This window comes from Apodemus sylvaticus, chromosome 9 (genome assembly GCF_947179515.1).
Source record: "Apodemus sylvaticus chromosome 9, mApoSyl1.1, whole genome shotgun sequence".
In the NCBI taxonomy this organism is placed as follows: domain Eukaryota; kingdom Metazoa; phylum Chordata; class Mammalia; order Rodentia; family Muridae; genus Apodemus; species Apodemus sylvaticus.
In genome coordinates this window covers 67591270-67735448 of record NC_067480.1, presented here as the reverse complement: position 1 = coordinate 67735448, position 144179 = coordinate 67591270, and positions in this window count along the sequence as shown.

The following is a 144179-nucleotide window of genomic DNA, read 5'->3' as shown; positions in this document are numbered from 1 at the left end:
TAACCCCTAAAGAAATAAAATCATTCATTGAACGTCTCCCAACCAAAAACAGTCTAGGACCAGATGTGTTTATTGCAGAATTCTACCAGAATTTCAAAGAAGACCTAATACCAATACTCTTGAAATTATTCCACAAAATAGAAATAGAAGAAACACTACTCAATATGTTCTATGAAGCCACAGTTATGCCTTATCAAAATCACACAAAAACCCAACAAAGACCAATTTCCCTTAAAAAATAGATGCAAAAATATTCAACAAAATTCTTGCAAAATGGATCCAAGAAAGCATCAAAATGATCTTTCACCATGATAAAGAAGGCTTCATCCCAGTGATGCATGGATGGTTCATTATACTGAAATCCATCAATGTAATCCATAACATAAAAAAAATTCAAAGAAAAAAAACCACATGACCATTTCATTAGATGCTGAAAATGCGTTTGACAGAATTCAACATCAGTTCCTGTTCAAAGTATTGGAAAGATCAGGAATTCAAGGCCCACACCTAAACATAGTAAAAGCAGTATACAGCAAACCAGTGACCAACATCAAACCAAATAGAGAGCAACTTGAAACAATCCTACTAAAATCAGGTACTACACAAGGCTGCCCACTCTCTCCCTATCTGTTCAACATAGTGCTTAAATTCCTATCTAGAGCAATTAGACAACAAAAGGAGGTCAATGGGAACAAATTGGGAAGGAAGAATTCAAAAATATCATTATTTGCAGATGACATGATAGTATAATTAAGTGACCCCAACAATTCTATCAGAGAACTCCTAAACCTCATAAACACTTCGGCAAAGTGGCTGGATATAAAATTAACTCCAACAAAAAGTAGCTTTCTTATACTCAAAAGATAAACAGGCTGCAAAAGAAATTAAGGAAACAAGCCTCTTCACAGTAGTCACAAACAATATAAAATATCTTGGTGTGACTCTAAGAAAACAAGTGAAATATCTGTACAACACTAACTTCATGTCTCTGAAGAAAGAAATCAATGAAGACCTCAGAAGATGGAAAGGTCTCCATGCTCATTGATGGTAGGATTAGTATAGTCAAAGTGGACATGCTGCCGAAAGCAACCTATAGATTAAATGTAATCCCTATCAAAATTTCAACTCAATTCTTCATAGTGTTAGAAAGAGCAATTCTCAAATTCATTTGGAATAACAACAACAACAACAACAAAAAAAAAAAAAAACAAAAAAAACCCCAAAGATATCAAAAACTATTCTCAACAATAACAGAACTGGGAGAATCACATTCCACATCCCCTGCCCCCAAGCTGTATTATAGAACAATAGCCATTAAAACTACATGATATAGGTACAGTGCCATGCAGGTAGATCAGTGGAATAGAATTGAAGACCCAGAAATGAACCCACACACCATGGTCACTTGATCTTTGACAAAGGAGCTAAAACCATCCAGTGGAAAGAAGTCAGTATTTTCAACAAATGGTACTGTGTTCAAACATGATGGTCAACATGTAGAAGAATACAAATTAATCCATTCTTGTCTCCCTGTACAAAGCTTAAGTCCATATGGATCAAGGACCTCCACATAAAACCAGATACACTTAAAGTAATAGAAAAAGCCTCAAACACATGGGCACAGGGAAATTTTCCTGAACAGAACACCAATGACTTACGCTCTAAGATCAAGAATTGACAAATGGGACCTCATAAAGTTGCAAAGTTTATGTAAAGCAAAGGACACTGTCAATAGGACAAAATGGCAGCCAACAGATTGGGAAAAGATCTTTACCAATCCTTTATCTGTTGGAAGGCTAATATCCAATATATTCAAAGAATGCAAGAAGTTAGACTCCAGAAATTAAAATAACGCTATTAAAAACGGGGGTTCAGAACTAAACAAACAACTCTCAACTAAGGAATATCACATGGCCAAAAAGCATGTAAAGAGATGTTCAACATACTTTGTCATCAGAGAAATGTAAATCAAAACAACACTGAGATCCCACCTTACACCAGTCAGAATGACTAAGATCAAAATCCAAGTTGACAACAGATGATGATGAGGTTGGGGAGAAAGAGACATACTCCTACATTGCTAGTGAGATTGCTTGCTGGTACAACTTGTCTGGAAATCAGTCTGGCTGTTCTTCAGAAAATTGGAGATAGTACTATTTGATTATCTAGCTATACAACTCTTGGGGCTATAACAAGAAGATGCTCAAACATGTAATAAGGACACTTGCTCCACTATCTTCACTGCAGCCTTATTTATAATATCCAGAAGTTGTAAAGAATCCAGATGTCCCTCAACAGAAGACTGGATACAGAAAATATGGTACATTTTCATAATGGAATACTACTCAGCTATTAAAATGACTTTATGAAATTTGCAGGCAAGTAGATGGAATTTGAGAATATCATCAGTTTCTCCAGGTTTCTAACTATCATTAGTTTTTTTTTTCATTAATCCACATTTCAAACACTTTTGTCTATGATAAATGCACTGTAGATTCATTGGTCTGCTTCCCACTCATATGTTCTATTCTATTGACAATGCAGGTTTTTAAAAATACTTAATGCCATGATATTAAAATATTTAAAGAGAAAACATATATTAATAATGAGTTTTAAGAAAAATTTATGACTTTTTACACATATCTTTTGTCAAAGTGGTTCCCAAACAGAAACTAATAGCATAGTAATATAACCACTACATTAGACTGTAGCTTTAACACACAACTACATTGAACAACTAGAATTGTTCCAAGATTCTAGGTATTACAATTTAATAAGGGATATAGTAAGAAATATTGAACAAGCAGTGACAGCTTAATCTAAACACCAGTAATCATGGATTTAAAAATCCATGAATTCAAATAAAAATATTAACTCACCTATAAGAATAATGGCTACATTTAAGATACTTAAACACAAGCTAGAAAGTACAACATAATTGACAGTTAACATTTACACCAAAGATTTCTGGATTCAGAAAACTTTAAACCCAATGTTAGTAACCTTTAATTTGTATACAGTAAACTAAATGACCATAAAATCATACAAAATGTATAACAAAAGCAAACTTGCTATTTAAAGTGGCTGCTGTATTATTATTTTTAACACCATCATTATTATATTTATATTTTGAGTAGCTCAACACTATTTTAAAGAAATGGGAAAATAGAATGAAGAAATTTAATTTCAAGGATTTGACATTTCATTATTTGTTCTATTGATTTTCCTGAAAATATAAGGCTGATATCTACTAACAAAGAAAGTTAGAAAAAAAAACAGCATTAAGAAAAAACTCTAGTTACTTTTAAAATAAATAACACCATTTCACCATCAAATAAATAAAAGAAGAAATCACAAAGACTGCTATAAACCACTTCAAATTTAGTAATTAGGGAAAAACCAAATAATCATGTTCATACAATATAGTTGATTCTAACATTATAGTTGAGTTGCTAACCAAAAGTTTTTATACTCAGTGCCACATCTATATAATTTTCTCATGGTTCTCTGGTTCTATCTAGTGAATCTCACTAGTGAATAATCTCTCTAGTGAATAACTGAGCCCAGTGTTTTCTTTGACAATATGAAAGAGAATATGGACAATTATTGGATGATATTTGTAAATGGATGGTAGAAGTATCTTATGGTAGTTGTGTAAGACCAAGAGAAGTTTTCCCATGAACAGCAATTTATATGCCAAGAAGTAAAATCAGTTAGATGTGTGGTCTTCTAGGGGTGGTGAATATAGCAGGATGCAGAGGGGGATTGTAGTATCAATGAGACTATGCATTCCCCAATTCTGAACATGCATTTATGGCTTGGGATTTATAATGTAATTCTTCCTAGCTATGTGAATTCTATTCTTATATGGATAAAATATTACTCCAGTTTATTTAAAAGTCATTTGCTTATTGTCTAGAGACCAAGTGTGATCATCTCATCCTGAGTGTTTTGTACTTAAAAACAATGTTGTGCTTTCCTACTAGATTCCTGGACACAGCTTTGTTCTTTGACCCATAAGATGCATCTCTTCAGCCAGAGTCTAGCTTTTCCTTGTGTGAACTTTCTAAATCACCCATTATGAGTGCTGTTACATTGTTGTAGCTCTGAACAGTACAGTTGATTAATCTCAATGTTTGTCAGACTTCTCTGAATGCAACTTATGATAAAAGCTAATGTGTTTTGTTTTTTGTTTTTTTATAATATTTTTATTTTCTATATTCTTTGTTTACATTCCAAATGATTTCCCCTTTCCCGGATCGCCCCTCCCCATATGTCCCATAAACTTTCTTCTCTCTATCCATTCTCAGATCAGATCCCTCCTTTTTCTCTGTCCTTATATCCCCCACCAATGCTAGGTCAATCCTTTCCAGGATTAGGAGCCTCTCCATACTTCTTCATGGGAGTCATTTGTTATGCAATTTGTGCCTTGGGTATTCAGGGCTTCTGGGCTAATTAATATCCACTTATCAGAGATTGCATTCCATGTGTATTCTTTTGTGATTGGGTTACCTCACTTAGGATGATATTTTCCAGATCAAACCATTTGCCTATAAATTTTGTGAATTCATTGTTTCTAATTGCTTAGTAGTATTCCATTGTGTAAATATACCACATTTTCTGTATCCATTCCTCCTTTGAGGGACATCTGGGTTCTTTCCACCTTCGGGCTATTATAAATAAGGCTGCTATGAACAAAATGGAGCATGTGTCTTTATTGCATGCCAGGGAATCCTTTGGGTATATGCCCAGGAGTGTTACAGCAGGGTCCTCCGGAAGTGTCATGTCCAGTTTTCTGAGGAACCTCCAGACTGATTTCCAAAGTGGTTCTACCATCTTACAGCCCCACCAGCAGTGGAGGAGTGTTCTTCTTTCTCCACATCCTTGTCAACACTTGCTGTCTTCTGAGTTTTTGACCTTAGCCATTCTGACTGGAGTGAGGTGAAATCTCAGGGTTGTTTTGATTTGCATTTCCCTAATGACTAATGATGTTGAGCACTTCTTAAAGTGCCTCTCGGCCATCCGAATTTCTTCAGGTGAAAATTCTTTGTTTATATCTGTACCCCATTTTTTAATAGGGTTGTTTGGTTCCCTGGGGTCTACCTTCTTGAGTTCTTTGTATATATTGGATATTAGCCCTCTTTCAGATGTAGGGTTGGTGAATATCCTTTCCCAATTTGATGGTTGCTGTTTTGTCCTTTTAACAGTGTCCTTTGCTTTACAGAAACTTTGTAATTTTATGAGGTCCCATTTGTCAATTCTTGATCTTAAAGCATAAGCTATTGGTGATCTGTTCAGGGACTTTTCCCCTGTGCCCATGTCCTCAAGGGTCTTCCCCAGTTTCTTTTCTATTAGTTTCAGTGTGTCTGGTTTTACATGGAGGTCCTTGATCCACTTGGAGTGAAGTTTAGTACATGGAGATAAGAATGGATCAATTCGCATTCTTCTGCATGCTGACCTGCAATTGAACCAGCACCATCTGTTGAAAAGGCTATCTTTTCCACTGGATGTTTTCTGCTCCTTTGTCGAAGATCAAGTGACCATAGGTGTGTGGATTCATTCCCGGATCTTCAATTCTATTCCATTGGTCCACTTGTCTGTCACTGTGCCAATACCATGCACTTTTTAACACTATTGCTCTGTAGTATTGCTTGAAGTCAGGGATACTGATTCCCCCAGAATTTCTTTTGTTGTTGAGAATAGTTATAAATTAGGAAACTATGTCTGATTTTGAATCCTCAAGCAATTTTTTGTTAAACTCTATGCAAATATTTTCTCTTATCTATTAATTTTGGAATAAAGTCATTTCTCTACCAGAGGATTTTGTGAGAAGGAGTTAATAATCACTGAATAATACTAAATACTTTACAAACATTAAGTTGTTGACAGGACTTCTAGTTTCCAAACAGTGTGTTTTCTTCCAGATATCTTTCCCTTACTATACAAGATCTCTTCCTAGATACCGCTGCCACAGCCATTTTTCAGTTAAAGCACTTACATTCTTAGTTTCTGATAACTATTAATGAAATGACCACATAGATGGAAAAACAATATGTGAATATTCTTACTACATTTAGGTTCAAAATTATAGACCCTAGCATGGTGGTCCTCTGAGAGGCCCAACAATCGGCTGACTAAGACAGATGCAGATACGTACACCCAACCATTGGACTGAAGTTAGGGACCCCTGGGGTTGAATTATGGAAAGGCTGTAAGAAGTTTAGGAAGAAGGCAACTGCTAGTTGAGAGTCTCAGTTAATCTAAACCCCTGAGAACTCTCAGACATGGAGCCACCAACCAGGCAGCATACACGAGATAATCCAATGCCCCCAACATATGTACAGCAGAGGACTGGCTGGTCTGACCTCCATGGGAGGAGACACAACTAACCCTCAAGAAACTTGAGGTTCCAGAGAGTAGGGAGGTTTGGTGGTGAGGGGCATTCTCTTGGATTCAGGCAGAAGGAAGAACAGCATGAGAAACTGTGGGAGGGGGGACCAGGAGGCTGGCAACTGACAGACTATACAAAAAAGTAAAAGTAATTTAACAAAAGAAAAAATTATCTAGCTACCTGCAGGTTTACACAATTATGAATGGTAGTACAATTCAAGGTATAGTTTCCTACAAAGTTTTCAATTTACAGCCCTACCACTTTCAGGCAGAGTCAGACATATGTGCTCCCTCCCACACATTTTATTTAAATGACACATCTCTCCTTAGTTTTAATTATTCCTCATACACATGGGTATCAATATTTATCAATGGTAATAAAATACAACTAAACAGTGAGTCATGATGTAGCAGTTCCTTGGTTAGTTATTTTTTTCATCCATGTGTTTGCAATGTGCAGGGTCACGCCACTTGCAGGATGTTTGTATAATCACTAGGGAGTCCTGAACAATGGAACTGCTGGAACTATCTGGCTCAGTATTGTGGTATAGAAAATGAAAATCTCTAAGGGCAGCTGTGCAATCTAATCAGCATCTGGAGAGAGTTTTGTCTTAGAAATTTCTTAGAAAATTGGGCTTCTGCATTACTAAACTACAAGAATTAAAACAATGCTTTTCCATACTTGGATACTTAAAGTTTATCCTTATATAACCTAGAGCAATCTTCACAGTATCATAATACTAGGATAGTAATTTATCTAAGTGATATAGCCCCTAAACTATAGACATGTATATGTGCACATATAGACACATACTTGATATAAATCTTCTTCCTTGCATTTTTTACACATACTCTACTTAATGTGCATGTTGTACTCTTGTGAAAACTGTAAGAAACACTAAGTTCTAGATTGCTATCAGAATATCACTTTTCTACTGAAACAAGCCAGAGAGTTTTAGAGCAAGAACCACTAGAGATATGAAGAAAGGAATGTGGAAGCCCAGTCTGAAATTTTTACTGAACAAGAAGATTATAAAAACTCTTAAACTTATGTTGAAAACTTAAGGATAGATGAAGATAAAGTAGAGTGCTTACCTGACAATCATGGGCCCCTGTTTTAATCCTCAGGACAGCATAAAACTATCATTGTAATCCTAGCATTCAAAAGGTGGAGATAGAAGAACCAGAAAGTTTGAGTTCAAGCTGAGGACATGTGTCAACTAAGAGTTCTGTCTATGTAAGCATGAGGTTCTGAGTTCAAATTCTAAGTACCACATGAAAGCCAGGAATAAAAACAGGCATATTTTAGGAACTAACTGATTAAATGCACAATATAGCTGAAAAGTTGAGCTACAGGTTTAATGAAAAATTCCATCTCATACCTGATATCCTCTCTGACCTCCTCATGTGGCAATATGGGTGTGCATAATTGCACGTGTATACATGCACATAAACAAAACACACATTCACTTATGTGCAACATATACATAGGCATTCAAACAAAAATAAATTAACCTAAAAACCTAAAAAACCCTAAAAAATGCCATGCTTAATTATATAGTGAGTTTAAGGACATATTGTGCTACATGAAACTCTGTAAGAAAGAAAGAAAGTAAGTAAGTAAGAAAGAAACAAAGAAAATGTGAAAAGTGAAAAAGGATTTTAAATATTTTACCACAAAAAGTTATACAGTAAATGATATGGAAGATATGTCAATTAACTTAATTTGATTAATTTGTAATTTACTTCAATTTAATTGACATTGTTATTTTCACTTAATTACAATTTTTTTGGCCACTAAAATTATTGATAGACATTTATAGAATATATTGTGGTCTCAAAAACTAACTTTGAATAATAAAGGAAGGAATTATATTTTATCCTATTCTTTATGCATCACAAGCCAAGCAAAGAGTTAAATTTGGGAAAACCAAAACTTTCATTTAAATGAAGTAAAATTAATTATCATATTAAACTTTTTCTTTTAAAGTAATGCCTTAGTTAGGATTAGTGTTGCTATGATGAAGCACAAGCAAGTTGGAAAGGAAAGAGTTTATTTGGCTTACACATCCACGTTGTAGTCCATTACTGTAGAAAGCTTAGATAGGAGCTCAAATAGGGCAGGAACCTGGAGGTAGGAGCTGGTGCAAAGGTCATGGAGGGGTGCTGCTTATTGGCTTACTCTCCATGAAAAGCCTGCTTTATTATAAGAATCTAGGACCATAACCCCAGGGGTGGTACCACCTATAGCAAGTTGCCTGAGTCCTCTCCCACCAATCCTTAATTAAGAAATGCCCTACAGCAGGATCTTATGAAGGTATTTTTAAAATTGAGGTTCCCTCCTCTCATATAACTTTAGCTTATATTTGATGGACATAAGATTACTCGATAGGAATAACGAAGGGAATAATGAACTTATATAATTATAATCCACTGCTATTAAACAATTAAGAGGCAAAATGGAAATTATGCCAAGAATTAGGCTGTCTGTACTTGAATACTCTGTCATATTTTAGTATCACTTTTTAAGTGACTGTTCACATACTTAATAATTCACAACCTGAAGTAATTAAAAGTAAAGAACATTGCATGCGAATGAAGTATTCTTGCTAAAATAATCCACGTGGATATAACCAAGCCTTTGTCAATGCTTCCAGGAAATATAAGAGTGTCATGCTAAATGACTCTATGAAGATACAATTATCAAAATAAAAGTCTTAAGCACAACTGGAAACTAAGACTTGAAAAATGGCAAATGGATATTTATAAATTTGAAAAAAACTATATTAAAGGGAATATGTAGGCCTTTTGAATATGAAGAATTATTTAGATAATTTGATAAACTGTTGGTAATTTTGTTGCTATAACAGAATTGTGATAATATTTTGTAGACTTTCTTGTCTATTAAACTGCATACTTTTACTCAAACACATAGAATTCATATTCTGTCAGAGCTAGAATTTGCTTTTAAATATTCCCAAAATGTCTGAGGGATAGATGAAACAAGAAACATAGAATATTAATAATTACTGCACAGATTGGTTATGGGTATAATTATCTAATTCTCATGGTTATTTTTAACATTTGAAGGTCTTTCTGAAAGAAAGCAAAACAGTTGGATAAATAGCACATCACTGTCTCAGTATAAAGTACTCCAAAATTTAGTGATTTAGTATTTGTTACAAGATAAAAGTAAGAACTCTGGTGACTAAAAGACAATGTCCAAGCTATCATAGGAGAGGAAGTGTCTTGTCAATATACAGAACAACAACTTTAAAGGAATGCTTAAGAATGTTTGGAAGTGGTTCACTGATGAGCCCTGAAGCCTCATTCTCATTCCCTTCCAATCAACAGTGAATATTCACCATTTCCCCCAAAGACTCCAATTTGTGTGGTGAAAATGTTTGATATAAAAAAGAAAAAGTCTTGAAGGAAGCATGATATTTTTATGATGAAATAGCATTCTATGAAACTTCACATTAGGAGACTTTAGTTCAAAAGAGTGCCCTCCTTTGAATAAGCAGGGTATTGTGATAAGGGGTATCTTTAGAGAATTCCCCACTGAAGAGAACTGAATATTACCTCCAGCTTGCAGCCTGTAAAAGGTTGAATTATGCTCTCTGGCAACACTATATACTTGGAGATTTGTTCACAATCAAACCTTAAGTTGAGAAATCAGTTCTTCAATATATGAATCCTGCCATTTGACACATAAATGGAAGAGGCACAAATTGCATGCCTAGATTTCTGAACTACAGAATTCATGATTCTAATGCTTCCCCCTTCTCCTATGTATCTATGCTTATAATTTGTGATGACTTACACATAGAAATAGAACACAAAGTTTTCATATACTGCTCTTACTGGGATCTAGGAATCCTTGAAGACAATGCTGGTTGAGATCTGGGTCAGGAATTATACTAGAACAGGTAGTCTTTACAGCAGGAAGCAATGCTGCAAAGACCATACAAAATTTTATTAGAAAGCTACATAGGAGTAAAAGATAAGGCACAGCTCCTGATTAGGTATGACAGAGATTGCTATAAAGAAACTAATGCCACTAACCCAGTAACAAAAACCTGAAATGTTTTATTTTGAGACACCAGAATGGGGATTCTGTGGCCACACAGGGCAGAGCTTATACAAAAATCTACATGTCTTCTTGTCAATTTGTCTGTGAACTTCCAACTGCCATTTAAAGGTCTATAAAAATATCCCCCCATTTTTACCTGACTAATGATAGACAATTTGCTTCAGAGCTCCTAAAGTTTGAATTATCTGAAACTCATAAAATCTAGAACGTCTAACATAAAATCTAGTAAACGTCTAACATAAAATTTGCTGCAGGAGTGTCTTGGAAGTACAAAGAAAGATGAAATCAGTACAAAATGAGACAAAAATTGATTTCATTTAGACATCTTTGACTTTTAATTATCGGCCTTTGGATTGTTGTGCATAAAATAGGCCATAAATCCTTATACTGAATTTAAGAAAGGGCTTATGAAACTTCTTGGGCACAAGTGTACACTTCAGGAGACATTTTCCAGGTTTTTTTTTTAATACTATACAGCCTAACTCCTTGATGTTTTAAGAAACTCACTATCTGTGTCATGATCAAATCCAAATTTTAGTTGCCATCATAATACTCAAATAATCTACTTGATTTCCTAGACTTGCTTGAAGCTAAGAAGCAAACATCTAGAAATTCACCCATAGCAGACTCTGAGTACAAAATAAGATATTAGATTTAGGTATTAAAACTGGAAGATTCATATGCTTCTTCTACCCAGATACCATTCAGCAACAGGCATATAGCAGTGGTGGAGAGTGTAAACTGAAAGTCTCCTAACACATTCAGTGGGTTGACATTGGTGATCTCTGGTATATATCTGTGTTACCCAATGTCTTGACTGGTTGTTAGTAGCAGCTCATTCAAGCCACTAAGATAAGGATGTCACAATAGAGTGGACTGCTTTGTAGTCCACTCTAGTGCTCTCTGTATTTTCCTGGTTGGTGGTTTGCTTAGGAGGAATGTCTGTACTCGAGCTGCCTCTGAATCACTCTTAACTCCATTCTTGTTCCCTTACTTAAGTACAAGAACTCCTCTGAGGTGGTGACTCTATATTCTCATGTATCTACATAAGGGAAATCTGAAAATGAAACCAGTCTGTAAACTTATTTTCATTCTTCAATTTCACATCCTTATATTACACCATATATTACACGGCAAGATCTCAAAGATATTTAAATTTTTTTTATCCTTTCTGTTTTATCACAACTCTAATAATTTTAATAAATCATGTGCTATACAAAAAGTTTTAAATATCAGAAGTTGAATTTTTATTTAAGGATTATTTGAATTAGAACAATTCAAATATGATAAAAAATATGCCTTTGGTATCATTGTATTCATATGGGGATACAGTCAAACAGCTAACTAACAGTTACATTAAGTAATTGGGCTTAGAAACAAGGCTGTTAAATTAGAAGTGCAGAAAAAAAAGGAAATAATGGAACTTTGATTAGGAAAAAATGTTTACTACTGGGAACAAAATACTCTGAAATTACAAACAAAGGGTGCTGTGCTTAAGAGCATGTTCTACAATTGCAAAGGACCCAGTTATGATTCACAGCACCCACATATCCGATAATGACTAACAAGATACTACAACTCCAGTTCCAGGAGATCTGATCTCTCCAGCCTCCATGGGCACCTGATCTCACAGGAACTCTCTCACAAATAACAATACAAATAAAAATGAATGAATGAATGAACATATATGTTTAATTAAATTAAACAAAAATTCATTTAAGTTTTATTTTGTAAGTAAAATCAGCAATGTTACATTGAGCTTGACACATTTATTTTCCTATTTATTTATTTATTTATTTATTTATTTATTTATTTATTTACTTTATACTCTTATTGCTGCTCCCACTACTGATCCCCCTTCATACAATCCCTCCCTCTCATCTCCACTAAACGCTCCCCCTGGATATGCTCCCACCCTTCCACATCAAATCTCAACAAGGAGAGGTTATTCTTCACCACTGAGACCATATAAGGCAGCCCAGTTAGGGGAATGAGATCCAGAGAGGCAACAGCTTGAGGAACAGTTCCTGCTCCAGTTGTTGGGGAATGACATGAAGACCAACCTACACATCTGCTATATATGTGGGATAGGGGGACTAGGTCCAGCCATGTATGCTCTTTGATTGATGATTCAGTCTCTGCGATCCCCCAGGGATGCAGGTTATTTGACTCTGTTGGTCTTCCTGCGGGGTTCCTATAACTTCTAGAGTGTTCAATCTTTCCCCCAACTCTTCCGTAGTTGTTTCTGAGCTCCATCCAATGTTTGGCTTGAGGTTTGGAAACTTTACAGAGCCTGAATTTTTAAAGAATTGAAATTTTAACAACTGTGATACCTTTAAGTTATAATATCTATATTGTAATATTATTATGGAATGAGAAAAAGGGAAAGGTTATTGTTAACTAATATGAATTGTATTGGTGTATCAAATTGACAAGGAGTCAATTGTCCATCATTTATCCTACCTAGTTTTATGTCAGCTTGACACAAGTTAGAGTGACTTTGAAAGAGAAATACTTAACTAAGAAAATGAATGACTAATAAGAAAAAGATTCACATGTAGCAGGTCTGTACGGCTTATTTTTTGTTTTGTTTTGTTTTTGTTTTTTGTTTTTTTATTTGATATATTTTTATTTACATTTCAAATGGTTTCCCTTTTCTGGCTCCCCACTCCCCGAAAGTCCCATAAACTCTCTTCCCTCCCACTATTCCCCCATTCACCCCTTCCCACTTCCCTGTTCTGGCATTCCCCTATACTGCTACACTGAGTCTTTCCAGAACCAGGGACCACTCCTCCATTCCTCTTGGACATCAATTAATATGTGGATTATGTCTTGGGTAGTCCACATTTCTAGGCTGATATCCACTTATCAGTGAGTGCAGACCATGATTGATCTTTTGAGACTGGGTTACCTCACTTAGTATGATGCTCTCCAGATCCATCCATTTGTCTAAGAATTTCATGAATTCATTGTTTCTGATGGCTGAATAGTAGTCCATTGTGTAAATATATCACATTTTTGTATCCATTCCTCCATTGCGGGATACCTGGGTTCTTTCCAACTTCTGGCTATAACAAACAGGGCTGCTATGAACATAGTGGAGCATGTGTCTTTATTGCATGCCTGGGAATCCTCAGGGTATATGACCAGGAGTGGTATAGCAGGGTCCTCTGGAAGTGTCATGCCCAGATCAAAACAACCGTGAGATTTCACCTCACACCAGTCAGAATGGCTAAGGTTAAAAACTCAGGAGACAGCAGGTGTTGGTGAGGATGTGGAGAAAGAGGAACACTCCTCCACTGCTGGTGGGATTGCAAGATGGTACAACCACTTTGGAAATCAATCTGGAGGTTCCTCAGAAATCTGGGCATGACACGTCGGCTCTTTATTTTTAAACTGAAGATTGACGTATGGAGGAAAACCATTTTGAGTTGTGCCATACCGGCATGGTCCTGGGGTGCTAGAAGAAAGTACAATAAGGTAGAATGGGGGGCAGAGCTACTAAGGCACCCTCCTCCATGACTTCTGCTTTATTTCTGACTCCAGGTTCCTGTTTTGAGTTCTAGTCCTGACCACCTTCCTTGGTATGAAGGTTGTGAACTGAGAGTTGTAAGCTGAAATAAACCCTCTCCTCCTCATATTGAATAGTGTCATTGTCAATATTACAGCAATGCAAACCCTAAGACACTGAGTTAAATATCCTTACAGATGAATTTCTTTTATGATAAATGCCTGCAACCATATATGTAAAGAAGTGCAGCTGTTACTAGACAATTTAAAATCACATCAGTATGTCATAGGTCAGAAAACACTGATGACTAACTGTGGTCATCTTAACTAAGCAACTCTTACTTATTTTATGACTTGTTTCTTTAAAGTCATTAAATTTTCTTTGAGATCATTTAAGCCACAGCCAGTAAGTGACCACCATGTTTTTCTAAAATTGTGTTGAGTCATATTTTCTGTTGAGGTGTTTCTTAAATGTTACAATGTCTTTCCTGGATCCCAATGACTGAGTTCCAATTTGGCTTGAGTTTTCTTGTAAAGCTGTTAAAAATAACATATTTCACAGAGATATACTTCATATTTAACTATTGTTTTCTGCAAAAGCAGGTAACAACACATTTCAAAAATCTTAATTCTTTTTACATTTAGACCATGAACACGTATGTTTTTAATCTAGCTGAGAGAATACCTGCATTTTTCAGCAGTAAACTTTAAATTAATCCATCAACCCAACTTCTCTAGCATTTTAAAGTTCAGAAATAGGTCTAGGAGTGGTGAAATGAGGTTTAGTCCTGGCCAAAGTCTGGAAACACTCAATGCAATATTGAGTTTCTGGGGCTGGGTCCAGCATTGACTTAAACAGGAAATGTGTGCTCTGTGGCTTTTTGTCAGACCTACTTGGGCCTAAGTGTGCAGAAATCACAAAACCTTACTTGGAGCTTTATTGCTCCAACTGCTGAATTCCACACTAAGCCTCCTCTTCCTGCTTTCTGACCTAATGGGAATGCTCTCCTTCACTGTGTTTAAATACTACCTAGTGTATTTTGGCTTTAGCTAAGTAGAAAAGCAGAAGTGTGCAATATGTGCTGTGTCTCTGAATTTGAGACTGCTGTGACATCATAAATAAAAGGAACCCCATTAATCACATGGGGGCAGGCTAAAAAAATCAGGGAAATTTTTTTCATAATAAAATCCAGATCAGTTCTTTCTCCCTGTGTCCTCTCTACTTGATCCCTCCTGTTTCCATCCCACTCCCTCTCACACTCAGTTCCCTCCCTCCATCTACCCCTGATGTTTATCTTATTCCCTCTTCTCAGTGAAATTCAAGCATCATTACTTAGGTCCTCCTTGTTTCTTAGCTTTGTGTCTATAGATTGTAGCATGGTTATCCTGTACTTTATGACTAATATACATATATAAGTGGGTAGTTACTTTCTTGATCTTTCTGAATCTGGCTTACTTCACTCAGGATAATATTTTTTAGTTCCACCCATTTCCCTGAGAATTTCATGGTGTTCTTGTTTATCATGGTCATGTATTATTCCAGTGTGTAAATAAATGTACCATTTTCTTTATCCATCCTTCAGCTGAGGGACATCTAAGTTGTTTCCAGTTTTTGGCTATTATGAGTTAAACTGTTGTGAAAATAGTTAAGCAAGTTTCCTTGTGGTATGGTTGAATATCTTTTATTTATATACCCAGGAGTAGTATAGCTAGATTTTTGAGGTAGATCTATTCCCAAATTTCTGAGAAACCACCAAAATGTTTTCCAAAGCAGTTATTTAAGTATGTACTCCCACCAGCAGTGTAGGTCTGTTCTTCTTGCTCCACATCCTTGCCAGCATGTGCTGTTGCTTAAGGTTTTTTATCTTAGCCATTCTGACTAGTGTAAGATGGAATTTTAGAGTCATTTTGATTTGTATTTCCCTAATGACTACGGATATTAAATATTTGGGAGAATGAACTGGGAGGGGAGGCCATCTCTGGGAGAAACTAAAATTCTAGGAAAAGGGAAACTCCCAGGGACCTATGAGGAGGTTGATCCTACCTGAAACTTCTAGCAATATAGAATATAGAACCTAAAACAGCTACCTCCTGTAACCAGGCAACACTTCCAATGAAGGAATGAGGATACCACCCCACCCACAAAACCTTTGACTCACAATTTGTCCTGACAAGATGTGCAGGGGTAAAGATGGAGCAGAAATTGAAAAATGGCCAGTGATTGGCCCAACTTGAAAAGCATGCCTTGAGAGAGAGCTCCCCACCCCTAACACAATTAATGACAAACAGTCATAAAACTAGTGTCTAGTGTCTTAGTAGCTTTTACAGTTATGAACAGACACAATGACCAATGCAACTCTTATAAGGACAACATTTAATTGGGGCTGGCTTACAGGTTTACAGATTCAGTCCATTATCATTAAGGCAAGAACATGGAGGAATCTAGGCAGGCATGGTGCAGGAGGAGATGAAAGCTCTACATCTTAAGTGTTCACATAAACAAAAAAAGAGCATGAACAGGACAGAGCTATACCCTATACATACATTGCAGATGTGCAGCTTAGTCTTTATGTCAGATGCCTAACAGCTGGATCAGGGGCAGTATCTAACTCTAATGCATGTCTTTATTCCCATTCCCCTTAACTCAGCTGCCTTATGTAAGCTTAATAGAAAAAGATACATCTGGACATACTGCAACTTGATATGCCAAAGTGGGTGGGTTGGTATCTGTTGCACTGGTGCTAGCACCAGCGTGTTCTCCCGGAGCTACTCATTCCAGCTAGTCCCTGTTGCCCAGATCGCTGTGTTCCCTGCTCTCATTAACTTGTCCCTGGAGCCATTAGTTCTTCTTCAGCCATAAACCCATGTAGTAGTTAATCCCACATTCCAGTAATTAAATGGAACCGACAATGTCCGGTTGGATATAACAATGCCCAGTAACCCAGTAAAATCAAGACTCTTAAAGCTTGTAGTTAACCAATTAGATTTAAGTATATATTAAATTACAATTTACAACATGCCAATGCAATAGTTTCAGAGCAAATTGATAATAATAAATGATTTATCCCAATTATTCTAACCTTATGAAATCATCATGTCAGCCTCCATTTTCCTCTTGTCCTCTATCATTGAGATGTTCTGTCTCAGCAACTCTTACCTCTCCATCCTTTTTTCCTATATAATCACAGGCCTCCTCTGCACTTATGTAATTGGATAGAGAAAATCCTGTGACATATCACCCTTTCTGTTGAATTAAATTAAAAAAAAAAACCTTTCTCTCAAAATTTGAGCACAACTATTACCATTTTATAATTTATAAAATACAAGACAGAACTAACACCCAGTCCAACATTTTTGTCAATAAAATAAAACATTGTCCTCTATGCAAACTTAAAACACTATAATTCTGCACCTGACTTATGTCCTGGTTTTAGGAATTTATGTCCTTGAATGCCATCTACAAACTATCCTCTCAAATCTGTTCTCTCAAAATAAATACCCTGAGTTGGCTAGGGCACTATGTACTTTTTCAACCCCATCAGAAATCCAAGAACAACAGATATTAACTGAAAATATATAAGAAGCCTAACACAGCTTACAAAACTCAGCCAATTTGTAGAGACCACTGATTTCCTGGACAGTCCCTTACTTCAAAACTTTGGAACATCGGTCTTCAGCCTTCTGGCCAGGATCATCTGACAGACCTTAGAGGAACAGGATATTAGTGATTAGCCTATTCTGTCTCTGCAGAATCAAGCTGTCCTAACCTGTAATTGTGTCCTTTCTTTGGACAGTATTATGTCCTTTCATTTACAGTATATGTAATTCTTGTCTAGTGGCTGTCTCACCATAATAGAAGTAATTCATAGATGCTCAATTTCTTCTTTGAATCCAAGGGAAAGCTGTCACGAGCAGAGTATTTATTCAACAACAAGTGAATAAATAACATTAAATGTCACAATTTGTGGATTTCTGACATTTTTGAAAATCAACTATGTAAAGTAATCTGGACTGTTTTCTGTTAACTACTCTCAGCTCTTTCTAATTAAAAATCTAGAAAACACCCTAACAATAAACTCAGAGCCATGCATTTGCTATTTGGCCCTAAACTTACAGGCTTAAAATCTCAAATCAGATTAAAATAACCATTATAGAAGGGCTAGGTCTAATCCTTGCACTTACAGAAGTTTGTATCAATAGAAGAAATTTATACTAATGAAAGCCTTGGTTTTGCATCAAAATTAATTATGTACCACTTAAGAAATTATGACTTTAGCTTAGTAACAATTGAAGAGATTTCTACCAAATGAGAGTATGGCTATGTAATCAATTTTAGCTATTCTTTCCTGTTTCAACTGACCATTTTTATATTCCCTAGAAAGACAACATATTAATAACCATCTCCATCCCCAAAGTCCAAGGAACTTGATTGATGATTCTTCATAACTTCTTCGAGCTGAATATGGGCATTGAGATATTATGAGAGATGGGGAAAATAGGATCAATTAGCCTCTGATGTCTGTGTCTTGACTAGATCTAGCTAAGTCAGGAGTTCAAGCAGGTCAGTTCAGCATGTATGATGGGGAAATTCACTAAGGCTGTATATTTTGTTATATATAAATCTCAAAACAAAATTTTAGTTTCATCAAGACATATTTTTTGTTTAATTCTCTGGAAACTAGTCCTCTGGAGGTCTCCTTTTGTGATATCTGATCCATATAACTCATACACATGATATGTTTTCATCAAGATTAGCTCTGATTTTCTCCTCTCCTATTTGTCCCTTATGCCACGATCACCATAACCAGTGTGTTTTCTTTTTCTTTTATCTAAGCCCACAATGTTCAGTTAGTGTTGCCAGTGTGTGTGAGGCCATTTCCTGGATTATAGGCAGCCCTTCAGGTAACCACATCCCTGAAGAAACTGGCATTGCCTCTCCTGGGAGCCTTCAATTTCCAGTTCTCATCTGGAGAGGATTTTCCAAATACCTCCTCACTCCATTCTGGCATTTTGTTTGGCTTAAACTTGTGCAGGTCCTGTGCTTGTAGTCATAGAATTTGGCATTTCATGTGTCCAACTCTAATCTGATGACTTCTTCTGGCCTGCACACGCACTGTACAAATGTGATAACTACCCAACCATGCAGAAAAAAGACCCGTAGAAATAAAATAAAAAAATATAAGTTAAATGAATGAATACATCAAAGAGAAGGATATGTTTCAAATAGGTTCTGGGAATTTATAGTCAACAACATATATGTAATAGTCTTTTTTATTTTTTCTTGGCATTATATTTATTTACATTTCAAATGTTATTCCTCCTCTGTTTCCCCTCCATAAACCCCCATCTCAGCCCCATTCCCCCTGCTTCTATGCAGGTGATCACTTACCCAACTCATTCCTGCCTCACACCCTAGCATTCGGCTATACTGGGGCATCGAGCCTTCACAGAACCAAGGGCCTTCCTGCCCATTGATGCCAAATAAGGGAAACTTCTGCTACATATGAGGGCAGAGCCATGGCTGTCTCCATGTGTTTCTTTGGCTAGTGGTTTAGTCCCTGGGAGTTCTGGGGGTTCTGGGTGGTTGATTTTGTTCTTCCTATGAAGATGAAAACCCCTTAATCTCCTTCAGTACTTCCTCTAACTCCTCCATCAGTGTCCCAGTGCTCAGTCCAATTGTTGGCTGCAAGCATCAGCATCTGTATCAGTAAGGCTCTGACAAATCCTCTCAGGAGATAGCTATATCAGGCTTCTGTCACCAAGCACTTCTTGGGTTCAGGAATAGTGACAGGGTTTGATTGCTTGAGATAGATCCACAGGTGGGGCAATCTCTGGATGGCCTTTCCTTCAATTTCTGATCGTTATCTTTGTCCCTGTATTTCCATTATCAAGGAATAATTCATGGTCAAAATATTTGAGAAGGGTAGATGGCACCATCACTTAAGTGGAGGCAGCACTTAACCTTTGGATATGGTGTCTATAAGTTCTCTCTCCCCTTTGTAGGGCATTTCAGCTAATGTCATTCCTGTTGGGTCCTAGGAGCCTCTTGCTTTCCTGGAGTCTGGAATTTTCTCTTGGCTACCCACAGCTCCTCATCCCCCATTGTTAAACCTTTGTTCAATTTCCTGACCTTCTGTACATCTCCCCTGTATCTTTCCACACCTGGTCCTCCCCATTTATTTCCCTTCCTTCTCCTCTTTTTCTCCAAAGTTGCTTCCACACTTTACCTCACATAATAATTTTCTCCTGCCTTCAAAGTATGGCCACACTTTGGTCTTCATTCTTCTTGGGCTTCATATGGTATATGAATTTTATCTTGGGTATTCTGAACTTTGGGGCATCCATTTGCCTGTGAATTCCATGAATTGGTTGTTTTTAATAGCTGAGTAGTATTATATTCTGTAAATGTACCACATTGTCTGTATCCATTCCTCTGTTGAGGGGCATATGGATTGATTCTAGCTTTTGGCTATCATAAATAAGGCTGCTAAGAACAGAGTGGACCCTGTACTTTATGTGTGTTGAGGTATCTAGGGCTTGCTATGGTGGGAGAACTGGGGTCTGATAATGCCAAGTAGCCTTGTTTTCTGTTGCTTATGTTTCTGCATTTTCTTCTCACCATCTGGCTATCTCTGGTTTTAACTGGTCTCGCTATATCTGAATTGAGCTTCTCTTTCCTGTGAGCCTGTGAGACTCTGGTTTTAGGTGTGTTAGCACTCCAGGGAGACAAGCTTTCCCAGGGCAGAATTGGGATGTGGATAGCTGTGGCAGAGGCTCGGCTCCAGGGCATAGATGGAAACTAGAAGGATTCTGTTCCTGGCTGCTCTGAGTTTCCTGGATCCTGTGGGTTTCAGGCATATCTCAGTTGGGCACAATATTGATGCAATAGTGGCGGTCTCACCTGTGATCTTAGGTGTGTCAGCACACCTGGGAAAATAGCTCCCTCAGGTTGGGATAGCTGTGCACATAGTTGTGGCTGGGGTCATCTCTATTAATATTCTTGATAAAATGATTAAGTGGAATATTAAGAAAAAGATGATGTATTGACATTTTATACCAATATGTACAGGTTTATATTTCATTAGATTAACTTCTGATTTACTAAGTTTTTGTCTTACAAAGATTAGCATTCACTTTTAAGTTGGGCTGCATGAGAAATTTACATTTAAACACATGATAGCTAAACCTGCATACATGTGGGAAGCCATCCTGAGCTATTCAGATTTAATGGTTACTCACAGCCCTAAGGTGGTGGCTGCCGAGAAGGAAGAACAATTAACTAGAGCCTTCTCCTTGAGCTATCGGTATGAGAAGATTCCCAAGATTACCACAAAATGTTCCTGCCCTAACCACAGGATGTTCCTGCCAGCATTAACTCCGGGTGTCCCCACTTGGATGACTTCCTTGCTTCCTGCTTCCATTGCTAGGGGTGTCTCTGCCCTTCCCTCCTTTGCTCTTGTGTGAAGGTCAATTCCTTCTCTGTAAGCCTTAAAACCCATTCTCTCCCCAACATTAAATGAGGCCTTGACCCAACCCAGACTGACTCTGATTTTGTTAGCGTGCTTGGCCCCTTTCTCTCTTCCCCCCATTTTTGAACCTCAGGTAGTGCCTCTTCGAGACCCTGGAATAACTGGACTTGCTGGACAGGTCACATACAGAAGGTAAGATAATTCTTTCATGGAAACAATCACTTTCTCATATTCTCATAATTTCTCCTCTGTTTCAAATCATTATATTGCCACATAGCCATTTCATTAGATGCTGAAAAAGCACTTGACATCAGCATCCTTTCATGCTAAAAGTCTTGGAAAGAACAGGAATTCAAGGCTCATACCTAAATATAGTAAAAGAAATATACAGAAAACAAGTAGTCAACATCAAACTAAATGGAGAGAAACTTGAAGCAATCCCACAAAAATCAGGGACTAGACAAGGCTGCCCTCTTTCTCCAAATTTACTCAATATAGTACTTGAAGTTCTAGCTAGAGCAATTAGATGACATAAGGAGGTCAAAGGGATATAAATTGGAAAGGAAGTAATCAAAATATCACTATTTGCAGATGATATGATAGTATACTTAAGCAACCAAATAAACTCTACCAGAGAACTGCTACAGCTAATTAACAACTTCAGCAAAGTGGATAGATATAAAATTGACTCAAGCAAATCAGTAGCCTTCTTATACTCAAAGGATAAGCAGGCTGAAAAAGAAATTAGGGGAATGATATCCTTCAAAATAGCCACAAACAATATAAAGCATCTTGGTGTGACTTTAACCAAACATGTGAAAGATCTCTATGAGAAGAACTTCAGATAGAAATGCATTTAGAATATACAGAGGATCCAGCCCTACGGCCTCTGGCAGGAGCTTTCAGGCCTCCACTTCAGAATGGGGAGCAGCCTGGGCTATGAGCAGCCTGGGCCATTGCACACTGTCTCCAGGAAGTGCAAGAGGCCAGCTGTACACCAGGAGGCCAGCTGGGAGCAAGCAGCATGCTCCAGTGGTGAGTCAGGCCCTGCAGAGCAGAGGATCCAGCCCTGAGGCCTCTGGCTGGAGCCTTCAGGCCTCTGCTTAGAGATCAGGAGCAGCCTGGGCCAGGGCACCCTGTCTCCAGGAAGTGCAAGAGGCCAGCGGTATACCCAGAGGCCTGCTGAGAGCAAGCAGCATGCTCCAGTGAGTTAGGCCCTGCAGAGCAGGGGATGCAGCCCTGAGGCCTCTTGCAGGAGTCTTTAGGCCTCCACTTCAGGATCAGAAATAGCATGGGCCACTGCACCCAGTCTCCAGGCAGTGCAGGAGGTCAGCTGGGCACCCAGAGACCAGCTGCGAAGAGGAAGCTTGCACTGGTGAGTCCAGCATTGACAACAAGACCAACTAACACCAGTGGGAACTAGATGGCAAAAAGCAAAAGCAGGAACATTACTAACAGAAATCAAGGCAATATGGCAGCATCTGAACCCAATTCTCCATAAGCAACATGTCCTGGATACACCAAGACTCCAGAAAAACAAGATAAGGATTTAAAATCACTGGTCATGATGCAGTTACAGGATCACATGAAGGACATAATTAAATCTCGTAACGAAATTCAGGAGAAAATGGATCAAAAGTTAGAAGCCCTTACAAGGGAAACACAAAAATCATTGAAAGAAATTCAGGAGAATTCAGAAGCCAATAAGAAGGAAATGCAAAAATCACTTAAAGAAATACAGGAGAACTTTGGTCATGAAAGAGGAAACACAAAAATCTCTTAAAGAATTAATGGAAAACACAAACAAGCAAGTGAAGGAAGGAGCTAAGCAAAACCATCCAGGATCTAAAATCAGAAGTAGAAATAACAAAGAAATCTCGAAGGGAGACAACTTTGGAGATAGAAAACCTTGGGAAGAAATCAGGGGTCATAGATACAAATATCAACAACAGAATACAAGAGATAGAAGAAAGAATCTTAGATGCTGAAGATACCATAGAAACCATGGACTCAACAGTTAAAGAAAATGCAAAATGCAAAAAGCTTGTAACCCAAAACATCCAGGAAATCCAGGATGCAATGAGAAGAACAAACCTAAGGATTATAGGTATAGATGAGAGTGAAGATGTACAACTTAAAGGGCCAGCAAATATCTTCAACAAAATTATGGAAGAAAGCTTCCCTAACCTAAAGAGAGAGATGCCCATGAATAAACAAGAAGCCTACAGAAATCCAAACAGACTGGACCAGAACATAAATACCTCCCGTCACATCATAATCAAACCCCAAATATACTTAACAAAGAAAGAATACTAAAAGCAGTAAGAGAAAAAAGCCAAGTAACATATAAAGGAAGACCTATCAGAATCACACCAGACTTCTCACCAGAGACCATGAAAGCTAGAAGATCCTGGGCAGATCTCATGCAGACCCTAAGGGAACAGAAATGCCAGCCAAAACTATTATACCCAGCAAAACTCTCAATAACCAAGATATTCCATGACAAAACCAAGTTCACCCAATATCTTAACACAAACCGAGCCCTACAAAGGATAATAGGAGGAAAACACCAACACAAGGAAGGAAACTTCACCCTGGAAAATGCAAGATAGTAGCCTTCTTTCATCAATCCCAAAAGAAGATAACCAATCAAATATAAAAGATAACATCAAAAATGACAGGAAGTAATAATCACTATTCCTTAATATCTCTTAACATCCATGGACTCAATTCTCCAATAAAAAGACATAGACTAATAGACTGGATAAGGAAACAGGATCCTATATTTTGCTGCATACAGGAAACATACCTCAGTGTCAAAGACAAAAACTACCTTAGAGTAAAAGGCTAGAAGACAATTTTACAAGCCAATGGTCTCATGAAACAAGCCGGAGTAACCATTCTAATATCAGATAAAATTGACTTTCAACCTAAGATCATCAAAAGAGACACTGAGGGACACTTCTTGCTGGTCAAAGGAAAAACACATCAAGAAGAACTCTCAATCCTGAACATCTATGCTACAAATGCAAAGGCACCATCATTCATAAAAGAAACTTTACTAAAGCTCAAAGCACACAGTGCACCTAACACAATAATTGTGGGTGACTTCAACACTGCACTTTCCTCAACGGACCAATCAGGAAAACAGAAACCAAACAGGGACACAGTGAAACTAATTGAAGCTTTGGACCAATTAGATTTAATATATATATATATATATATATATATATATATATATATATATATATATATATATATGTTAAATATATATATATATATAACTATAAATATATATATAAATAGAAACTAAGAAATCATACAAACCATAAAAAGAGTCAACAAAACCAGGAACTGGTTCTTTGAGAAAATCAACAAGATACATAAACCCTTAGCCACACTAACCAAAGGGCACAAAGACAATATCCAGATTAACAAACTTAGAAATGAAAGGGACATATAACAACAGAAATTGACGAAATTCAAAAAATCATCAAGTCTTACTAACAAAGCCTATATTCAACACAACTGGAGAATCTGGAGGAAATGGACAATTTCCTAGACAGATACCACACACCAAAATTAAATCAGGATCAAATAGATCACCTAAAAAGGCCCATAACCCCTAAAGAAGTAAAAGGGGTCATAGAAAGTCTCCCAACCAAAAAAAGCATGGGACCAGATAGCTTCAGTGCATAATTCTATCAGACCTTCAAAGAAGATCTAACACCTAAACTCTTCAAACGGTTCCACAAAATAGAAAGAGAAGGAACACTACCCAACTCATTCTATAAAGCCACAATTACACTGATACCAAAACCACGCAAAGATCCAACAGAGAAAGAGAACTTCAGGCCAATTTCCCATATGAATATCAACGCAAAAATACTCAATAAAATTCTTGCCAACTGAATCCAAGAACATATCAAAACGATCATCCACCCCGATCAAGTGGGCTTCATCCCAGGGATGCAGGGATGGTTCAATATACGGAAATCCATCAATGCAATCCACTACATAAACAAACTCAAAGAAAAAACTGTATGTTCATTTCATTAGATGCTGAAAAAGCATTTGCCAAAATTCAGCATCCTTTCATGCTAAAAGTCTTGGAAAGAACAGGAATTCAAGGCCCATACCTAAACATAGTTAAACCAATATACAGCAAACCAGTAGCCAACATCAAACTAAATGTAGAGAAACTTGAAGCAATCCCAAGTCAGGGAGTAGAAAAGGCTGCCCTCTCTCTCCATATCTTTTCAATATAGTACTAGAAGTTCTAGCTAGAGCAATTAGACAACATAAGGAGGTCAAAGTGATACAAATTGGAAAGGAAGAAGTAAAATTATCACTATTTGCAAATGACTTGATAGTATTCTTAAGTGACCCAAAAAAACTTCACCAGAGAACTCCTACAGCTGATAAACAACTTCAGCAAAGTGGCAGGTTATAAAATCAACTCAAGCAAATCAGTGGCCTTCCTATACTCAAAGGATAAGCAGGCTGAGAAAGAAGTTAGGGAAATGACACCCTTCACAATAGCCACAAACAATATGAAGTATCTTTGTGTGACTCTAACCAAACAAGTGAAAGATCTATACGACAAGAACTTCAGGTCACTGAAGAAGGAAATTGAAGACCTCAGAAAATGGAAAAAATCTTTCATGCTCATGGATTGGCAAGATTAATAGAGTTAAAATGGCCATCTTGCCAAAAGCAATTTACAGATTCAATGCAATCCCAATCAAAATACCAACTCAGTTTTTCACAGAGTTAGAAAAAGCAATTTTCCAATTTATCTGGAATAAAAAAACCCCAGGATAGCTAGAACTATTCTCCACAATAAAAAAAACTTCTGGGGGAATTCGTATCCCAGACCTCAAGCAATACTACTGAGCAACAGTGTTAAAAACTGCATGGTATTGGCACAGTGACAGGCAAGTGGAAAAATGGAATAGAATTGAAGACTCAGAAATGAATCCACACAACTATGGTCATTTGATTTTCGACAAAGGATCTGAAAATATCCAGTGGAAAAAAAGATAGCCTTTTCAACAAATGGTGCGGGTCCAACTGGAGGTCAGCAGGCAGGAGAATGCAAATTGATCTATTCTTATCTCCTTGTACTAAGCTCAACTCCAAGTGGATCAAGGACCTCCACATAAAACCAGTCACACTGAAACTAATAGAAAAGAAACTGGGGAAAACCCTTGAGGACATAGGCACAGGGGAAAAGTTCCTGAACAGAACACCAATAGCTTATGCTCTAATATCAAGAATTAACAAATAGGATCTCATAAAATTACAAAGTTTCTGTAAGGCAAAGGACACTGTTAAAAGTACAAAACGGCAACCAACAAATTGGGAAAGGATATTCACTAACCCTACATCTGATAGAGGGCTAATATACAATATATACAAGGAACTCAAGAAGTTAGACCCCAGGGAACCAAATAACCCTATTAAAAATGGGGTACAGACCTAAACAAAGAATTTTCACCTGAAGAAATTCAGATGGCCGAGAAGCACTTTAGGAAATGCTCGACATCATTAGCATTAGGGAAATGCAAATCAAAACAACCCTGAGATTTCACCTCACACCAGTCAGAATGGCTAAGGTTAAAAACTCAGGAGACAGCAGGTGTTGGCAAGGATGTGGAGAAAGAGGAACACTCCTTCACTGTTGGTGGGATTGTAAGATGGTACAACCACTATGGAAATCAGTCTGGCAGTTCCTCAGAAAACTAGACATGACACTTCTGGAGGACCCTGCTATACCGCTACTATACCCAGAGGATTCCCCAGCATGCAATAAAGTCACATGCTCCACTATGTTCATAGCAGCCTTATTTATAATAGCCAGAAGCTGGAAAGAACCCAGATATCCCTCAATGGAGGAATGGATACAGAAAATGTGGTATATATACACAATGGAGTACTATTCAGCAATTAAAAACAATGAATTCATGAATTTTTTAGGCAAATGGATGGAACTGGAAAATATCATCCTAAGCTATGTAACGCAATCACAAAAGAATACACACGGAATGCAATCATTGATAAGTGGATATTAAATAGCCCTGACGCTCTGAATACTGAAGATACAATTAGCATATCAAATGATTCCCATGAAGAAGGAAGAAGAGGGCCCTAGTCCTGGAAAGGCTTGATCCAGCATTGTAGGGGAGTACCAGGACAGAGAAAAGGGAGGGGGAAAGATAGGAGAATGGATGGAGAGAATAGGACTTATGGGGCATACGGGGAGGGGGCAACTGGGAAAAAAGAAAGCTTTTGGATTGTAAACAAAGAATATAGAAAATAAAAATATATATTTTAAAAAAGAATATAAATGAAAAATGAATAAAAAAAGAAGTTCATATCTCTGAAGAAAGAAATCGAAGAAGACTTCGAAGATGGAAAAATCTCCCATGCTCGTGGATTGACGGGATTAATATAGTAAAAATGGCCATCTTGCCAAAAGCAATCTACAGATTCAATGCAATCCCCATTAAAATCTCAACTCAATTCTTTGTAGTGTTAGAGCAATTCTCAAATTCATCTGGAAAAACAAAAAAAACCCAGGATAGCTAAAACTGTTCTCAACAGTAAAAGAACTTCTGGGGGAATCAGTATCCCAGACTTCAAGCAGTACTACAGATCAATAGTGTTAAAAACTGCCTGGTATTGGTACAGTGACAGACAAGTAGATCAATGTGATAGAATTGAAGACCCAGAAGTTAACTCACATACCTATGGTCACTTGTTCTTTGATAAAGGAGCTAAAAACATCCAGTGGAAAAAGGTAGCCTTATCAACAAATGGTGCTGATTCAAATGTAGAAGAATGCGAATTGATCCATTTTTATCTCCTTCTACTAAGCTCAAGTTCAAGTGGATCAAGGACCTCCACATAAAACCAGACACACTGAAACTAAAATAAAAGAAACTGGGGGAAGAGCATTGAGCACATGGGCACAGGAGAAATTTCCTGAACAGAACACCAATAGCTTATGATCTAAGATCAAGAATTGACAAATGGAACCTCATACAATTACAAAGTTTCTGTAAGGCAAAAGGCACAGTCAATAAGGACAAAATGGCAACCAACAAATTGGGAAAAGGTCTTTACCAACCCTATATCTGACAGAGAGCTAATATCCAATATATGCAAAAAGCTCAAGAAGTTAGATTCCAGAGAGCCAAATAACCCTATTAAAAAATGGGGTACAGAAAAAAAAAAGAATTTTCACCTGAGGAATATCGAATGGCTAAGAAGTACCTAAAGAAATGCTCAACATCCTTAGTCATTAGGGAAATGCAAATCAAAATATCCCTGAGATTTCACTTCACAACAGTCAAAATGGCTAAGATCAAAAACTCAGGAGACAGCAGGTACTGGCGAGGATGTGGAGAACTCCTCCACTGCTGGTGGGATTGCAAGCTGCTACAACCACTCTGGAAATCATCTGGCGGTTCCTCAGAAAACTGGGCATGATACTACTGGAGGACCCCATTATACCACTTCTGGGCATATACTCGGAGGCTTCCCCAGCATGTATAAGGACACATGCTCCACTATTCATAGTAGCTCAATTTATAAAAGCCAGAAGCTGGAAAGAACCCAGGTGTCCTGAGCAGGATATAGTGATCACCTGGGAGGCTCTCCTAGTGCATGACAAATACAGAGGGGGACACTCTCAGCCAGCCATTGAACTGAGCACAGGGTGCCCAATGGGGGAGCTAGAGAAAGGACACAAGGAGCTGAAGGTGTTTGCAACACCAAAGAAAGAACAACAATGTGAGTCACCCAGTACTCCCAGAGTTCCCAGGGACAAAACCATCAAACAAAAAGTACACATGGCATTACTCATGGCTCCAGACACATCAGCAAAAGAGGGTGGTCTTGTTAGAGACCAAAGGGAGGAAAGGCCCTTCCTTGGTCCTGGAAAGACTTGATGCAGTGTAGAGGAATACCACGACAGGGAAGCAGGAGAGGGTTGATTGGGAAAGGGGAGATGGCTTATGGGATTTTCAGGGGAGGGGGGAACCAGGAAATGGGACAACATTTGAAATGTAAATAAAGAATATACCAAATTTTAAAAAAAGAAGTAAAAATAATCTAAACAGGTTAGGAGCAGCTGAAAATGTAATATAAAATAAAACCATAAAATTATAAAAGCAATGATTTTAGTGGTAGAAAGGTTCAGGTAACTACAGGAGTGATGAAGATAATAAATATTTAATTAGCTCTGGAAGGTTTTCAGTATTAGAAATCTATATGCACTATAACGCAAGGTACTCTCTTTTAGGAATATACCAGGCAATAATGACCCAAAATGAATGCATAAATAAATATATGCATAGCATTAGTCACAATCATCAAACCATGGCACATATTTTTGTTAGGGGAAAGTATAACTGAATTATAAACTAAAGTTTCTGAGAAAGCCATAGATGTATCAAACAATACACTGGCTGATAGCCTGAGGACTGTGGAGAGATGTAATGTTGTTGATTAAGTACTAAAGTTATTTTAGGATATGCTTTGTAACGACAATTTTAGAATTTTGGTTTCTTAAAAACACAGAAATATTATAAGATGGTGTTTTTGTTTTGTATTTTCCTAGATATTTGCTTTATTTACATTTCAAATGTTATCCCCTTTCCTCATTATCCTTTAGAATACCCCCTAACCCATCCCCCTCCTGCTGCTTACCACAACCCCCTTCCACTTTCCTGACTTGGCATTCCCCTGCACTGGGACATTGAGCTTTCACAGGACAAATGGCCTCTCCTTTCATTGATTTGTGAAAAGGTCATCTGCTGCTACATATGCAGCTGGAGCCATGGGTCCCACTATGTGTACTCTTTGGTTGGTGGTTTAGTCCCTGGGAGCTCTGGGGTTACTGGTTGGTACATATTATTGTTCCTCCTATGGGGCTGCAAACCTCTTCAGTTCCTTGGGTCCTTTCTCTAGCTCCTCCATTGGGGACCCTATGCTCAGTCTATTGGTTGGCTGTGAACGATGGGTATTTTGATCCACATCTGAGAAGTTTCAAAGTATCTACACTTTGGTTTTCCTTCTTGAGCTTTATGTGGTCTGTGAGTTGTATCTTGAGTATATGGGGCTGCTTCAGACTGACCACAGCAGCTGACTATTATTTGCCTAGTGGTCTAGCACAAGCATGGTTTTGCCAGCTACAGATAGTTTTATCAATTGTGTGATGTTTGGAATTGTGGGAACATTTTAGATGGTATATAAATGCTAGGGCCCCAAGAAGTGTGGTTTGTGTTTGGTGGTCATTCAGGGGGATTGGTTGTGATTTGTTAGTAGTCATTCTCAAAGAAGGAACAGGAAGAAAGAAATTAGAGATAACTGTCACCTCTTCTAGCCTTCTTTCTCTCCTAACTAGTGATAGTGGGTGAAGCCAGGAAGATAAATAGTGGGAAGAAAAAAGGAACCCACAAAATAACAAAGACCAACTACAAGCAAAGGATAAACAAGACCGAAATTTAATTCAGCTATCTCTCTCTCTCTCTCTCTCTCTCTCTCTCTCTCTCTCTCTCTCTCTCTCTCTCCCCCTCTCTCTCTCTCCTCCCTCTCTCTCTTTCTCTTCTCTTTCTTACTATCCTGCTTTCTCTCCTATCTAGTTATAGGGGGTAGAATGGGGCATAAAGGATAGAAAAAGAAGAACCCACAAAGGAACCCACAAAGTAGCAAAGACAAGCTACAATGCTTAAAGTCCTTTTAGAGGTCACTTATTATCATAGTCTGTTAAGATATCACTATTGGTTTATATGAGTACTAAGATAAACACTTAGTATCCCAGTATGGTAAGCAGACTTTCTACAAAGTGACATTTGAAATCAATAGAAGAAATGTCTCTGTTCTGTATAATATCCTCCTACCAGATGCTCCAACCTACATATTCCATTAAAAAAAAACCAAGCCACTCATGTATGCTTTTCTCTGCTTCTGAGACTTAACAGATCCCATGTAGTGGATCATATTATTTTATGCAACCTGATTCTACATTCTTAGACCTGAGTTACACATAATAGCTTTGAAAGAAGTCTCTTATTTAAACTAGAACAAAAATTGACCAATTTATAGCATAATAATATAGTGGACACTGTGTGCACATATGTATGAGTGTGCACACACACATGCATGCATGTTAGCACACACATAAATGAACAAACATGATTTCTACAATGTATGAATGAATGTCACAGAAACTTAGGGAAAAAATCCAAGCCCCAAATCCAAAATGTACTATGTAATTCCATTAGCACAAAATAAAAGACAAAGTGGATTTAATTCTTTATATTTGAAGGTTGAATATTGGTAATCTATATGGAGGAAAAAAGGAGAGGGATAGAAATGCATGGTAAAAATCTTCCTTTGGAATGTCCAGGTTATTTCATATCTTGAATTCTTCGGTGACTATTTTGTTTCTGTTCTCCATGTAGCAATTTATGAAGCATGTTTTTTGTGTAGTTTGGATTTATGTACTTTTCCATGAACATGGTAGATTTCAATAAAATGTTTACTTATATTTGAAAATAAAGATTCAAATTCTTTGGTATATAAAATAGGTCTTGTCCTAGAGCTCATGTCTTCTCACCACCATTTGCTCATAATCACTGCATTGGAGACACTAATATGTATTTAAGATAAAGAGTTGTTTTAGCAGATTCTTCTATTTTAGGGGGGAAAAGATAAGTTGTGTATTTTGAAACATTGATTTACATTCCAAAGGGTTATGCAATTTCTGGTCTAATAAAGGAACAGTCTTTGTCACAATAATAAACGGTCTCTGTGTGTCCACAGTGTGTTACAAAAACATCCTGTCATAAAATTCTTTTTAGGTTTTTGGGATAATTAATGTTTCCTTTAAACTTAGGCAGTGCAGCTGGAACCCCTGTTTTTTTATTCCAAGTTTGAGAGTGAATTCCTGACCCATAGTCCTCAAAATCCTAATGCTTTGATGTTTTTCTTCTATTACTGGCACATTTTATCATCATCATCATCATCATCATCATCATCATCATCATCATCATCATCGTTATCATTATTATTTAATCTTTTTTTACAATCCAGTTGTTATCCCCCTACTGATCTACTTTGATTGTACTTCATCTCATTCCGCCTTGCTCATCTCCAAGATGATGTCCTCACCCCTACTCCAGCAGATCTCCCCATACTCTGGGGTGCTCAAGTCTCTCTAGGGTTAGGTGCATCTTCTCTCACTGAGGCCAGTCCAGGCAATCCTCCAATATATATGTGTCTGGAGCCTCATATCAGCTAGCATATGCTGCCTGGTTGGTGGCTCAGTGACTGAGAGATCCTGAAGACCAGGTTACTTGAGACCACTGGTCTTCATATGGAGTTGTCCTCCTCCTCAGTTTCTTCCAGGTTTTTCCTAATTCAACCTCAGGGTTACCTGGCTTCTGTCCATTGGTTGCATGTAAGAATTTGCATCTGACTCTTTCAGCTGCTTGTTGGGCCTCTCAGCCATTCTGTTTGTAAGCACACCATAGCATCAGTAATAGTATCAGGCCTTGGAGGCTCCCCTTGAGATGGATTTCAATTTAGGCCAGCCACTGAACTTTCTTTCCCTCAATCTTTTCTCCACTTTTGTTCCTGAAGTTCTTTTAGACAGGAACAATTCTGGGTCAGATTGTTAACAAGGGGATGGTAGCCCCATCCTTCCAACTTGATGCTCTGTCTTTCTATAGGCGATGGACTTTACAAGTTCGCTCTCCCCACTGTTGGGCATTTCATCTAAGATCCCTCCCTTGGAGATCTAAACATCTCTCCCCACCCAAGTTTCTGGTCCCCCCACCTCCTACCTAATGGAAGGTGGCTTACTTCCATTTATTCAGCTGGCTTCACACCAGTTCCACTACCAAAATATCTGATCATGTTTTCCTTTTCACCTCCCTGTTCCCTCTCAGAACCAGGTCCCTCCCTCCCTCTGCCCCTTGTGATTGTTTTCTTCTCCCTCTCAAATGGGATTGTGGCACTATGACTTGGGCCCTTCAGTCGGTTAACCTTCTTGAGTTCTGTGGATTGATTCCTAGGTATTCTGTAATCTTTTTTTTTTTTTTAACTAATATCCACTTATTAGTGAGTGCACAGCATGCCATATCCTTTTGAGTCTGAGTTACCTCACTCAGGATGGTATTTTTGAGTTCCGTCCATTTGCAGGCAAAACTCATGATATACTTGTTCTTAATGGCTGAAGAGTATTCCATTGTGCAAATGCACCAACTTTTCTGTATTCATTCTACCTTTGTGGGACATTTGGGCTTTTTCCAGCTTCTGGCTATCACAGATAAGGCTGATATGAGCATAGTGGAACATATGCCCTTGTGACATGGTAGGGCATCTTTTGGGTACATGCCCAAGAGGGGTATAGCTGGATCATCAGGCAGATCTATTTCCAATTATCTGTGTAACCTCCAGATTGATTTCCAGAGTGGTTATACCAGTTTGAAATCTGATGAGCAATGTTCCTCTTTCTCCACATCCTTGCCAACATACAGTGTCACCTGAGTTTTTGATCTTAGCCATTGATTAGTATAATGTGAAATCTCAAGGTCATTTTGATTTGCATTTCCCTGAGGACTAAGAACTGAACATTTCTTTAATTGCTTCTGCTTCTCTCTTGGCCATTCAAGATTCCTCTGTTGTGAATTCTCTATTTAGTTCTATACCTGATTTTTTGATTGGTCTGTTGGGTGGTTTGGAGGTTAGCTTCTTGAGTTTGTTGTATATTTTGTATATTAACCTTTGATTGGATGTGCGGTTAGTGAAGATTTCTTTCCCAGTCTCTCTCTAGGTTGCTGATTTGTCTCATTGAGTATGTTCTTTGCCTTACAAAATCCTTTCAGTTTCATGGGGTTTCATTTATCAATTCTTCATCTTAGAACTTGAGCCATTGGAGTTCTGTTTAGGAAATTTCCCCTGTGCCAATGGGTTCTAGGCTCTTTCCCACTTTATCTTTTATTCGATTCAGTGTATCTGCTTTTATGTTGAGATGATTGATTCACTTGGACTTGAGCTTTATGCAGTGTGACAAATATGAATTTATATTCATTTTTCTACATACACATTGTCAGTTAGACCAGCACCATTTATTGAAGATGCTTCCTTTTTTCCATTGTTCATTTTTTGACTTCTCTGTCCCTAAGTGTGTGGGTGTATTTCTACTCTTCAATTCTGTTGATCAACCTGCCTGTTTCTGTATGAATTCTGTGCAGTTTTTATCACTATTGCTCTATAGCATAACTTGAAGTCAGGGATGGTGATTTCCCCGGAAGTTCTCTTATTGTTTTCCCTATCTTGGGTTTTTTGTTTTTCCACATGAAGTTGAGAATTACTTTTTCGATGTCTTTGAAGATTTGTATTGGAATTTTGATGGGAATTGCATTGAATCTGTAGATCACTTTTGGTAGGATAGCAATCTTTACTGTTACTCCTGCCAATCCATGAGCAAGAGAGATCTTTCCATTTCCTGAAGTTTTGTTCAATTTCTTTTTTCAGGGATTTGAAGTTCTTGTATTACAGATGTTTCACTTGCTTGGTAAGAGTCACATCAAAATATTTTATAATATTTGTGCTTATTGTAAACAGTGTTGTTTTCCTATTATTTTCTCAGCCTGCTTGCCATGTGTATAAAATAAGGCTACAAATTTGTTTGAGATAATTTTATATCCAGATCCTTTGCTGAAGTTGTTTATCAGCTGTAGAATTTCTGTGGTAGAATTTTTGATGTTGCTTATGTGTACTATCATATCATCTGCAAATAGTGACCTTGACTTCTTCTTTGCCAATTTGTATCCATTTGATTTCCTTTTGTTGTCTCATTGCTCTACCTAGAACTTTGAGTACAATATTGAATAGACATGGAGAGAGTGGACATATTTATCTTGTCGCTGATTTTTGTGAGATTGATTCAAGTTTCTCTCCATTTAATTTGATATTGACTGTTGGTTTGCTGTATATTGCTCTTGTTATATGATATTTATGGGCCTTGAGTCCCTGATCTCTCATCTCTAACTTTTAACATTAAGGGGTATTATATTTTGTCAAGTGCTTTTTCAGTGTCTAATGAGATGATCATGTAATTTTTTTCTCCGAGTTTGTTTATATAGTGGATTTTGTCTCTAGATTTCCATATATTGAACCAACCCTGCATCCCTTGGATAAAGCCTACTTGATCATAGTTAATTATTTTCTTGATGTGTTCTTGGATTCAGTTCTATTGTGTATTTTTGCATCAATATTCACAGGAGAAATTGGTTTGAAGTTCTCTTTATGGTTGAGTCCTTGTGTAGTTTAGATGTCAGTGTTAATTGTGGCATATTAGAATGAATTAAGAAGTGTTCCTTTTTTTTTCTATTTGATAAAATAGTTTGAAAAGTATTGGTATTAGGTCCACTTTGAAGGTCTGGTAGAATTCTTTACTAAAGACACCTGTCCCTGGGGCTCTTTTGGTTGGGTTTTCAATTACTTGTATTTCTTTAGGGGACATGGGACTTACAGGCATATTTTAGCACATACCATTCACAAACATTAAGTATTTTGTTGGTCTCTGTTTAAATTCACTTTCTTGCTTAAAGCAAATAAAATGTAGGACTAACTTAAGTTAAAATGCAGTGTCAATGATGTGCCTCTAAAACTTTGATGCTTATGCCACTGAAGTGGCAAGTTTACAAAAGACTGGTTGATAGTATTTTCCCAATCATCCATCACAACAAACTGGATTGGATTTCTTGAACTCTGAACATGAATACTTTTCATTAATTGAGACAATGTCAGAGAGTATTTATTTATTTATTTATTTACCTTTGTCCTACTTTAAGGAATGTATAGTTGTTAGTTCCATCTTAAAACTGTAAAAGGAAACAATTATATGTACAACAGTAAACTGAAGCCTGGGTGGTTTGTCTTATATTTTGAGACAAATAGAGGATGTCAACATGGTTTTATGATTAGAGCATGTAGAAGACTCAGATTTGACATTTGCAATATTAATGTAGATTTTAGGCACAGCAATATATGTGGCAAATTTTAGCACAAGTCTCTTGGACTGCAAACTAAATGCAAGAATGCTACAGTACTGTTATCGAGTTTTCGCCAGGTCTCTTTCACAAAGTTAATTCTAGTACCCAATGGTTTTCTGGTGGCCAAATTCTTTTTTTTTTTTTTTTTTGCATTTTTTTTATTCGATGAATTTTTTATTTACATTTCAAAATGATTTCCCCTTTTCTGACCCCCCCACTCCCCAAAAGTCACATAAGCCTCCTTCCCTCCACCATTCTCCCATCTACCCCTTCCCACTTCCCTGTTCTGGTTTTGCCTTATACTGCTACACTGAGTCTTTCCAGAACCAGGGGCCACTCCTCCATTCTTCTTGTACCTCATTTGATGTGTGGATTATGTTTTGGGTATTCCAGTTTTCTAGGTTAATATCCACTTATTAGTGAGTGCATACCATGATTGATCTTTTGAGACTGGGTTACCTCAGTATGATGTTCTCCAGCTCCATCCATTTGCCTAAGAATTTCATGAATTCATTGTTTCTAATGGTTGAATAGTACTCCATTGTGTATATATACCACATTTTTTGCATTCATTCTTCTGTTGAGGGATACCTGGGTTCTTTCCAGCTTCTGGCTATTATAAATAAGGCTGCTATTAACATAGTGGAGCTTGTATCCTTATTACATGCTGGGAAATCCTCCAGGTATATGCCCAGGAGTGGTATAGCCGTATCTTCCGGAAGTGACGTGCCCAGATTTCTGAGGAACCGCCAGACTGTTCCAGAGTGGTTGTACCAATTTGCAGCCCCACCAACAGTGGAGGAGTGTTCCTCTTTCTCTACATCCTCGGGTGGCCAAATTCTTAATCATAATATCCTATGTACTGTTTTATTCGCAATCTCAGTTCTCTTTGACAACTGTTTTTGCTTTTTTATTTTTTATTTTAGTTTTTGGGTTTTTCCCCTTACCTAAGTGTTCTTGGCTTTGTGAGATGGAGAAAGAGAAAATATTGAAGTGTTAAGTAATGGAGAAGAAATAGGCATGGAATCTGGAAACTTGCCTTTCAGTGCTAATATTACTTATGGAATGTTTCCTTTTCCTTTCCTTTTCTTTTCTTTTTCTTTTCTTCTTTTTTTTTTAACACACTAACTTTCTGAACCTGTTTCCTCATCTGTGAAATGTGAATAACAGCTTTTATTTCAGACCTCATTCATTGTTGGGAAGGATTAATGTCAATGTCAGTGCTCTGTGAGCACCCACTGAATAACTTCAAGGTGTTACTCAAACCAAGACTACATTTGCCAGTCATGAGGAGCAGATTTTTATGTCTGGCTCAATCACTGACATACCTTGAATCTTTGTATTAGATATTTTCTTTATTTAGAGCTCAAATGTTATCCCCTTCTGGTTTTTCCTCTGAAAATACTCTATCCCATCACTCCCTTCCCCCTGCTCACCAACTCACCCACTCCTGCTTCTCTATCCTGGTATTTCCCTATACTGGGGCATCAAACATTCTCAGAGCCAAGGACCTCTCCTTCCTTTGATGTTCATTCAACAAGGCCTTCCTCTGTTACACATGCAACTGGAGCCATGGGTCCCTCCATGTGTACTCTTTGGTTGGTGGTTAGTACCTGGAACCTCTGGGGTCACTGCTTGGTTCGTATTGTTGTTCCTCCTATTGGACAGACATCTCCTTCAGCTCCTTGGGTCCTTTCTCTAGCTCCTCCATTGGGGACCTTGTGATCAGTTCAATGGTTAGCAGGGAGCACCCACTTCCGTATTCGTCTGGTACTAGCAGAGCCTCTAAGGAGACAGCTATACCATGTTCCTTTCAGCAAGAGCTTGTTGGCATCCATATTAGTGTCTGGGTTTGGTGACAATATATGGGGTAGATCCCAAGGTGGGGCAGTCTGTGGATGGCCTTTCCTTTTGTCCCTGCTCCACACTTTGTCTATGGATCTCCTCTGATGGCTGTTTTGTCCCCCCTTCTCAGAAGGACCAAAGTGTCTATATTTTGGTTGTCCTTCTTGAGATTCAATTGGTCTGTGAATTGCATCTTAGTTATTCCAAGCTTCTGCTCTAATATGCACTTATCAGTGAGTACATACCGTGTGTGTTTTTTTGTAATTGGGTTACCTCACCCAGGATATTATCTAGTTCCATCCATTTGCTTAAGAATTTCATGAATTCATTGGTTTTAATAGCTGAATAGTACTCTATTGTGTAAGTGTACCACATTTTCTGTATCTATTCCTCTGTTGAGGGACATCTGAGTTCTTTCCAGATTCTGGCTATTATAAATAAAGCTTCTGTGAACATGGTGGAGCCTCTGTCATGGTTCTGTGTTAGCACATCATCTGGGTATATGCCTAGGAGTGGTATAGCTAGGTCCTCAAGTAGTACTATGTCCAATTTTTTGAGGAACTGCCAAACTGATTTCCAGAGTGATTGTACCATCTTGCAATACCAACAATGGAGGAGTGATCCTCTTTCTCTACATCCTCTCCAGCATCTGCTGTCCCCTGAGATTTTTATCTTAGCCATTCTGACTGATGTGAGGTGAAATATCAGGTTGTTTTGATTTGCATTTCCCTGATGATTAATATTGAACAGTTCTTTAGGTGTTTCTCAGCTATTCAGTATTTCTCAGTTGAGAATTGTTTGTTTAGCTCTGTACCCCATTTTTAATAGGGTTATTTGTTTCTCTGGAGTCAAACTTTTTGAGTTCTTTGTGTATATTGGATATTAGCCCTCTGTCAGATGTAGGGATAGTAAAGATCTTTTACCAATTTGTTGGTTGCCTTTTTGTACTATTGACAGTGTCTTCTGCTTTACAGAAGCTTTGAAATTTTAGGAAGTCCCATTTGTCATTTCTTTATCTTAGAGCATAAACTATTGGTGTTCTGTTCAGGAAAATTTCCCCTGTGCCCATGTGCTCCAGGCTCTTCTCCACTTTCTCTTCTATTAATTCCAGTGTATCTGGCTTTATGTGTGGGTCCTTAATCCACTTGGACTTGAGCTTAACAGAGGAATGGATACAGAAAATGTGATACATTTACACAATGGAGTTCTACTCAGTTATTAAAAACAATGAATTCATAAAATTCTTAGGCAAGTGGATGGAACTAGAGAATATCTTGAGTGAGATAACCCAATCACAAAAGAACACACATAGTATGCACTTGCTGATAAGTGGATATTAGCCCCAAAGCTCTGAATACCCATAATACAATTCACACACCACATGAAGATCAAAAAGGAAGACCAAAGTGTGGATACTTTGTTCCTTCTTAAAAGGTGGATCAAAATTCCCATGGCTCACAGCCAACTAATTGACTGAGTGTAGGGTCCCCAATGGAGAAGCTAGATAGAGAAAAGACCCAAGGAATTAAAGAGGTTTGCAGCCCCATAGGAGGAACAATAATATGTACCAACTAGTACTGTCAGAGATGGCAGGCACTAAACCAACAACCAAAAATTGTTGTTGTGTACATGGAGGCACCCATGACTCCAGCTGCATACATAGCAGAGGATGACCTTCTCAGATATCAATGAGAAGAGAGGCCATTTGTCCCAATGTAGGGGAAAGCCAGGTCAGGAAATTGGGGGAGGGCTTGGTGAGCAGAGGGAGGAGAGATGGGACAGGGGGTTTGGGAGGGAAAATTAGGAAAGGAGATAACATTTGAAATGTAAATAAAGCAAATATCTAATAAAAAAAGAAGAAAAGAAAAAAGTGGCAATAAGACCTTTCCTACACTCTGAAATCCTGGCAATCTCTGTATTGAAATATATCATGCCAGAATAGAGAAGGGTTTTAGTTGAAACTGTGCTAGGGGAAGGGTCACCCAAGGCCACTTGCTGAAGGACCTTGGCTCTAGTGAAGTTACTTCTATGTAACTTGCAGCAACTTTTTACCATGACCTTACAATTTGGCTCCCATTGCTGGTGGACACCACTCTTTCAGTTTCTACTGTTTCCAGCATGTAGCAGTGTTTTCCACCGCTGTTTGTTGACTTCTGACTGCCAAACCTCTGAGGTTTACAAAAGTAAAACACAGACAGAGTCCTCTCCAAGTGGCTGATGTGAAATCTCAAATCACATGTTCTATTCATTAGACTTGAGGGTTCAACTATGGCGATGTGATGTGGAGGAATCTCTTGTGGTGTTTACAGTGTAGTGACATGTATTCTATAGGCCACAGTGACCATTTTGGAATCCTCCAAATTTCTCTTGATATCTCCCTGACTGGTTATCAGCAACGTAATCATAGATGTGGAGCTCCACACAGTTCCCAGTCAGCTGAACCTATAGCCACAGATTGAGAAAACATCCTTCATGAGAGCAGAAGCACTTTGAGACACCCGGATTGAATGTAAAAGGAGAATTATTGCTCCTATGTGCTCTACTAGAAGTTTTCAAGAAATCAATGATTTATACTAAAAAATGGAAAAATAATATTATCTCCTCCCTATTATTTATATATCATACATAAGTTATTAAATCAGATTTTGTATATTATAATTTTTTTTCAAAATTAGCATCCAGTGATTTCCGGTTATATTTAAAGATAAATGTTGAAAATTTTATATGTCAATAGAACAAAGCCCAGAGGGGTGCAGAAGGAGTACCAAGACAGCAACAACAACCTAGTAGGTGAAAGGATCAGTACAGGCTCAGTACAATGTAAGATCAATTTCTCAGTACAAACAGATATTTTTGCTCTAGAGGCACAAAAGGCAGGGAATAAGAGTCAGGAGATAGAGGACTAGAAACAAGGAGAAGGAAACAAGGTATTTGTTCCTGGGTGAACTGTTAAAAGGCTGCCTATGGATTGAGAAGAGACAGAAGTGGTCCACAGGAAAGTGACTGTTTACAAAGGTAAAAGGGGAACCCCTGTGATAGGATGAAGTGTTTATTTTAATTGGACATGTGCACGTTCTATTGATTTTATACTAGTTCCTCAACTATTAACAGTATACATTTTTACAATACTCAATAATAAAAAAATGAGAAAAAAAGGGCCAAAGGTAAAAACAATACATATGCAAATCCAGAAAACTGCTGAACATCTCTAAAGCCATTTTCAAGAAAATTATCTCATCTATTACTGAGAGCAGACTAAATCAAAATGCCCCAGTCTGTAAACTGAACTACTACTTGAGACAAAACAGTTTCTACATATCTCTTTGATAAATATGAAATATAAGGTGCTTTCCATTCCTTTTAAAAGACTTTCTCTTTACACAATGGAATACTACTCAGCAATTAAAAACAATGAATTCGTGAAATTTTTAGGCAAATGGCTGGAACTGGAAAATATCACCCTAAGTGAGGTAAACCAATCACAAAAGAATACACATAGAATGTAATCACTAATAAGTGGATATTAATTAGCCCAGAAGCTCCGAATACCCAAGAAACAATTAGCATATCAAATGACTCCCATGAAGAAGTAAGGAGAGGGCCCTGATCCTGGAAAGACTTGATCCAGCATTGTAGGGGAGTACCAGGACAGAGAAAAAGGAGGGGGGTGATTAGAGAATGGGTGGAGAGAAGAAGGTTTATGGGACATATGGGGAGGGGAGAACCCTGAAAGGGGAAAGCATTTGGAATGTAAACAAAGAATTTAGAAAATAAAAAAAAAAAAGACTTTCTCCCATTCTTTTCCTCCCTCTAAGCCCTCACATATATCCCTGGTTGCTCTCTATCAATTTCATGAGCTCTTTTTTCATTAATTTTTATTATAGTTACATGTATATTCATTCCTAAAAATATAATCTGCTCAGTCTACATAATGTTACTTATACATATGTTTTCAGGACTGAGTATTGTGTGTTGCATGGAGAAACTGACTTCTCAAAGTCTCATCATTTCTTAGTTTCATGAATTTCTTTCTACTCTCTAGTACTCTCAAATTGCAAATAAAATTATAATTGACCTTGAATTTTTTCCAAAGAAAAAATTTGAGGTAATGTTTTGGCTCTGAAGAAATATTTCCCAGAAGATTTCCACCTCAGTCATGCTGATCTCTTCTTAATCACTGGTAATTTCTTAGATCCAGCTGACCAGCATCAATTGTTGAAGCAAAGCAAAGGTAATCACAGCCAATTCTTAAGCTCCAGCTAATGAGAACTTTATATTATTCACTCAAATTTTTAATAACATTTTTGCTTCCTTCTGAAACTTTACAATCCAGGCCTTTGCAGCCTGCACTTTTCTCAACAATATATCCTTCCAAGCTCTGCTGAATTCAATGGATTTTCTAGCTTAAAGTTCCAAAGTAATTTCACAACTCTCCTAAAGACAATTTGGTCGGGTCTGTTACAGAAGTACAAACTCCTAGTTTCAACTTGTCCTAGTTGGCATTTCTATTCTGTGATAAAACATCATAACCAAAAGCAAACTTAGGAGGAAAGGGTATATTTGGCTTAAACTTCTATACCATAGTTCATCATTGAAGAAAATTAGAACAGTAACTCAAACAGGGCAGGAAACTGGAGGCCAGAGCTGAGTCAGATCTCTTGGGGGAATGTAGTTTACTGGCCTGCTCCCCATGGCTTACTCAACCTGCTTCATTATAGAACCAAGAACCACAGGCTTAGGGGTGATCACACCCATAATGGGTTGGGTCCTCCGTCATCAATTACTAATTAAGAAAATATCCAACCAACTTACCTGCAGTTTAATCTTATGAAGATATTGTCTCAATTGAGGCTTCCTCCTCTCTGATGATGCTAGCTTGTGTCAAATTGACATAAAACCAGCCAGCACAATGAACTTGTTTGTTCCAATTGTCCAATTGTCAATAGTTTTTTTTTTTTAGTATATATATTGAAAAGTTAGACAATGCATATATTCGAAGAGAATTATGGAACAAATGCTTTTATTCAGATGAATCTCTATTTTGTGTAATTTAATAATAGAAGGCTTACAGCCAAAATTTCAGCATGGATAGGGAAGAGGGTCAAAATTTCTCCCCCTAGATGAAACACTGTTGGAGGAGAGTAAGCTATCTTTAGATCTAAGAGACTGGCTATTCGTGTTCCAGAAGATAGCCCTGTACATACCACCAGCAGTAAATAGACTCAGTGGGATTAAAAAAAAATCAAAGATTACATAAAATTGGAGAGAAAGTGGTGGGTGGGATAGGGGCAAAAAGAGGGGTTGGTTTTCTCAAAATGCACTATATGCTTATAAGTTATTCTTAAAATTTTGTAATATACGTGGCTTTAAAATTGCTTGAAAAATCTTTGGTTACCCTCTACTATAGTGCTTTGCTATCAAAATGAACATGTGGCTGAACTCTAAGGACTGATGCCAAACATATGGTATCCACAATCAGCAGTCATATGCTTAGGAATGCTAATTGCAGAGAAGAGCCAAGTGAAACGCTTAATAGCACACACATGGCCAGTTAAGGATTTCCTAATAGAGTGATTGCTTTAAGGCCTTTGTCATGTACAACAGAGAAATTTTAATGTTTCAAAATATACCAAGATTAAAGTCAGTCTTTATAAAGTTTTATGTATTTTTTTAAAATGTTAAAAGAGAATGTAATTTTCACATCTTTATTAAACCCATAAAATCACAATCTAAAACTGTATCTTGAGGGAAAGGCCTGTAACCATTCTACTTATTTTAGCCGGAAACTAATTATAGGTGTGTTTTTTCTTGAATTAAATACACAGTAACTGTACATAAATAACTGTTATAAATAACTGTTAATGTCATGCTGATTAGAGTCCTAATTATGGAAACAAAGATTTTGGCTGAAAGAAACTCCAAAGATTGCTAGTTTAAATGCTTTATTTGATATATAAATAGTAGCAATTTACAAAGTTATGTGATTTGTTCAGTGCAACATACTGGTAGTTGCTGTAACCAAAATGGATTATAAATTAATAGTAGTAGTAGTAATATAGTTGTTCTTACTTGCTAATTCACTCTGTTGTGCAAAATATGTTATCATATAAAAAATGACTGAATATACCAAAAATGTGTGTGTTTCAAATCCTCAATTTCACATATTTTCTTGGTATTTAATATGAGAACTTGGAGAATTACAATTAGGGGAGGTCTGGAGGATGAGATCTCCACAGCTGAAATGTTTGGTAAGAAAGAAAGAAAAACAATTTATTACACGTGCTCTGTCATACCCAAGGAAGGCCTCAAGCAATAATAGGGGGTTAGAAGAAGGCCCTGACCAGATATTTGAGACATTTTTCCTTTGTACGTCCCACATCATAAAGCATAAAGGTGAGATATTCACCTTTTAGAGTGTGATATCACATATCCAAGAACATTGGGCAGAACAAATTGGTTTTGAGGCTATTTTAAAAAATAGAATACAAAGTAGGGTGGGAAAAGAAGGGATGTTAATTTGGAAATAGGAGAAGAGAGTAAATATTATCAAAACACATGCACAAAACTTTCAAAGAACTACTAAAACCTATACATTAAAAAGAAAATGATTGCTTCCAGGTTGCATCTGCCCTGGAAGAAGACCATATACTACAGTCTTCCACAACCCAATCACACCCAGAGACTGCTTACTACCCCTCCCTTCAGGAGATATGACACACCCCGGCCCACAGGTGAGTACACTACTACTGCCCCAATATCTGCCCTAATTGGACCTACACAAGGCCCAGGAGACACAGGAACCCCCACTTAGCCAGTGACACAATCCTGTCACTAGCTAAGCAGTTACCATCTTTGCCCAGGAAGAGAATCCCACCTCAATCACACCTAGAAACAGCTTGATCTCCAGGAGTCTAGATACCCACATGCTCACAGGCTCCCAAGAGGGACAGTTTCCAGTCAGAGACAGCAAGGCCAGCTAAAAATAGAGATAACCAGATGATGAGAGGCTAGTGCAAGAAAACAGGCAACAGAAACCAAATTCTACTTTGCATTATCAAAACCCAGTTCTCCTATCACAGAAAGCGCTGCATACACCAACCCACCTGAAAAGCAAGATGCTAATCTACAATTCCATCTCATGATGATGATAGAAGACTTTAAGGACAAAGATAACTCTGTTAAGGAAATAGAGGAAAACACAACCAAATACGTGAAAGAATTGAACAAAATCATCCAGGATATAAAACTGGATATAGAATCAGTAAAGAAACCACAAAGAAAGACAATTAAGGAGATGGAAAACCTAGGGAAAAGATCAGGAGTCATAGCAGAACACAAGAGATACAAGAGAGAATCTCAGGTGCATTAGATACCATAGAAAACATTGACACAACAGTCAAAAAATATGCAAAATGCAAAAGCATGCTAACCCAAAACATCCAGGAAATCCAGGACACAATGAAAAGACCAAACCTAAGAATACATATAAAAGAGAATGAAGATTCTCAACTTGAAGGGCCAGTAAATATCTTCAACAAAATTATAGAAGAATACTTCCCTAACCTAAAGAAAAGATGGCCATAAACATATATGAAGCCTACAGAACTCCAAATAAATAGAACCAGAAAAGAAATTCCTCCGATCACATGATTGAAACACAAAATGCACAGAACAAATAATGAATATTAAAAGCACTATGGGAGAGGCAGTCTGGGAGCTCACAGCACAGCATGCTCCTGTGGCACAGAGCTTAGGCCCCAGTCCGGAGGCCTCTGGTGGTAGCCCTCAGACCTCTCTGCTTCCGGATCCAGATCAGCCTGTGTGGGAACACCACATCTCCAGGTCCTGCAAGAGGCAAGAGGGGCTTCCGGGCGGCCAGCGGGGAGAAGTCGGTGTGCTCCGGTGAATCCAGCAGGCCCCAGCGGGAGCCTTCAGGTGCCTGCTTTGGGATCTGAACAGCCTGGGCCACAGAACTCGGTCTCCAGGAAGTGCAGGAGACCTGGTGTGCACCCAGAGGCCACCTGGGAAGGGGCAGCTTGGACTGGTGAGTCCAGCATTGACAAGACAAACTAACACCAGTGAGAACTAGATGGCAAAAGGCAAACACAGGAACGTCACTAACAGAAATCAAGGCAATATGGCAACATCTGAACTCAATTCTCCTTTAACAGCATGTCCTGGATACCCCATCACACCAGTAAAACAAGATTTGGATTTAAAATCACTGGTCATGATGCAGGTACAGGAACACATGAAGGACATACTTAAAGAAATTCAGGAGAAAATGGATCAAAGTTAAGGCCCTTTCAAGGGAAACACAAAAATCATTGAAAGAAATCCAGGAGAATACAAAAGCCAATAATGAGGAAACGCAAAAAACACTTAAAGAAATACAGGAGAACTTTGGTCAACAGGCTGAGGTCATGAAAAAGGAAACACAAAAATCTCTTAAAGAATTACAGGAAAGCAAAAACAAGCAAGTGAAGAAGCTAAGCAAAACCATCCAGGATCTAAAATCAGAAGTAGAAACAACTAAGAAATCTCAAAGGGAGACAACTTTGGAGATAGAAAGCCTTGGGAAGAAATGAGGGGACATAGATGCAAATATCAACAACAGAATACAAGAGATAGAAGAAAGAATCTCAGATGCTGAAGATACCATAGAAACCATGGACTCAACAGTTAAAGAAAATGCAAAATGCAAAAAGCTTGTAACCCAAAATATCCAGGAAATCCAGGACACAATGAGAAGACCAAACCTAAGGATTATAGGCATAGATGAGAGTGAAGATTTACAACTTAAAGGGCCAGCAAATATCTTCAATAAAATTATGGAAGAAAACTTCCCTAACCTAAAGAGAGAGATGCCCATGCATATACAAGAAGCCTACAGAACTCCAAACAGACTGGACCAGAACAGAAATACTTCCTATCACATAATAATCAAAACACCAAAAGTACTAAACAAAGAAAGAATATTAAAGGCAGTAAGAGAAAAAGGCCAAGTAACATACAAAGGAAGACCTAGAAGATTCACAGCAGACTTTTCACCTGAGACTATGAAGGCTAGAAGATCCTGGGCTGATCTCATGCAGACTCTAAGAGAACACAAATGCCAGCCAAAACTACTATATCCAGCAAAACTCTCAATCACCGTAGATGGAGAAACTAAGATATTCCATGACAAAACCAGGTTTACCCAATATCTATCCACATACCCAGCCCTACGAAGGATAATAGGAGGAAAACACCAATACAAGGAGGGAAACTTCACCCTGGAAAAAGCAAGATAGTAACCTTTCATCAAACCCAATAAAATTAACCAATCAAATTTAAAAAATAACGTCAAAAATGACAGGAAGTAACAATCACTATTCCTTAATATCTCTTAACATCAATGGACTCAATGCCCCAATAAAAAGACATAAACTAACTGACTGGATACGTAAATAGGACCCTACATTTTGCTGCTTACAGGAAACACACCTAAGGGTCAAAGACAAACACTACCTTAGAGTAAAAGTCTGGAAGACAATTTTACAAGCAAATGGTCTCAGGAAACAAGCCGGAGTAGCCATTTTAATATCAGATAAAATTAACTTTCAACACAAAGTCATCAAAAGAGACTCTGAGGGACACTTCTTGCTGGTCAAAGGAAAAATACAACAAGAAGAACTCTCAATCCTGAACATCTATGCTCCAAATGCAAGGGCACCCTCTTTCGTAAAAGAAACTTTATTAGAGCTCAAAGCACACATTGCACCTAACACAATAATTGTGGGTGACTTCCACACTGCACTTTCCTCAATGGACCGATCAGGAAAACAGAAACTAAACAGGGACACAATGAAACTAATTGAAGCTTTGGACCAATTAGATTTAACAGATATATATAGAACATTCTATTCTAATGCAAAAGAATATACCTTTTTCTCAGCACCTCATGGTACCTTCTCCAAAATTGACCATATAATTGGTCACAAGACAGACCTCAACAAATATAAGAAGATCGTACTAATTCCATGCCTCCTATCAGATCACTATGGAGTAAAAGTGGTCTTCAATAGCAACAAAAACAACAGACAACAATATTCTACTCAATGATACCTTGGTCAAGGAAGAAATAAAGAAAGAAATGAAAGACTTTTTAGAACACAATGAAAATGAAGACACAATATACCCAAATTTATGGGACACATTGAAAGCAGTGCTAAGAGGAAAACTCATAGCCCTGAGTGCCTCCAAAAAGAAAATGGAGAGAGCATACATTACCAGCTTAATGACACACCTGAAAGCCCTGGAACAAAAATAAGCTAACTCACCCAGGAGGAGTAGAAGGCAGGAAATCATCAATCTCAGGGCCGAAATCAATCAAGTAGAAACAAAGAGAACCATAAAAAGAATCAACAAAATCAGGAGCTGGTTCTTTGAGAAAATCAACAAGATAGATAAACCCTTAGCCAGACTGACCAAAGGGCACAGAGAAAGTATTCAAATTAACAAACTTAGAAATGAAAAGGGAGATATAACAACGGAAACTGAGGAAATCCAAAAAATCATCAGATCCTACTACAAGAGCCTGTACTCAACACAACTGGAGAATCTGGAGGAAATGGACAATTTCCTTGACAGATACCAAATACCAAAATTAAATCAGGACCAAATAGATCATCTAAACAGTCCATAATGCCTAAAGAAATAGAAGGATTCATAGAAAGTCTTCCAACCAAAAAAAGCACAGGACCAGATAGTTTCAGTGCAGAGTTCTATCAGACCTTCAAAGAAGAGTTAACACCAATACTCTTCAAACTATTCCACAAAAGGAACACTACGCAATTCCTTCTACGAAGCCACAATTACTCTGATACCAAAACCACACAAAGATCCAACAAAGAAAGAGAATTTCAGACCAATTTCCCTTATGAACATCGATGCAAAAATACTCAATAAAATTCTTGCCAACCGAATCCAAGAACACATCAAAACGATCATCTACCATGATCAAGTAGGCTTTATCCCGAGAATGCAGGGTTGGTTTAATGTACGGAAATCCATCAATGAAATCCACTACATAAACAAACTCAAAGAAAAAAACCACATGGTCATTTCATTGGATGCTGAAAAAGCATTTGACAAAATTCACTATCCTTTCATGCTTAAAGTCTTGGAAAGAACAGGAATTCATGGCCCATATCTAAGCATAGTAAAAGCAATATACAGCAAACCGGTAGCCAGCATCAAACTAAATTGAGAGAAACTTGAAGCAATCCCACTAAAATCAGGGACTAGACAGGGCTGCCTCCTTTCTCCTTATCTTTTCATTATTGTACTTGAGGAATGAGCTCAGGCAATTCGACAACATAAGGAGGTCAAAGGGATACAAATTGGAAAGGAAGAAGTCAAACTATCATTATTTGCAGATTGCATGATAGTCTACTTAAGTGACCCAAAAAACTCCACTAGAGAATTCCTACGGCTGATAAACAACTTCAGCAAAGGGGCAGGTTATAAAATCAACTCAAGCAAATCAGTGGCCTTCCTATACTCAAAGGATAAGCAGGCTGAGAAAGAAATTAGGGAAATGACCCCCTTCATAATAGCCACGAACAGTATAAAGTATCTTGGGGTGACTCTTACCAAACTTGTGAAAGATCTATATGACAAGAATTTCAAGACTCTGAAGAAGGAAATGGAAGAAGACCTCAAAAAATGGGAAAACCTCCCATGCTCATGGATCATGGAATCAATATAGTTAAAAAGGCCATTTTGCCAAAAGCAATATACAGATTCAATGCAATACCCATCAAAATCCCAAATCAATTCCTCACAGAGTTAGAAAGAGCAATTATCAAATTCATCTGGAATAACAAAAAACCCAAGATAGCTAAAACTATTCTCAGCAACAAAAGTAATTCTGGGGGAATCAGTATCCCTGACCTCAAGCAATATCACAGAGCAATAGTATTAAAAACTGCATGGTAATGGTACAGTGACATGCAGGCGGATTAATGGAACAGGATTGAAGATCCAGAAATGAACCCACACACTTATGGCCACTTGATCCTCAACAAAGAGGCTGAATACATCCAATGGAAAAAAGATAGCCTTTTCAACAAATGGTGCTGGTTCAACTGGAGGTTAGCATGCAGAAGAATGTGAATTGATCCATCCTTGTCTCCTTGTACTAAGCTCAAATCCAAATGGATCAAGGACCTCCACAAAAAGCCAGGCACTCTGAAGCTAATAGAAAAGAAACTGGGGAAGACCCTTGAGGACATCGGTACCGGGAGGAAGTTTCTGAACAGAACACCAATAGCATATGCTTAAAGATCAAGAATTGACAAATGGGACCTCATAAAATTACAAAGTTTCTGTAAGACAAAGGACACCATCAAGAGGACAAATCGGCAACCAACAATTTGGGAAAAGATCTTCACCAATCCTATATGAGATAGAGGGCTAATATCCAATATATATAAAGAACTCAAGAAGTTAGACACCAGAAAACCAAACAACCCTATTAAAAATGGGGTACAGAGTTAAACAAAGTATTCTCACCTGAAGAACTTTGGATGGCGGAGAAACATCTTAAAAAATGCTCAACTTCATTAGTCATTAGGAAAATGCAAATCAAAACATCCCTGAGATTTTACCGTATACCAGTCAGAATGGCTAAGATTAAAAATTCAGGAGACAGCAGGTGTTGGAGAGGGTGTGGAGAAAGAGGAACACTCCTCCACTGCTGGTGGAGTTGCAAATTGGTACAACCACTCTGGAAATCACTCTGGCAGTTCCTCCGAAAACTAGGCACCTCACTTCCAGAAGATCCTGCTATACCACTCCTGGGCATATACCCAGAGGATTCCCCACCATGTAATAAGGATACATGCTCTACTATGTTCATAGCAGCCCTATTTATAATTGCCAGATGCTGGAAAGAACCCAGATATCTCTCAACAGAAGAGTGGATGCAAAAAAGGTGGTATATCTACACAATGGAGTACTATTCGGCCATTAGAAACAATGAATTCATGAAATTCTTAGGCAAATGGATGGAGCTAGAGAACATCATACTAAGTGAGGTAACCTTGACTCAAAATGTGAATCATGGTATGTACTCACAAGTAAGTGGATATTAACCTAGAAAACTGGAATACCCAAAACATAATCCGCACATCAAATGAGGTACAAAAAGAAAGGAAGAGTGGCCCCTTGTTGTGGAAAGACTCAGTGAAACAGTATTCGGCAAAACCAGAACGGAGAAGTGGGAAGGGGTGGGTGGGAGGACAGAGGGAGAGAAGGGGGCTGATGGGACTTTCGGGGAGTGTGGGGCTAGAAAAGGGGAAGTCATTTGAAATGTAAATAAAAATATATCGAAAAAATTAAAAAAAAGAACGGATAATTAAAAAAAAAGCACTATGGGGAAAAGTCAAGTAACATATAAAGGCAGACCTATCAGAATTACACCAGACTTTTTAACAGAGACTCTAAAAGCCAGAAGATCTCAGGAAGATGTCAGACCAACACTAAAAAACAAAAATACTAGCCCAGGCTACTATACTCAGCAAAACTGTCAATTACCACAGATGCTGAAACCAAGATATTCCTTTACAAAACGAAATTTAAAACAATATCTTTCCACAAATTCAGGCCTATAAAGAATAAAGGAAGCAAAACTCCATCAAAAGGAGGGAAATTACACTCAAGAAAAAGCAAGAAATTAATCTCACAACAAGAACCATACAAATATAATTCCACCTCTAAAAGCAGGAAAAAACAATCATTGGTCCTTAATATCTTTTAACATTATTGGACTTAATTCATCAATAAAAAGACATAGACTGACTGGATACATAAATAAGACCCAATATTTTGCTCCAATCAGGAAACAAACCTCAGAATAAAATTCTGGCAAAAAAAAAAAAAATCCAAACAAATTATCCCAAAAAACAAGCTGAAGTAGACACTCTAATGCTGAATAAAATTGACTTTCAACCAAAAGTTACGAAAAGATGATGGTGATAAAGAACACTCCATGTTCATCAAAGGACAAATCTACAATGATGAACTCTCAATTCTGAGCATCTATGCTCCAAATGCAAATGTAGCCACATTTATAAAACAAACATTACTAATGGTCAAAGCACACATTAAAACTCACACAATAATGGTGGGAGACTTCAACACCCCTCTCTTGCCAATGGACAGATCATGGAAACAGAAACTAAACAGAGACACAGTGAAACTAATAGAAGTTATGAACTGAATGAATTTAACAGATCTCTACTGAAAAGTTCACCCTAAAACAAAAGAATATACTTACTTCATGGTATCTTTTCCAAACCTGACCACACAATCAAACACAAAACAAGCATCAATCTATACAAGATGATTGAAATAATCCCCGCATCCTATCAGATCCCCACTGATTAAGGTTGAACTTGAATAACAGCAAAAAACAAGAGAAAGTCCACATACACCTGGAAGATGAACAACTCTCTACTCAATTATAGCTTGGTCAAAGAAAAAAATATAAAAAGAAATTAAAGACTTTTTAGAATTTAATTAAAAGGAAGACACAACATACCCAAATCTATGGGACACAATAAAAGCAGTGCTAAGAGGAAATACCATAGTTCTGAGTGCCTCCAAAAAGAAACTGGGGAAAGCATACACTATCAGCATAACAACAGACCCGAAAGCTCTAGAACAAAAGAAAAGGAATAGATGTCAGGAAATAATCAAACTCAGGGCTGAAATTAAACAAGTAGAAACAAAATGAACTATACAAAAAAAAAAAATCAACAAAACCAGGAGCTGCTTCTTTGACAAAATCAACAAGACAAATCCTTAGTCAGACTAACCAGGGAACACAGAGACAGTATCCAAATTAACAAAATCAGAAATGAAAAAAAAAAAGGCATAACAACAGAAACTAAGGAAATTCAAAAATCATCAGATCCTACTACAAAAGCTTATATTCAACAAAACTGGGAAATCTGGATGAAATGGGCAATTTTCTAGACAAACCAGGTATCAAAATTAAATCTGGATCAGATAAACCATCTAAACTTCCCCAAAGTTTCCCAACCAAAAAACAAAACAAAACAAAAAACAAAAACAAAAACAAAACCCTCAGGACCAGGTGGTTTTAGTGCGCAATTTTATCAGACCTTCAAAGAAGACTTAATACCAGTATTTTCAAACTATTCATAAAAACAAAAGGAACACTAGCTAATTCTTTCTACATAGTCAGTCACATTACTCTGATATAACCACACAAAAACCCAACATAGTAAATTCACTCAGTGGGCAGCAGCGGGCAGCGGCGGGCAGCGGCGGACATCGATGGCCAGCCTGGCTGCAAGTAGAGGATTTACAGCGCCTTTCACAGCTCTGAAGCCATATCAGAAATCTGCCTCCTGCCAGTCAGTTACGAGAGACTCGCCTCCATCTTGGCTCTCGGACTCCAGAGATATCAGACAGCCTGAGTTATGCAAACATAACCCGAGGTGAACATCATGGAGGTCTAAACCCGACTGGCATTGGCCTGCACCCAGGCCATGGCCTGATGGGGGGTGTGGCATCAGTGTGCCAACCTGGTCAGGAGGTTGTTTGCCCAGCCCAGCCCGCGTGCCTCCATTTTGGCTCCTGGACGCCAGAGAGGTCTAGCAGGTAAAGCTGGCTAACAGTCATAGCCCTAGGCTAACATGGCAGGGGTCTAGGCCCAACAGGCCCTGGACTACCCCCAGGACTTGGGCTGCTCAGTGGGCCATCTGTGTGCCAACACAGCCAGGAGGTTGTTAGCCCAGCAGACTCTCTGGGCACTTTCAGGGAGCTCACACACACAGCCATCCTGGCCACCTGACAGAACCAGTTCACACTCATAGCCCAAAGGGAGTTTTGCTCCAGCCTTGGCCTGCCAGGCTATTGCCTAGACTTTGGGGTCTGAGCAGATAGGCTAGCCTTGTGTGCACCAACCCAGTTGGGAGATCAGCTGCCCAGCAGAGGGATCATCACTCAGAAAAGGTCCCGCAGCATACACCATCAGCACTCCCTGAAGGAGCAAACGGGCACCAAATGGGCACCACCTGGTTCACAGAGACAATCTGGGGCAAGGCACACTAGGGCTCCAAGGGCACCCAAGAGGAAAGCAGCACATCAGCAATCTGTGACAGGGGAATCCCAGCTAGCCAGTGTTGTGGAAATAGCCCTAGAGCCACACAGGAGGCTCAAACGCCAGCCAGAGACAAGACCAACTATCACCAGAGCACAAGATGGTAGAGGGCAAATGCAGGAATGCTACTAACAGAAATCTAGGCAATATAGTAGCATCTGAACCAAACTCTCCAACATCAGCAAGTCCTGGTTATGCCAACACACTAGAAGAACACAAAAAAGACATAAATGAATCTCATAAAGGAATACAGGGGAACATGAATAAGCTAGAAACCTGTATAATGAAAACACAAAAATCACTTAAAGAAATGCAGGAGAATAAGGCTTAAGAGATAGAAGCCAATAAAGAAGAAACACACACAAAAAAAAAAATTAAAGAAATGCAGGAGAACTTAAGTCAACAGTCAGAAGTCATGAAAGAGGAAACACAAAAATCTCTTAAAGAATTAAAGGAAAACACAACCAAACAAATGAAGGAATTGAGCAAAACCATCCTGTATCTAAAAACAGAAGTAGAAACAACTAAGAAATCACAAAGGGAGACAACTTTGGAGATAGAAAACCTTGAGAAGAAATCACAGGCCATAGATGCAAATATCAACAACAGAATACAAGAGATGGAAGAAAGAATCTCAGATGCCGAAGATACCATAGAAACTATTGACTCAACAGTCAAAGAAAATGCAAAATGCAAAAAGCTTGTATCCCAGAATATCCAGGAAATCCAGGACACAATGAGTAGACCAAACCTAAGGATGATAGGTATAACTGAAAGGGTCAGCAAATATCTTCAACAAAATTATGGAAGAAAATTTTCCCAACTTAAAGACAGAGATGTCTATGAATATACAAGAAGCCTACAGAACTCCAAACAGACTGGACCTGAGCAGAAATACCTCCCATCACATAATAATCAAAACCCCAAATGCACTAAACAAAGAAAGAATATTAAAGGCAGTAAGAGAAAAAGGCCAAGTAGCATATAAAGGAAGACCTATCAGAATCACACCAGACTTCTCACCAGAGGCCATAAAAGCGAAAAGATCCTGGGCAGATCTCATGCAGACTCTAAGAGAACACAAATGTCAGCCAAGACTACTATACCCAGCAAAACTCTCAATCACCATAGATGAAGAAACCACGATATTTCGTGACAAAACCAAATTTACACAATATCTTTCAACAAACCCAGCTCTGCAAATAATAATCGGAGGAAAACTCCATCCTGGAAAACTAAATCCTGGAAAAAGCAAGATAGTAACCTTCTTTCATCAAACCCAAAAGAAGATAACCACTCAAATATAAAAATTACATCAAAAATGACAGGAAGTAATAATCACTATTCCTTAAAATCTCTTAACATCAATGGACTCAATTCCCCAATGAAAAGACATAGACTAACAGACTGGATAAGGAAACAGGACCCTACATTTTGCTGCATACAGGAGACATACCTCCGTGTCAAAGACAAAAACTACCTTAGAGTAAAAGGCTGGAAGACAATTTTACAAGCAAATGGTTTCAGGAAATGAGCCAGAGTAGCCATTGTAATATCAGATAAAATTGACTTTCAACCTAAAGTCACCAAAAGAGACACATAAGAACACATCTTGCTGGTCAAAGGAAAAATCCACCAAGAAGAACTTTCAATTCTGAACATTTATGCGCCAAATACAAGGGCACCCTCATTCGTAAAAGAAACTTTACTAAAGCTCAAAGCATACATTGCACCTAACACAATAATTGTGGGTGACTTCAACACCGGACTCTCCTCAATGGACTGATCAGGAAAACAGAAACTAAACAGGGACATAGTGAAACTAATTGAAGCTTTGGACCAATTGGATTTGCCTGATATTAATAGAACATTTCACCCTAAAGCAAAAGAATATACCTTTTTCTCAGCACCTCATGGTACCTTCTCCAAAATCAACCATATAATTGGTCACAAGACAGACCTCAACAAATATAAAAAGAATAAAATTATCCCATGCCTCCTATCAGATCACTATGGAGTAAAAGTGGTCTTCAATAGCAACAAAAACAACAGAAAGCCCACATACACATGGAGGCTGAACAATACTCAATGACACCTTGGCCAAAGAAGAAATAAAGAAATCAGAGACTTTTTAGAATTTAATGAAAATGAAGGCACAACATACCCAAATTTTTGGGACACAATGAAAGTAGTGCTAAGAGGAAAACTCATGGCTCTGAGTGCCTCCAAAAAGAAAATGGAGAGAGCATACACTAGCAGCTTAAAGGCACACCTGAAAGCCCTGAAACAAAAAGAAACCAATTCACTCAGGAGGAGTAGAAGACAGGAAATCATCAAACTCAGGGCTGAAATCAATCAAGTGGAAACAAAGAGAACCATACAAAGAATCAAGGAATCCAGGAGCTGGGTCTTTGCGAAAATCAACAAGATAGATAAACCCTTAGCCAGACTGACCAAGGGCAGAGAGAAAGTATCCAAATTAACAAAATTAGAAATGAAAGGGGGGAAATAACAATAGAAACTGAGGAAATTAAAAAATCATCATATCCTACAACAAAAGCCTATACTTAACACAACTGGAGAATCTGGAGGAAATGGACAATTTCCTAGAGAGATACCAAACACCAAAATTAAATCAGGACCAAATAGATCATCTAAACAGTCCCATAACTCCTAAAGAAATAGAAGGAGTCATAGAAAGTCTTCCAACCAAAAAAAGCACAGGACCAGATGGTTTCAGTTCAGAATTCTATCAGACCTTCAAAGAAGACCTAACACCAATACTCTTCAAACTATTCCACAAAATAGAAACAGAAGGAACACTACCCAATTCCTTCTATGAAGCCACCATTATGCTGATACCCAAACCACACAAAGATCCAACAAAGAAAGAGAACTTCAGACCAATTTCCCCTATGAACATCGATGCAAAAATACTCAATAAAATTTTTGCCAACTGAATCCAAGAACACATAAAAATGATAATCCACCATGATCAAGTAGGCTTTATCCCAGTGATGCAGGGTTGCTTCAATATACGGAAATCCATCAATGCAATCCACTACATAAACACACGCAAAGAAAAAAACCAGATGGTCATTTCATTGGATACTGAAAAAGCATTTGACAAAAGTCAGCATCCTTTCACGCTTAAAGTCTTGGAAAGAACAGGAATTCAAGTCCATACCTAAACATAGTAAAAGCAATATACAGCAAACTGGTAGCCAGCATCAAACTAAATGGAGAGAAACTTGAAGCAATCCCTCTAAAATCAGGGACTAAACAGGGCTGCCCCCTTTCTCCTTATCTTTTCATTATTGTACTTGAGGAACTAGCTCGGGCAATTAGACAACATAAGGAGGTCAAAGGATACAAATTGGAAAGGAAGAAGTCAAACTATCATTATTTGCAGATGATATGATAGTCTACCTAAGTGACCCAAAAAACTCCACTAGAGAATTCCTACAGCTGATAAACAACTTCAGTAAAGTGGCAGGTTATAAAATCAACTCAAGCAAATCAGTAGCCTTCCTATACTCAAAGGATAAGCAGGCTGAGAAACAAATTAGGGAAATGACACCCTTCACAATAGCCACAAACAGTATAAAGTACCTTGGGGTGACTCTTACCAAACATGTGAAAGATCTGTATGACAAGAACTTCAAGACTCTGAAGTAGGAAATGGGAGAAGACCTCAAAAAATAGAAAAACCTTCTATGCTCATGGATTGTCAGGATTAATATAGTTAAAAGGGCCATTTTGCCAAAAGCAATATAAGGATTCAACATAAATCCCAACTCAATTCTTCATAGAGATAGAAAGATCAATTCTCAATTTCATCTGGAATAATGAAAAACCCAGGATAGCTAACACTATTCTCAACAACAAAAGAAATTCTGGGGGAATCAGTATCCCTGACCTCAAGCAATACTACAGAGCAATAATGTTAAAAACTGCATGGTATTGGTTCAGTGACAGGCAGGCAGATCAATGGAACAGGATTGAAGATCCAGAAATGAACCCACACACCTATGGCCACTTGATCCCCGACAAAGGGGCTGAAAATATCCAATGGAAAAAAGATAGCCTTTCAACGAATGGTGCTGGTTCTACTGGAGGTCAGCATGCAGAAGAATGCGAATTGATCCATCCTTGTCTCCTTGTAGTAAACTCAGCTCCAAATGGATCAAGGACCTCCACATAAAGGAAGACACTCTGAAGCTAATAGAAAAGAAACTGGGCAAGACCCTTGAGGACATCAGTACAGGGGGGAAGATTCTGAACAGATCACCAATAGTGTATGCTCTAAGATCAAGAATTCACAAATGGGACCTCATAAAATTACAAAGTTTCTGTGTAAAGCAAACGACACCATCAAAAGGACAAATAGGCAGCCAACAAATTGGGAAAAGATCTTCACCAATCCTATATCAGATAGAGGGCTAATATCCAATATATACAAAGAACTCAAGAAGTTAGACACCAGAAAACCAAATAACCCTATTAAGAAATGGGGTACGGAGTTAAACAAAGAATTTTCACCTGAAGAACTTCAGATGGTGGAGAAACATCTAAAAAAATGCTCAACTTCATTTGTCATTGGGGAAATGCAAATCAAAACAACCCTGAGATTTCCCCTTACAGCAGTCAGAATGGCTAAGATTAAAACTTGAGGAGACAGCAGTTGTTGGTGAGGATGTGGAGAAGAGGAACACTCCTCCACTGCTGGTGGGGTTGCAAATTGGTACAACCACTCTGGAAATCAGTCTGGCGGTTCCTCCGAAAATTGGGCATGTCACTTCCGGAAGATCCTGCTATACCACTCCTGGGCATATATCCAAAGGATTCCCCAGCATGTAATAAGGATACATGCTCCTTTATGTTCATAGCAGCCCTATTTATAATTGCCAGATGCTGGAAAGAACCCAGGTATCCCTCAACAGAAGAGTGGATGCAAAAAATGTGGTATATCTACACAATGGAGTACTATTCAGCCATTAGAAACAATGAATTCATGAAATTCTTAGGCAAATGGAAGGAGCTGGAGAACATCATACTAAGTGAAGTAACACAGTCTCAAAAGATCAATCATGGTATGCACTCACTAATAAGTGGATATTAACCTAGAAAACTGGAATACCCAAAACATAATCCACATATCAAATGAGGGAGAACAGAGGAGTGGCCCTTTGTTCTGGAAAGACTCAGTGTAGCAGTATAGAGCAAAATCAGAACAGGGAAGTGGGAAGGGTTAGGTGGGAGAACAGGGGGAAGGAAGGGGACTTATGGGACTTTTGGGGTGTGGGCAGGGGGATCCACCTGTCACTGTACCAATACCATGCAGTTTTGCTCTGTAATATTGCTTGAGGTCAGGGATACTGATTCTCCCAGAATTTCTTTTGTTGTTGAGAATAGTTTTAGCTATCCTGGGTTTTTCATTATTCCAGATGAAATTGAGAATTGATCTTTCTATCTCTATCCAGAAAAGGGGAAATCATTTGAAATGTAAATAAAATATATATCGAATAAAAAATAAAATCCTGAAAAAAAGGAAGATAAATTCAGTCCAATTTCCCATATGAATATCAATGCAAAAATCCTCAATAAAATTCTCACAAAGTGAATCTAAGAACACATCAAAAGGATCATTCACTTTGATCAAATAGGCCTCATCACAGGGATGCAGGTTTGGTTCATTATATGAAAATCCATTAAAATATTCGATAATAAACAAACAAAAAATCACATGATCTTCTCCTGAGATGCTGAAAAAGCACATGATAAAATATAACTCCCCTTCATGTTAATCGTCTTGGAAATATCAGAAATTCAAGACCCATACCTAAACATAATCAAAGCAATATACAGAAAACTAATAGCCAACATCTAACTAAATGGAGAGAAACTTGAAGCCATCCCAGTAAAATCAAGGACTAGACAAGGCTGCCCTGGGTATTCCATATAGTACTCAAAGTTCTGGTCATAACAATTAGAAAACAAAAGGAGGTGAAAGGGACACAAATTGGGAAGGAGGAAGTTAGGATATCACTATTTGCAGAGGATATGATAGTATACATAATCGACCCCAAAAATTCTACCAGAGACCTCCTACAGCTGAGAAACAACTTCAGCAAATTGGCTGAATATAAACTAAACTCCAACAAATCAGTAGCCTTCCTCTATTCAAAGGATACATGAGCTGAAAAATAACTTAGGGAAACAATACCCTTCACAATAGTCACAAATAATATAAAATATCTTGGTTTGACTCTAACCAGTCTGGAAATCATTCTGCCAGTTCCTCAGAAAACTGAACATAGTACTTACCTAAGGACCAGCAATACTACTCCTGGGCATATGACGAAATGATGCTCCAACACATAATAAGGATACATGCTCCACTATGTTTATAGCAGCCTTATTTATAATAACCAGGAGCTGGAAACAACATAGATGTCCTCAGTGGAGGAATGGACATAGAAATCCTGGTACATTTACACAATGGAGTACAGTTCAGCTATTAAAAGCAAAGACTTTATGAAATCTGCAGGCAAATAGACTAAACTAAAACATATCCTGAGTTAGGTAACCCAGTCGCAAAATAACATACATGGTACATTCTCACAGATAAGTGAGTGTTAGTCTAAAAGCTCAGAATATCCACAATACAACTCACAGACCATATGAAGCTCCAGAAGAAAGACCAGAAGAAGAAAGAACAAAGTGAGGATGTTTCAATCTTAAGTAGAAGGAGGAAAAAAATAGTCATGTGAAGTATATGGATGGACCTGGGAGGGAGAGAAGAAAGGAAGGGAAAATGTCAGGCAGGATCATCTGTGGGAGGAGACAGGGGAGCAGCACAGAGGGTCAGGAAATTAAACAAATGTGTGTAGCATTAGGAAACGGGGAACTGATGGTAGCCACTAGAAAGTCTCAGAATTCAGGGAAGCAGGAGGTTCCCAGGACCTAAAGGGGTTGACACTAGATAAAATACCCATCAAATGGGAGATAGAATCAATAGAGACCATATCCAGTGGTAGACATGGCCCCTGTTTAAGATTTGTGTTTTAACCCACACATGCAAAAAATTTTAACCGAGAATTGCTCTCGTGTAAAGGAAATGAGGTACAAAGAGTGGAGCACAGACTGAGGGAAAGGTTATCCAGAGCCTGCCCCACCTGGTGAACCATCCCATAAACAGACGATGAACCCAGACACTATTGCTGATGCCAGGAAGTACTTGCTGACAGAAGCCTGGTATAGCTATCCCTTGAGAGGCTCTGCTAGCACCTCACCAATGCAGATGTGGATGCTCACAATCATTGGGCTGAGTGTGGAGACTACAATGGAAAGTTAAGGGAATAACTGAAAGAGCTTAAGCAGATTGCAATCCCACAGGAAAAACAATATCGACTAACTGAACTCCCAGAGCTCCTACATGGCTCCAGCTGCAAATGTAGAAGAGGACTGACTGCCTTATCTGGCATCATGGGAGGGAAGGCCCTTGGTCCTGTGGCAGTCCAAGGCCCCAGCATAGGAGTATGCTAGGACAGTAAGATGGGTTGGGTGGGTAGGGTGGGGAGCATCCTTATAGTATGGAGAAAGAAATGGGATATGGTGTTTGTAGGGGGAAACCATGAAGAGGGACAACATTTGAAATTTAAATAAATAAAATAACCAATACAAAATAGAAGAAAAGAGAATGATTATTTTGTTCCATAGAAATCTTTTTACTCTTTCATGTGTCTGTCTATGCCATATGTCCTCTGCTCTATTGAATGTAGGAACAAACAGGGACTGGTGGAATCCTTGGTTTGTACATGTCATACTAGGAATAATTATAGGTAAAAAACATTCAAAAGTTAGTATATAATATATAAAACATGTTTAAACCAGAGTTCAACCATCTAAGCTTTTATTATTCTAATATTTCTTCTATTTTCACACTGATATTTTGAGAATTTTATGCATGAGTACAAAATTAACAAGCAATATTTCACCCTTCTAATACCTAGCAGCTGTTCTTGTATCCAATTCCCTCTCAAACTCATGTGTTAAGTAGGCTGATTACTTGGGAGTGAATGACCTATATGGGACTGATGTTTCTTCTCAGCCTTTCTGACCATACTAGCTAGTCTCCTAGTCTCTCTCTCTCTCTCTCTCTCTCTCTCTCTCTCTCTCTTCTCCCTCCCCTCTGCCTCCCTCTCCTCCTCTCCTTCCTTCTTTCTCTCCCTCCTCATCCTCTCCCTCCCCCTCCATTCCCTCCCATCCCTCTCCTCCTTTCCCTCACCCCTTTTTCTGTATATTTGTGTAGTAAATGAAGAAATAGAAATGGTAAGAAAATGCTAGTGTGACAGAAAAAAACAAGTATGGATTTTGAAGGCCATTTTTTAGTTTATGTTTTCCCAAGTTGAGTAGCATTTAGCAGATTTTAATTATTTGTTAATATTTAATATCCAGGAGTTTTTATTTTTTACTTTTGTCTTAAAAACTAAAAGGAAAACATGGGATTTCCTTTTAGCATGACAATATAAGTTAGTTAGAATAGGCTATGTTCTCTAATAAACAGCCGGAATTTTAGTGGCTTAGTACATTTTTCTTTTCTAAAGCTGTATGTTAACTAACCAAGGTTCCTGTTCTAGAATGTTTCTGAATGGCTCTCTTCCAAATATGTCAAATGCACTAGTAGTTTATGTCTTGATTTAGGTTCTTGGATCATCTCTATTTAGTAAAGGGGAGGTGAGAACAGCTAGCTTTACATAGCTGTTTTACTCTCTAGCCCAAATACAGTGTTTGCCAGTCTATGATCCAGAAACCAGTTGCATGTCCTACCTAATGGTCTGATAACAAATAGCCCATTCCTGACACATGACAGCTGTCTGGAGTGTGGAGACTATTCCTCCAACTATGTGCAAATCAACTTTTCAGCACTCTACCCTCAGTTTCTGAATTGAATAGAGTCACCTGTTTAACAATTGGAGACAAGATTGTTGAGTAGGTTAAAAACTGGAAAGTACTTCCCTCTAAAAAGTGATATGCTTTCTTTATAGAAATGGGAGGACTTATGGGACATATGGGGGGGGACTGGGAAAGGGGAAAGCTTTTAGAATGTAAAAAAAGAATATAGAAAATAAATGAAAAAAATTTTAAAAAAGAAATGAGAAATATTTAGATTTTTTTGAAATACCTTTAACACTGTGCTACTTTTATTTAATTTTTTTTCAGGAGAGCACAATTCATTTAGATCAATGGGCCACAAAAATATATATGAGGATAAATCGTTGCCTGATCTTTCATTCACCTAATATCTGGATATTTTATAACTTTCCAGATTGCTTTTCTGTACTTCTAGAGTTAAATTTATATGAAATTTTTCTGGAGCCAATATTTTTCTCTAAGTAAGAGAATTCTGATTTATGGACTCTGATTTTGGACAAGAGGAGGAAATTTGTTTTGCAACCTAGTTGTTTGACATTTCCCCTAAATCCTATCTAATTGTTGATTTCTCAGAACAATTAAACAATAAGAAAAAAACAGAAAAAAATGTTAGCATTTTTTATAAGAAAGAAACTTGCATATAGCATACTTCTTTAGAAGTTGCATGCTTTCAAGGTTGGACACATATAAAAAATTGTCATTGTTATTTTCTTTTGTGTACTTGGTAAAGGGAATTAAATAAGTACTGTAGTTAGGATTGCTATTGCTTTGTTAAAACACCATGATCAAAGCAACTAGGAGAGGAAGCGATTTATTTGACTTATTCTTCCATGTAATTGTTCATCATCAAAGGATATCAGGGCAGGAACTCAAACAGGGCACGAATCTGGAGTCAGGAACTGATACAAAGGCCACAGAGGGATGCTACTTACTGATTTGCTCCTAGTAGCTTGATCAGCTTGCTTTCTTATAGAACAAAGGATAACCAACTCAGAGATGGTGCCACCCAGAATGGACTGGGCTTTTCCTCCATCAACCACTAATTAAGAAATGTTGTAAAAGTTTGTGTAGAAGCCAATTTTATTGAAGCATTTTCTTTTTTTTTTTTTTTTGCATTAAAATTAGGATTTTTATTATTGCCTCCAAAATCACAACTTTTCTTCAGTAATTGCTAAACGAGTAATATAAGATATGGAAAATGGAATGTCAAGCCAGGGAAACTATAGAACAAGAAGGTATAATTCTAAATTTCTTTCTTTTTTCTTGTTTTGGGGGAGGGGGAATTTTCTTTTATTGTATTTTTTTATTCGATATATTTTTTATTTACATTTCAAATGATTTCCCCTTTTCTAGTCCCCCACTCCCCGAAAGTCCCATAAGCCCCCTTCTCTCCCCCTGTCCTCCCACCCACCCCTTCCCACTTCCCCGTTCTGGTTTTGCCCTATACTGCTTCACTGAGTCTTTCCAGAACAAGGGGCCACTCCTCCTTTCTTCTTGTACCTTATTTGATGTATGGATTATGTTTGGGGTATTCCAGTTTTCTAGGTTAATATCCACTTATTAGTGAGTGCATACCATGAGTCACCTTTTGAGTCTGGGTTACCTCACTTAGTATGATGTTCTCTAGCTCCATCCATTTGCCTAAGAATTTCATGAATTCATTGTTTCTAATGGCTGAATAGTACTCCATTGTGTAGATATACCACATTTTTTGCATCCACTCTTCTGTTGAGGGATACCTGGGTTCTTTCCAGCATCTGGCAATTATAAATAGGGCTGCTATGAACATAGTAGAGCATGTATCCTTATTATATGGTGGGGAATCCTCTGGGTATATGCCCAGGAGTGGTATAGCAGGGTCTTCTGGAAGTGAGGTGCCCAGTTTTCTGAGGAACCGCCAGACTGATTTCCAGAGTGGTTGTACCAATTTGCAACCCCACCAGCAGTGGAGGAGTGTTCCTTTTTCTCCACACCCTCTCCAACACCTGCTGTCTCCTGAATTTTTAATCTTAGCCATTCTGACTGGTGTAAGATGAAATCTCAGGGTTGTTTTGATTTGCATTTCTGTAATGACTAATGAAGTTGAGCATTTTTTAAGATGTTGAAGCATTTTCTTAATTGAGGTTCCCGCTTCTCAGAGGATGTTAGCTTGTACCAGGTAGACAAAAAACTATCCAGTAAAATAAAAAAAAGTTCTAATACTGCTAGATTAAATTTTAGTGGTGGCATAATTGTGGGGATAATTCAATTTAATTTAGTTTCATGAGATACCACTGAAACTACACAAGGCAACCTATTCTGTCCATCTATTCAGCCATCCACATTTCAAAACATCAGGTTGTTAAAGAGCATTATTTCTTTACCTATTTCCATATCATCATTAAATTGTCCCTCAAACACTTTTAGTAGGTGATTCAAATGACATGATAAAAAGAACAACTTAGCAAAGAATGAAGAAGATTAAGTTGAGTTGCAGAGAAGTATAGGTCTAGAAATGTATTATGGGGTTAAATTAAAACTAAACATATATTTCCCCAAATATCACTGATGTAGATGATGCCTAACAGGATAAGCTGACAAAGGCACCAAATGCAGGTTTAAAAAGTTAATACCATCTCTTCTTGTGATATTATTTTTCCAGCATCTAATTATCCTATCAGTATAAATTCATACACAATTGTTATCTTTAGTAGAGAAAATAGAAGTTGGTTCACTTTCAATTCTGAATCACAAAAAACTCTCCATTGTGTGATTTTGGTATTTTTCTATGAAATAAAACGCCTTACATGGATTTGACATTTCTGATTATGAGTCTGGGTTTTGTGTTCTATTGGCTGAGTTCTGTTCCATCTCAGTAAGTTTCAGTTCTACCATAGAAGATGTTCGCCCTCAGCTGGATATCCCAATTCACAGTCTGCCTTAGGGTTTCATTGCTGTGAAGAGATACCATGACCAATGAATCTCTTATGAAGGACAACTTTTAAATGTAACTGGCTTACAGTTCAGAGGTCTAGTTCACTATCATGGAGGAAATCATGGTAACACGCAGGCAGATGTCGTTCAAGAGGTAGCTGAGAGTTCTATATCTGGATCTGAAGGAAACAAAAAGAATATTAGAAACACCAGATCTTGGGTGAAGGCCAAGATCTTCTGGACCCCACAAGTGTACTTGCAGTGACACACTTCCTCCAACAACACTACACCTACTCCAATAAAGTCACATCTCTCAATAGTAGCATTCCTTATGAACCTTTGTTATCTTTTTTATTTGAACTACCACACAAACCTGTTTGTTCTTTGTTCTGCCTGTTATGACTCCTCCAACTTTACAGTGATGTACCAGAGAATTAATTAATCTGCTTTAGTTCCTGGTGGGTCACCCATTTACTACACCCACCCAAGAGCTCTCAGTATTTGCAGTTCTCTCTCTCTGTCTTTCTCTCTCTGTGTCCCTCTCTCTGTGTCTCTCTGTCTCCGTCTCTGTCTCTGTCTCTGTCTCTCTCTCTCTCTCTCTCTCTCTCTCTCTCTCACACACACACACACACACACACACACACAGAGAGAGAGAGAGAGAGAGAGAGAGAGAGAGAGAGAGAGAGAGAGAGAGAGCAGCTAATTTTGATATGCCTTGACTAGCTCAATGGTTGGGCACTTCTAAACCTCCCTGTGGCTAGCAGATATTCACCTCTTGTATTCCCAGCTTAACAGCTTCTAAATCTATATTTTATCTTTGCTGACCTATTACCTTCTGGGCAGCCAACCAAATCCGTAGGACCTCCTTTCCTTTCCACCTACATTGCTGGATAATTTTTCTCCTGCAGCTCTTAAATCTGATCCCTTGCTCTCAGAGTCATGGTGATTTTCCTCTTCTTCTGTCCCTCACTCCTTTGCCCCCACAATCTTAAAGTCCTACCTCTGTCTCCCTGTGTAGCCATTGGATGTATGGCAATTCTTTATTACCATTCAAAGCCAACTTGGGGCAGGGACCCCCCCTCAGGTATGGAAGCACGGCATTTGAGAGCCAAATTAAGACAAAGCATTATAACTAATTCCCAATAGTTATGAGCTTCCCTTTCACATAAGCATAGTTTTGTGTGCCTAGCATACATCTCCAGACTCCATTAAGCAACCTAAATATACATAATACAATTGATACTGTATAGCTGCCTTGCCTCTGACTCTGTAATTTGTAATTTGCTTTTAACATCACCCACTAGAAGAAAATGTATTGCTAGTTACAGTTAAATTTCTGCAGTTTACTAAAACAGTTTTAGGCAGTGTGGTGGTTTAAATAGAAATACCCTCCATAGACTCATGTGTTTGAATGCTTGTTCCATAAGATGTGGCACTATTAGGAGGTATGTCCTTATTGGAGTATATATGGCCTTGTTGGAGTAAGTGCCTCACTCTGAGGGTGGGCTTTGAAGTCTATGTCTAACCTATGCCCAGCACACAGTCGCCTACTGCCCATGGATCAAGATGTAGATATCTCAGCTACTCCTCCAGCACCATGTCTACTTACTTCCTGCCATACTCTTGGCACGATGTTAATGAGCTAAAATTCTAAAACTGTAAACAAGTTTCAATTACATGTTATAAGAGTTGCTGTGGTGTTTTCCTTTAGCAGAGTTGTTTTGGTTTTGATGTCTCTTCACAGAAATAAAGCTCTCAGCTTACCCTTACTAACTGTATGTTTGATTGAGTTCTTCCATTACCTTACTAAAAGCTTTTTTACCACCAATGTAATAGGTTAATAATTGACTATATGTAGTTTTGGACTGTATTCTAGGCAGGGCATGATAGTAATATAATAAAAGTTCTACTATTGGCCAAATGATCTCTGGTGCATTTAATTTGCAATGAGTTTCCAGATTTTAGTTCTTAAAATTTACTTGCATGTGTGGTTAAACTTAAAATTATTTTGAAAAATAACAAACACATTTTAGCAAGAATGTTAAATGAAGTTGTGAAATTTTCAAGATTGGATATTTGACATTTAAAATGTCAAATAATTCCAGATAAACTCTTCACAAATAAATGTAGAACATGTTCAAAGTTAAGAAAGTTTTTACAGGAATTAAGTTTTGTTATTTATCATGTCATGAAATCTCTCTTCCAACACCAAATTCAGTTACACTTGTAAATTCATTGTCATTTTAAAGTCTGTATCTGATAATTAAAAATCTAGAAAGATTTTTCTGTCCCAACCATTTTCTTTCTTTTTTTTTCTTTTCTTTTCTTTTCTTTTCTTTCTTTCTTTTTTTTTTTTTTTGATTTGGTTTTTTCAAGACAGGGTTTCTCGGTATAGCCATAGCTGTCCTAGAACTCACTCTGTAGACCAGGCTGGTCTCAAACTCAGAAATCCGCCTGCGTCTGCCTCCCAGAGTGCTGGGATTACAGGTGTGCACCACCACCGCCTGGTTCCCAACCATTTTCTTACTTGACTCTTAACCAGTTTATTTTCTTCATCTTTCAGGTTTTTTAAATAATTAAATAAATATTCAAATGAAGTAAAATCAAAGTGAATTGAAGTAAAATTAAAAAAAGAAAGAGCATTTCACCACTCATAAATATAGTATCATGCCATTAAAACTAGACAAGGATATGTACCACATAATAGAAATGTAGGCTAACATCTGTTATCAATATTAATAAAAACATCCTCAACATGATATTTCCAAACTAAGTTCATCTAAAGAATTATATATTACAACTACCTAGAATGTTTACCAATAATGCAAAAGTGCATCAAAATATCACAATAAGTTAATATAATTTTTTTTAAAAAAATCACAATAACTTCAGGACATGCAGGAAGACTATTGACTGACATTCATTTGTAGTTAAAAATATTCAGTTCTTTAGCAATTAAAGGAAACTTCCTCAATCACATAGAAGATACCAGCAAAATACCTACATCATATAACAACTGCAAAGACTGAATGATCTCATCCTTAAGATCAAAGACAAAACAGATTTCTCTCCTCAAAGTTGCTATTATTCAATGTTCTACTTTGGATTATCTTTAATCTCTACAATATTTATTTTTTGTTTTATATATATGTGTGTGTGTGTGTGTGTGTGTGTGTGTGTGTGTCTGTGTGTGTGTCTGTGTCTGTGTGTTCTGCCAACATAGTATATACACTATATGTGTGAGTGTCTGGTACCCACAGAGTCTAGAAGAGAGTTTAAGGAATAAGTTCCAGAGAAATTTCTTGGAACCGGAGTTATGGAAGGCTATGAATCACCCACCATGTTGGTGTTGGGAACTAAACCCTGGTCATCTTTAAGAGCAGCAAATGGTTGTTAACCACTGAGCCATCTCTCCAGCCCATGTACCAGGGATTCTATGCACGAGTAATTAGGGTGTGGAAAGAAATATTTTAAAAAGTCTAATTGGAAAAGAAACAGTAAAATTGTCTTTAGTCATGGATTGCAGGATATAAGATAAATACTAGAACATGTAGCAAGAACCTGAGGATGACAGGAGTGTTTTGAAATGTCTTTTGAATATGGAATTGCTGTTGTACATATAAAGTCATAACTGTAGTGATTACCTGTATATTCACATAAGATCAAGTTATGATTTGATCCAAGTTAAGAATTTCAAGCATGAATGGGGAAGGGATCCAACATTATACCCTTTGTCCAAGAGCAAAATAGTTGTGAAGGAGATGATGCCTGTTGGATGTAGAGCAAGTTTTCTTCAGAGGTATAGATCCAGGACATTACTCATGCCACAGTAAATGGTTATTACACCTGCATACATATAAATATGGGTAACATTAATTGTAATCAGTGTCAGGAGGTGGAAGAAAATTGGATGTGTTTTGGTAATACTCATAGGCAATTGGAGGTGAGAATGAGGGAATGGATATAATCAAGACAAACTCATGATGTAGATTGATTATGGATTCAATTCTCTGGAGGACATCAGAATTCATCGGAGTCTCCCACTTTAACAATGATGAGACAGTCAATCTCTACTTGTTCCTCCTGAATGGGCATCTCTGATTCTATGCTGCAAAAAATCTCTTTGCTTTATTCCTTACATCAGACATCCTGTTCTTCTGAGGAATTTGTTGTTGTTGATGATGATCATGATGATGATGAGCTTGTTATTGTTTTTGCTTCCAGCCTTCATCCTGCTCTTAAAAAAAACCTCTTCCCTTTTTCTCTTTTATTAAAAACAGATTCTTTTCTCACACAATATATCCTGTCTATAGTTTCCCCTCTCTCTACTCCTTCCTGTTCCTGCTCATCTCCTTTCCCCTTCAGATACACTCCTTTTTTTGTCTCTCATTAGATAAGAACAGGTTTTTATGTGATAACATAAACATCATGAATCATTTTATTGATTATTTTTAGGCCAATAGAGTTTGGTTTTACCCTGTGTCTCTGAACTATCTAGTACATGGCTCTCCCTCACCTAAACACTGTTGAGCATGTGTTCCATATCATAGAGTGGACCTTAATTAACTCAGACATTGTTTGGCTATTCATGCAAGTTCTGAGTCACCATTTTCAAGCATATTTTTAAGGCAGGACAGATCATAAGCTAAAGGTTTTATGGCTGGATTAGTGTCAGTGTTTCTCATTTTATAGCAGGCAGAGTACCTTCCTACACACAGTGGTGAAGGCTCCATGTAGGTACCATCTCAACTTCTTCATTTGAAATGTATGGTTGCTGTTTTCATCAATGGAGCACCACTGTCAGTTTGAGGAAAGAAACCCTTGATTTTAGTATCACCCTGGGCTGTTTGTAAAGTTACATGCCCCTCCACCTGCCACACTTGGCCACCAAATCAATTGAATACACCCCAGAACCACAGCTGGAAGACATGCCTGGCTATAAGAGATGGTTAGTTGAGACTCCTTATCAATTACTAGGAGGCTTTCTTAGGATAATGTTTATAGATCCAAAGAAGTTTCCACTACATGATGTTTCTACCTCACTTCCCAAATGTCCCCCAATTTCATCCATCTTTTCCCACAATCCCTCCCTCTAACCCTTCCTTCACAACTGACTCCCATCTTCTCCCATCTCCATCTGTCCTCCCATTAAATCTTTTTTTTTTTTTAATTTCTCTTTCCCAGGGACACTCATTTGTCTCCTTCTAGAAATCTTCTCTTTATTTAACCTCTCTGAGTCTATGGGTTATGACTTGGTTAGCATTTACATAAATAATTAACATCCATTTATAAATTGAATACATATTATATCAGTTTTTCTGGGTTTGGGTTGCCTCACTCAAAGTGTTTTTTTTTTCCTAGTTTCATTTATTTGCCTGCAGATTTCATGATACCATTCTTTTCAAGAATAGAATAATATTTCATTAGGTAAATGTACCACATTTTCTTTATCTGTTCTTCTGCTGAGAGACATCTTGGCTGTGTCTTGCTTCTGGTTATTATGAATAAAGCCACAATGAGCATGGTTGAGCAAGTGTCTGTGTGGTAGCAAGAGGTGTCCTTTGTGTATGTCCATGGGTGGTATATTCCTGGATCTTGAGGGAGATAGATTCCCACCTTTCTGAGAAATGGCCATTTGATTTCAAAAGTGTCTGTACTATTTTATATTCTCACCAACAATGAGGGAGTGTTTCTCTTGCTCTACGTCCATGCCAGCATGAGGTGTCACTTGTGCCACTTATCTTAGCCATTCTCACAAGGGTAAAATAGAGCCTCAAAATAGTATGGATCGCATTTCATCCCTCTCTGAAGCCTTTTTTTTTTTTTTTTTTTTTTTTTTTTTTTTTTTTTTTTTGCATTTTCACTCTTGGCACATCCTTGTAGACAGTGAAGGGTCCATTCAGTCTTTTCTTTTTTTTTCTAAATCTTTGTTTACATTCCAAACGCTTTCCCCTTACCCAGTTCCCCCCACCCCCTATATCTCATAAGTCTTCTCTATACCCATTCTCCAATCACCTACCTCCTTTTTTCTCTGTCCTGGTACTCCCCTACAATGCTGGATCAGGTCTTTCCAGAATCAGGGCCCTCTCCTTACTTCTTCATGGGAGTCATTTGATATGCTACTTGTGTCTTGAGTATTCAGAGCTTCTGGGCTAGTTAATATCCACTTATCAGTGATTGCATTCCATGTATATTCTTTTGTGATTGGGTTACCTCAGTTAGGATGATATTTTCCAGTTCCAACCATTTGCCTAAAAATTTCATGAATTCATTCTTTTTAATTAGTGAGTAGTATTCCATTGTGTAAATATACCACATTTTCTGTATCCATTCCTCCACTGAGGAACATCTGGGTTCTTTCCAGCTTCTAGCTATTATAAATAAGGCTGCTATGAACATAGTGGAGCATATGTCCTTACTGCATGCCGGGGAATCCTCTGGGTATATGCCCAGGAGTGGTATAGCAGGGTCCTCCAGAAGTGTCACATTCAGTTTTCTGAGGAACCACCAGACTGATTTCCAGAGTGGTTGTACCATCTTGCAATCCCACCAGCAGTGGAGGAGTGTTCCTCTTTCTCCACATCCTTGCCAACACCTGCTGTCTCCTGAGCTTTTAACCTTAGCCATTCTGACTGGTGTGAGGTGAAATCTCAAAAATCAAATTATCACTATTTGCAGATGATATGAAAGTATACTTAAATGACCCAAAAAACTCCACCAGAGAACTTCTACAGCTGATAAACAACTTCAGCAAAGTGGCTTGTTATAAAATCAACTCAAGCAAATCAGTAGACTTCCTATACTCAAAGGATAAACAGGCTGAGAAAGAAGTTAGGGAAATAACACCCTTCACAATAGCCACAAACAATATAAAGTATCTTGGTGTGACTCTAACCAAACATATAAAAGATCTGTATGAGAAGAACTTTAGGTCTCTGAAGAAGAAAACCTCAGAAAATGGAAAAATCTGCCATGCTCTTGGATTGGCAGGATTAATATAGTTAAAATGGCCACCTTGCCAAAAGCAATATACAGAGTCAATGCAATCCCTATCAAATTCCAACTCAATTCTTCTTAGAGTTAGAAAAAGCAATTCTCAAATTAATCTGGAATAACAAAAAACTCAGGATAGCTAAAACTATTCTCAACAGTAAAAGCGCTTCTGGGGGAATCAATATCCCAGACTTCAAGCAATACTACAGAGCAATAGTGTTAAAAACTTCATGGTATTGGCACAGCAACAGACAAGTGGACCAATGGAATAGAATTGAAGACCCAGAAATGAATCCACACACCTATGGTCACTTGATCTTTGACAAAGGGGCAGAAAACATCCAGTGGAAAAAAGATAACCTTTTCAACAAATGGTGCTGGTTCAACTGGAGGTCAGCATGCAGAAGAATGCAAATCGATCCATTCTTATCTCCTTGTACTAAGTTCAACTCCAAGTGGATCAAGGACCTCAACATAAAACTTGACACACTGAAACTAATAGAAAAGAAACTGTGGAAGATCCTTGAGGACATGGGCACAGGGGGAAAGTTCCTGAATAGAATACCAATAGCTTATGCTCTAAGATCAAGAATTGACAAATGGGACCTCATAAAACTACAAAGTTTCTGTAAGGCAAAGGACACTGTCAAAAGGACAAAACGTCAACCAACAGATTGGGAAAGGATCTTTACCAACCCTAAATCCGACAGAGGGCTAATATCTAATATATACAATGAACTCAAGAAGGTAGAACCAAGAGAACCAAATAACCCTATTAAAAAGTGGGGTACAGAGCGAAACAAAGAATTTTCACATGAAGAACTTTGGATGGCTGAGAAGCACCTTTAGAAATGTTCAACATCATTAATCATTAGGGAAATGCAAATCAAAACAACCCTACGATTTCACCTCATACCAGTCAGAATGGCTAAGGTCAAAAAATCAGGAGACATCTGGTGTTGGCGAGGATGTGGAGAAAGAGGAACACACCTCCACTGCTGGTGGGATTGCAAGATGGTGCAACCACTTTGGAAATCAGTCTGGCGGTTCCTCAGAAATCTGGGAATGACACTTCTGGAGGACCCTGCTATACCACTCCTGGGCATATACCCAGAGGATTCCCCAGCATGCAATAAGGACACATGCTCCACTATGTTCATAGCAACCCTATTTGTAGTAGACAGAAGCTGTAAAGAGCCCAGGTGTCCCTCAATGGAGGAATGGATACAAAAAATGTGGTATATTTACAGAATGGAGTACTATTCAGCCATTAGAAACAACAAATTCATGAAATTCTTAGGCAAATGGATGGAGCTGGAGAACATCATACTAAGTGAGGTAACACAGTCTCAAAAGATCAATCACGGTATGCACTCACTGATAAGTGGATATTAGCCTAGAAACTTTGAATAACCAAGATGTAATCCACATATTAAATGATGTCCAAGAAGAATGCAGGAGTGGCCCCTGGTTCTGGAAAGACTCACTGCAGCAGTATAGAGGAATACCAGAACAGGGAAGTGGGAAGGGATAGATGGGGGAACAGGGGGAGGGAAGAGGGCTTATGGGACTTTCGGGGAGTGGGGAGCCAGAAAAGGGGAAATCATTTGAAATGTAAATAAACAATATAAAAAAATCAAAGGTATGTTTCTAATACATTTTATATGTACTATATTTTAGAATCATTAACTATTCTAAGCATATGTATTGAAAACTGCATTTTCTTTTTTAATTATTTATACTCATATATAAAAATAACAAGTTAAAATGTATATTCAACTCCATTTGCATATATACCGAAATACATATGCATGAATGTATGTTTAGTTGCATACATATATGTACATATGTGTGTGTATGTATATATATATATATATATATACATACATATATATGTATATCTTCATTTTTGCCTTTTTTAGGGGTACTGGAATTTAACATAAAGCAGCATACTTAGCTAGGCAAGTGCTATATCCCCAGTCTTCTTTTAAATTTTTTTTCTCATGTTTGAAAAGTGCTCATTAAGCTACCAAGGTTGATCCTGAGCTCACTTTGTATTCCAGGCAAGTCTTGAACTTAAAACCCTATTGTTTTTTTCCCTTCCAAGCAACTAAGATTAGAGTGCTTCACCACCGGACTCAGCTTTCATTGATCTTATGTAGATGTGTGCTTTGTAAAAGTCACATTCTGAAGCAGACTTTTCATTTTCCAAATCCAAACCAGAGTAAATAATCTCAATTAAAGTATATTTAATTATTAATTGAACAGATTGAGCAAGTTATGTAAAGCATGTCCTGACAAAACTGAATTAATCAATTCACATGTATTAAATTAGTCTAAACTTGTTAAAAATAACCATAGGTAAAGTATTTTACAATACCATTTCTTCAAGAAAATTTATCCTCTGCACTTCTTTTCATCCCTTACAATAGCAACAAAATATGTCGCATTATTCTGTTTCTGGGAATCTTAAAATGTATATATACACTGAGGCTGGATTCCAGATGAAAACTGTAAAGAATCAACACCTAACTTATAAAGAATAGAATATATGCCAGGATCAAAAATTACAGGCAGCAATTTTCCAAATGTTAATTTTCTAGATAAGATTGAATGAATTTGAAAGCAAAAACTGCAGAATTTCCATAAGTCAGTTTACCACTATAGGATATAATTTCTTTAAAAAGTTTTTTCTCTTTAATATTTTTACATACTTGACCTTGACTCCTAAAACAGTTAAGATTGCTTTAAGTAAGTATGCTGTCTTATCAGATAGCATTAGTCTGCGGCTTCTTGAATTCAAAGATGGTATTTTACATTAAAACATGTTAACAAAGAAAATATTTTCAAAATCCTATTATGCTATTCCATCTTCAGACTCATCAAGAGCAAAGGATATTCTTAAAGCAAGAGAAATGAGTGAACCCCATTTTTCTACCTCAGGAATCCTAGGGGAAGAATGAGATCAGAAAGTAAAAGACTGACTAGAACATTTTGTGAATGTGGCCAGTGAATGTGCCCCAGAGTTAAGGGTGAGCAAAATGTTTAGAGACATCAGAATAAATTAGAGGAACTTAAAGATAGAGCACAAAGGCTTAAGAGCCTAAAAGCCTCAAGTGGAATGAGAGATTCCATTCAGGAAGTTGGGTTCATTGCAGTGTTATCACTGTGGGCTGTAAATGTTCAGGAAGACTCTTTCCATTGGTATATACATTTGGGACTACAAAGGAACTGAGATATAGATGGAATCTTCTGTCCTCTGAAATATCAGTCCCTACTCAGAGAGATTAGTGACTTCCAACTGAACTCATTCAAGTAGGATTCTGTCTGGACATATGCTGGCCTGCTTTATTTTCATGTCACCTCCATCAATTAATCTAACAGAATAAGTTTGCTAACAATAGAGGAAAGGGAAAAGTAGCTTCCTGTGTAGCTGATAAAAACCTCTGAGGTAGTTTTCATAGTCAGATAGAATAAGTCTCTGGTATTCTGTCTACTTGAATACAGTGGATGGGAGGCAGCATAGGCCACAGCCTAAGAAGCAGGATTGGCCTTCAGCACAGAGGATGACAGAGGTCATGGAAGTGATTATCTGAATGAGCCAGTGCCATTCACAGGCATCCTAACAAGCACAATGGGTAGAAAGTGCAAAAATTTATCTGCTACAATGTTTCCCAGCCTGAGATGGGAAAGCTCTCATTGTAATTCTCAGCAGATTACATGTTCATGTGTCTTGCAAGCCTTTAGAAACTAGAGAGCGAAAATGGGTGACTAATACAAATGTCACTAGGTTGTCCATATCTATACCTAGATAATCATGGTATTACATAAATGTAGTAATCTATAGTACATTAGTTAATTTGTTTTTATTGTGACTTCAACCTTATTGGCTTTCCCTATTTATTTTAAATGAAAAAAAATTGATTGTAAAGTGAAGATAGTATTTCTATTATTTAGTTACCATTTCTGCATTTTTTTCATTTTTAGCATATCCCTTTTTTTCTCACTTTATGTATTCTCCCATGTATGTGTATATGTGTGTGCATTTGGGCATGGACATACATGTGAATTAAATTGTATGTAAAACCCAAGGACTCTGGTATATGGACTGCTGACTGATCTGATTCACTTGATTTTCTGCAGGTTTTCTCCAGGTAAACATTGTGATGTGTTCGTGCAGTGGCGATGCTTAGGAATCTGCACTTCTTCACTTCCTTCCATTCTCCAGCTCTAATAGTCTCTCTGTGACCCATTCCAAAATGAATCTTTAGGAATATTGATATAGATTCCTCAGTTACTAATGTGCTCTTAATGGCTATTCTCAGCATTTGACCATAGTTATGAATCTCCGCATTAGCAGCTTTACTGATGTAACAGCTGTACATATTAGATATTTCCTTTGCTAATGCTAGAAGCATGACAAGCTATACATAAAAATTTACATATTTACAAAACAGTTTGATAAAATTTTCATAAAGCAAATTAATAGAAATATGTTCCCCACTAAAGCCTACCTATGTCCTACTGGACAACAGGCTTTTGACCAAGTTGATGACACCAGGCATAAGTTCTGTTGCTGAGGCCTGCAGGCCAGTCAATAGGAAATCCAGTCAATAGGAACTGGGGGAGTAAGGATGATTATAGAAGAGGCAGAAGTAAGATGCAAAAGAGAGACATGACAGGGCCTGCTGGTCAATACCATGCCAGCAATGAGTGTATTTTATCAGTGTTTCTTAAAGGCAACACAAAGCATGGTCAATTCCAGGATGCTAAACAATGAACACAAATGCCTACATGGCAAATTTATGGTACACAGTATTGTTATATCTGGTTCACAAGAGCCCCAAAAGACGACCAGGAACCACAACTCCAATTCAAGCACATGAGTCTTTATGCAAGTTTGAAATTGGGCTACAAACCTTCCTGATGAAACAGAAAGGAGAGTGACCTGGTGAGGGGGGTTTATAAAGGAAAAAACAACAAACAGGGATTTCTAAGCCTTGACATTACAGGAGGGAATAAAGGAATGTTGGTCTCTCTCTCTCAGAGCCCAAGGGTGGGGGCAATATCACTTCAAGGATAGCAGACAGTAGATTTTTAGACAGTAGCTTTCTCCAAGGACAGCAGCTTCTTAAACTGGAGTTTGGAGGACAAAATGCAATTTGTCCTGCTGTTTCATTTACCTCTTCATTAGCCATGTTTTTCTAAGGACAGGTTAACTTAGAATGAAGTCTTAATAACAAAATGGAGTTTATTCTGCTACCTCAGTCCAATCAGTATCTATGTTTGACTAAATACATTTCCCTCAGGCTTGGACAGTCTCTCAAGGATCTATGCAAAAGCAGAGAAATGTGGCAGGATATAACACAAATCTTAACTAACAACAAAGATAGATGTCAGCCTACTCATTATGATTAATCACAAGCAGGAAGTCAGCCAAAATTAACTCCTCATGTGCTAACAACATTTCCTTCTGTGATGCAAGTCTCAATCAAAGGCAACTGGAAATCAGTTGCTAGTCATAACACTTATGCCATTATTATATTACTGAGCATACCTTGCCTGCTACATTGGTATTGCAGCATTCAGGACTCACCATTGGGTAATACAACTGATACCTTTTCTTTTCCAGTGGCTTGCATAGCACCTTACAGCATTATGAAATAAAGCCAGCAGGGAGGGATTTTTCAGTTCTAGCTTTGTTTCTATATATGTGGCAGTCAAATTCTGTAGCAGGTTCAGCAATAGTTCTTGCTGCATTATTATAGTAGTTCTTATAACTGCTGTGGTTTGAAAGGAAATGTCACTTATAGTATTTCAATACATATATTTGAACATGTAGTCTTCAGTGATATTGTTTGGGAAGATTAGGGAATATTTATGAGGTGTAGCTTTGCTTAAGTAGTTAGGTTGTCTGGTTAAGTTTGAGGTTTTATAGCCTGGCTTCACTATCCACTGCCCCATTGTTTATCTTTGTCTCTCTGTCTCTTTCTTTCTCTGTCTCTTTCTGTCTCTTGCCTCACTGCTTGTATAATTGCCACATATTTATGCAATTGATATGCTGAATCTCTTCTCAAATTGTAAATCAAACCAATCTCTTTCTCTTTTAAATTTCTTCTCTGGGTATTTTATCAAAACAACCGAAAAGATCTAAATACAGTAACCAAAACAATGGTCATACTCTGTTACACTGAAAGTATCCAGAGCCTCCCTGAACAACAACTCAAAAAGAAATAGTCCACTCTTACAATTAAGACTTTTATTTAACAAATCCATGTCTTCTAGAGGACGCATTTTTCACCCATTTATTTCTTAAAAAAAAAAAAAAATACTTTTAACCAGGTTAGAAAGTAGTGGGTTTCCCCAATAGTTTTTTTTTATATATAAATATTCAGTTTTGGTTAATATAACTGTTTCTCAAATATCCTTCCTATCTTCAATTCCTCCTTCTCCCTTCTTTTAATAGGCTTTTCCTCAACCTCCCCCTTTTAATCTGATTTATTTTTAATGATATTCATCAATGTGTTCTTTATTTGCTTTTTTAAAGTTATTCTTTTACATCAGTCCTATGACATTTTCTATCAAGGTCATCAATAAAACCATAACAGAAAAATTCAAGAGAAAGAGATTTCAATAATTTATTTGATATTGGGCAAATTATTTTATTTGTCTAGGTGTTAGTTTCCTCATCTCTGAAATAACAGGATCAAATAAAAAAATTTCTAAGACCACTCCACTTCTGAAATTCTTGATTGGGTGTTTTGAGTTTGGGATATTCATTTTATATATAACATGTTATTTTTTTAATCTCCATAATGCCAAATTCTAAATGAATTCACTGAAAATATTTATCCAGATGGTTGGTCTACATGTGAATAAACATCTACACTTGATCTTAGCCAAAAGGCCGAGAAGCGATGTGAATAAACATCTATAATTGCTTCATTTTCAAAGATTTCAAGATTTCTAGGATCCACATGAAATCCCAAATAATCAATATAATAAATAAACTTATCCCATATAAAACCCAATTCACATTTCTTGACAAAAATAGTACGTTAGTTTAATATGTATGTTGTATTTACAGCAATTTATATTGTTTATTGAAATTTGAATTGTAATAAAACCAATGAAATTTCATCACTAAATTAAGTTTACAGAAAGACTCTTCAGTATCCTCTGACTATATTATTATCAACATGAATTGTTTATCTTAGACTTCCTCATACAAAACCATTATTCCTCAGGCTCACTGATTGTTCATTCATTTTAATCTTCTATTAGTAGTGATATCCATTTGGATGTCGTCATATGAAATATAAAACGAAACATGCGTTTTTATCTCTCATGTGTAGAGAATCAATATACAAATAACGGTACTTGAAAAATGATGGGAGAGTTTAGAAAGAAGAAGGGACACAGTGGAAGAGGAAAGAAATATCCAGGAAATGGTAACAGAAGAGAATAGGATCAAAGTACATGCCACGTTCTTTGAACATGAAGTTCATGAGAAGATGACGAGGAACTCCATTATTTTTACCATAAACACACAATAAATACATTTAAATGAATAAATAGGAGAAGCATTTGAAGAGTCTCTTCTCTAGACTATCATCTCTCAAGTATATGTATAGAGGATCTGTTTTAGTTTTTCTCTGAAATAGTTGCCTAAACTTAAATAAAAACTTTATCATCCCATTTTCTTGAATTCTGACTCTAATTTCTTGCTTCCTTTTTATGCATATGAATATCAACTGTTTAAAATATTAAATAACCATTGAATATAAACCTCAATATAATTAAATTTCTAAAGTTACACAAACATTCATGTGAAAACATTGAGATAGATAAAAATATTTATTATGGAAAGAAGCCAGACCTGAAGAGGAGGTGAACAAATCCACTGATGGTGTGTTTAAATTCAAGTTCTTGTGAGTTGTGAGGCACATGTACTAAAAACATTGCAGAGTTCACATATATAAAACCTATGACACACTAATGTACCACCAGCATAGGGTATTTGCAACAACATCCGGGTGACACATATAGCAGTATTTAGTAGATAAAATGTTTCTAGTAAAAGTTGTGCACATTCAGCTAACAGAGTTGTGCTCTTGGAAGATGTTCACAATTATATACCTGTCACTCAACCATGCAGCACAGTTTTAAAAATAAAAGGTGCTATATTCATATACACTCTAGTATTAGTTGTTCTCATATTTCTTATTAGACAATTTCCATTAGATGTCCAAACTTATCTTCAACTCTTGAATGATAAGACCCACCATTAGCCAGGTAGTAGTGATGCATACCTTTTATTCCAGCACTTGGGAAGCAGAGACAGGCATATTTCTGAGTTCGAGGCCAACCTGGTTTACAGAGTGAGTTCCAGGACAGCCAGGGTTATACAGAGAAATCTTGTCTAGGGGGAAAAAAAGGAAAGAAAAGAAAAAGGCCCATCATAATGAAATAAATAAATGTGATAGTCTTTATGTAAATAAAACAATCTGATAAATTTTAATAGAAAAGTGTAGTTTGAATAGGCAGTACCCTCCCACTTTGAACTTGAATTTACATTTGTATGTATATGAAATTGCGAATTTCTAATAATTCAAGTGGATGCCTATCCTTTAACTCAGGCTTCTTGTCTTAAAAGTTTTTGCATGACTATACTTAAAACTTAAGAAATTTAAGTAGAGTGAGTATTAAATTCAATCAATGTAGGCATAATATTTACTATTTTTAAATATGCACTAATGCGATATAATAACTAATACTTGAAATTTAGAATGTTAATTTTTCAGCTTTTATCTCACCAAAATAGACCTATCTCTTCAAAAAAAGACAGTAGATCATCTTTAAATAATATTTTGTTTAAGAAATATTTATTGTATACTAATTACTTGCCTAGGCTTAATAGATAAATATGTTGTAACAAAATCTGCACATTCTCTGTTCTCATGTAGCATATATGTGAGTCAATGGGTAAGGCAGTGATATAAAATCCCTTGTACAAATGTTATTTAGAAAATACTATGATCATTTGACATGGAGAGGTATCTTCCTTAAGAAAATGCACATTTGAAATCGGGAAAATTTGTGTTATTTAAGTTCATGACAGATAGATCAACATGATAAGCAGAACAAACAGTATTGGCTAAAGGATCTGAAGTGGGGTACATTATAGAATACCCAGGAATTACAATAATTTCAATGGCAATTGGTCTGATAGCAGAGCTAAATATGAGCTGAGAGTGTGGATGTGGAAAGATGCTTGACTAAGCAGGGCTTTATTTACCATGTGAATCAGGGAGTCTGAGACAAAGGAAAAGTTATTGAATCATTTAAATGGAAAATATGTTGATCTATAGTATGAAAAGATTCCTCAACATGAAGGACATACTTAAAAAAATTCAGGAGAAAATTGATTAAAAATTAGAAGTCCTTACAAGGGAAACACAAATATTGAAAGAAATTCAGGAGAATACAAAAGCCAATAAGGAGGAAATGCAAAAACCACTTAAAGAAATAGAGGAGAGAACCTTAATCAACAGGCTGAAGTCATGAAAGAGGAAACACAAAAATCACTTAAAGAATTAGAGGAAAACACAAACAAGCAAATGACATAACTGAGCAAAAATTTCCAAGATCTAAAAGCAGAAGTAGAAACAACTAAGCAAGCACAAAGGGAGACAACTTTGGAGATAGAAAACCTTGGGAAGAAATCAGGGACCATAGACACAAATATCAACAACAGAATACAAGAGATAGAAGAAAGAATCTCAGATGCCAAAGATACCATAGAAACCATGGACTTAACAGTTGAAGAAAATGCATAATGCAAAAAGGTTGTAACCCAAAATATCCAGGAAATCCAGGACACAATGAGAAAGCCAAATCTAAGGATTATTGGTGTTGATGAGAGTGAAGACTTACAACTTAAAGGGCCAGCAAATATCTTCAACAAAATTATGGAAGAAAACTTCCCTAACTTAAAGAGAGAGATGCCCATGAATATACAAGAAGCCTACAGAACTTGAAACAGACAGAACAGAAATACCTCCCGTCACATAATAATCAAAACCCCAAATGTACTAAACAAAGAAAGAATACTTAGGGCAGTAAGAGAAAAAGGGCAAGTAACATATAAAGGAAGACATATCAGAATTACACCAGATTTCTCACCAGAGACCATGAAAGCTAGAAGATCCTAGGCGGAGCTCATGCAGACTCTAAGAGAACACAAATGCCAGCTGAGACTACTATACCCAGTGAAACTCTCAATTACTATAGATGGAGAAACCAAGATATTCCATGACAAAACCAAATTTATACAATATCTTTCTACAAACCCAGCCCTACAAAGGATAATAGGGGGAAAGTACCATTACAACGAGGGAAACTATACCCTGGAAAGAGCAGGATATTAAGCTTCTTTCATCAAACCCAAAGAAGATAACCATACACGTATAAAATTATAATAAAAAATGATAGGAAGCAATAACCACTACTCCTTGATATCTCTTAACATCAATGGACTCAATTCCCCAATAAAAAGACATAGACTAACAGACTGGTTACTTAAACAGGACCCTACATTTTGCTGCATACAGAAAACACACCTCAATGTCAAAGACAAAAACTACCTTAGAGTAAAAGGCTGGAAGACAATTCTACAAGCAAATGGTCCCAGGAAACAAGCTGGAGTTGCCATTCTAATTTCAGATAAAATTGACTTTCAACCTAATGTCATCAAAAGAGACAAGGAAGGTCACTACTTGCTGGTCAAAGGAAAAATACAACAAGAAGAACTCTCAATCCTGAACATCTATGCCCCAAATACAAGGGCACCCTCATTCATAAAAGAAACTTTACTAAAGCTCAAAGTACACATTGCACCTAACACAATAATTGTGGGTGACTTCAACACTCCACTTTCACCAATGGACCGATCAGGAAAACAGAAACTAAACCGGGAGACAATGAAACTAATTGAAGCTTTGAACCAATTGGAGTTAACAGATATATATAGAACTTTTTATCCCAAAGCAAAAGAATATACCTTTTTCTCAGCACCTCATGGTACCTTCTCCAAAATAGATCATTGAGATCACATGGTACCTTCTCCAACATAGATCATTGAGATCACAAGACAGACCTCAACAAATATAAGAAGATTGAAATAATCCCATGCTTCCTATCAGATCACTATGGAGTAAAAGTGGTCTTTAGTAACAGTAAAAAAAACAGATACCCCACATACACATGGAAACTGAACAATACTCTACTCAATGATACGTTGGTCAAGGAAGAAATAAAGAAAGAAATCAAAGATTTCTTAGAATCTACTGAAAATGAAGGCACAACATACACAAATCTATGGCAAACAATGAAAGCAGTGCTAAGAGGAAAACTCATAGCTTTGAGTGCCTCCAAAAAGAAATTCTGGAGGGCTTACACTAGAAGATTAATGGAACAACTGAAAACCCTGGAACAAGAAGAAGCTAATTCACCCAGGAGGAGAAGAAGACAGGAAATCATCAAACTCCGGGCTGAAATCAATCAAGTAGAAACCAAGAGAACCATACAGACAATCAAAAGCTGGTGCTTTGAAAAAATCAACAAGATAGATAAACCCTAGCCAGACTAACCAAAGGGCACAGAGAAAGTATCCAAATTAACAAAATTAGAAATGAAAACGGAGATATTACAACAGAACCTGAGGAAATTCAAAGAATCACCAGATCCTACTACAAAAACCTGTACTCAACACAACTGGAGAATCTGGAGGAAATGGACATTTTCTTAGACAGATTCCAATGACCCAAATTAAACCAGGATCAAATAGACCATCTAAACAGACCCATAACCCCTAAAGAAATAGAAGGGGTCATAGATAGCCTTCCAACCAAAAAAAAAAAAAAAAAAAAAAAAAAAAAGCACAGGACCAGATGGTTTCAGTGCAGAATTCTATCAGACCTTCAAAGAAGACTTAACACCAATACTCTTCAAACTTTTCCACCAAATAGAAACAGAAGGAACACCACCCAACTCCTTCTTCAAAGCCACTATTATGTTGATACCAAAACCACACAAAGATCCAACTAAGAAAGAGAATTTCAGGCCAATTTCCCTTATGAATATCGATGCAAAAATACTAAATAAAATTCTTGCCAACCGAATCCAAGAACACATCAAAACAATCATCCACCATGATCAAGTAGGCTTCATCCTAAGGATGCAGGGATGGTTCAATATAAAGAAATCCATAAATGCTATCCACTACATAAACAAACTCAAAGAAAAAAAAACCCACATGATCATTTCATTAGATGCTGAAAAAGCATTTGACAAAATTCAGCATCCTTTCATGCTAAAAGTCTTGGAAAGGACAGGAATTCAAGGCCCATATCTAAACATAGTAAAAGCAATATACAGCAAACCGGTAGCCAACATCAAACTAAATGGAGAGAAACTTGAAGCAATCCCACTAAAATCAGGGACTAGATAAGGCTGCCCCCTCTCTCCATATCTTTTCAATATAGTTCTTGAAGTCCTAGCTAGAGCAATTAGACAACAGAAGGAAGACAAAGGGATACAAATTGGAAAGGAAGAAGTCAAACTATCACTATTTGCAGATGATATGATGATATACTTAAGTGACCCTAAAAACTCTACTAGAGAACTCCTACAGCTGATAAACAACTTCAGCAAAGTGGCGGCTACAAAATCAATGCAAGGAAATCAGTAGCCTTTATATATTCAAAGGATAAGCAGACTGCGAAAGAAATTAGGGAAATGACCCCCTTCACAATAGCTACAAACAGCATATAGTATCTTGGGTTGACTCTAACCAAAAAAGTAAAAGACCTATATGACAAGAACTTCAGATCGCTGAAGAAGAAAATTGAAGATCTCAGAAAATGGAAAAACCTTCCATGCTCATGGATTGGCAGGATTAATATAGTTAAAATGGCCATCTTGCCAAAGGCAATCTACAGATTCAATGCCATTCCCATAAAAATCCCAACCCAATTCTTCATAGAGCCAGAAAGAGCAATTCTCAAATTCATCTGGAATAACAAAAAATCCAGGATAGCTAAAACTATTCTCAACAGTAAAAGAACTTCAGGGGGATTCAATATCCCAGACTTTAACTCTACTACAGAGCAATAGTGATAAAAACTGCATGGTATTGGTACAATATCAGGCAAGTGGATCAATGGAATAGGATTGAAGACCCAGAAATGAACCAACACACCTATGGTCACTTGGTCTTCGACAAAGGAGCTGAAAGCATCCAGTGGAAAAAAGATAGTCTTTTCAACAAATGGTGCTGGTTCACTTGGAGGTCAGCATGCAGACGAATGCACATCGATCCATTCTTATCTCCTTGTACCAAGCTCAACTCCAAATGGATCAAGGACCTCCACATAAAACCTGACACACTGAAACTAATTGAAAAGAAACTGGGGAAGACCCTGGAGGACATGGGCACAGGGGAAATGTTCCTAAATAAAACACCAATAGCTTATGCTCTATGATCAAGAATTGACAAATGGGACCTCAGAAAACTACAAAATTTCTGTAAGGCAAAGGACACCGTCAAAAGGACAAAACGTCAACCAACAGACTGGGAAAGGATCTTCACCAACCCTAAATCCGACAGAGGGCTAATATCTAATGTATACAAAGAACTCAAGAAAGTAGAACCCAGACAACCAAATAACCCCATTAAAAAGTGGGGTACGGAGCTAAACAAAGAATTTTTACATGAAGAACTTCGGAGAGCTGAGAAACACCTTAAGAAATGTTCAACATCATTAATCATTAGGGAAATGCAAATCAAAACAACTCTGAGATTTCACCTCATACCAGTCATAATGGCTAAGGTCAAAAACTCAGGAGACAGCAGGTGTTGGTGAGGATGTGGAGAAAGAGGAAAACTCCTCCACTGCTGGTGGGATTGCAAGATGGTGCAACCACTATGGAAATCAGTCTGGCGGTTCCTCAGAAAACTTGTCATGTCACTTCCTGAGGACCCTGTTATACCACTACTGGGCATATATATACAGAGGATTCTCCAGCATGCAATAAGGACACATGCTCTACTATGTTCATAGCAGCCCTATTTGTAGTAGCCAGAAGCTGGAAAGAACCTAGGTGCCCTTCAATGGAGGAATGGATACAAAAAATGTCATATATTTACACAATGGAGTACTATTCAGCCATTAGAAACAATGAATTCTTGAAATTCTTAGACAAATGGATGGAGCTGGAGAACATCATACTAAGTGAGGTAACCCAGTCTCAAAAGATCAATCATGGTATGCACTCACTGATAAGTGGATATTAGCCTAGAAACTTTGAATACCCAGCACATAATCCACAAATTAAATGATGTCCAAAAAGAATGGAGGAGTGGCCCCTGGTTCTGGAAAGACTCAGTGCAAGAGTATAGGGGAATTCCAGAACAGGGAAGTGGGAATGGGTGGATGGAAGAATATGGAGACAGAAGAGGGCTTATGGGACTTTCGGGGAGTGGGGACCCAGAAAATTGGAAATCATTTGCAATGTAAATAAAAAATAAATAAATAAAAGAAATCTCCAGGATTAATAAAATATATGTATCCCTCCAAAAAAAAAAGAAAGAAAAAGAAAAAAGAAAAAAAGAAGAAAATATTCCTCATAGTTACAAAATAATTTGATGGAAGCTGCAATGAACATATGTAAATAAGCTAGTAAACTATTGTAGTAGCAATAAATACTTCCTGACTTTCAAATGATCCCAAAACTTAGCAACATTAAACAGAATTTATTGTCTCATGAATTCTGCTAAAAATCTGCTCACAGCTCTCTGTCTCTTACAAATTTTCAATCAAGATGGAATCCAGAGCACCCTAGACTTGAGTGGAAAAAAATTAATTTCCAAGATTAGGCTGGTGATAGGATTATGTTCCTTGTGAACTCTTGAATGAGACTTATAGCCATGGAGTTTGCCCAGCCACTTCACTTCCATCTTATCATCGTCTTTTCCTTCTCCTTCTCCTTCTCCTTCTCCTTCTCCTTCTCCTTCTCCTTCTCCTCCTCCTTCCCCTTCTTCTTCTCTTCCTCCTTCTCCTTCTCCTCTTTCTCTTTCTCCTTCTCTTCCTCCTCTCTCCCTCCCTTCCTCTCTTCCTTTACCTCTCTCTCCATCTCCTCCTCCTCCTTCTACTTTCTCCTCCTCTTTCTTTTTTTTTTCAAGCCACATACAGCAATGTATCAGAGACACTCTGCGAGTGTGAAAAAGCAGTCAACTTAGGTCCAAGAGTTCCAATCTAATAACAAATGTAATATTCAATTATATTTATCACATGTTATTCATGAGTCATGACAGAGGATATCAGTATCTGAGTATAAGGCCAAGAATCAGAAATTCCTAGAAAATCTTATATAATGTCTGTCCTTGGTAAAGAAAATGGTAGTATAGAACTTTAATGGATAAAAAACACAAATAAGACAAAACACAACACACTGTGCATCCTAAAATAATGTTAGTAGGTAGGATAAAAATATTCAGATCACAAATTACAATGGGTTATAATTACCCCAGTGATTATTTTGAACCTAAATCTCGAGTGTCTCAGGACGTATAACCAGTTGTGTTTGGGATGAGATGGAGATTTAAAAGACATACCATTTGAAACTGAGAGAGAGAGAGAGAGAGAGAGAGAGAGAGAGAGAGAGAGAGAGAGAGAACTGTATTTGGATTGATCAAGTTTACCATGATTGATATTTTTATTAGAAGAAGAAATTAAGGACATTAAGGCCATCAAAGAGACAGTAGGAGAACATACACAGTTACAAAATGCTATGTGAAGATACAGTGAAAATGAACATCTGTCAAAAAAAGGATTTAGTTTTAGAAAAATTTTAATACAGCAATATGGCTGCTCTGTCAAGAGAGCACATCCAAAGACATTCTAACTCTTTGCAATCTACTGGAATTTATGTATATCCTGGATCATATGTCTGGAATATATACATGCCTTTAGTATATACTTTTAATCCCAGACAATGATGTCTAAATGGAATTGAGTCTGACATACAATGAAGTTGAGTTCTGCTCACTTCATGCAAAGGAAAGAGTCAGTTTTACCAGAAGAGTGTTACTGGGACAGTTTTACAGAGGTAGGTTGCAAAGAAAACAAACTAGACATTGGTGAAGGCAGAACAAGCCAGACAGTGAGGATGAGTCAGAAGATTAGAATACATTATCAAAGTTATTATGAGCCCAAGCAGAACAATTCAATCAGAAACCAGTGAAGAGGAAGCATATTGAATAAGATTTGAGACATGTTTGAGCTAGAGCAGCTCAATCAGCCAGCCAGGGTTTAGAAAAACTAGAAAGGGTGAACTTATTTGGCAGTAAGCCTCTGAGATGACAATTGTATCTGTCAAATAAAAGTTATAATTACACTTAATCCAGCATTCGCAACTTCAATAAAGTGCAATTATGTTGTAAAGGCCACCTACCTACTACATAGAGCATTGTTAAGAATACCTGACTGAGCTAATATAGTTGTGTGCCTTGTGGAATGAGAAGAGGAAAACATCACTAATTTTACTACATTGGTTAACTGAATCAAGAGTGATAACCTGCCTATAAAGAATATATTGAGGAAGAATAAAATTCCAGCCGATTTCTTTTTCTTCAATAAAAATGATGCTTACTATCACCTTCTATGAGTCATGCAACTATCACAAACACCATGAATATAATAAATAAACCAAAGGGTCTCTGCTTTCCTAGAGTTTGCACTACTTGCAACACATATGAGGCCGCATTCTTTTAATTGGTTATTTTATTTATTTACATTTCAAATGTTATTCTCCCTTCCTGGTTTCCCCTCCACAAGCCCCCACTTTCATGCACCCTCCCTTCTGCCTCTATGAGGAAGCTCCCTTACCCACCCACCCACTGACTCATGCCTCACTGTCCTAGCATTCCCCTACTTGGTCATAATTCAGTCAAAGTCTAAAAACCTGGGAAGCTGGAAAGTTTGAGGTATAACTTCAATCTGAGGCTGAAAACTTGAAAACTCTGGGACTTACAGTATAAGGGCCAAAGCCCAAAGCCCCAAGAACTTGGAGTTCCCACATCTTCCTGTAATCAGGCAGTGGTGAATATTGGGGGTGGGGTGGGAATTAGCCTTTGCTTCAAACTTGTATACAATCTAGAAATTCAAGAAATTAAATTATTCAAGTCAATATTGGTAAATGTAGATATTAGCCAAAGCAGACAGTGTTTCAAAGACATACTCCACAATGATATTGGCCATTTACAGCAATCCCACAGCCAACATCAACATAAATAAAAAGAAACTTGAAGCAATTCCATTACAATCTTGAAGAAGGCAATGTTGCGAACTCTCTCCAAATCTATTCAATATAGTACTTTAAGCCTTAGCTAGAACAATAAGATAACTGAAAGAGATCAAGAGGATACAAATTGGAAAGTAAGAATTCAAAATGTCTTTATTTTCCGATGATATGATAGTATATGCAAATGACTCAAAAATTTCCACCAGGAAATTGTTACAGCTGAAAAACACTTTCAGTAAAGTACCTGAATACAAAACCCACAAAAATCAGTATCTCACCTATATAGAAATAACAAACAGATTAAGAAATAAATCAGATAGCAATCTGTGCCAGAAGAAACCCAGTCATCCAGTGGTGCTGAAATAAGGCTCACAGGAGTTTCAAGCACAAGTCAATGGCAAGAGGACCAACTAATGCCAGAGATATCCAGATGGCAAAAGGCAAGCATAGGAATGTTACTAACAGAAAACAAAGGCAATATGGCAGCATCTGAACCCAATTCTCCAACAACAGCATGTCCTGGACACTACAACACACCAGAAAAACAAGTTCTGTATTTAAAATCACTGGTCATGATGCTGTTAGAGGAACGCAAGAAGGACATAAATAAATCTCGTAAAGAAATACAGGAGAACATGAATCAAAAGGGAGAAGTCCTTACATGGGAAACCCAAAAATCATTTAAAGAAATTCAAGAGAATATGGGTCAATAGAAGCCAATAAAGAGGAAATGCAAAAATCACTTAAAGAAATACAGGAGAACTTGGGTCAACAGGCAGAAGTCGTGAAGAAGGAAATACAAAAATCTCTTAAAGAATTACATGAAAACACAAACAAGAGAAGGAATTGAGCAAAACCATCCAGGATCTAAAAACAGAAGTAGAAACAACTAGGAAATTACAAAGGGAGACAACTTTGGAGATAGAAAACCTTGGGAAGAAATCAGGGGCCATAGATGCAAATATCAAAAACAGAATACAAGAGATAGAAGAAAGAATCTCAGATGCTGAAGATACAATAGAAACCATGGACTCAACAGTTAAAGAAAATGCAAAATGTAAAAAGCTTGTAACCCAAAATATCCAGGAAATCCAGGACCAAACCTAAGGATTACAGGCATAGATGAGAGTGAAGATTTACAACTTAAAGGGCCAGCAAATATCTTCAATAAAATTATGGAAGAAAACTTCCCTAACCTAAAGAGAGAGATGCCCATGAATATACAAGAAGCCTACAGAACTCCAAACAGACTGGACCAGAACAGAAATACCTCCTGTCACATAATAATCAAAATCCCAAATGCACTAAACAAAGAAAGAATATTAAAGGCAGTAAGAGAAAAAGGGCAAGTAACATATAAAGGAAGACCTATCAGAATTACACCAGACTTCTCACCAGAGACCACGAAAGCTAGAAGATCCTGGGTAGATCTCATGCAGACTCTAAGAGAACACTAATGCCTGTGAAGACTACTATTCCCAGCAAAACTCTCAATCACCATAGATGGAGAAACCAAGATATTCCATGACAAAATCAAATTTACACAATATCTTTCCACAAACCCAGTCCTACAAAAGATAATAGGTGAAAAACACCAATACAAGGAGGGAAACTACACCCTGGAAAAAGCAAGATAGTAACCTTCTCTCATCAAACCCAAAAGAAGATAATCACTCAAATATAAAAATAACATCAAAAATAACAGGAAATAATAATCACTATTCCTTAATATCTCTTAACATCAATGGACTCAATTCCCCAATAAAAAGACATAGACTAACAGACTGGATACATAAACAGGACCCTACCATTTGCTGCATACAGGAAACACACCTCAGTGTCAAAGACAAACACTACCTCAGAATAAAAGCCTGGAAGACAAGTTAACAAGCAAATGTTCTCAGGAAACAAGGCAGAGTAGCCATTCTACAATCAGATAAAATTGACTTGCAACCTAAAGTCATCAAAAGAGATATGGAAGGACACTTCTTGCTGGTCAAAGGAAAAATCCACCAAGAAGAACTCTCAATTTTGACCATCTATGCTCCAAATGCCAGGGCACCCTCATTCGTAAAAGAAACTTTACTAAAGCTCAAAGCACACATTCCACCTAACACAATAATTGTGAGTGATGTCAACACTCCACTCTCCTCAATGGACCATTCAGGAAAAGAGAAGAGAAATTAATATATACAATATACAGATTCAATGCAATCCCCATCAAAACCCCAACTCAGTTCTTCATAGAGTTAGAACGAACAATTCTCAAATTCATCTAGAATAACGAAAAACCCAGGAGAGCTAAAATTATTCTCAACAATAAAAGAACTTCTTTGGGAATCAGTATCCTGGACCTCAAGCAGAACTACAGAGCAACAGTGTTAAAAACTGCATGGAATTGGTACAATGATAGGAAGGTGGATCCATAGAATAGGATTGAAAACCCAAAAATGGACCCACACACCTATGGTCACTTCATCTTGGACAAAGGAGCTGAAACCACCCAGTGGTAAAAAGATAGCCTTTTCAACAAATGGTGCTGATTCATCTGGAGGTCAGCCTGCAGAAGAATGGGAATTAATCCATTCTTTTCACTTTGTACTAAGCTCAACTCCAAGTGGATCAAGGACATTCACATAAAACCAGACACATTGAAAGTAATACAAAATGAACTGGGGAAGATCCTCGAGGACATAGGCATGAGGGAAAATTTCCTGATCAGAATGCCAATAGTTTATGCTCTGAGATCAAGAATTGACGAATGGGACCTCATAAAATTACAAAGTTTCTGTAAGGCAAAGAACACTGTCAAGTGGACAAAATGGCAACCAACAAATTGGGAAAAGATCTTCACCAACCCTACATCCAACAGAGGGCTAATATCCAATATATACAAAGAGCTCAAGAACTTAGACTCCAGAGAACCAAATAACCTTATTAAAAAATGGAATACAGAGCTAAACAAAGAATTTTCACCTGAAGAATTTCGAATAGCTGAGAAGCACCTTAAGAAATGTTCAACATCATTAGTCATTAGGGAAATGCAAATCAAAACTACCCTGAGATTTCACCTCACTCCAGTCAGAATGGCTAAGATTAAAAACTCAGGAGACAGCAGGTGTTTTTGAGGGTGTGGAGAAAGAGGAACACTCCTCCACTGCTGGTGGGAATGCAAGTTGGTACAACCACTCGAAATAAGTCTGGCGGTTCCTCAGAAAACTGGGCATGACACTTCCGGAGGACCCTGCAATGTCACTCCCGGGCATATACTCAGAGGATTCTCCAGCATGCAATAAGGACACATTCTCCACTATGTTCATAGCAGCCTTATTTATAATAGCCAGAAATTAGAAAGAACCCAGATGTCCCTCAATGGAGGAATGGTTACAGAAAATGTGGTATATTTACACAATGGAATACTATTCAGCTATTAAAAGCAATGAATTCATGGAATTCTTGGGCAAATGGTTGGCCCTGGGAAATATCATCCTAAGTGAGGTAACTCATTCACAAAAGAACATACAAGGAATTCAGTCACAGATAACTGGATATTAGCCCAGAAGCTCTGAATACACAAGACACACCTCTTATATCAAATCATTCCCAAGAAGAAGGAAGGAGAAGGCCCTGGTCCTGAAAAGGCTTCATGCAGCGTTGTAGGTGATTATCAGTACAGAGAAGTGGGAGGGGGTTGATTGGGGAATGAGAGGAAGGAAGAGGGCTTATGGGACTTACGGGGGTTGGGACAGAGAAAGGGAAAATCATTTGGAATGGACATAAAGAATATGGAAAATAAAAAAAAGAAATCAGATAAACAACACCTTTCATAATATCCTCAAAAAATTCCTGAAATAACTCAAACCAAGTATGTGAAAAATTTGTATGAAAGAATCTTCAAGCTTTGAAGAAATAAGTTGAAGAATTGTCAGAAGGTGGAAAGATACCTCATGCTCATAAAACAGTAGGATTAATATAGTAGAGTGACTGTCTTACAAAATGCCAACTCAAATGTATGCCCCATAAAAAATTCAAACACAAATCTCTAGTGAATTTTGGTTTCTTAAAAAACACAGTTGAGCTTGCTCCGGCTGCACAGAGCTTAGGTTCCAGTCCTGAGGCCCCTGGCAGGAGCCTTCAGATCTCCGCTTTGGGATCCAGACAGCCTGGGCTGCAACCCCACATCTCCAGGTCCTGCAAGAGGCAAGAGGGGAATCCAGGAGGCCGGTTGGGAGGAGTCAGTGTGCTCCAGTGAGTCCAGCAGGCACCTGTGGGAGCCTTCAGGTATCTGCTTCGGGATCTGAACAGCTTGGGCCACAGCACTCAGTCTCCAGGAAGTGAAAGAGACCTGGTGTGCACCCAGAAGCAGACAGGGAGTGCACAGCTTGCTCCAGAGGCACGGAGCTTAGGTTCCAGTCCTGAGGCCTCTGGCGGGAGCCCTCAGATCTCTGCTTCAGGATCCAGAACAGCCTGGGCTGCAATGCCACATCTCCCGGTCCTGCAAGAGGCCAGAGTGGCACCCAGGAGGCCAGCTGGGAGGAGTCAGTGTGCTCTGGTGAGTCCAGCAGGCCCCTGAAGGAGCCTTCAGGTGTCTGCTTTGGGATCTGAACAGCCTGGGCCACAGCACTTGGGCTCCAGGAAGTGCAAGTGGCCTGGTGTGCACCTGGAAGCAGACTGGGAGCATACAGCTTACTCCAGCACTGAGCTTAGGTTCCCTTCCTGAGGCCCCTGGCAGGTGCCTTCAGATCTTCACTTCGGGATCCAGAACAGCCTTGGCTGCAACGCCACATCTCCAGGTCCTGCAAGAGGCAAGGGGGGAATCCAGGAGGCCGGTTGGGAGGAGTCAGTGTGCTCCAGTGAGTCCAGCAGGCCCCTGTGGGAGCCTTCAGGTATCTGCTTCAGGATCTGAACAGCCTAGGCCACAGCACTCAGTCTCCAGGAAGTGCAAGAGACCTGGTGTGCACCCTGAAGCAGACTGGGAGTGCACAGCTTGCTCCAGAGGCACGGAGCTTAGGTTCCAGTACTGAGGCCTCTGGCTGGAGCCCTCAGATCTCTGCTTCAGGATCGAGAACAGCCTGGGCTGCAATGCCACATCTCCCGGTCCTGCAAGAGGCCAGAGTGGCACCCGGGAGGCCAGCTGGGAGGAGTCAGTGTGCTCTGGTGAGTCCAGCAAGCCCCTGAAGGAGCCATCAGGTGTTTGCTTTGGGATCTGAACAGCCTGGGCCACAGTACTTGGGCTCCAGGAAGTGCAAGTGGCCTGGTGTGCACCTGGAGGCAGACTGGGAGCATACAGCTTACTCCAGCACTGAGCTTAGGTTCCAGTCCTGAGGCCCCTGGCAGGTGCCTTCAGATCTCCCCTTTGGGATCCAGAAGAGCCTGGGCTGCAACACCACATCCCCAGGTCCTGTAAGAGGCAAGAGGGGCATGCAGGAGGCCGGCTGGGAGGCGTCAGTGTGCTCTGGTGTGTCCAGCAGGTCCCTGCAGGAGCCTTCAGGTATCTGCTTTGAGATCTGAACAGCCTGGGCCACAGCACCCTGTCTCCAGGCAGTGCAGGGGGTGAGCTGTGCACAAGAGGCCACCTGGGAAGAGGCATCTTGCACTGGTGAGTCCAGCATTGACAAGACCAACTAACACCAGTGAGAACTAGATGGCAAAAGGCAAACGCAGGGATGTCACTAACAGAAATCAAGGCAATATGGCAGCATCTGAACCCAATTCTCTTTTAACAGCATGTCCTGGATACACCATCACACCAGTAAAACAAGATTTGGATTTAAAATCACTGGTCATGATGCTGGTATAGGAACACATGAAGGACATACTTAAAGAAATTCACGAGAAAATGGATCAAAAGTTAGAAGCCCTTAGAAGGGAAACACAAAAATCATTGAAAGAAATTCAGGAGAATACAAAAGCCAATAAGGAGGAAATGCAAAAATCACTTAAAGAACTACAAGAGAACTTTGGTCAACAGGCTGAGGTCATGAAAGAGGAAACACAAAAATCTCTTAAAGAATTACAGGAAAGCACAAACAAGCAAGTGAAGGAGCTAAGCAAAACCATCCAGGATCTAAAATCAGAAGTAGAAACAACTACGAAAACTCAAAGGCAGACAACTTTGGAGATAGAAAACCTTGGGAAGAAATCAGGGGACATAGATGCAAATATCAACAACAGAATACAAGAGATAGAAGAAAGAATCTCAGATGCCAAAGATACCATAGAAACCTTGGACTCAACAATTAAAGAAAATGCAAAATGCAAAAAGCTTGTAACCCAAAATATCCAGGACACAATAAGAAGACCAAACCTAAGGATTATAGGCATAGATGAGAGTGAAGATTTACAACTTAAAGGCCAGCAAATATCTTCAATAAAATTATGGAAGAAAACTTCCCTAACCTAAAGAGAGAGATGCCCATGAATATACAAGAAGCCTACAGAACTCCAAACAGACTGGACCAGAACGGAAATACCTCCCATCACATAATAATCTAAACACCAAATGTACTAAACAAAGAAAGAATATTAAAGGCAGTAAGAGAAAACGGCCAAGTAACATATAAAGGAAGACCTATCCGAATCACAGCTGACTTTTCACCTGAGACTATGAAAGCTAGAAGATCCTGGGCAGATCTCATGCATACTCTAAGAGAACACAAATGCCAGCCAAAACTACTATATCCAGAAAACCTCTCAATCACCATAGATGGAGAAACGAAGATATTCCATGACAAAACTAAGTTTACCCAATATCTATCCACAAACCCAGCCCTACAAAAGATAATAGGAGGAAAACACCAATACAAGGAGGGAAACTTCACCCTGGAAAAAGCAAGATAGTAACCTTCTCTCATCAAACCCAAAAGAAGATAACCAATCAAATTTTAAAAATAACATCAAAAATGACGGGAAGTAACAATAACTATTCCTTAATATCTCTTAACATCAATGGACTCAATGCCCCAATAAAAAGACATAGACTAACCGACTGGATATGTAAACAGGACCCTACATTTTGCTGCATACAGGAAACACACCTCAGGGTCAAAGACAAACACTACCTTAGAGTAAAAGGCTGGAAGACAATTATACAAGCAAATGGTTTTCAGGAAACAAGCTGTAGTAGCCATTCTAATATCAGATAAAAAAAAAAAAAGAGAGAGAGACTCTGAGGGACATTTCTTGCTAGTCAAAGGAAAAATACAACAAGAAGAATTCTCAATCCTGAACATTTATGCTCCAAATGCAAAGGCACCCTCATTCATAAAAGAAACTTTATTAAAGGTCAAAGCACACATTGCACCTAACACAATAATTGTGGGTGACTTCAACACTCCACTCTCCTCAATGGACAGATCAGGAAAACAGAAACTGAACAGGGAAACAATGAAACTAATTGAAGCTTTGGACGAATAAGATTAAACAGATATATAGAGAACATTCTATCCTAAAGCAAAAGAATATACCTTTTTCTCAGCACCTCATGGTACTTTCTCCAAAATCGACCATATAATTGGTCACAAGACAGACCTAAACAAATATAAGAAGATCAAACTAATCCCATGCCTCCTATCAGATCACTATGGAGTAAAAGTGGTCTTCAATAGCAACAAAAACAACAGAAAACCCACATACACGTGGAAACTGAACAATATTCTACTCAATGATACCTTGGTCAAGGAAGAAATAAAGAAAGAAATTAAAGACATTTTAGAACTTAATGAAAATGAATCACAACATAGCCAAATATATGGGACACAATGAAAGCAGTGTTAAGAGGAAAACTCATAGCCCTGAGTGCCTCCAAAAAGAAAATGGAGAGAGCATACATTACCAGCTTAATGACACACCTGAAACCCCTGGAACAAAAAGAAGCTATTTCACCCAGGAGGAGTAGAAGGCAGGAAATCATCAAACTCAGGGCCGAAATCAATCAAGTAGAAACAAAGAGAACCATACAAAGAATCAACAAAACAAGGAGCTGGTTCTTTGAGAAAATCACCAAGATAGATAAACCCTTAGCCAGACTAACCAAACGGCACAGAGACAGTATCCAGATTAACAAATTTAGAAATGAAAAGGGAGGTGTGCACCCAGAGGAGGTCTGGGAGCTCATAGCCCGGCTTGCTCCTGTGGCCCAGAGCTTGGGTACCAGTTCTGAGGCCTCTGGCGGGAGCCCTCAGCTCAACTCTCTCCGCTTCCGGATCCAGATCAGCCTGGGCTGCAACACCACATCTCCAGGTCCTGCAACAGGCAAGAGGGCTTCCGGGCAGCCAGCTGGGAGAAGTACTTGTGTTCAGGTGAATCCAGTGGGCCCCAGCGGGAGCCTTCGGGTGCCTGCTTTGGGATCTGAATGGCCAGGGCCACAGCACTCCGTCTCCAGGAAGTGCAGGAGACACGGGGTGCACCCAGAGGCAGAAAGGGAGCTCGCAGCTTGGCTTGCTACTGTGGCCTAGTGCTTGAGTTCCAGTCCTGAGGCCTCTGGCTGGAGCCCTCAGCTCAGCTCTCTCCACTTCCGGATCCAGATCAGCCTGGGCACCAACACCACATCTCCAGGTCCTGCAAGAGGCAAGAGGAACTTCCGGGCGGCCAGCTGGGAGAAGTCAGTGTGCTCCAGTGAATCCAGCGGGCCCCAGCGAGAGCCTTCGGGTGTCTGCTTCGGGATCTGAACAGCCTGGGGAACAGCACCCTGTCTCCAGGCAGTGCAGGAGGTAAGCTGTGCACCAGAGGCCACCTGGGAAGGGGCAGCTTGCACTGGTGAGTCCAGTATTGACAAGACCAACTAACACCAGTGAGAACTAGATGGAAAAAGGCAAACGCAGGAACGTCAATAACAGAAATCAAGGCAATATGGCAACATCTGAACCCAATTCTCCTCTACCAGCATGTCCTACATACCCCATCACACCAGGAAAACAAGATTTGGATTTAAAATCACTGGTCATGATGCTGGTATAGGAACACATGAAGGACATACTTAAAGAAATTCAAGAGAAAATAGATCAAAAGTTAGAAGCCCTTGCAAGGGAAACACAAAAATCATTGAAAGAAATCCAGGAGAATACAAAAGCCAATAATGAGGAAATGCAAAAAACACTTAAAGAAATACAGGAGAACTTTGGTCAACAGGCTGAGGTCATGAAAGAGGAAACACAAATATCTCTTAAGGAATTACAGGAAAGCACAAACAAGCAAGTGAAGGAGCTAAGCAAAACCATCCAGGATCTAAAATCAGAAGTAGAAACAACTAAGAAAACTCAAAGGAAGACAACTTTGGAGATAGAAAGCCTTGGGAAGAAATCAGGGGACAGAGACGCAAATATCAACAACAGAATACAAGAGATAGAAGAAAGAATCTCAGATGCTGAAGATTCCATAGAAACCAGGGACTCAACAGTTAAAGAAAATGCAAAATACAAAAAGCTTGTAACCCAAAATATCCAGGAAATCCAGGACACAATCAGAAGACCAAACCTAAGGATTATAGGCATAGATGAGAGTGAAGATTTAAAACTTAAAGGGCTAGCAAATATCTTCAATAAAATTATGGAAGAAAACTTCCCTAACCTAAAGAGAGAGATGCCCATGAATATACAAGAAGCCTACAGAACTCCAATAAGACTGGACCAGAGCAGAAATACTTCCCATCACATAATAGTCAAAAAACCAAATGTTCTAAACAAAGAAAGAATATTAAAGGCAGTAAGAGAAAAAGGCCAAGTAACATATAAAGGAAGACCTATTAGATTTTTCACCTGAGACTATGAAGGCTAGAAGGTCCTGGGCAGATCTCATGCAGACTCTAAGAGAACACAAATGCCAGCCAAAACTACTATATCCAGAAAAACTCTCAATCACCATAGATGGAGAAACAAAGATATTCCATGACAAAACCAAGTTTACCCAATATATATCCACAAACCCAGCCCTACAAAGGATAATAGGAAGAAAACACCAATACAAGGAGGGAAACTTCACCCTGGAAAAAGTAAGAGAGTAACTTTCAGCAAACCCAAAAGAAGTTAAGCAATCAAATTTTAAAAATAACGTCAGAAATGACAGGAAGTAACAATCACTATTCCTTAATATCTCTTAACATCAATGGACTTAATGCCCCAATAAAAAGACACAGACTAACTGGCTGGATACGTAAACAGGACCCTATATTTTGCTGCTAACAAGAAACACACCTCAGGGTCAAAGACAAACACTACCTTATAGTAAAAGGCTGGAAGACAATTTTACAAGCAAATGGTCTCAGGAAATAGGCTGGAGTAGCCATTTTAATATCAGATAAAATTGACTTTCAACCCAAAGTCATCAAAAGAGACTCTGAGGGACACTTCTTGCTAGTCAAAGGAAAAATACAAGAAGAACTCTCAATCCTGAACATCTATGCTCCAAATGCAAGGGCACCCTCTTTCGTAAAAGAAACTTTATTAAAACTCAAAGCACACATTGTACCTAACACAATAATTGTGGGTGACTTCCACACTCCTCTTTCCTCAATGGACCGATCAGGAAAACAGAAAGTAAACAGGGACACAATGAAGCTAATTGAAGCTTTGGACCAATTAGATTTAACAGATATATATAGAACATTCTATCCTAAAGCAAAAGAATATACCTTTTTCTCAGCACCTCATGGTACCTTCTCCAAAATCGACCATATAATTGGTCACAAGACAGACCTAAACAAATATAAGAAGATCGAACTAATCCCATGCCTCCTATCAGATCACTATGGAGTAAAAGTTGTCTTCAATAGCAACAAAAACAACAGAAAACCCACATACACATGGAAACTGAACAATATTCTACTCAATGATACCTTGGTCAAGGAAGAAATATAGAAAGAAATTAAAGACTTTTTAGAACACAATGCAAATGAAGACACAACATACCCAAATCTATGGGACACAATGAAAGCAGTGCTAAGAGGAAAACTCATAGCCCTGAGTGCCTCCAAAAAGAAAATGGAGAGAGCATACATTACCAGCTTAATGACACACCTGAAAGCCCTGGAACAAAAAGAAGCTATTTCACCCAGGAGGAGTAGAAGGCAGGAAATCATCAAACTCAGGGTCGAAATCAATCAAGTAGAAACAAAGAGAACCATACAAAGAATCAACAAAACCAGGAGCTGGTTCTTTGAGAAAATCAACAAGACAGATAAATCCTTGGCCAGACTGACCAAAGGGCACAGAGAAAGTATCCAAATTAACAAACTTAGAAATGAAAAGGGAGATATAACAACGGAAACTGAGGAAATCCAAAAAATCATCAGATCCTACTACAAGAGCCTGTATGCAATGCAACTGGAGAATCTGGAGTAAATGGACAATTTCCTTGACAGATACCAAATACCAAAATTAAAACAGGACCAAATAGACCATCTAAACAGTCCCATAATGCCTAAAGAAAAGAAGGAGTCATAGAAAGTCTTCCAACCAAAAAAAGCACAGGACCAGATGGTTTCAGTGCAGAATTCTATCAGACCTTCAAAGAAGAGTGAACACCAATACTCTTCAAACTATTTCACAAAATAGAAACAGAAGGAACACTACCCAATTCCTTCAACGAAGCCACAATTACGCTGATACCAAAACCACACAAAGATCCAACAAAGAAAGAGAACTTCAGACCAATTTCCCTTATGAACATTGATGCAAAAATACTCAATAAAATTCTTGCCAACGGAATCCAAGAACACATCAAAATGATCATCCACCATGATCAAGTAGGCTTTATCCCGGGAATGCAGGGTTGTTTCAATATACGGAAACCCATCAATGCAATCCACTACATAAACAAACTCAAAGAAAAAAACCACATGGTCATTTCATTGGATGCTGAAAAAGCATTTGACAAAATTCAGCATCCTTTCATGCTTAAAGTCTTGGAAAGAACAGGAATTCAAGGCCCCTACCTAAATATAGTAAAAGCAATATACAGCAAACCGGTAGCCAGCATCAAACTAAATGGAGAGAAACTTGAAGCAATCCCATGGAAATCAGGGTCTAGACAAGGCAGTCCCCTTTCTCCTTATCTTTTCAATATTGTACTTGAGGTACTAGATCGGGTAATTAGACAACATAAGAAGGTCAAAGGGATACAAATTGGAAAGGAAGAAGTCAAACTATCATTATTTGCAGACGACATGATAGTCTACCTAAGTGACCCAAAAAACTCCACTAGAGAGCTCCTACAGCTGATAAACAACTTCAGCAAAGTGTCAGGTTATAAAATCAACTCAAGCAAATCAGTGGCCTTCCTATACTCAAAGGATAAGCAGGCTGAGAAAGAAATTAGGGAAATGACCCCCTTCACAATAGCCACAAACAGAATAAAGTATCTTGGTGTGACTCTTACCAAACATGTGAAAGATCTGTATGACAAGAACTTCAAGACTCTGAAGAAGGAAATGGAAGAAGACCTCAAAAAATGGGAAAACCTCCCATTCTCATGGATCTGTAGAATCATAATAGTTAAAATGGCCATTTTGCCAAAAGCAATATACAGATTCAATGCAATACCCATTAAAATCCCAACTCAATTCTTCACAGAGTTAGAAAGAGCAATTATCAAATTCATCTGGAATAACAAAAAACCCAGGATAGCTAAAACTATTCTCAGCAACAAAAGAAATTCTGGGGGAATCAGTATCCCTGACCTCAAGCAATACTACAGAGCAATAGTGTTAAAAAACTGCATGGTATTGGTACAGTGACAGGCAGGTGGATCAATGGAACAGGATTGAAGATCCAGAAATGAACCCACATACCTATGGACACTTGATCCTCGACAAAGAGGCTGAAAACATCCAATGGAAAAAAGATAGCCTTTTCAACAAATGGTGCTGGTTCAACTGGAGGTCAGCATACAGAAGAATGCGAATTGATCCATCCTTGTCTCCTTGTACTAAGCTCAAATCCAAATGGATCAAGGACCTCCACATAAAGCTAGACACTCTGAAGCTAATAGAAAAGAAACTGGGGAAGACCCTTGAGGAGAGCGGTACAGGGAGAAAGTTTCTGAACAGAACACCAATAGCATATGCTCTAAGATCAAGAATTGACAAATGGGACCTCATAAAATTACAAAGCTTCTGTAAGGCAATGGACACCATCAAAAGGACAAATCGGCAACCAACCAATTGGAAAAAGATCTTCACCAATCCTACATCAGATAGAGGGCTAATATCCAATATATATAAAGAACTCAAGAAGTTAGACTCCAGAAAACCAAACAACCCTATTAAAAAATGGGGCACAGAGTTAAACAAAGAATTCTCACCTGAATAACTTCGGATGGCGGAGAAGCATCTTAAAAAAATGCTCAACTTCATTAGTCATTAGGGAAATGCAAATCAAAGCAACCCTGAGATTTCATCTTACACCAGTCAGAATGGCTAAGATTAAAAATTCAGGAGACAGCAGATATTGGAGAGGGTGTGGAGAAAGAGGAACACTCCTCCACTGCTGGTGGGGTTGCAAATTGGTACAACCACTCTGGAAATCAGTCTGTCGGTTCCTCCGAAAACTGGGCACCTCACTTCCAGAAGATCCTGCTATACCGCTCCTGGGCATATACCCAGAAGACTCCCCACCATGTAATAAGGATACATGTTCTACTATGTTCATAGCAGCCCTATTTATAATTGCCAGATGCTGGAAAGAACCCAGGTATCCCTCAACAGAAGAGTGGATGCAAAAAAATGTGGTATATCTACACAATGAAGTACTATTCAGCCATTAGAAACAATGAATTCATGAAATTCTTAGGCAAATGGATGGAGCTAGAGAATATCATACTAAGTGAGGTAACCCAGACTCAAAAGGTGAATCATGGTATGCACTCACTAATAAGTGGATATTAACCTAGAAAACTGGAATACCCAAAACATAATCCACACATCAAATGAGGTACAAGAAGAAAGGAGGAGTGGCCCCTGGTTCTGGAAAGACTCAGTGAAACAGTATTCAGCAAAACCAGAACGGGGAAATGGGAAGGGGTGGGTGGGAGGACAGGGGAAGAGAAGGGGGCTTGCGGGACTTTCGGGGAGTGGGGGGGCTAGAAAAGGGGAAATCATTTGAAATGTAAATAAATTATATCGAATAAAAAAAGGCTATTAAAAAATAAAATAAAAAAAAAAAAGAAAACTGGAATACCCAAAACATCATCCACACTTCAAATGAGGTACAAGAAGAAAGGAGGAGTGGCCCCTTGTTCTGGAAAGACTCAGTGAAACAGTATTTGGCAAAACCAAAACGGGGAAGTGGGAAGGGGTGGGTGGGAGGACAGGGGGAGAGAAGGGGGCTTACAGGACTTTCGGGGAGTGGGGGGCTAGAAAAGGGGAAATCATTTGAAATGTAAATAAAAAAATTATATCGAGTATAAAAAATTACAAACTAAAAAAAATAAAAAAAAGAAATGAAAAGTGAGATATAACAACAGAAACTGAGGAAATTCGAAAAATCATTAGATCCTACTACAAAAGCCTATACTTAACACAACTGGAGAATCTGGAAGAAATGGACAGTTTCCTAGACAGATATCCGACACCAAAACTAAATCAGGATCAAATAGATCAACTAACCAGTCCCATAACATCTGAAGAAATAAAAAGTGTCATAGAAAGTCTCCCAACCAAAAAAAGCACGGGACCAGATGGCTTTAGTGTAGAATTCTATCAGATCTTCATAGAAGACCTAACAACAATACTCTTCAAACTATTCCACAAAATAGAAACAGAAGGAACTCTACCCAACTTATTCTATGAAGCCACAATTATGCTGATACCAAAACCACACAAAGATCCAACAAAGAAGGAGAACTTCAGGCCAATTTCTCTTATGAATATTGATGCAAAAATACTTAATAAAATTCTTGCCAACCGAATCCAACAACACATCAAAATGATCATCCACCATGTTCAAGTAGGCTTCATCCCAGGGATGCAGGGATGATTCAATAAAAGGAAATCCATCAGCGCTATCCACTACGTAAACAAACTCAAAGAAAAAAAACCATATGATCATCTCATTAGATGCCGAAAAAGCATTTGAGAAAATTCAGCATCCTTTCATGCTAAAAGTATTGGAAAGAACAGGAATTCAAGGCCCATACCTAAACATCATTAAAGCAATATACAGCAAACTGGTAGCCAACATCAAACTAAATGGAGAGAAACTTGAAGCAATCCCACTAAAATCAGGGACTAGACAAGGCTGTCTTCTCTCTCCATATCTTTTCAATATAGTACTTGAAGTTCTAGCTAGAGCAATTAGACAACATAAGGAGGTCAAGGAGATACAGATTGAAAAGGAAGAAGTCAAATTATCACTATTTGCAAATGACATGATAGTCTACTTAAGTGAACCGAAAACCTCCACCAGAGAACTCCTACAGCTGATAAACAACTTCAGCAAAGTGGCTGGTTATAAAATCAACTCAAGCAAATCAGTTGCCTTCCTATACTCAAAGGATAAGCAGACTGAGAAAGAAGTTAGGGAAATGACACCCTTCACAGTAGCCACAAACAATATAAAGTATCTTGGTGTGACTCTAACCAAACAAGTGAAAGATCGATATGACAAGAACTTCAGGTCTCTGAAGAAGGAAATAAGAAGACCTCAGAAAATGGAAAAATCTGCCATGCTCGTGGATCGGCAGGATTAATATAGTTAAAATGGCCCTGTTGCCAAAAGCAATATACAGATTCAATGCAATACCCATCAAAATCCCAACTCAGTTCTTCACAGTTAGAAAAAGCAATTCTCAAATTCATCTGGAATAACAAAAAGGCCAGGATAGCTAAAACTATTCTCAACAACAAAAGAAATTCTGGGGGAATCAGTATCCCTGACATCAAGTAATACTACAGAGCAATAGTATTAAAAACTGTATAGTATTGGCACAGTGACATACAAGTGGACCAATGGAATAGAATTGAAGATCCAGAAATGAACTCACACACATATGGTCACTTGATCTTTGACAAAGTAGCCAAAAACATCCAGTGGAAAAAGATAGCCTTTTCAATAAATGGTGCTGGTTCAATTGGAGGTCAGCATGCAGAAGAATGCAAATTGATCCATTCTTATCCCCATGTAATAAACTTCACTCCAAGTGGATCAAGGACGTCCATGTAAAACCAGACACACTGAAACTAATAGAAAAGAAACTGGGGAAGACCCTACAAGACACGGGCATGGGGGAAAAGTTCCTGAACAGATCACCAATAGCTTATGCTCTAAGATCAAGAATTGACAAATGGGACCTCATAAAATTACAAAGTTTCTGTAAGGCAAAGGACACTGTCAAAAGGACAAAACGGCAACCATCAAATTAGGAAAGGATATTCACCAACCCTACATCTGATACAGGGCTAATATCCAATATATACAAAGAACACAAGAAGTTAGACCCCAGGGAACCAAATAACCCTATTAAAAATAGGGTACAGATCTAAACAAAGAATTTTCACCTGAAGAAATTTGGATGGCTAAGAGGCACCTTAAGAAGTGCTCAACATCATTAGTCATTAGGGAAATACAAATTAAAACAACCCTGAGATTTCACCTTACACCTGTCAGAATGGCTAAGGTCAAAAACTCAGGAGACAGCAGGTGTTGGCGAGGATGTGGAGAAAGAGGAACACTCCTCCACTGCAGGTGGGGCTGTAAGATGGTACAACCACTTTGGAAATCAGTCTGGCAGTTCCTCAGAAAACTGGACATGACACTTCCAGAGGACCCTCCTATACCTCTCCTGGGCATATACCCAAAGGATTCCCCGGCATGCAGTAAAGACACATGCTCCATTATGTTCATAGCAGCCTTATTTATAATAGCAAGAAGCTGGAAAGAACCCAGATGCCCCTCAAAGGAGGAATGGATAAAGAAAATGTGGTATATTTACACAATGGAATACTACTCAGCAATTAGAAACAATGAATTCACAAAAATTTTAGGCAAATGTTTTGATCTGGAAAATATCATCCTAAGTGAGGTAACCCAGTCACAAAAGAATACACATGGAATGCAATCTCTGTTAGGTGGATATTAATTAGCCCAGAAGCCCTGAATACCCAAGGCACAAATTGCATAACAAATTACTCCCATGAAGAAGTATGGAGAGGGTCCTGATCCTGGAAAGGATTGATCTAGCATTGGAGGGGAATATAAGGACAGAGGAAAAAAAGGAGGGAGGTGATTGGAGAATGGATGGAGAGAAGGAAATTTATGGGACATATGGGTAGAGGGGATCCAGGAAAGGGGAAATTATTTGGAATGTAAACAAAGAATATAGAAAATAAAAATATTTAAAAAAACAACACAGTTATGTTATGTGACTATATTTTTTTTTAATCCCAGGCCTGGTATATGGGGCTGCTTTAGTTCATCAGTAGCCATTAACTATGATTGTCTTATGCTCTAGAAGTAAGATGATGGTTTTGCCCCTGGGAGATCTGAGAGTACTGGGTGACTCATATTGCAAACCCCTCAGCTCCTTGGGTCCTTTCTCTAGCTCCCCCATTGAGGAAACTGTGCTCAGTTCAATGGCTGGCTGAGAGTGTCTCCCTCTGTATTTGTCATGCACTAGGAGAGCCTCCAAGGTGATAGCTATATCCACCTCCAGTCAGCCAGCACTTGTGGGTACCCACAATAGTTCCTGGGTTGTGTAACTGTTTATAGGATGCATCACTGAGTTGAGTAGTCTCTGGATGGTCTTTCCCTCGGACTCTGCTCAACATTTTGTCTTTGTATCCACTTCTGTGGGTATTTTTCTTCTTTCTACAAAGAACCCAAGGAGCCATACTTTGTTCTTCCTCCTTCTTGGGCATAATTTAATATGTGAATTGTGTCCTGGGTATTTCAAGCTTCTGGGTTAATATTCACTTATCAGTGAGTGCATAAAGTGCTCTTTTGCGTATGGGTTACCTCACTCAGGATGATACTCTCCAGCTCCATCCATTTGTCTAAGAATTTAATGAATTCATTGTTTTTAATGGCTGAATAGTACTCCACTGTGTGTGTGTGTGTGTGTGTGTGTGTGTGTGTGTATGTGTATCACATTTTCCGTATCCATTCCTCTGTTGAGGGACATCTGCGTTCTTTCCAGCTTCTGACTATTATAAATAGGGCTGCTATGAACATAGTGGAGCATGTGTCCTTATTACATGCTGGAGAATCCTTTGGGTATATGCCCAGGAGTGGTATAGCAGGGTCCTTTCGTAGTATTATGCCCAGTTATCTGAGGAACCACCAAATTGATTTCCAGACTGGTTTTCAATCCCACCAGCAGTGGAGGAGTGTTCCTCTTTCTCCACAACCTTTCTAGCATTATTATTAGATATTTGCTTTATTTACATCTCAATGGTATTCCCTTTCTGCATTACCCCTCAGAAAACCCCCATGCCTTTCTCCCTTCCCCTGCTTACCCCCCCCCCAATTTCCTGACTTGCATTCCCCTATTCTGGGGAGTTGCATGACCTTTGGCAGCTGCTAATAGTTTAATTCTAGGAATTCAAGAGAAGGAATAAATGCCATAGTCCTGGGGAGAGTTGAGGGACACTCTGAGGAAAGAGCAGGAGGAGGAGAAAGGAGAAGAGGAGGAAGAGGAGGAAGGATGAAGGCAGATACTGCTTTCCTCTGTTGCTCCATCTTGTTGTTTGTCAAGTAGTCATGAGCAAAGTAAGCAAAGAGATGAGAAAATGATGTTGAATATCCTGAACACAAGATTGGACTTGACCCAAGGAACTCTTTGACCTTAAGCAACAGGAAGGAGACTATAGACGTCTATGTCCCATTTCCCCTCTAACCTTATTTTTAGTCTACCAAGTGTCACAGGGTTGGGAGGGATTATGGTAGAATACGTGTTAGAAAAGTGAGAAGTTTAATAACCCAATCAAATAATAAAATAAACCCTCCAATATAATTCTTCACAGATCTTGCAATTTTCCAGCTTCATCTGGAAATACCAAACACCAGGAGAGATAACAATTCTGAAAAATAAAAGAGCTAGTGGATATATCATTATTCTATTTCAGGTTGTACCACAGAGTTATAATGATAAAATCAGCATGATATTGGCACAAAAATGGGAACATTGATGAATGGAAACAAACTGAAGTATCAGACATAAATCCACACTGTTGGATACCTCAATTTTGAAAAAGAAGCCAGAAACACACACTAGAAAAAAGACAACATTTTCAACAAATGATAATGAAACTAGATAGCTGCATGCAGAACAATCCAAACAAATGCATATTAATTACCCTGCATAAAGTTCCACACAAATATATCAAACATCTTAACACAATACCAAATACACTGAACCAGATAGAAGAGGAAGTGAGGAATAGTATTGAACTCATTGGCAGATAAGAAGACTTTCTGCATAGAACACTGATTGCACAGGCACTATAATCACTCATCAATGAATGGGACATGATAATGCTGAAAACCTTGTGTAAGGCAGAGGACACATCATTTAGGTAAAGCAATAGCCTACAGAATTGGAAAATATTTTTACTAACTACATATACAATAGAGGGCAAATATTTGAAATTAAAACTCAAGAAAACAACCCAATTTTAAAATGGGGTACATATCTAAGTCAAATTTAGAGAAACATTTAAAGAAATGTCCAACATCCTTTGCCATCAAGAAATTTCATTTTATACCTGTCAGCATGGCTAAGAACAACAAAATAAATAACATTTCATGATGGTGGGTATTTGGAGTAAGAAAAGAGTCATCCATTGTTGGTGGGAGTGCAAAATCATATGCACATTATGGATATTTATCTGGTTGTTCTTCAGGAAGATGAGAATCAATCTATCTAAGGATTCAGCTACAATACATTTGGGCATATAGTTGAAGAACACTTCGTCATATCATACCACAAATACATTTGATCACCATGTTCTTTGGTAGTGTATTTATAGTATCTAGAAATTGGACCTAGATGTTCCTAAAAAGACCATAAAGAAATTGTGATACATGTATACAATAGAAAATTTTATTAAAAATTAAGCAGTTAAAAAAACTGAAACCAGGAAATTTACCCTTAAATAAATGAAAGTATACAAAAATCATTCTGAGTGCAGTAACTCAGACACAGAAATACAAATATATGGATATGTGCTGCAAAGTCAATAATAACCAAGCTGCAAATTAACAGAACAACAGAGAACAGGTATAGAGTAACAGACTAGAGAGTACAGGTAGATCTCCCTAGGAAAAGGAAACAGAATATATTTATGAATGTTATATGAAATAGTTATGGGTGGATGACAAATGGGCTGGAAGTAGAGAATTAAGTAATAGAAGAGATGAGAGTAGGAATACAGCACAGGAACAGCAAAAGCTAAAGACCACATTAGAGTAATATGGAACCTAGTATGGTAGATTTCTAAAAATATACATGTAAGAATGTGATCTGAATTAAAATTTCTAAATAATGAGGGTGACAAAGTCCCAACTGAAAATGTCTTGTCATCAAATAAAGCTTCTAGTACCTGGATTGGTCTACATCTAATTGAGCTGTTGGCCAAAGGGGAAACCACCAAACAGCTCATATTTTTCCTAAGACTCCAGTTGCTTTCTCAAAATGGCAGCAAAGCCCCATTGCAGAGGACAACACCTAAGCAATTTGGTGAACATGGAGAAGTTGAGCTCCTACCAATAGAAACTTCACACATATATTTCAGTATTTTTGGTACAGGAAGGAAAGTACAGGAATGCTACCAGAAGAGAAATCTACAATCCACAGCAGCTGCAAACCCACTGATCTGCAATCTGTTTCGCCAACAAGATATTCTAAAGCAATGATGACATAGTGCTTATGGGAAGAAGAAACCAATATCTGATTTGATCTCAGGCCTATTTCATCAGATGGAACCCATATACAACACTGCTTTGGTGACCAGGAACCTAAGAATCAACAATTCAGGAGCCTAAGGTAAAACTAAATATTATGGTTCTAAAACATATGTAGTAGTAAAAAGACTCTAAATGACAGTTTACGGTACTGACAGATTGGTGCCTTGCTCATCCATCACCACATCAGAAAAGCTTCTGTAGCAACAAATGTAAACAAATATAGACCCAGAGTCACACATTATGCAATTTGTGAGACCTAAATGTGGTAACTCCATCAAATTTCTCCCCTCAGGATCAGTGAATGGTGCAGAAGAAAAAGCAGAAAGAGTGTAAAACCCAGGGAGAGGAACTTGGAAGAATAGCCAGAAAACAAAGCCCTCTTAATCAACTTGAGCAACGCTCTTTTAAACTCATAGAGACCTGAGTGGCATATGTACACAAGTCTGTACCAAGTTCTCTCTATATAATGGAATCAACACATTTACATCTAATTCCTTCTCAGACAACTGGATATATGATATATTCACAGATTTTATATTATTATGACTGGTACTGTTATCTACTCTGTTTCACATTTGATGAGGTACCAGATCATCTTCTATCATTAGACATAAACTTCCATAGCAACAAGAACATAAAATAAGTTTAGGCATAAAACAAACTTCCATTTCTTATCACACAAAGGGGGAAAATAATTTAATTGACTTAATTATTTGGCCACACATTTTATCAAAAGGAAAAAATAAAATAAAAAAGCCAAAGAACTTTTAAATCCCAAATCATGTGCCATAGCTATTCCAGAAGCAGTTTCAAAACAGCTAGCAACAATGCATATTCCTCTTGGCATTTGAGTGCTCATTATGTCAACAGATTTTCTGTTTCTCAGTGAAATTTATTAAATGTAAGTCATTTAATATTTTCATTTACTTTTGTAGCATGGAGGAAAGGTATCAGACATAAAATCTGAAATGTGGCTGTGTTGTTTCGAAATGGATGTCTTCTGGGTGAGACACCGAGTAAAAGGTTTAATTTTCACCATAACAAAAGTATTTTGTGATTTTTTCTGTAAACAATGACAACCTTGCAAAGACAGCTTCCCTTTTAGATAGAGAAATGTAGAGATGAAAACAAAGTGTGAATGTAGTTAGATAAACAAAACACAGAAAAGAGCTTACCTGGACAAATGAGCATTATGAGAATCTCTATTTGATTGTATGTAACTTTCCTCTGTTCTAACGTGTTTTATGAAATTAAAGTTATAAGTCATTAAATTATTAAGGCAAATACCTGATCTTGAATTCAGGAAGAACACACTTCATGGAAAAGTGTAGTGAAAACATTCTTATTGCTCAATACAGAATGTTATCTTGAAGAGATTACAGACCAGAAATCAAGGAGTTCACTGGCTGTTGCTTTCATCAGTGTAAGTCATTCCAATGTGAGCTGAGTCCAGTTGTGCAAATGTCAGATTAGCTAAGGCCTATTTTCCAGTAACTGATGTGTGAGAAAGATAATTTTGTAAAATCTTGTGACTGAAGTTGTGGGTTTTGCAGTGAAGTCATCTTCTATTAACACTAGAACCCAGAAAAAGCAGAAAAGGATTGCAAAATATTAGACAATATTTATTTTACATGAAATTCAAAACAAACAAAATTAAAGATATTAGCAATAAATGGGCATTTCAAGTTATATAAAATGCCCACTACTTTAAGTATGAGTGATATCAATTTCATCTCATTTTGAACTTGTGCTATTACGAGTAAACATGTTTCTGTACCATTATAAACCAGCTGTATATTTCTAAATAAGGAGAAATCTATGCTCAATATATAGATAAGCCCTCTATCTATGCTGATGCATAAATTGCATCATGAGTGGGTTATTAAAAGGGCAAACCCAGGTATTTTTCCAGAGTTAATATATGTTGACTTACTGCTGTAATTGATATAAAATCATCTCAAAGAATTTTCTTCTTCCTTATGGAAAAAACATTGATATATAATCAGAGGTCTATGTGGTAAGATTCAAGGCAAAACTAACAGCTCTCCTTGCAAGGGAAAGGTGACTGCACAATCAGAAAAGCTAGATAGATGGATAAAGGTAGAAACATTATTAATTGGAAGAAAGTGAGTTAAGAATCTCTAGGGAGGCAATCATATTGCAATATAAATTATTTTATTGGTTTTTAAAGTAACTATTGATTTAATAAGGCAATAAATGAAGTAATATGAAAACAGCCAATATTGGTCATTAACAACCAACCAGCAAGCTGATCATTGTGATCTATTTTTTATAAAACCTATTTGTGTGAACAAATAAATGTCATTATTAATAAGACAAGTATAACTCAGAAATCTTTAAATTTACTATATAATGGGCTAAATTATAATAATTGTGAATAATTCACTTTTAAGTACATAAAACCTTCCTGGTCAATTTAATTGTAGCTATTAACTAGATCCAATATTACATTATCACTTGTTAGGAGATACTAATGTTTATGTACAAAATCAGTCAGGAGATGTGATCTGAGGTTGTGGCTGCCTCAATGTAATTGGCACAATATAACAGAGCTGATCAAAGAAAAATGGTGTCAGACAAATAAAAAGAAATATAGGCAATAGTGACCCACTTGGAGCTAGTTAAATTATTATGGATTATCAACATGAATTCATTTACTCTTGCTTAAAATAGTTTTCAGTTTGCCAAACATATGTGAATTAAATTAAACCAATGAGGAAATTAGACAACACTGTCATTAAATTCACCAAGTGCCTGTCTCAGTCATGACATTGATTAATGAAAAATTGAAGTAATTTTCTAAAGTTCAAAAAGAAGTGTTTATTACACCCTCAACCAGTATGAAAGAGAGGCTAAGAAGTCACAAATACATAAAAATTTGTAGTTTCTTTCATTTCTTGCCTATGAAAATAAGAAAACAATTTTATAATTTTACTTTATAACTTTGCAAATTAAAAAATATATTTAGTTTAATTAGACTCTATTTCTAGTAAAAGTTACCCTTTATATCACATAATATGATTAATTTTAAGCCACAAAACTTATTGCATGAAAAGAAATTTGGCATGAAAAATTTCTGGGATTTTTGAAATGTGTTATATTAGTTGTTATGAATGCAGATTAATATCAGTATGACTGACTTTCTCCTAAGTTTATTTCAGAAATAATATGCCTAATAAGGCAAAACCCACTGATTATGCTTATTAAGAAATAGCCACAAATAATATAAAAATACTGTGGTGTGACTCTAAGCAAGTAAATGAAAGATCTGTATGACAAGAATTTCAAGTCTCTGAAAAAAGAAATTGAAGATCTCATAAGATGGAAAGATCTCCCATACTCTTGGATAGGGAGGGCTAATATAGTAAAAATCTCCACCTTGCCTAAAGCAATATACAGATTCAATGCAATCCCCATGAAAATTCCAATTCAATTCTGCATAGAATTAGAAAGAGTAATTTCCAAATTTATCTGAAATAACAAAAAACTCAGGATAGTGAAAACTATTCTCAACAATAAAATAACTTATGGGGGAATAACCATATCTGACCTCAAGCTATACTGCAGAGCAATAATGATAAAAGCTGCATGGTATTGGTACAATGACAGGCAGATAGCTCAATGGAATAGAATTGAAGACCCAGAAATGAACCCACACACCTACGGTCACTTAATATTTGACAAAGGAGCTAAAACCATCCAGTGGAAAAAAGACAGCATTTTCAACAAATGGTGCTGAGTCAAATGGCAGTCAACATGTAGAAGGATGCAAATTAATCCATTAATATCTCCCTGTACAAATCTCAAGTCCACGTGGATCAAGGACCTCCACATAAAACAAGATACACTGAATCTAATAAACAAGAAAGTAGGAAAGAACCTGGAATACATGGGCACAGGAGTAAATTTCCTGAATAGAACACCAATAGCTTATGCTCTAAGATCAATAATTGACAAATTGGACCTCATAAAATTGCAAAGCTTTTGTAAGGCAAAGAACACTGTCAATAGGATAAAACAGCAACCAACAGATTGGGGAAAGATCTTTACCAATCCTATAGCTGATAGAGGGCTAATGTCCAATATATACAAAGAACTCAAGAAGTTAGACTCCAGAGAACCAAATAACCCTATTAAAAATGGGGTACAGAGCTAAACAAAGAATTCTCAACTGAGGAATACTGGATGGCTGAGAAACACCTAAAGAAATGTTCAGCATTCTTAATCATCTACAGAGGAATGGATACAGAAAATGTGGTATATTTACACAATGGAATACTACTCATTACCACGAATGTATACAATTCTTAGGCAAATGAATAGAGCTAGAAACTATCATCCTGAGTGAGGTAACCCAGTCACAAAAGAACACACATGGTACACAATTGCTGATAAGTGGATATAAGCCCCAAAGCTCGTAATACCAATGATACAACTCACAGACCGCGTGAAGTTCAAGATGAAGAAAGACCAAAGTGTGAATACTTTGATCCTTATTGAAAAGGGGATGAAAACACCCAGGGCTCACAGCCAATCAACAGAATGTACATAGGGTCCCCAATGGAGCAGCTAGAGAGAGGCTCCAAGGAGGTGAAGAGGTTTGCAGCCCTACAGGAGGAACAATAATATTACCAACCAGTATCCCCCAGAGCTCCCAGGGACTAAACCACAAACCAAAGGGTACACATGGAGGGTTCCATGGCTCCAGCTACATATGCAGCAGAAGATGACCATTTCAGACATCAATGAGAGGAGAGGCCATTGGTCCTGTGAAGTCTCAATTCCCCAGAATAGGGGAATGCAATTATCTAATAATAAAAATAAAAATAAAGAACTTGCAAAAAAGAGAAATATCACTAACAAACAAGTGTGTTACTGGCATAAAACAGACATTGGGACCAATAGAATAGAATAGAAAAGTGCATGATTTTAACAAAATGGGCTGAGAATACACATTGGAGAAAAGATAGCAATTTCAACAAATGGAGATGGTCAAATTGGATAGCTACATGCAGAAAATGAAACTCCATTCTTGTTTCTTTCCCTTCATAAAACTGAACTTCAAGTGAATCAAGGAACCCAACAGAAGATCTGATATCCAGAATATATTAGAAAAAAAGTAAAAAATATGCTTATAAGCACGGTAAAGGGTTTTCTGAACATGATCCTCAAAAGTTCTGCCATTAACACTGACAATCAACAAATAGATCTACATAAAACTAAAGGGTTTCTGAACAACAAAAGGACACCATCATTTAAATGAAGAGAGTGCCTAGAGAATGGAGAAAAATGTTTACCAATACATATGTGACATATATAGCATCTAGGATATATAGAGACTTAAAAATATAAACATCAAGAAAATAAACACCACCACCTCCAAATGGGGATGGATATCAATAAAGAATTCTCAAAACATAAATTTCAAAACTCCATAAAATGTTTCTGAATTAGTCAATATAAGGGAAACTACTTTGAGACCACCTTACCCTGGACAGAATAGATAAGATCAAAACATAAGTAATAAATTCTGATGTGACTGTGGAGGAAGGGGAACATTCATTTCTGGTGGGAGACCAGTGAAACCATATGGAAATCAGCAGATGTTTATTAAAAAAAACTAGAAATAGAAAGATATTAATCAATCTCATCCAGCTGTAGAACCTGCAACCACAGCAATTATGACTCACCTGACTGCAACAGTGGCATAAATGACATTGTCGTAACCAACTACTTTTTGATTGAATTTAAGTTTCTCTTCACAAGATGAAGCCTATACTTCACATAGTTGCTGAAGCCTATAGCCTGTATGCAAAGGTCATAGGCCCTAGGAAAGAACCTGTTACTGTTATTTTACCAAGAGGCCATAGTATTAATGCAACTCCTAACAACTTGTTCTACTTAAAGATTAGTGAATCATTCAAACTCTTCAGAGAAGTGTTTTTTTTAAGTACATGACAATTACCACTGACAGCCACCATGTTAAAGATGAGGAAAATAAGTGACTGTGGAGTGTTTAGCCCTAAATGAGACGTCTAATTCACACTCAGTTCCTCCCATGGTTCAGAGATCATTGTGGGAGAAGGGAAAGAGACTCTAAAAGACAGAGATAGTAGATGACTACAGGCATTTGCAAGGAAATTGTTCTTCGGAGACAATAGGTCAGTTGCTTATACGAAGTCATAGAAATTATAACAGCCTGCTCAAGGCTAGTGAAAGCACAAACCAAAATATTTTCAGAATGGAAAGGGAAGGTAGGCACCAAATTCTAACCCTAGCAAAGGAACTGTAGTAACTGATAGCTGCTGAGAGAGGAAAAAATAGCTTTTATTAGAATGTGGTTTGTGATAGGTCTAGCACACAAAACACCTAAGAAATAGGCAGCAAAAAATGAGACTTGATAGGTTTAAAAAGAAAAGGCACAAAGTTGGAAGGGCATATCAAAGAGAATATGGAAAAATAGAGGGGAATAGGTATGATCAAAATAAATGTATTGTATGTCCCGACCAGCAGGACAGTCAACAGGGTCCCCGGACCACCTAGGAGAGGATGAGAGACAAGAGACACGAGAGACGGAGAGCAACAGAGTATTCTGATCAAGCTGTCAAACTTTATTGTTTTACACACCGCAAAGCAAGAAGGATATAGGGAGGGGGTATGAGGGGGAAACATTGTCTCCGGGGAACAGTCTCTCAGGGGCCAAGCACTGTCTCTAAACATTGATTCTAGGAAGTAGTCTCTCAGAATTTTCTCTCAGAATCTCATGACAAAGCTGGCTTGGGCTTCAAGGAAGCTGGCAAACTAAAATGATCACGAGGGGGTGAAGTGGATAGAGATTGTTATAGTAACCTAACTGCAGGTGAGCTCTGTTTGTTCTAACCAACATGAGCTCTATATGTGCTGACCAACCTTTGATATTTGCAAACCTGAAAACTAATATTTTTCCTTCTAAAGGCAGGCTTGAGCATGTAAGATGGCTGAAAGGAGGGGGTTTTGAGATCTAAGTGAGAATGGCTCCTGGCAATTGTACAGATTTCTCAAAGAATTAATAAAAATATTTTCAGAAAAGAAAAATCATTTTAATGTCTATAGAAGAAAAAGAAAATATGGGTGTTTTGATAAACCATCTTAAATAGTAAAAAGAAATAAACTTCATTAGTGCACATTTTAAACTTTATCAAATAATGTACATTTAAGGTTCCAAATAACAGAAGGAGCACCCACAAAGTGATTTTTCCTTTGTTATGAATGCAGAATCAAACCGATAGACCACATTAATGCAAATAGGACCCATTTTGCAGATTTCCTGTATAAGTCATTACTAACCACTGTGAGTGCAGGCATGCATTGGAATGTTGTTCTTTCCTCTGAGATTTAGCTCTGTATTACAGTGAAGAATCAATGTCAATCTCTGTAGCAAAACTGTGAAGCAGACATGTTCATCCTCTTTCTTTTTTGGTTGGGCCACTGGCCAGAGGTGAAGAGCTATCCTAATGCTGAGGGAGTAAGGAAGGTCCTTTCAACCTCAGGAATCAGGTCTCTTGGCTGTATTCACCACTACTCTATTCCACATTTCTATGGCTTTTATATTAGCTTTTCAATTTTTGCTAAATTTCCAAAAACAAAATCCATTTCTAGTACATTATATTTTTATACACTAAATTGGGTAGGACTTTTTGTGGTTTTCAACACTTGAAAAAAATAATAGTACATATCTTATGCCCATGCAAATGAGGCATTCTGTGTATAAAAAACAGGTATGGATTACCAAAAACCAAAAACAAACAAACAAACAAACAAAAAAAACAAAAAAACATTGTCTTTGATTTGAAATAAAAGGGAGTTAGTTATACCACATGAAAGAAGTCAGTGCAGGTGTCAGACAGGTAAGCAAACCCTGACAAGGAGATTAAACCAAGGTGAAAACTGGGTAAAGATTGACTTCATCAACCTGGATCACAAGTTGAGGAGTCTAAAGCCAGGTTGTTCACTGTCGACATAGTTAAAACAGTTCAATTTGGAAAAAGGTTTCTAGGCAATAACCATTCCGGTTTCAGATGCACAATAAAGGCTAAGGTATGACTATGTAGAAGCTCTTTTATAATGTACATGTAACCATGAGGATGGATTCTATAACTAAAAGGCCTAGAATCTAGTGTGGTCTCTGAGAACAATAGCATAGAGGTCAGTAGTCTAGAAAATGCATGCCACTTAATGGCATCTCCACTAAGGATAGGTAGTGGTTTAAGGAGGGAAGAGTCTGGGAAATTTGGGTGAGGTCTGTTTCCACTGAAAGCAAAAAGCTCACCAGGTTGTTAACGAAATCTATTCTCAGCCTTCTGAAAGGGGAAAACGGGATATTGTATCTCTTCGGTTGATAAAAGGCCGCTGTGTGTTTAACATTCCTGGTTTCCCTTGTGCTGTAGGGGTACAAGGACCTTTGTACCCCGTGCCTCTTAATAAAACATAGACTAGACACTCAGCACAGACACTATGCAGAGCTCTGTATTTCTTTTACTTTCTCCCTGATCCTCACTTTACATTCCTCTGTTTCACTTCCTTTCCTTTCCATTTTCTTCCCCTCCCTTTCTTTCATCTTTTTTTTTTACCTTTTATAAACAGGTCTCACCATGTAATCTCTGTTGCTCTTGAACTTGTGATTTTTCCTGCCTTGACATCCAAAGAGCTAGGTTTATAGGTAAAGCCATATCTTACATTTTCTCTTATACTCCAGGTTATCTACGCATTTACAACAAAGCCTAATATTATTTTTGAGTTGATTTTTGCTAAAGAGTTTATTTTTTCTGTAAGACTTTTTTTAAATTAATGTAACATCTTTTACTTTTTACTCCTTATTTTTGGAGATGAAATACCAGACATCACTGAGGTAAATTCCACATTGTTGATGTCACATGTATTTTACCAAACTCTTTATTGAACAATAGCAACAAAAACTTGGATTATTATAATTAGTTTTAAAGGTTAATATAATTTTTCAATACTAATGTAGAATTGATACTGACTTGCATAAAATAAATGAAGAGTTAAAATTTACAAGGGGGAAGTTAGGTTGTCACATTGTAATCATTCTTCTAAGCAATCTACCTCTTACAGCTTCTACCAAACTAAAAGGGTAAGTGTTTTTAATGGTGGATCAGTATTAAGTAAATATATTCTCCACCAGGCAAGCATCTAAAAGGTTCAGAAACACTGACAAGTGTTTTGTTTCTGGTTTCTGACCTGGACTGAACCAGACACATTGAAATAATGTCAGAAAGATTGTTTTTAGCCAGAAGTAGAAGTAAATCTGCCAGTTCTTCAGCTTTGAACATTTGAGAAGTTATTTTTGACCTAGTCCACAGTCTGAACTACAAAACTTTTCAGAGGATAATGGAAATCTTAAGCTGTAGGAAGGGTGTTCCTGCTGAAAGGTAAACATTGATGAGCAGCAGACGCAAATTGTAATCATAAATCTGGAGAACAGTTGAGGATTCCAGGTAATGTGCCTTGTGGCTGGAGCCCAACCAATGCACAAACCAGAACAGTCAGGAGCACCTAGCAAATAGTCTAAGGGGGTTCAAAGAACTTTCCATCATCCATCTTTAGTGAAGAAAATCTATCAATAGTTAATTCTCCATGCAAGCCATAGCATACTAAGTTTATTGGATTTTCTACAATAGTTTGATTTTTATAATTAAGTAATTCAAATTTCAGTAGTTTTTACCTTTGTCTCCAATGACAAAATATTTTCATTCTAGAGCTACACTTTTTGTAACATGGAAAGAGAATAATGTCTCATCCAGGGTTATATATTATTGTCAACATTTGGAATATGTTTTTCTTATGTTTATTTTATGTTATTAAAACTTAATTTTGTTTTCTCTTGGAACCAGGAACGGGAGCTGAAATATCCAGTGAAAGGTCATGCATCCTAGAATATCCCTTTGAGGAAAGAAGTGACACGTTATCCCCACGTTACACAAACATTAGACCTTGCCTATGTCTACAATCACAAGAGAATCACAAATTGAGCTCATTTTTGTCTTTTTGGACACTAGCTGGAAGCTCTCCTTTGTGTATTCAATTTTTATATACTTAACAATCAGACTCATCTCTCTGTGTTTAACCAAGATTAAACAAGAAATGATTCTTCAAATGCGAATTGATCCATCCTTGTCTCCTTGTACTAAGCTCAAATCCAAATGGATCAAGGACCTCCACATAAAGCCAGATACTCTGAAGCTAATAGAAAAGAAACTGGAGAAGACCCTTGAGGACATCGGTACAGGGAGAAAGTTTCTGAACAGAACACCAATAGCATATGCTCTAAGATCAAGAATTGACAAATGGGACCTCATAAAATTACAAAGTTTCTGTAAGGCAAAGGACACCATCAAAAGGACAGATCAGCAACCAACAAATTGAGAAAAGATCTTCACCAATCCTACATCAGATAGAGGGCTAATATCCAATATATATAAAGAACTCAAGAAGTTAGACTCCAGAAAACCAAACAACCCTATTAAAAAATGGGGTACAGAGTTAAACAAAGAATTCTCACTTGAAGAACTTCGGATGGCGGAGAAGCATCTTAAAAAATGCTCAACTTCATTAGTCATTAGGGAAATGCAAATCAAAACAACCCTGAGATTTCACCTTACACCAGTCAGAATGGCTAAGATTAAAAATTCAGGAGACAGCAGGTGTTGGAGAGGGTGTGGAGAAAGAGGAACACTCCTCCACTGCTGGTGGGGTTGCAAATTGGTACAACCACTCTGGAAATCAGTCTGGCGGTTCCTCTGAAAACTGGGCACCTCACTTCCAGAAGATCCTGCTATATTACTCCTGGGCATATACCCAGAGGATTCCCCACCATGTAATAAGGATACATGCTCTACTATGTTCATAGCAGCCCTATTTATAATTGCCAGATGCTGGAAAGAACCCAGGTATCCCTCAACAGAAGAGTGGATGCAAAAAATGTGGTATATATCTACACAATGGAGTACTATTCAGCCATTAGAAACAATGAATTCATGAAATTCTTAGGCAAATGGATGGAGCTGGAGAACATCAAACTAAGTGAGGTAACCCAGACTCAAAAGATGAATCATGGTATGCACTCACTAATAAGTGGATATTAACCTAGAAAACTGGAATACCCAAAACATAATCCACACATCAAATGAGGTACAAGAAGAATGGAGGAGTGGCCCCTTGTTCTGGAAAGACTCAATGAAGCAGTGGAAGTGGGAAGGGTTGGGTGGGAAAACAGGGGGAGGGAAGGGGACTGATGGGACTTTCGGGAGTGGGGGTCCAGAAAAGGGGAAATCCTTTGAAATGTAAATAAATATATCAATAAATTAAAAAAAAAGAAATGATTCTTCAGACTTACTATTTACTTTTATTCCCAGCTCATTAACAGTCATTATGGGAATGACTCTCCAAAATCTAAAGTTTCCTCAAACTTTTGAATTACAAGTATAGGGTATCAGGATGGGTTATCATTTCTGTAATTATTTTAAGTTAGGATTATATTTTCTAAGTGGACGTATCAATGTAAAGGCCCAAGAGATTAGTATCCAGAGCCAAATTTTTCAGAGTTGTTTTTATTTCATATAACTACTCTTTAGTGGCCAAACTAAAAAGCAAGCAAACTACCCCATGGAGTCTAAATACTACACTAATAAATAATTCAGATCATATAATGTAAAAGTGAGTTTTAAAACACTGTGTTCCTATCAATAGTATTTAAATGGCTATATTTGATAGAAACAAAGTGGTTTAAATTGTAAGACTACTTATTACTTACAAAAATCTCAATATTTAGATAAGAAGCTTATGATTCACTCCTAGTGTTGTGCATGTTTTCATATTTCTTTTCTACCTTCTGCTCACAGACCTGGGCCACAAATTAAAGCATATTATGCCCATCTTCAGAAAAAAAGAAAAAGGAAAAAAATTGATTGAACATTAATCTCATGCTTATCTTTTAGTTTGGGAATATTTTTCCAGCAGAATTTTTCTCTACCCACTGTAAGGCACCTACTTAGAAAATATTTGCTATCAGTAAAAAGTAAAAGTACCATGATTAGCATAAATGAGATAACCTCGTTTTCTATGTTTGATGTTTTGTCTTGTTTTCTGGAGAGTGACAGCATTTGGGAGGCAGAGGCAGGTGGATTTCTGAGTTTGAGGTCAGCCTGGTCTACAAAGTGAGTTCCAGGACACCCAGGGCTACACAGAGAAACCCTGTCTCGAAAAATACCAAAAAACAAACAAAACAAACAAACAAACAAAAAAAAACCAAAAAAACCAAAGATGGATTCATTAAAAAATATTCTCTGGAGAACTGCCATTTGTAGGTAGCTAAAACATTCAATATTGTAGCAATAACTCCTGAAGTTATTCAGGGTGATGAAGGGGACACCAATTACAGCACCAAGGGAAAGATATTTTTCAGAATACCATGCATGTTGTTTTGAGACTGGGTTACTTCACTTAGTATACTTTCTAGTTCCGTACATTTGCCTAAGAATTTCATGAATTCATTGTTTTTAATAGCTGAGTACTCCATTGTGTAAATGTACCACATTTTCTGTATTCATTCCTCTGTTGAAGGACATCTGGAATCTTCCCAGCTTCTGGGTATTATAAATAGGGTTGCAATGAACATAGTGGAGAATGTGCCCTTGTTATATGTTGGAGCATCTTTTGTGTGTATACCCTGGAGTGGTATAGCTGGGTCCTCGGGTAATTCTATGTCCAGATTTTTGAGGAACCACCAGACTGGCTTCCAGATTGGTTGAACCAGCTTGCAATCCCACCAACAATGGAGTAGTGTTCCTCTTTATCACAATCTTGCCAGCATCTACTGTCACCTGAATATTTTATCTTAGTCATTGTGACTGGTGTGAAGTGGAATCTCAAGGTTGTTTCAGTACGCATTTCCCTGAAGACAAAGGATGTTGAACATTTCTTTAGTTGCTTCTCAGTCCTTCGATGTTCCTCGGTTGATAATTTTTTGTTTAGCTCTGTATCCCATTTTTAATAGGGGTATTTGACTTTCTGGAGTCTAACTTCTTGAGTTCTTTGTAAATACTGGATATTAGTCCTCTATGGGATGTATGATGGGTCAAGATCTTTTCCCAATCAGTTGGCGGCCATTTTGTCCTATTGACAGTGTCCTTTGACTTACAAAAAGTTTGCAATATTACAAAGTCTCATTTGTCTATTGTTGCTCTTAGAGCATAAGCCATTGGTGTTCTGTTCAGGAAAATTTCCCCTGTGCCCATGTGTTTGAGGTTCTTCCCAATTTTCTCTTCTATTAGTTTCAGTATATCTGGTTTATGTGGAGGTCCTTGATCCGCTTGGACTTGAACTTTGTACAAGGAGATAAGAATGGATTCATTTGCATTCTTCTACATGTTGAATTCCAGTTGAACCAGGATCATTCATTGAAAATACTATCTTTTCTCCACTGGATGGTTTTAGCTCCTTTGTCAAAGACCATAGGTGCCATACTAACCTCAGTAGAATCTGTGTGACAAGTTGCACAGACTGAGGTGAAAACTTTAAAAGCAGGAGGCTACCTGAAACCTGTTGTGAAACTCTTGCCCAGAACAACATATTGAGCCATAGGTCCATGACAACTTATCTGTTTTGTTTTCTTTTATTCCTTTTTTTATTTACAACACATTCCTTGTAGCCTAGGCCAAGATATTAAGTGAGAGTAATGGGTAAGAAACCATCCCTTGAGTTGAGGTTACTAACATGACCTTATCTTCGGGAAAACCAATGCTTTACCTTATAAATCACTTACAATAATATATAATAGTATTATGAAAGTTTAAAAAGGTTCCTAACAATAAAATTTCATATGGTTACACATGTGTCATTGGCTGTAGGCTTTGGTATATGGTAAAGAAAGCCTCAAATAAGAAGAATTAAAATACTTTAAATTTATGCATTGAAGATTTATAAAAGTCAGGCATTGGATGTTAAACAATAATGACCATAATGATTTATTAACCTGCTCTTAGAAATATGCCACTAGCTTTGGATGACTGCCCAACTAAATATATCCTTTCAGAATTGTAACACTTAAATCATATCTATTAACAATGATGTTACCTGTTCTGTTTGTGATTCACTGAATACATCCTTTCTAAAACACTTGGATGATTTCAATTAATAATGATGTTACCTGATTTGTTTCTGATTCTCTGAATACATCTTTTCAGAGTGGTAATGTTTGCTTGATTTTTGTGATTTATTGTGCCAAAGGATGCTTCCTTCCTCTGAGGGCTCTGGCATATTATTAAAAGAACTTTCATGGGAAAATGCCAATACTCTTTGCCAGGAACTAATTAGACCAATCAGAAAAACAGGGACGGTGCAAGAGTACATCAAAGCATGTATAGATGCCTCACCAGCAGTGGTCTAGGGTGTGGCCTATGCTGCAGCAATTGAAGGGCAACATTTCAGTGCCTATGTTCAGAACTTAAGAGAAGGAAAAAAACAAAGGTTTTGTGCTTTTCTTGTGGCCAACAAGGACATATGAGCAGTGACTTTAAAAAAGAAGAGCAGACTTCTAAGAATAAAAATAAGAAAAACCAACCTCTAGTGTTAAATCCTCAGTGTAAGAAGGGAAAGCATTGGAGGAATGAAGGTAAATCGAAATTTCATTAGAATGGAACCCCTCTGAAAGATGAGGAGACAATAACCTGGGTGAGAGGCATGCCCTCTACCAAAAAAATTTTAAAAAGTGCAAAAAAGGGAGACAGAGAAAGGTAAAACCTCTGGCCCCTGAATTTAGCATCTAAAGCTCACCCAGAGCAACAGCAGGAAGTGCAGGATTAGATCTTGCAGTAGATAAAGATTATATACTCTCTCTTTATGAGGGAGTACAATTAATAGATACAAGATTTAAAGGGCCACTATCACCTGGTACCTTTGGTCTTATAACAGGAAGAAGTTCAAATTATAAGAAAAGTTTTGAAGTACTTCCTTGGGTGATTGATTCAAACTTCCAGGTACAAGTAAAAATTATGATTAGGCCTTTTCAAAGGTATCAATGGAAGGTTCTCCCCCAAGGTATGAAAAATAGTCCCTCTCTTTGTCATAAATTTGTAGATCAAGCTTTAAGATCCATTAGGGCTAAGCATGAAAAGGCTTTCATATTACATTAAATGGATGATATTTATAGCAGAAAAAAAGGACAACTGAATTAATTTTGAAAAATATGATTGAGAAATTGACCCAGCAGGGACTAATTATTGCCTCTGACAAAATTCAACATAATAAGCCAATAAACTATTTGAGAAAAACAATTTCTAGTGAATATATCATATCTCAAAAATTATAACTTAAGATTGATAGATTAAAGGCCCTTACTGATTTTCAAAAATTATTGGGAAATAGTCATTGGATTAGATGTTATTTAAAAATTATCACAAAACAGTTGCACCATTTATTTGAAATTTTTAAAGGAGATCCTGATCACAAGTCTAAAAATCAGCTTACAAAACAAGCCTTAAAACAATTAGAATTGATAGAATAAAAGATACAAGATGCAAAAGTAAAGCAAATAAATTATCTGAAAACATGGTCTCTTATACTTAAAACATCTTACACCCCTACTGAATGTTTATGGCAAGAAGATGTACTAGAATGGATTCACCTCCCTCATATTTAAGTAAAAATAGTATGTTCTTATCCTTTCATGTGTAGTCAATAAATTATTGAAGGGAGGTTAAGATCCAGGGAACTATTTGGCAAAGAAACACATGAAATTTTTATTTCCTATAATAAGGATTAATTGGTGTGTTTACTTCAAACTGCAGATTATTTGGGAGTTGCATTATCTCATTATATGGGACAAAACAAATATCATGTACTTTGACACCCAATATTAAAGTTTGTAAAAGAAACAGAAATAATCTTTCCTTCTAAGACAGCATAGCAATGCCCTCTTGGTATTTACAGATGGGTCATCCAATGGATGATGGCATCCAATGATGCCATTCAGCTGTCTATATAAAAGATAGACTTGTAATTATTTAAAAAGCAAAATAAATTTCTGCACAGCAGGTGGAAATTATTGTAGTTATTACTGCACTTAAACATAAATCTGAAGAGTTTAACCTTTATACAGATTCAAAATATGTAGTTAGTTTATTTCCTGATATAAAGACAGATCTTATATCTGAAAATTCCAAAATTATATCACTCTTGCTTTAGTTGCAAAATATAATTCAATCAAGAAAAGGAAAAAATTTTATAGGACATATTAGAGGACACACTAGCCTGCAGAAGATACCATAAAAACATTGACATAAGAGTAAAAGAAAATGTGAAATGCAAACAACTCCTAATTCAAAACATCCAGAAAATCCAGGACACAATGAGAAGACCAAACATAAGGATTATGGATATAGAAGAAAGCAAAGATTTCCAACTTAAAGGCCCAGTAAATATCTTCAACAAAATTATAGAAGAAAACTTCCCTAACCTAAAGAAAGAGATGTAAATAAACATACAAGAAGCATACAGAACTCCAAATAGATTAGACCAGAAAAGAAATTCCTCCTGTCACATAACAGTCAAAACACCAAATGTACAAAACAAAGAAGGAATATTCAAAGAAGAAAGGAAAAAATGTCAACTGACATACAAAGGCACACCTATCAGAATTCTCTCCAAAGATTGTGAAAGCAAGAAGTTCCTGTGCAGATCTCATACAGACCCTTAGAGAACACAAATGCCTGTCCAGACTACTATACCCAGCAAAACTCTCAATTAACATAGTGAAGAAATATAGCTATTCCATGACAAAATCAAATTTATACATTTTCTCTCTACAATCCAGCCCTAAAAAAGGATAATAGATGGAAAACCCCAACACAAAAAAGGAAAGTACACCCTAGAAAAACAAGAAAGTAATCTTTCAACAAACACAAAAGAAGAGAGTCACACAAACATAAAAATAACATCAAAAACAACAAGAAGCAGCAATCACTATTACTTAATATCTATTAACATCAATGAACTCAATTCCCCAATAAAAAAACATAGACTAACAGATTGGATTCGAAAACAAGACCCAGCATTTTGCTGTATATAGGAAACACACCTCAGTGTTAAATACAAATATGCCAGAGTAATGGTATTGAAAACAGTTTTCCAAGCAAATGATCACAAGAAACAAGCTGGAGTAGATATTCTAATATTGGATAAAATCAACTTTCAACTATAAGTCATAAAAACAGATAAGGAAGGGCACTTCATACTCATCAAAACAAAACCTACCAAGAAGATCTCTCAGTTCTGAACATCTATGCTCCAAATACAAGGGCATCCATATGCATAAAAGAAACTTTTCTAAAGCTCAAAAGACACATTGCACCTCACACAATAATAGTGGGGGCTTCAACACCCCATTCTCATCAATGGACAATTCAGGGAAACACAAACTAAACAGAGACAGTGTAACTTAAAAAAAGTTATGAAACAAATGGATTTAACAGATATCTATAGAACATTTCATCCTAAAGCAAAAGAATATACCTTCTTCTCAGCACCTCATGGTACCTTCTCCAAAATTGACCACATAATTGGTCACAAATCAGACTTCAACTGATATAAGAAAGTTGACACAATCCTATGCCTTCTAACAGATTACTACAAATTAAAGCTGGTCTTCAAAAGCTATACAAACAACAGAAAGCTCACAAACATGGAAGCTGAACAACACTCTACTAAATGATTATTTGGTCAAAGAAGAAATAAAAAAAGAAATTAAAGACTTTTTAGAATTTAAAGAAAATGAAGGTACAATATACCTAAACTTATGGGACACAATGAAAGCAGTGCTAAGAGGAAAACTCCAAAAAGACATTAGAGAGAGCATACACTAGCAGCTTAACAGTATACCTGAAAGCTCTAGAACAAAAAGAAGTGAATATATCCAAGAATAGACAGCAGGAAAAATCAAATTCAGGGCTGGAATCAACAAAGTAAAGACAAAAAGAAGTATGCAAAGAATCGACCAAACCAGGAGCTGGTACTTTGAGAAAATCAACAAGATAGATAAACCCTTATCCAGACTAATAAGGGGGTACAGAGACAGTCTTTGTCGTATAATAACCAGACAGACTAAAGTTTTTTTCTAAACCTTTGCTGGCTTTTTCTAATTTTATCTTCTTTCTCTAGGTGAGTATTTTCCTTAATTGAAAATTTAAGTTCCTCCCTTCAGGTCTGTGTCCATGCTTCATATCTCTCCTTTTGTTGCTCTTCCTGTTCCTGTATTCTCTATTCAAGGTTCTACCTCCATATATTGCAATTCTTACAGTCTGTTGTCTATTTTATTTTTATTGATTAATTATTCTTGGAGGGTGGCAGTGGCAGCAATGGATGATCCAGCTGAAGGGCCATCAGCAGTGGAACCAAGGTGACAGCATCCAGGCAGGCCCTGCGCCCACGACCACTGACCAGAGCTGGCCAGTCGGGCTGCAAGCAGCGGCAGATTTACGGTACCTTTCACCGCACAGAAGCCACTTCAGAACTCTTCCTCCCACCAGTCACGAGAGACTCGCCTTCATCTTGGTTCTAGGACTCCAGAGAGATCAGACAGACTGAGGTACGCAAATACAACCTGAGACCAACATCGCGGGGGGTCTAAGCCCGACGGGCGTTGGCCTGTACCCAGGCACTGGGCTGTTCAGGCGGCTATGGGGGTGCCAACGCAGCCAAGAGGTTCTTTGCCCAGCCTGTCTCATGCACTGCCATTTTGCCTACAGGACGCCAGAGAGCTCTAGCAGGCAAAGCCTGCTAACAGGCATAGCCTGAGGCTAACATAGCCAGGGTCTAGGCCCCAAAAGACCCTGGACTGACCCCAAGAACTGGGCTGCTCGGTGGGCCATCTGTATGTCAACCCAGCCAGGAGGTTGTTAGCCCAGCAGACTCTCCCGGCACTGGCCACCTGACAGACCCAAATAACAGTCATAGCCTGAGGGGAACTTTGCTCGACCTTGGCCTCCCAGGCTTTTGCCTAGACTCAGGGCCTGAGCAGCTAGGCTAGCCTTGTGTGCACCAACCCATTGGAAGATCAGCTGCCCAGCAGAGTGATCACCACACAGAAAAGGTCCCTGCAGCATACACCCTTCAGCACTCCCTGAAGGAGCAAATGGGCACTATCTGGTTCACAGACACAATCTGGGGCAAAACACACTAGGGCTGCAAGAGCACCCAAGAGGAGGACAGCACATCAGCAATCTGCTACAGGGGAAACCCAGCCATCCACTGTTGAAGAAATAGCCCCAGAGCTCCTCAGGAGGCTAAAACACCAGCCAGAGACAAGACCAACTAACTCCAGAGAACAAGATCGCAAAGGGCAAATGCAGGAACACTACTAACAGAAATCTAGGCAATATGGCAGCATCTGAACCAAACTCTCCAACATCAGCAAGTCCTGGTTATGCCAACACACCAGAGAAACAAGATTTGGATTTAAAATCACTGTTCATGATGCTGCTAGGAGAACACAAAAAGGACATAAATGAATCTCTAAAAGAAATACAGGGAAACATGATTAAGCTAGAAACCCGTATAATGGAAACACAAAAACCACTTAAAGTAATGAAGGAGAACAAGGCTCAAGAGATAGAAGCCAATAAAGAAGAAACGCAAAAAAAAAAAAAAATAAAATAAAAATAAAATACAGGAGAACTTGAGTCAAGAGGCAGAAATCATGAAAGAGGAAACACAAAAATCTCTTAAAGAATTACAGGAAAACACAAAAAAACAAATGGTGGAACTGAGCAAAACCATCCTGGATCTAAAAACAGAAGTAGAAACAACTAAGAAATCACAAAGGGAGACAACTTTGGAGATAGAAAACCTTGAGAAGAAATCAGGGGCCATAGATGCAAATATAAACAACAGAATACAAGAGATGGAAGAAAGAATCTCAGATGCCGAAGATACCATAGAAACCATTGACTCAACAGTAAAAGAAAATGCAAAATGCAAAAAGCTTGTATCCCAGAACATCTAGGAAATCCAGGATACAATAAGAATACCAAACCTAAGGATTATAGGTATAGATGAGAGTGAAGATTTACAACTGAAAGGACCAGCAAATATCTTCAACAAAATTATGGAAGGAAACTATCCCAACTTAAAGAGAGAGATGCCTATGAATATACAAGAAGCCTACAGAACTCCAAACAGATTGGACCTGAGCAGAAATACCTCTTACCACATAATAATTAAAACGCCAAATGCACTAAACAAAGAAAGAATATTAAAGGTAGTAAAAGAAAAAGGCCAAGTAACATATAAAGGAAGACCTATCAGAATCACACCAGACTTCTCACCAGAGACCATGAAAGCTAGAAAATCCTGGGCAGATCTCATGCAGACTCTAAGAGAACACAAATATCGGCCAAGACTACTATACCCAGCAAAACTCTCAATCACCATAGATGGAAAAACCAAGATATTCCATGACAAAACCAAATTTACACAATATCTTTCCACAAACCCAGCTCTGCAAAGAATAATCGGAGGAAAACTACACACCAGGAAAAGCAAGATAGTAACCTTCCTTCATCAAACCCAAAAGAAGATAACCACTCAAATATAAAAATAACATCAAAAATGACAGGAAGTAATAATCACTATTCCTTAATATCTCTTAACATCAATGGACTCAATTCTCCAATAAAAAGACATAGACTAACAGACTGGATAAGGAAACAGGACCCTACATTTTGCAGCATACAGGAAACACACCTAAATGTCAAAGACAAAAACTACCTTAGAGTAAAAGGCTGGAAGACAATTTTACAAGCCAATGGTCTCAGGAAATGAGGCAGAGTAGCCATTCTAATATCAGATAAAATTGACTTTCAACCTAAAGTCATCAAAAGAGACACTGAGGGATACTTCCTGCTGGTCAAAGGAAAAATCCACCAAGAAGAACCTTCAATTCTGAACATCAATGTACCAAATGCAAGGGTACCCTCATTCATAAAAGACACTTTACTAAAGCTCAAAGCACATATTGCACCTAACACAATAATTGTGGGTGACTTCAACACTGGACTCTCCTCAATGGACTGATCAGGAAAACAGAAACTAAACAGGGACACAGTAAAACTAATTGAATCTTTGGACCAATTGGATTTGACTGATATTTATAGAACATTTCACCCTAAAGCAAAAGAATATACCTTTTTCTCAGTACCTCATGGTACCTTCTCCAAAATCGACCATGTAATTGGTCATAGGAAAGACCTCAACAAATACAAGTAGATCGAACTAATCCCATGCCTCCTATCAGAACAATATGGTGTAAGAGTGGTTTTCAATAGCAACAAAAATGACAGAAAGCCCACATACACAAGGAGGCTGAACAATACTCTACTCAATGACACTTTGGCCAAAGAAGAAATAAAGAAAGAAATCAGAGACCTTTTAGAAATTAATGAAAATGAAAGCACAACATACCCAAATCTTTGGGACACAATGAAAGTGCAAATTGGAAAACGCATAGCACTGAGTGCCTCCAAAAAGAAAATGGAGAGAGCATACACTAGCAGCTTAAGGACACACCTGAAAGCCCTGGAACAAAAAGAAGGCAATTCCCCTGGAGGAGTAGAAGACAGGAAATCATCAAACTCAGGGCTGAAATCAATCAAGTGGAAACAAAGAGAACCATACAAAGAATTAAAGAATCCAGGAGTTGGTTCTTTGAAAAAATCAACAAGATAGATAAACCCTTAGCCAGACTGACCAAAGGGCACAGAGAAAGTATCCAAATTAACAAAATGAGAAATGAAAAGGGGGATATAAAAGCAGAAAATGAGGAAATCCAAAAAATCATCAGATGCTACAACAGAAGCCTATGCTCAACACAACTGGAGAATATGGAGGAAATGGACAATTTCCTTGACAGATACCAAATACCAAAATTAAATCAGGACCAAATAGATCATCTAAAAAGTCCCATAACCCCTAAAGAAATAGAAGGGGTCATAGAAAATCTTCCAACAAAAAAAAGCACAGGACCAGATGGTTTCAGTGCAGAATTCTATCAGACCTTCAAAGAAGACCTAACACCAATACTTTTCAAACTATTCCACAAAATAGAAACAGAAGGAACACTACCCAATTCCTTCTATGAAGCCACAATTATGCTGATACCAAAACCACACAAAGATCCAACAAAGAAAGAGAACTTCAGACCAATTTCCCTTATGAACATCGATGCAAAAATACTCAATAAAATTCTTGCCAACCGAATCCAAGAACACATCAAAACGATCAACCACCATGATCAAGTAGGCTTTATCCCAGGGATTCAGGGTTGGTTCAATAAACGGAAATCCATCAATGCAATCCACTACATAAACAAACTCAAAGAAAAAAACCACATGGTCATTTCATTGGATGCTGAAAAAGCATTTGACAAAATTCAGCATCCTTTCATGCTAAAAGACTTGGAATGAACAGGAATTCAAGGCCCATACCTAAACATAGTAAAAGCAATATACAGCAAACCGGTAGCCAGCATCAAACTAAATGGAGAGAAACTTGATGCAATCCCACAAAAATCAGGGACTAGACAGGGCTGCCCCCTCTCCTTATCTTTTCAATATTGTACTAAAGGTACTAGCTCAGGCAATTAGACAACATAAGGATATCAAAGGGATACAAATTGGAAAGGAAGACATCAAACTATCATTATTTGCAGATGATATGATAGTCTACCTAAGTGACCCAAAAAACTCTACTAGAATACTCCTACAGCTGATAAACAACTTCAGCAAAGTCGCAGGTTATAAAATCAACTAAAACAAATCAGTAGCCTTCCTAGACTCAAAGGATAAGCAGACTGAAAAAGAAATAAGGGAAATGACCCCCTTCACAATAGCCACAAACAGTATAAAGTACCTTGGGGTGACTCTTACCAAACATGTGAAAGATCTGTATGACAAGAACTTCAAGACTATGAAGAAGGAAATAGAAGACCTCAAAAAATGGAAAAACGTCCCATGCTCATGTATCGGCAGGATTAATATAGTTAAAATGGCCATTTTACCAAAAGCAATACACAGATTCAACGCAATAACCACCAAAATCCCAACTCAATTCTTCACAGAATTAGAAAGAGCAATCCTCAAATTCTTCTGGAATAACAAAAAATCCAGGATAGCTAAAACTATTCACAGCAATAAAAGAAATTCTGGGGGTATCAGTATCCCTGACCTCAAGCAATACTACAGAGCAATAGTGGTAAAAACTGCATGGTATTGGTATAGTGATAGGCAGGAGGATCAATGGAACAGGATTGAAGATCCAGAAATGAACTCACACAACTATGGCCACTTGATCCTCGACAAAGGGGCTGAACGCATCCAATGGAAAAAAGATAGCCTTTTCAACAAATGGTGCTGGTTCAACTGGAGGTCAGCATGCAGAAGAATGGGAATTGATCCATCCTTGTCTCCTTGTACTAAGCTCAACTCCAAAAGGATCAAGGACTTACACATAAAGCCAGACACTCTGAAACTAACAGAAAAGAAGCTGGGGGAGACCCTTTAGGACATCAGTACAGGGGGAAAGTTTCTGAACAGATCACCAATAGCGTATGCTCTAAGCTCAAGAATTGACAAATGGACCTCATAAAATTACAAAGTTTCTGTAAGGCAAAGGACACCATCAAAAGGACACATCGGCAACCAACAAATTGGGAAAAGATCTTCACCAACTCTATATCAGATAGAGGGCTAATATCCAATATATATAAAGAACTCAAGAAGTTAGACTCCAGAAAACCAAACAACCCTATTTAAAAATGGAGTACAGAGTTAAACAAAGAATTTTCACCTGAAGAACTTTGGATGGTGGAGAAACATCTTAAAAAATGCTCAACTTCATTGGTCATTAGGGAAATGCAAATCAAAACAACCCTGAGATTTCACCTTACACCAGTCAGAATGGCTAAGATTAAAAATTCAGGAGACAGCAGGTGTTGGTGAGGATGTGGAGAAAGAGGAACACTCTTCCACTTCTGGTGGGGTTGCAAATTGGTACAACCACTCTGGAAATCAGTCTGGCGGTTCCTCCTAAAACTGGGCACCTCACTTCCAGAAGATCCTGCTATACCACTCCTGGGCATATATCCAGAAGATTCCACAGCATATAATAAGGATACATTTTTTACTATGTTCATAGAAGCCCTATTTATAATTGCCAGAAGCTGGAAAGAACCCAGGAATCCCTCAACAGAAGAGTAGATGCAAAACATGTGGTATATATACACAATGGAGTACTATTCAGTCATTAGAAACAATGAATTCATGAAATTCTTAAGCAAATGAATGGAGCTGGAGAACATCAAACTAAGTGAGGTAACCCAGACTCAAAAGATGAATCATAGTATGCACTCACTAATAAGTGGATATTAACCTAGAAAACTGGAATACCCAAAACATAATCTACACATCACATGAGGTATAAGAAGAATGGAGGAGTGGCCCCTTGTTTTGGAAAGACTCAGTGAAGCAGTATAGGGCAAAACCAGAACAGGGAAGTGGGAAGGATTAAGTGGGAAAGCAGGAGGAGGGAAGGGGGCTGATGGGACTTTCAGGGAGTGGCGGTCTAGAAAAGGGGAAATCATTTGAAATGCAAATAAAAAATTTATTGAATAAAAAAAAAAGAAATGTTCAACATCATTAGCCATTAGGGAAATGCAAATCAAAACAACCCTGAGATTTCACCTCACACCAGAGAGAATGGATAAGTTTAAAAACTCAGGCGACAGCAGGTGTTGGCAAGGATGTGGAGAAAGAGGAACACTCCTCACTGCTGATGGGATTGTAAGATGGAACAACCACTCTGGAAATCAGTCTGGAGGTTCCTCAGAAAACTGTACATGACACTTCCAGAGGACCCTGCTATACCTCTCCTGGGCATATACCCAGAGGATGCCCCAGCATGAAATTAGGACACATGCTCCACTGTGTTTGTAGCAGCCTTATTTATAATAGCCAGAAGCTGGAAAGAATCCAGATTCCCTCAATGGAGGAATGGATACAGAAAATGTGGTATATATACCCAAAGGAGTACTATTCAGCAATTATAAACAATGAATTCATGAATTTTTTAGGCAAATGGATGGAACTGGAAAATATCCTAAGTGAGGTAACGCAATCACAAAAGAATACACATGAAATGCAATCATTGATAAGTGGATATTAATTAGCCCTGAAGCTCTGAATACTGAAGATACAATTAGCATATCAAATGATTCCCATGAAGAAGGAAGAAGAGGGCCCTAATCCTGGAAAGGCTTGATCCAGCATTGTAGGGGATTACCAGGACAGAGAAAAGGGAGGGGGAAAGATAGGAGAATGGATGGAGAGAAGAGGACTTATGGAACATATGGGGGGTGGGGACTGGGGATGGGGAAAGCTTTTAAAATGTAAACAAATAATATAGAAAATTAAAAAAAAAGGTTATTCTCTAAGTCTTGCTTCCAATCCTCATTATTTTCTCTCTGCTGCTTAGTCTGATCTGTGAACTGCTGTATCCCTTGTTCTAGCATCTTTTCCAGCTCCTGTCTCCCACCTTCATATTTTTCTTTCTGTCTCTTATTCTAATCTACAATTTCTTGTGTCTTCAGTTCTAGTGTTTCCTCTAGGCCATGTTGATAAGTCTTAATTTCTCTTTCTCTTGTTCCTGCTGCTTTGTAATTTCCTGTATCTTCTCTTCTAATCCTTGCTTCCATGATCTTAGTCTCTCTTTATGTTGTAATTCTAATATTGAAGCATCTACCTTATTTTGGATTGTTAGCTTTAGTCAATTATCCTTTAGAAGTTGCTTTTTTTTTTTTAACCAATAATATCCTGAACCTTTACTTCTAGTGTTACTTTTAATCTTTTTTCTAAGACAAGGTCTTTTTCCCCCCTAGGGTCTTTCTTATCTTTTGAGAAGACATAGTAAATCAAGAAAATGCATATTGCAATAAATGCATGGTAAATGATAATGTCTCTATTTCCTTTAAATCCATCCCTGTGAAGCCATTCAAAATATCATCACACAAATATATTTACTGTGCTTCTCTTCTTTAAGTATCACTGTATTACTCGGTCTGGAGCCCTTTGTACCTTTGTCTCTTAATTCTTTTATTCACAGTTAGGGGCTGAATGTAGAAAGGCCTGTATTATTCTGTGTTGCTGGCTGCAGTTGGTAGCATGTGCTGGTGTGTTGATTTCAGGCAACCCACAGTGCAAGCAAACAGTCCTGAGATCCAGTCTGGTTGTCTTAGGCACACAGGGGGGCAGGGAGACAGTAACAGAGAAAGGATCACATAAATACTCTCCAGGCAAAGATGTCCAGATCAGTTCACTGTGTCTTCCTAAAAAATACCTTGCAGGCAATTGTGTTCCAGGGTCACCTGTCCCTCCCTGCAATTCTTACAAGGCACATTGATAAAGCCCAACTCCAGGCTGGGGTGCTGCACCTAATCTTAGTTCTCTGTCTGGGGGTTGAGGGAGGGAGCCTCTCTGCTGTTCTCTGTAAGCCCTTCAGACCCTGTCAGTTTTCAATCCACACTACTATAGCCTAGATTGCTGCTCTAGCCATGTTGGGGGGGGTGTTGGATGGCAGTGAACTGCTATCTCAGGTATGTCAAGTTCCAACCATTTTGTTGGGGTAAATCTCCAACCCAACTAAGTCTGGGCAAAGAAAACACAACTCAATATGAATGCAAACTTCATACCAAGACTAGGCAGATATGCCAGGTTACTACCATCTTCCCCATCTATGAGATCCTTTATAACCTAGGATTTCTCCAGGCCACAGTACTTGTGCTCCTCTTTCCTTTCAACTCTTCCTCCTCATCCTCTCTTCTCTCCCACCTCTTTCTCTCCCAAACTTTCAGCTCCACCTTCCTTTCTCCTGCCCAATCACTTCTGCTCCACTCAAACCTTTATTTTATAAGTTAAGGTGGGGAGAAAGTTCACAGGAAGTCACCTGAGTACCTACTTATTCCTTGTTCATAGCCCCTCCCAGGAGATAAGAATTAGCATCAAAATGCAAGCAGCCCCAACAATCCAAATTAACAAAATTAGAAATGAAAAGGGAGATGTAACAACAGAAACTGAGGAGATTCAAAAAATCAGGGCTGAAATCAACCAAGTAGAAACAAAAAGAACTATACAAAGAATCAACAAAATGAGGAGCTGGTCTTTTGAGAAAATCAACAAGATATATAAACCCTTAGCCAGACTAACTGGAGGGCTCAGAAACAGTATCCAAACTGAGAAAATCAGAAATGAAACAAGAGGTTATAATAACAGAAACTGAGGAAATTCAAAAAAATCATCAGATCTTACTACAAAAGCCTATACTCAACACAACTGGAAAATCTGGATGAAATGGACAATTTTCTGGACAGATACTAAATATCAAAGTTAAATCAGGATCAGATTGACCATCTAAACAGTCCCACAACTCCTAAAGAAATAAAAACATTCATTAAAAGTCTCCTAGCCAAAAAAGAAAAGCATAGTACCAGATGGTTTTAGTGCAGAATTCTATCATACTTTCAAAGAAGAATTAATATCAATACTCTTCAAACTATTCCACAAAATAGAAACAGAAGAAACACTACTGACCTCATTCTATGAAGCCACAGTTACTCTGATACCAAAACCTCACAAAGACCCAACAAAGAAAGAAAATGCAGACCAAGTTCCTTTATGAATATTGACGCAAAAATAATAAAATTCTGGCAAACTCAATCCAAGAACACATTAAACAATCATCCATCACGATCAAGTAAGTAGGCTTCATCCCAGAGATGCAGCGGTGGTTCAATATATGGAAATCTTTCAATGTAATCCACTACATAAGCAAACTCAAAAAAAAAAAAAAAAACCACACACGTGATCATTTGATTAGATACTGAAACAAGCATTTGATAAAATTCAACATCCCTTCATGTTAAAAGTCTTAGAAAGATCAGGTATTCAAAGCCCATACATAAACATAGTAAAAGCAATATACACCAAACCAGTAGCCAACATCATACTTAAATGGAAAGAAATTTGAAGCAATCCCACTACAAAAAGAGACTAGAAAAGCCTGCCATCTCTCTACCCATCTATTCAATATAGTACTTGAAGATCTAACTAGAGCAACTTGAAAAGAAAAGTTCAAAGTCATACAAAATGGAAAGGAAGAAGTCAAATCGTCACTATCTGCAGATGATATGATAGATGGTGACCCAAAAAATTCCACCAGAGAACTCCTATAGCTGATAAAGAACTTCAGCAAAGTGGCTGGATATAAAATTAACTCAAACAAATCAGTAGACATCCTATACTAAAAGGATAAATAAGCTAAGAAAGAAATTAGGGAAATGATAACCTTCACAATAACTTCAAATAATATAAAGTATCTTTTTTTTTTTTTTTTTGGTTTTTTGGATTTTAGTTTTTTTGAGACAGGATTTCTCTGTTTACCCCTGGCTGTCCTGGAACTCACTCTGTATACGAGGCTGGCCTTGAACTCAGAAATCAACCTGCCTCTGCCTCCCAGAGTGCTGGGATTACAGGAGTGCACCATGACTGCCCAGCTATAAAGTATCTTGATATGACAATAACCAGACAAGTGAAAGATCTGTATGACAAGAAATTTCTTCAAGTCTCTGAAGAAATCAAAAATGACCTCAGAAGATGGAAAAATCTCCTATGTTCATGAATTGGCGGGAATAATATAGTAAAAATGGCAATCTTGCCAAAAGCAATTTACAGATTCAATGTAATCCCCATCAAAATTCCAAAGCAATTCTATTTTATTTTTATTTTTATTTTTTATTCAATATAATTTTTTATTTACATTTCAAATGATTTCCCTTTTTCTAGCCCCCCACTCCCCGAAAGTTCTGTAAACCCCCTTCTCTTCCCCTGTCCTCCCACCCACCCCTTCCCAATTCCCCTTACTGGTTTTGCCGAATACTGCTTCACTGAGTCTTTCCAGAACAAAGGGCCACTCCTCCTTTCTTCTTGTACCTCATTTGATGTGTGGATTATGTTTTGGGTATTCCAGTTTTCTAGGTTAATATCCACTTATTAGTGAGTGCATACCATGATTCACCTTTTGAGTCTGGGTTACCTCACTTAGTATGATGTTCTCCAGCTCCATCCATTTGCCTAAGAATTTCATGAATTCATTGTTTCTAATGGCTGAATAGTACTCCATTGGGTAGATATACCATATTTTTTGCATCCACTCTTCTGTTGAGGGATACCTAGGTTCTTTCCAGCATCTGGCAATTATAAATAGGGCTTCTATGAACATAGTAGAGCATGTATCCTTATTACATGGTGGGGAATCCTCTGGGTATATGCCCAGGAGAGTATAGCAGGATCTTCTGGAAGTGAGGTGCCCAGTTTTCTGAGGAACCATCAGACTGATTTCCAGAGTGGTTGTACCAATTTGCAATGCCACCAGCAGTGGAGGAGTGTTCCTCTTTCTCCACACCCTCTCCAACACCTGCTGTCTCCTGAATTTTTAATCTTAGCCATTCTGACTGGTGTAAGATGAAATCTCAGGGTTGTTTTGATTTGCATTTCCCTAATGACTAATGAAGTTGAGCATTTTTTAAGATGCTTCTCTGCCATCCGAAGTTCTTCAGGTGAGAATTCTTTGTTTAACTCTGTACCCCATTTTTTAATAGGGTTGTTTGGTTTTCTGGAGTCTAATTTCTTGAGTTCTTTATATATATTGGATATTAGCCTTCTATCTGATGTAGGATTGGTGAAGATCTTTTTCCAATTTGTTGGTTGCCGATTTGTCCTCTTGATGGTGTCCTGTGCCTTACAGAAACTTTGTAATTTTATGAGGTCCCATTTGTCAATTCTTGCTCTTAGAGCATACGCTATTGGTGTTCTGTTCAGAAACTTTCTCCCTGTACCAATGTCCTCAAGGGTCTTCCCCAGTTTCTTTTCTATTAGCTTCAGAGTGTCTGGCTTTATGTGGAGGTCCTTGCTCCATTTGGATTTGAGCTTAGTACAAGGAGACAAGGATGGATCAATTCGCATTCTTCTGCATGCTGACCCCCCAGTTGAACCAGCACCATTTGTTGAAAAGGCTATCTTTTTTCCATTGGATGTTTTCAGCCCCTTTGTCGAGGATCCAGTGCCATAGGTATGTGGGTTCATTTCTGGATCTTCAATCCTGTTCCATTGACCCTCATTCATAAAAAAAAAAAAACTTTACTAAATGTCAAAGCACACATTGCACCTAACACAATAATTGTAGGTGACTTCAACATTCCACTCTCCTCAATGGACTGATCGAGAAAACAGAAACTAAATAGGGACACAGTAAAACGAATTGAAGCTTTGGACCAATTGGGTTTAATGGATAGTTATAGAACATTTCACCCTAAAGCAAAAGAATATGCCTTTTTCTCAGCACCTCATGGTGCCTTCTCCAAAATTGACCTTATTCAGAAGACACAATTGTGACCAAATCACAATACAGACCTCAACAAATATAAGAAGATCAAACTAATCCCTTGCCTCCTATCAGATCACTATGGAGTAAGAGTACTCTTCAATAGCAACAATAACAACAGAAGGACCACATACATATGGAGGCTGAACAATACCCTACTCAATGATACCTTAGCCAAAGAAGAAATAAAGCAAGAAACCAGAGACTTTTTAGAATTTAATGAAAATGAAGGAACAACATACCCAAATTTTGGGGACACAATGAAAGCAGTGCTAAGAGGAAAACTCATTGTCTTGAGTGCCTCCAAAAAGAAACGGGAGAGAGCATACACTAGCAGCTTAATGGCACATGTGAAAGCTCTGGAATTCATTGTTTTTAATGGCTGAGTAGTATTTCATTGTGTGAATATACCACATTTTCTGTAACCATTCCTCTGTTGAGGGACACCTGGGTTCTTTCCAGCTTCTAGCTATTATAAATACGGATGCTATGAGCATAGTGGAACATGTGTCCTTATTACATGCGGGGGAATCCTCTGGGTTTATGCCCAGGAATGGTATAACAGGGTTCTCTGGTAGTATCATGCCCAGCTTTCTTTGGAACCTTCAGACTGATTTCCACAGTGGTTGTACCAACTTACAATCCCACCAGCAGTGGAGGAGTATTCCTCTTTCTCCACATCTTTGTCAGTATCTGCAGTCTCCTGAGTTTTTGGTCTTAGCCATTCTGACTGGTGTGAGGTGAAATCTCAGGGTTGTTTTGATTTGCATTTCCCTAATGACTAAGATGTTGAACATTTCTTTAGGTAAACCTTTGGGTTTTTTTCTTCTTTTATTTTTCTTTTTGTCATTCCAAATGAATGCTCTTTCTAACTCTATGAAGAATTGCTTTGCTGGGCAACAACACCCTGTCTCCAGGCAGTGCAGGAGGTAAGCTGTGCACCAGAGGCCACCTGGGAAGGGGCAGCTTGCACTGGTGAGTCCAGCATTGACAAGACCAACTAACACCAGTGAGAACTAAATGGCAAAAGGCAAACGCAGGAATGTCACTAACAGAAATCAAGGCAATATGGCAACATCTGAACCCAATTCTCCTCTACCAGCATGTCCTGGATACCCCATCACACCAGTAAAACAAGATTTGGATTTAAAATCACTGGTCATGATGCTGGTACAGAAACACATGAAGGACATACGTAAAGAAATTCGGGAGAAAATGGATCAAAAGTTAGAAGCCCTTGCAAGGGAAACACAAAAATCATTGAAAGAAATCCAGGAGAATACAAAAGCCAATAATGAGGAAACGCAAAAAACACTTAAAGAAATGCAGGAGAACTTTGGTCAACAGGCTGAGGTCATGAAAGAGGAAACACAAAATCTCTTAAAGAATTACAGGAAAGCACAAACAAGCAAATGAAGGAGCTAAGCAAAACCATCCAGGATCTAAAATCAGAAGTAGAAACAACTAAGAAAACTCAAAGTGAGACAACTTTAGAGATAGAAAGCCATGGGAAGAAATCAGGGGACAGAGATGCAAATATCAACAACAGAATACAAGAGATAGAAGAAAGAATCTCAGATGCTGAAGATTGCATGGAAACCATGGACTCAACAGTTAAAGAAAATGCAAAATGCAAAAAGCTTGTAACCCAAAATATCCAGGAAATCCAGGACACAATGAGAAGACCAAACCTAAGGATTATAGGCATAGATGAGAGTGGAGATTTACAACTTAAAGGGCCAGCAAATATTTTCAATAAAATTATGGAAGAAAACTTCCCTAACCTAAAGAGAGAGATGCCCATTAATATACAAGAAGCCTACAGAACTCCAAACAGACTGGACCAGAACAGAAATACTTCCCGTCACATAATAATCAAAGCACCAAATGTTCTAAACAAAGGAAGAATATTAAAGGCAGTAAGAGAAAAAGGCCAAGTTACATATAAAGAAGACCTATCAG